We start from the raw sequence: 144,179 nt of genomic DNA on the forward strand, positions 1-144,179 counted from the left end.
TAACCATGGAGAAGACCTTCAAGACACTCATGTTTTATTGGTGGTTTGTTGTTGGGGGAAAGGGGGAGAACATGAATGTGGTGAGCCTTGTGATATAAGTGGCATGGCATATGATGAAGCACAGCCTGCTGTAGGATAGAAAGACTTCCCAGGGGGAGTGATTTCTTTATCGGACCTTGAAGCAGGAATAGGAATTGACCAGGCATCTACAAGTTAGCAGTTGAGGAGAAGAGACAGGCAGAGTTATAAGCCTATGAAGAGGCACAGGAGTAGAGATAGATTGATGTGGTCTGGCTTGCCTTGCATGGTGGATATGTGTATTTCACAAAATGGGGCTATACAAGTCAGAAAAAGCCAGGGAAATAGAAGCCTTGCATTGAAATGAGACATAGCTTTTTTTCCTAGCTCTTTCTCATTCTTCCAACTTGCAAATGATGCCCTGAGTTTTATCTTACTGATTACTACTGAATGTATGTACCTCTCTTTTGCTCTAAATGGACAAAATTGTACTCCAATTTTGGTTCTGCCACTTACTGTGTAGTCTCAGACAAATTAGCCACATAGAGCTTTTGTTTTGTCTTTTGAAAAATAGGACAAAACTAGGAACAAAATCATGAGACTATTGTGAGTGTTATCAGTATCAAACAAGCACAATGATGGGCATTAAAAATGTTTCATAAAATATTTGTGGAATCATACTGGTACATGAGTGAAAAGGAAATTTTGCCATCTGGAAAATAGCTTTAGCTGCCCAGAAACCAGTAGCTGCCAAAGTGTTCTAGGAGACCTGGGAAGAGACAGAAATGGGATCTGAACTCTGAAGGAGAGTGACAGGAAGCCAGGGGCCCCAGAGCCAGGGGACAGTGGGCCAGAGGAGCAGATCAAAGTGGAGGGATGCAGCTTGTGCCAGACAACAAGGGCATCACAGGTCAGGAGTGCAGACAGGAGGGAGGGGCGGCAGATATTGCTCATGGCACTTCAGGGAGTGGACGTACAGCAGCCCATGGCTTCCTCTTTACTTTCGTAGTCCTGGTGTCCTACCAGACTCTGGAAAGAAATCAAAAAAGGGAATATAGAGAGAGGTAGAGAAAAGGGAAAACAGAATAGCTGTGTTTTTGTATAGTAACAGTATCATTTTGTCATGATAAATACTCTCAGTGGTAAGGAATTAACCTGTGGAAGACCATCCATGAACAACCAGCAGCTAATCTTATTCTTAATGATGAAGGATTCTTTCCCCTTAAGATCAGAAGCAAGAAAAGATTGTCTGCTCTTCCCATTTCTATTAAAAATTGTGCTAGAGGATGTGACCAGGGCAATTCATCAAGAAAATGAAAGAAAAGACATTTAGATAGGAAAGAAAGACATAAAACTATCTGTATTTGCAGATGACTTGTAATTAGAAAAAAGCTTGAAAGAAGAAAAAGGTTGAAAGATTCACAGTTTCTGATTTAAAAACTTAATACAAATCAACAATAATCAGGACAGTGTTGTATTAGCATGAAGATAAACAAAGATCCACTCCAGTGTTCTTGCCTGGAGAATCGCAGGGACAGGGGAGCCTGGTGGGCTGCCGTCTGTGGGGTCGCACAGAGTTGGACACGACTGAAGTGACTTAGCAGCAAACAAAGATCAATGGGTGGCAATTGAGAGTCAAAAGTAAACCTTCTCAGTTAAAATCAGTTGATTTTCTAGGTGAAGTGAAAGTCACTCAGTCATGTCCAACTCTGGACTGTGTACTCGTGTCAACTAAACAGTCCATGGAATTCTCCAGGCCAGAATACTGGAGAGGGTAGCCTTTCCATTCTCCAGAGGATCTTCCAACCCAGTTCTCCTGCATTGCAGGCGGACTCTTTACCACAGTCTCAAGGGAGTGGCAAAAGATTCAGTGAAGAAAAAAGGTCAAACTTTTTCAACAAATAATACTAGGAAAGCTGGTTAAACACATATGAAAGAATGAACTTGGACTCCTACCTCACACATATACAAAAATTACCTCAAAATAGATCAAATTCCTGAATACTAGGACTAAAACTATAAAAAGCTTAGAAGAACACTTGGGGGAAAATCTTCATGACACTGGATTTCACAACGATTTCTTAGATATGGCAGTAAAAGCACAAGAAACAACAACAAAAAAAACTAGGTAAGTTGGATTTCATCAAAACTGATAAATTTTCTCCTTCAAAATATATCAAACAATGAAAACCACCTAAAGAATGAGAGAAAATGCTTTTACATTATATATATTTATATGACATCCTCATATAGGATGAGCCTTGATAATATTATATCAATTGAAATAAGTCAACCACAAAGGACCATATATTGCATCATTCCATTTATATGAAATGTTCAGAATAGGCAAATCCACAGAGACAAAGTGTAGGCTAGTGGTCACCCAGGATTGGGAGTTAACAGATATGAAGTTTCTTTTGGGGTGATAAGATGCCTTAAAATTGAATGTGCTAATGATTGCACAACTCTGTGAATATAACCAGTCACTGAAGTATAAACTTTAAGTGCATTAATTGTACAATATATGAATGATATTTAAATAATGCTGTTATTTAAAAAAAAAACCAATAATGACACACATTAACTGACTGCTATGCTAATGCCAGGCACTGTGGTAAGCTCTAAATTCTAACCCTAGGGTCAGGAGGGTTTTATTGTATTTATTTAGAGTAAAAAACCATCTAAGTTCAGAGACAACGATATTGCCCATGGTCACAAAATCAGTAAGTAAGTACCATAATAGTCAGGAATTAGGATTGACCCATTTTTGTCTCACTTTGAGTGTGGGGGTCTTATTAAAAGGTCTTAGTTTGGATCTTGTCAGTCTTCTTGTGCTCCAAGTCCTGTGATCACAATATAACTAACCACTAAACTGCAGGAGTTAGTGAAAAGCCTGCTTCCAACTTTCTTAGCAGGGTACTGTGGTGAGGTGTTGGGTCCCAAGTGCTGCTGGATAAGAGGTGGAGACGATTCTGTCCCCTCATTAGCTCTGTTCTCTGGCTTTCTAAGGACATTTGTTCTAGAGATGCCCTCAACTCCTTCCTCAGATGTGTCATAGCTATAATTCTAGAAGTGAGACTGTTGACCCTCCCCCTTTGGCATCTGATTTTACAGATTCATTCTTGTGTGTGAAATGGATTCCTGTTACTTTTACCTTTGTCCACTTCTTATTTCCAAGAAATAAGATGTGAGAAGGAAGGTGCTAGGCTCATGAAGAAAAATGTGTCGGATAATTTTACTAAGGAAAAATTGGATGAGTTTTGTAGATATAACTATGAAACACATGGATTCTATGTTCTTTTGGGGCTCAGCAATCAAGAAGAAAATGGGAACCCAAACCAATTATGCTTAGGATCATTTCAAATCCCCATTACTGGAAATCTTGGAAAACATTCCAGGATATTTGATCAATACCTTGACTGTGCCTCTTCCAGACAAAGGTGATTGTGAATAGCTTAAAATGATTCAAGTACATCAGAAGCCACAGGCATGATCACTTTTTCGTGGAAGGTGGTACAATGGCACCCACCATCAATGGAAATTTTGTTGCAGGTATTAACTAAAAGCATGGTTACAATAAGAGTTTATTAGAGAGTGAAAATCAACTTAAGTAACAGAATGCAAATTCTAAAGGAAAGAAATGTATTCTTCCATTACACTATCTGTGATAAAGAGCAGAGGCTGGAAAGGAAATCGTCTTCCAATGACTGTCCTCTCTGCTTTCTGTGCATTCTAAAATATTCCCAGGAATTTTTGTGGCCTCATTTCATCCTGTGGTCTTTCCATTGGGTTCTTAAGAATCAAAGCAGAAGATACTGCAGTGCTCAGGATCAGAGAGCCATCCTCTAGTTGTCAGTAAATCCAAACCCTTTTTGATAGATTGGGTAGGTAACAAGAGGGCAAGAATAATGCCAGGGGAGAAGCTGAGTCCTTGTTGAAACACAAATTGTTTGAGGCTGTTCATAAGCAGATATAATGATTTCAAAATGGTTTCTCTCATTATTTCACAGTATTTACTGAGTGCTAGCTACATTCTATGCATTAGGAAAAACAAAACAAAGTACTGAGTGGCTCAGTCCATTGTAACTCCATGAACTGCAACTCACCGGGCTTCCCTGTCCAGCACCAGCTCCCAGAGCTTGCTCAAACAAATGTCAATCGAGTTGGTAATGCCATCCAACCATCTTATCCTCCGTTGTCCCCTTCTCTTCCTGCCTTCAATCTTTCCCAGAATCAGGGTCTTTTCCAAGGAGTCAGTCCTTCACATCAGGTGGCCAAAGTATTGGAGTTTCAGGTTCAACATCAGTCTTTCCAATGAATATTCAGGACTGATTTCTTTTAGGATTTACTGGTTGGATCTCCTTGCAGTCCAAGGGGCTCTCAAGAGTCTTCTGCAATATCAAAGTTCAAAAGCATCAATTCTACAGCAGTCAAGTTTCTTTAGAGTCCAACTCTCACATCCATATATATCTTTGATCAGATGTACCTTTGTCAGCAAAGTAATGCCTCTACTTTTTAATATGCTGTCAAGGTCGGGCATAGCTTTTCTTCCAAGGAGCCAGCATATTTTAATTGCATGGCTGCAGTCACCATCTACAGAGATTTTGGAGCCCAAGAAAATAAAGTCTCTCACTATGTCCATTGTTTCCCCATCTATTTGCCATGAATTGATGGCACCGGATGCCATGATCTTTGTTTTCTGAATGTTGAGTTTTAAGCCAACTTTTACACTCTTCTCTTTCACGTTCATCAAGAGGCTCTTTAGTTCTTTTTCACATTCTGCCATAAGGGTGGTGTCATCTGCATATCTGAGGTTATTGATATTTCTCCCAGCAATCTTGATTACAGCTTGTGCTTCATCTGGCCCAGCACTTCTCATGATGTACTCTGCATATAAGTTAAATAAGCAGGGTGACAACATACAGTCTTGATGTACTCCTTTCCCAATTTGGAACCAGTTTGTTTTTCCATGTCTGGTTCTATCTTTGGCTTCTTGACCTGCATACTTATTTCTTAGGAGGCAGGTAAGGTGGTCTGGTATTCCCATCTAGAATAATTTTCCACAGTTTGTTGTGGTCCACACAGTCAAAGGCTTTGGTATAATCAGTAAAGCAGAAGTAGATTTTTTTCTGGAATTCTCTTGCTTTTACTATGATCCAACAGATATTGGCAAGTTGGTCTCTGGTTCCTCTGCTGTTTCTAAACCCAGGTTGAACATCTGGAAGTTCACAGTTCAAGTACTGTTGAGGCCTGGCTGGGAGAACTTTGAGCATTAATTCAATAGCGTGTAAGATAGGTGCTATTGTGGGGTAGTTTGAACATTCTTTGGCATGTCCTTCTTAGGCATTGAAATGAAAACTGACTTTTTCCAGTCCAGTGGCCACTGCTGAGTTTTCCAAATTTTCTGGTATATTGAGTGCAGCACTTTAACAGCACCATCTTTTAGGATTTGAAATAGCTCAACTAGAATTTCATCACCTCCATTAGCTTTATTCATAGTGATACTTCCTACGGCTGACTTGACTTCACATTCCAGGATGTCTGGCTTTAGGTGAGTGATCACACCATCATGATTATCTGGGTGATGTAGATCTTTTTTGTGTAGCTCTTCTGTGTATTCTTGCCACCTCATCTGTATATCTTCTGCTTCTGTTAGGTCCATACTATTTTTGTCCTTTATTGTGCCCATCTTTGCATGAAATGTTCCCTGGTATCTCTAATTTTCTTGAAGAGATCTCTAGTCTTCCCCATTCTATTGTTTTCCTCTTTTTATTTGCACTGGTCACTGAGGATGGCTTTCTTATCTCTCCTTGCTGTTCTTTGGAGATCTTCATCAAATGGGTGTATCTTTCATTTTCTCCTTTGACTTTTGCTTCTCTTCTCTTCTCAGCTATTTGTAAGTCTTCCTCAGACAGCCAGTTTTACTTTTTCTATTTGTTTCTCTAGGGCATGGTCTTGATCACTGGCAAGTGGTTAACTGGCAAGATGGTGGAGTAGAAGGATGTGTGTTCATCTTCTCCTGCGAGAACTCCAAAATTACAACTTGCTGCTTTAACAACCATCAACAGGAGAATGTTGGATCCCACCAAAAGAAGATACCCCATGTCCAAGGGCAAAGGGGAAGCTCCAGCAAGATGGTAGGAGGGGTGAAATTGCATTTAGAATCAAAGCCTATACCTGCCAGAAATGCTCGGAGGGCTAAAACAAAACCTTGTTTGCACCAGGACCCAGAGACCCCACAGAGACTGAGCCAGACCTGTGTTTGAGTCTCCTGTGGAGGCATGGGTCATCAGTGGCCTGCCACAGGGGCAAGGGCTCTGAGTGCAGCTACCTGGGCCACACAGCTTGTGGCATAAGCCATTTTGGGAGGAGTCCACCGTTAACCCCACCCCAGAACCACCAAGCAGATGACCCACAAGCCTCAGAACAATTATACCAAAGAAATTCTTGGACTGTTAAGAAAGTTCTAGGGCCCTCAGCAGATTTCCCAACCTGGAGATCTGGCAAAGAGTCTGAGAATCCCCAGAGAATTTGACTTTGGAGGCCAGTGGGATTTGATTACAGAACTTACACAGGACTGGGGAAACAGACTCTTGGAGGGCACAAACAAAACTTTGTGCACACCAGGACCCGGGAGAAAGGAGCAGTGACCCCACAGGAGACTGACCCAGACTTGCTTGTGAGTGTCCAGGAGTCTCTGGCAGAGGTGTGGGTCAGGATGGCCTGCTGCAGGGTCAGGGACACTGAGTGTTGGTCTCAGGTCAAACAACAGTGAGGGAACACAGCCCCACCCATCAACAGAAAATTGGATTAAAGATTTACTAGCACAGCTCCCTCTGTCAGAACAAGACCCAGTTTCACCCACAGTCAGTCTCTCCCACCAGGAAGCTTCCATAAGCCTTTGATCCTTATTCATCAGAGGGCAGACAGACTGAAAACCACAATCACAGAAAACTAATCAAACTGATCACATAGAATACAGCCTTGTCTAACTTAATGAAACTATGAGCCATGCTGTGTAGGGCCACTCAAGACAGACAGGTAATGGTAGAGAGTTCTGGCAAAAAATGGACCACTGGAGAAGGGAATGGCAAACCACTTCAGTATTCTTGCCTTGAGAACCCCATGAACAGTACGAAAAGGCAAAAATATATGATACTGAAAGATGAACTCCCCAGTTTGGTAGATGCCCAATATTCTACTAGAGGAGAGTGGAGAAATAACTCCAGAAAGAATGAAGAGACAGAGCCAAAGTGGAAATAATGCCCAGATGTGGATGTGACTGGTGATGGAAGTAGAGTCTGATGCTATAAAGAACAATATTGTATAGGAACCTGGGATGTTAGGTCCATGAATCATTGTAAATTGGAAATGGCCAAACAGGAGATGGCAAGAGTGAACACTGACATTTTAGGAATCAGTGAATTAAAATGGACTGGAATGGGGGAATTTAACTCAGATGACCACTATATCTACTCCTGTGGGCAAGAATCCCTTAGAAGAAATGGAGTAGCCCTCTTTCAAAATCAACAAAAGAGTCCGAAATGCAGTTTGGGTGCAGTATCAAAAATGACAAAATCATCTCTGTTCTTTTCCAAGGCAAACCATTCAATACTGCAGTAATCCAAGTCTATGCCCCAATCAGTAATGCTGAATAAGCTGAAATTGAATGGTTCTATGAAGACCTATGAGACCTTCTAGAACTAATACCCACAAAAGATGTTCTTTTCATCATAGGGGACTGGAATGCCAAAGTAGGAAATCAAGAGATACCTGGAGTAACAGGGAAATTTGGCCTTGGAGTACAGAATGAAACAGGGCAAAGCCTAACAGAGTTTTTCCAATAGAATGCCCTGGTCATGGCAAACTCCCTCTTCCAACAAGAGAAGACTCTACACATGTACATCACCAGACGGCCAATACTGAAATCAGATTGCGTATATGATGGAAAAGCTCTATAGAGTCAGCAACAACAAGACTGGGAGCTGACTGTGGCTCCAATCATGAGCTGCTTATTGGCAAATTCAGTTTTAAATTGAAGAAAGTAGGTAAAAGCACTAGACCATTCAGATATGACCTAAATCAAATCCCTTATGATTATACAGTGGAAGTGAGAAATAGATTCAAGGGGTTAGATCTGATAGACAGAGTGCCTGAAGAACTATGGATGGAAGTTCATGACATTGTACAGGAGGCAGTGATCAAGACCATCCCCAAGAAAAAGAAATGCATTAGAAAGACTACAGTAAATAAAACAGACAAAATCCCTTGCCCTACTGGGGCTCACATTCCGATGGTTAAAAAAAAATTATTATTATCATTTGGAAGATATTAAATTGTTGTTGTTTCAGTCACTAAGTAATGTCCAGCTCTTTTGTGAGCCAAAGACTGATGCCCACCAAGCTCCTCTGTCCATGGGATTTCCCAGGCCAGAGTACTGGAGTGGCTTTCCATTTCATTCTCTAGGGGGCCTTCCCAATCCAGGGATTGAACCTGCATTTCCTGCATTTGCAGGTGAATTCTTTACCACTAAACCACTTGGGAAAACCATAATATTAAATAGCTAGTTTTTAAAAGAAAGTTGATGAGTTGGTCAAAGAAGGTTAAAATTTATTTTTGTCTCCCACATATAACTGTAACCCCCTGTTAGACTTTTTGCCCTAGTACTACAAATATTTATTCTATTTTGCTGATAAACTTTAACACTGGCCTCCATTGAATAAAATACATTGTCTTTACCATTAACATAGCATCTTATGCACAAAGCTAAATTTTGAGTGAAAAAGCACGTAGATGCATCCTTTAAAAATTTTTCCCCAAAATGACTAAAAAATGGAGATTGGGAAATACATGAGAAAGTAAAATTTGAACATAAAGATATTAAAGAAAATCTTACCAAAAAAGTAACCATCAGCTTTGCATTTTGCTTTAAGGTGACAGGATGGTTTTCAGTTTCCCCTTCCATTTCTGCATATTAATGTCATACAATTCTTGCAGGAAATGTTTTTAGTGGATTCCAGTCTAGGCAATAATCAACAGAACTCCTGTATGGTACCTGTTGTGAACATGTTAACAGCTACAACTTTTTCAGTACTGCATGAGCCCCGCCTTGCTTTCACTGCTTCTGAGCCTCCAGCTGGTCACAGCTGCTTTTGCTGATGTTGCCTAGCTAGAGGCTGAGCTCCCTTCCCTGTTCTTGATAGAGATGAATAATGCAACAATACTCCTCCTCCAGGTTTGTATTATTATTTGAGATAGTAGATTCAAGGACCCTGGATAACTGAAGAGTTCCCATACTGCTTGCCCCTAATCAGACCTGAGATATACTGGCAGGATTGGTTACCAGGAGAGATTGGGTACATTTGGGTTGCAGTTCACTTCTTCTGCCTTCTTCCCCTGCATTTACCAAGTCCACAGTTTAGAGCTGCAGCCTTGATGTCCTCTCCTTTATCTAATCTGTTTACACCTCTAGTTTACTAGTTCAGATTCTAGCTCTGGTGATCTAATTACTGATCTGGATATTCTTGCTTTGAAAAAGACCTTAGAGACTGTCCATCTGGCTTGCTAGATTGGTCAGTTTCCACCAGTCTAATTCTTGTTCCCCTGACTGGGTGCAATTTATTGGAAAAGCCTCTTCAAAAAGTGAAGATGAAGACAGGTACAGTCCCAGAGACACTGTGCATAATCTGACTTCTAGCACCTCTGGAACTGTCCTTTGTCTCACCTCAGTATTCATGTTCAAGCTAATTCCTGCTCCCTTATCAGCTCACCTGATAATACTGTAGGCATCAGTGAAAAAAGCCTAAGGCCCAAATCTCAGGCAAGAATAACTTGTAACTGGAGCTACCTCATGGTAGTGAGGGATACTTTTGGTGTTAACATATGATAGCTGTTAGACATTCCCCCTGGTCACAGATCTGGGTTTTACATTTATCCCAGTTTCCTGAAGAAGGTCAAGGCTTTTGCAAGCAGAAGTGGCCTTCACTGTGCTAATTCAAGACCCCTTTAAGTCTTCCTTTGGGAACTTCCTGGGATCCACAGCTGTAGAATTTTGAGGGCACCCAGAATGTGGGATGGATTTCATATCATCATCAGTCCCTTTTAATGTTTCCAGCTTTTTCTTTTATCTCTATTAAATACACACACACACACAACAATAGCAACTTTTGGTGTACAAATGAATTTGAGCATGGGAGGAAGGAATCTTGGAGAAAAGTGAAAGTGAAATTAAAAAGAGAACCAGATGGCTCTTAACAAGAAAGTGGGCTATATTGCCACCAAGTACATTGATAAGTCCTGCCTTCTACCCTATCTCTTTTTGGATTCCTGCCAATCACCCTGGGCCACACTCTTGCCCTGATCTTTAACACATACTAAGCCTGTGTGTGGCCTCCCTTGCATGCAGAAGAGCTGTGGCTGTGGAAGAATGGCCTCTGCCAGCAGGTTCTCTGAAGAGGAGTTCCAGGAGGCCTGTGCAGAACTCCAGCGTCCCCGGGTATCAGGATGGGAGATACCTGTGGTCACCTCAGTCATTAAGGTCTACCAGTGGCCACTGAAAAAGGTAAGGTAGCAGCATGCAGGGGACCCCTGGGAGGCTGCAGCCTGTCTGGAACTCAGGAGTCTTCCAGAACCAGGAGGAACAAGTGCTCCTGGGGTGGTGCCTCCAGCTAACTTTGCCACTGTGGAAGCAGGAGGTGAAGAAGTACACTGAAATTATTCTCAGAGACGTCTGAAGTCTACCCAACGGGGAATGTGGTTTGTTAGAAGTTAGTGTTACAATGTGGGCCTGCCTGATTATTAGCCCCATGCACTTGCCTGCAAAGGACATGGAGTCCCCCTCCTTGGGTGATGCCAGTGGTATTTGTTTGGCAGAGCGTATCTTAGGTTTAAATATAGGTAAAGAAGAGACTGGAGTTTCCAGAGAATGGGTGTTCAGGGTAATGTGTGTGAAGAAATCCAATGAGCTCCTAACTAGCTTCTTGGCCTTGAGCCACTCTCTACCCCTTCCATCTTACACAGTACAGCTCAGTCAAGTACCTGCGAGGGTGTGATCTATCAGTTCCCTCCAGTGGCACTGTTGATTGCTGAATTAATAATAATAGCTACAGTAATAGTGAATGCATCACATGTTGTCTTATGGTCTGGGCACTGTTTAAATGCTTTGCAGGCATTGCTTTATTCAGTCCTCATATCAGCCCCAACATAAGGTTCTAGGATTGCGGACAATTGGTTAAGAAACCACAGTGAGCTGTGACTATGATTTAAATGATGCTATAACAAAGCTATTATTATATGTTTGGAAAAGATTTAAATGTAGAAACACTTGAGAGAGTTTACAATGTAACAAATACATCGTATTTATTAATTTTAAATATTTATTTTTACTTTATTTTGCTTTACAATACTGTATTGGTTGTGCCATACATTGACATGAATCCACCATGGGTGTACATGCGTTCCCAAACATGAACCCCCCTCCCACCTCCCTCCCCATAACACCTCCCTGGGTCATCACCGTGCACCAGCCCCAAGCATGCTGTATCCTGCATCAGACATAGACTGGCAATTCAATTCTTACATGATAGTATACATGTTTCAATGCCATTCTCCCAAATCATCCCACCCTCTCCCTCTCCCTCTAAGTCCAAAAGTCCACTATACACATCTGTGTCTCTTTTGCTGTCTTGCATACAGGGTCGTCATTGCCATCTTTCTAAATTCCATATATATGTGTTAGTATACTGTATTGGTGTTTTTCTTTCTGGCTTACTTCACTCTGTATAATCGGCTCCAGTTTCATCCATCTCATCAGAATTGATTCAAATGTATTCTTTTTAATGGCTGAGTAATACTCCATTGTGTATATGTACCACAGCTTTCTTGTCCATTCATCTGCTGATGGACATCTAGGTTGCTTCCATGTCTTGGCTATTATAAACAGTGTTGCGATGAACATTGGGGTACATGTGTCTCTTTCAATTCTAGTTTCCTCAGTGTGTATGCCCAGCAGTGGGATTGCTGCGTCAAAAGGCAGTTCTATCTGCAATTTTTAAAGGAATCTCCACACTGTTCTCCATAGTGGCTGTACTAGTTTGCATTCCCACCAACAGTGTAGGAGGGTTCCCTTTTCTCCACACCCTCTCCAGCATTTATTGCTTGCAGATTTTTGGATTGAAGACGTTCTGACTGGTGTGAAGTGGTACCTCATTGTGGTTTTGATTTACATTTCTCTGATAATGAGTGATGTTGAGCATATTTTCATGTGTTTGTTAGCCTTCTGTATGTCTTCTTTGGAGAAATGTCTATTTAGTTATTTGGCCCATTTTTTGATTGGGTCGGCCCACTTTCACCACTACTATTCAACATAGTTCTGGAAGTTTTGGCTACAGCAATCAGAGCAGAAAAAGCAATAAAAGGAATCCAAATTGGAAAAGAAGAAGTAAAACTTTCACTGTTTGCAGATGACATGATCCTCTACATAGAAAACCGTAAAGACTCCACCAGAAAATTACTAGAGCTCATCAATGAATATAGTAAAGTTGCAGGATATAAAATCAACACTCAGAAATCCCTTGCATTCCTATACACTAATAATGAGAAATTAGAAAAAGAAATTAAGGAAACAATTCCATTCACCATTGCAACGAAAAGAATAAAATACTTAGGAATATATCTACCTAAAGAAACTAAAGACCTACATATAGAAAACTATAAAACACTGATGAAAGAAATCAAAGAGGACACTAATAGATGGAGAAATATACCATGTTCATGGATCGGAAGAATCAATATAGTGAAAATGAGTATACTACACAAAGCAATTTACAAATTCAATGCAATCCCTATCAAGCTACCAGCGATATTTTTCACAGAACTTGAACAAATAATTTCAAGATTTGTATGGAAATACAAAAAAACCTCGAATAGCCAAAGCAATCTTGAGAAAGAAGAATGGAACTGGAGGAATCAACTTGCCTGACTTCAGGCTCTACTACAAAGCCACAGTCATCAAGACAGTATGGTACTGGCACAAAGACAGACATATAGATCAATGGAACAAAATAGAAAGCCCAGAGATAAATCCACACACCTATGGACACCTTATCTTTGACAAAGGAGGCAAGAATATACAATGGAGTAAAGACAATCTCTTTAACAAGTGGTGCTGGGAAAACTGGTCAACCACTTGTAAAAGAATGAAACTAGATCACTTTCTAACACCGCACACAAAAATAAACTCAAAATGGATTAAAGATCTAAATGTAAGACCAGAAACTATAAAACTCCTAGAGGAGAACATAGGCAAAAGAGGAGAACATAGGCAAAACACTCTCCGACATAAATCACAGCAGGATCCTCTATGATCCACCTCCCAGAATTCTGGAAGTAAAAGCAAAAATAAACAAATAGGATCTAATTAAAATTAAAAGCTTCTGCACAACAAAGGAAAATATAATTAAGGTGAAAAGACAGCCTTCTGAATGGGAGAAAACAATAGCAAATGAAGCAACTGACCCACAACTAATCTCAAAAATATAAATTGTATTTAAAATAAAACAGATTGTGATTTTAGTAGACACAAATAATTCTGAAACTTGGACAAATTGCTGCTTTTGATAGATTTTAAATTTCTCTTTTCTGATTTAATCTCAGAATTTTAAACTTAGAAATTCTCTTCCAAAATCTTTCTGTCCTACACAGTCACATTTTTCTTTCAATTTTTAAAAAATTTTCTTTTCCTTTTATCAGTTTCCCTGTTCTTACCTTCACTTTTTTTTGCCCAGGTAACAATGGTAGTAACTTATCTTTGCATGGTGCTTTAATATACAAAATGCTTCTACATAATAGTTTTTATTTATCCTTATCAAGAATTAGAAGATAGATACAGGCTTATTTTCTGATTTTACGGATGGCATAAGACCCAGAGTTGTTAGGTGAGCCATACAAGGCCACATAACTAGTAACCAGATATGAACCTGTCGACTTTGATGAGCTCAGTACCAAAATATGCAGCTTGCTTCAATTCAGAAGTAACTTCTCTTTCCCCAAGCTAAGCAAAACTAGTGCAAAGCCGCTGTGTGCTATTCTATGTGCTCCTTCAGGAATAGCATGGATTTTGGAGGCAGATAGTATTGGATTAAAATCTCTGCTCCTCCTCACTCTAATTCATTGACTGAGGAGATATCCATCAAATGCCTACCATGTGATACTGCTTTGTAGGCACTGCAGATATGCAGGGACTGGGAATTTGGAGCTGCTGGTTCAATAAATGAGCTTCTTGAACAATAAACCATATTCACTGATGATAATAAACTCATAGTATATAATGAAATGGCAGCTGACGATCTCTACAAAGAAAGTAAAGTAGGATGAAGGAATACAAAGATGTTATGGTGGAGGGCATCCAGGGGTGATGTGATGTACTTTAGATAAATAGAATATGGAAAGTCTCTCTTCCAGAAGTAACAATCAAGTGGAAATAGAAATAAAATGAGAGATTGTGTCCTGAAAATACCTGGAGGAGAAATGGACCAAAGAATGTTTCTTAAAGCTCAAGCACATTAAAATTGTTTGGGGAGCTCTAAGGATATTAGCTGCAATTCATGGGGTCATAAAGAGTCGGACACAACTGAGCGACTGAACTGAACTGAAGGACATTAGCAAGATTTAATTAGAGCCCAAATCTAATTGAGTTGTGGTGGAACTTGAAGGGATGGTCCTTTGGAAAAACTCCCCTCTCACATAGAGGTTGATTATTCTGTCCTCCCTACTTTTGTGTATGTTGAAATGCTAGTGCACCAGAATCACCTGCAGGGCCTGTTAAAATTCACAGTAAGAACCCAAATCCCAATTTTGATTCAGTGTGTCTGGATTCAAAGTTTGCTTTTAACTTCTTTTTTCCTTCCTCTTACCCCTTTCTTTCTTTCTCCTCCTTCTTCCCTTCCTCCTCCTCCTCCTTCCTCTTTTCCATTTTCTTTTTAACCAGTTCTCTGGTTACATAGAAATTCCTGGTCCAGGGACCAGACTTTGATAACCATTGATGTATGCAGAGCATCTTGCGTGGTGCTCAAGGAGGTTCTGACTTTGGAGTCAGGAGAGGGCCCTAGAGATGAGAAATGGTGGGAAGTGAAAGGCAAGAGTGGAAGTAAAAAAGTATCTTAAGATGAAAGAAACATCTACTTTAAGACTCACTTTCCCTGATTTTTAAATTAGTGGCCACTTGGGAGTGAATGTGGTTCCCTGAACAGTGCTGAGAAGTTCTCCTGGCAGGATAGGGTCATAGATCACTTGCAAAAGTTTTCCAGGGAACTACAGTCAGGTCTAGATGGAGCTTTAGGCTGGTTCCTATGTCAGTAGACACGGTGACATGACTGTCAGTTTGCAGAGGCTCACATCATTGACTCTGACCAAGAAAATGTTGGTATAAAAAAAGATCTTGGGGGAAGAAAGATCTGGGAATTCCCTGGAAGTCCAGGGGCTAGGAGTCTGTACTTTCACTGTTGAAGTCATGGATTTGATCCCTGGGCAGGGAACTAAAACCCCACAAGCCACACAACGTGGCAAAATACCAAGATCTGGTTGATGGTTGACTTCTTATGTTTTTTAAGCCCACTGTCTGGCACTGTGAGAGGGGCCTGTGTTTGTTCTTTCATAGGTCTTCTAATCAGTGAGTTTGGTGAGGGGCAAACCATTTTTTCCCAGGACTGTTTGTTCTTTCATATCCTATGCTGGCAATCTACTAACCTGTTGAAAGCCTGGTCTCTTGAGTAAAACTCTCTGGCTCACCAGGCTGGGCTGAGAGAAAGTTTGACCTTTCAGAGGGAAGCAGATATTTAATTGCCATGAGAACACACTTACCTCCATGAAAGAGAAGTTTCCACTCTCATTCTCGAGGTGGGGTCACAATCTGATAGCATCATGGGATTTTTTACTTCTGGATGACAGGACTATTCTACTTTCTCCCACCCTTCTCTGTACCAGCATGATTGTTGGAACAGTTGCTGTACCCAGGACACTTAATAGAGCCGATTTACTCGTGGGTAAAATCACCACAGCTTAAAGCTGAGCACCTGATGTGGCCTCCTTCTATTTCCTGCCACTGATCAAGGCCACCTCTCTCTCTCTCTCTCTTGCCCCTATTCCTTCATCCTAGAGATCCCTGAGCGTACAACTGGATAGACAGACATGTCAGAGCCTCAGTTCTCTTTCAGGAGGAGGGTGTGGTATCAGGCAGTATGAAGATGCTGGTTTCAAGATGTAGCTTTGAGGGAATGAAGGGAGAGGGTTGAAGAAGATTCCTTACTTCTGTCTGCAGATTAAAGTATAACTTTTGCCTCACTCAGCCTTGCCCATCAGAGGAAAAACAAATAAACAACAACAACAACAAAAACCTAGCATAAGTCTCACCCTATACCAAGCTCACACAAACTACTCGACCAACCTTAGGAGGACAGAAATCAAAAGGAAGAAAGAATTCAACCTTCTTCAAGGAAAGAATTCAACCTTCTTTGAAGCCTGGGAAAAGGAAACCTCAAACACAATAACTTAAAAAAATGAAAAGACAGCGAAATACTGCACAAATGAAGGAACAAACAAGACACACAGAAGTCCAAATAAATGAAGGAAAAATAGGAAAATTACCTGAAAATGAATTTAGATTAATGATAGTAAAGAAGATCAAAAGCCTTGAAAACAAAATGGAGAAAATGTAAGCATCAATTAACAAAGACTTAGAAGAATTAAAGAATAGACATACAGAGATGAACAACACAATTACTGAAATTAAGAATACTCTAGAAGGAATCAGTAGCAAAATATCTGAAGCAGAAGACAGAATCAGTGAGCTGGAAGATAATATGGTGGAAATAACTTCTGAAGAGGAGAATAAAGTAAAAAGAATGAAAAGAGCTGAGGACAGTCTCAGAGGTCTCTGAGACCATTTCAAACACACCAACATTTATAGGAGTCCCAGAAGAAGAAGAGAAAAAGAAAGGATATGAGAAAATTTTTGAAGAGATTATAGTTGAAAATGTCCTCAGTGTGGAAAAGGAAATAATTAAGTCCAAGAGGCACAAAGAGTCCCATACAGGATAAACCCAAAGAGAAACATACTAATCAAATTAACAAATATTAAACAGAAACAGAAAACATTAAAAGCAGCAAGGGAGAGGCCACATGTAACATACAATGGAAACCCCATACTCTTAACAACTGAACTTTCAGCAGAAACTCTGTAGGCCAGAAGGGAATGGCAGGATATATTTAAAGTACTGAAAAAGAAAAAATATACAACCAATATTATTGTATTCAGCAAGGATCTCATTCAAAACTGATGGAGAAATAAAAAGCTTTTCAGACAAGCAGAAGTTAAGAGAATAGAGTAACCAAACCAGCTTTACAAAAAATGTTAAACAGACTTATATGGTCAAGAAATACAATAGAAGAAAAAAGATCTACAAAATTAACCCCGAACAATTAGAAAATGGCAAAAGGAACATATATATCAATAATTACTTTAAATGTAAATGGATTAAATGGTTCAACCAAAAGACACAGACTGGCTGAATGGATACAAAAACAAGACCCATATATATGTTGTCTACAAGAAACCCACTTCAGACCTCAAGATACATATAGATTGAAAGTGAGAGGATGGAAAACTATATTCCATGCAAATGAGAAGCAAAACAAAGCTGAAGTAGCAATCCTTATATCAGACAAAATAGACCTTAAAATAAAGAAGATTACAAGAGATAAGGAAGGACACTACATAATAATCAAAGCATCAATCCAAGAGGAAGACATAAAAATTGTAAATATCTATGCATCCAAGACAGGCGGGTCATGGTGGAGAAGTCTGACAGAATGTGGTCCACTGGAGAAGGGAATGGCAAACTACTTCAGTATTCTTGCCTTGAGAACCCCATGAATAGTATGAAAAGGCAAAATGGTAGGATACTGAAAGAGGAACACCCCAGGTCAGTAGGTGCCCAATATGCTACTGGAGATCAGTGGAGAAATAACTCCAGAAAGAATGAAGGGATGGAGCCAAGCAAAAACAAGACCTAGCTGTGGATGTGACTGGTGATAGAAGCAAGATCCGATGCTGTAAACAGCAATATTGCATAGGAATCTGGATGCCAGGTCCATGAATCAAGGCAAATCGGAAGTGGTCAAACAAGAGATGGCAAGAGTGAACGTTGACACTCTAGGAATCAGCAAACTAAAATGGATTGGAATGGGTGAATTTAACTCAGATGACCATTATATCTACAACTGTGGGCAGGAATCCCTTAGAAGAAATGGAGTAGCCATTATGGTCAACAAAAGAGTCCAAGATGCAGTACTTGGATGCAATCTCAAAAACGACAGAATGATCTCTGTTCATTTCCAAGGCAAACCATTCAATATCACCGTAATCCAAGTCTATGACCCAACCAGTAACGCTGAAGAATCTGAAGTTGAATGGTTCTATGAAGACCTACAAGACCTTTTAGAACTAACACCCAAACAAGAGGTTCTTTTCATTATAGGGGACTGGAATGCAAATGTAGGAAGTCAAGAAACACCTGGAGTAATAGGCAAATTTAGCCTTGGAATACAGAATGAGCAGGGCAAAGACTAATAGAGTTTTGCCAAGAAAATGCACTGGTCGTAGCAAACATCCTCTTCCAAAAACACAAGAGAAGACTCTACACATGGACACACCAGATGGTCAACACTGAAATCAGATTGATTATATTCTTTGCAACCAAAGATGGAGAAGCTCTATACAGCCAACAAAAACAAGACCAGGAGCTGACTGTGGCTCAGATCATGAACTTCTTATAACTAAATTCAGACATAAATTGAAGAAAGTAGGGAAAACCGCTAGACCGTTCAGTTCAGTTCAGTTCAGTTCAGTCATTCAGTCGAGTCTGACTCTTTGCGACCCCATGAATCACAGCATGCCAGGCCTCCCTGTCCATCACCATCTCCCGGAGTTCACTCAGACTCACGTCCATCGAGTCCGTGATGCCATCCAGCCATCTCATCCTGGGTCGTCCCCTTCTCCTCCTGCCCCCAATCTCTCCCAGCATCAGAGTCTTTTCCAATGAGTCAACTCTTCACATGAGGTGGCCAAAGTACTGGAGCTTCAGCTTTAGCATCATTCCTTCCAAAGAAATCCCAGGGTTGATCTCCTTGAAAATGGACTGGTTGGATCTCCTTGCAGTCCAAGGGACTCTCCAGAGTCTTCTCCAACACCACAGTTCAAAAGCATCAATTCTTTGGTGCTCAGCCTTCTTCACAGTCCAACTCTCACATCCATACTCAGGTATGACCTAAATCAAATCCCTTATGATTATACATAGGAAGTGAGAAATAGATTAAGGGCCTAGATCTGATAGATAGAGTGCCTGATGAACCATGGACTGAGGATTGTGACACTGTACAGGAGACAGGAATCAAGACCATCCCCATGAAACAGAAATGCAAAAAAACAAAATGGCTGTCTGGGGAGGTCTTACAAATAACTGTGAAAAGAAGAGAAATGAAAAGCAAAGGAGAAAAGGAAAGATATAAGCATCTGAATGCAGAGTTCCAAAGAATAGCAAGAAGAGATAAGACAGCTTTCCTAGTGATCAATGCAAAGAAATAGAGGAAAAGAACAGAATGGGAAAGACTAGAGATCTCTTTAAGAAAATTAGAGATACTAAGGGAACATTTCATGCAAAGATGGGCTCGATAAAGGACAGGAATGGTATGGACTTAACAGAAGCAGAAGATGTTAAGAAGAGGTGGCAGGAATACACAGAAGAACTGTACAAAAAAGATCTTCAAGACCAAGATAATCACGATGGTGTAATCACTCACCTAGAGCCAGACATCCTGGAATGTGAAGTCAAGTGGGCCTTGGAAAGCATCGCTACGAACAAAGCTAGTGGAGGTGATGAAATTCCAGCTGAGCTATTTCAAATCCTGAAAGATGATAGTGTGAAAGTGCTGCACTCAATATGCCAGCAAATTTGGAAAACTCAGCAGTGGCCACTGGAAAGGGTCAGTTTTCATTCCAATCCCAAAGAAAGGCAATGCCAAAGAATGTTCAAACTACCAAACAAATGCACTCATCTCACACGCTAGTAAAGTAATGCTCAAAATTCTCTAAGCCAGGCATTAGCAATATGCGAACTGTGAACCTCCAGATGTTCAAGCTGGTTTTAGAAAAGGCAGAGGAACCAGAGATCAAATTGCCAACATCCTCTGGATCATGGAAAAAGCAAGAGAGTTCCAGAAAAACATCTATTTCCGTTTTATTGACTATGCCAAAGCCTTTGACTGTGTGGATCACAATAAACTGTGGAAAATTCTGAAAGAGATGGGAATACTAGACCACCTGACCTACCCCTTGAGAAACTTATATGCAGGTCAGGAAGCAATAGTTAGAACTGGACGTGGGACAACCAACTGGTCCAGATAGGAAAAGGAGTACATTAAGGCTGTATATTGTTACTCTGCTTATTTAACTTCCATGCAGAGTACATCATGAGAAAAGCTGGACTGGAAGAAGCACAAGCTGGAATCAAGATTTCCGGGAGAAATATCAATAACCTCAGATATGCAGATCACACCACCCTTATGGCAGAAAGTGAAGAGGAACTAAAAAGCCTCTTGATGAAAGTGAAAGAAGAGAGTGAAAAAGTTGGCTTATAGCTCAATATTCAGAAAACGAAGATCATGGCATCTGGTCCTATCACTTCATGGGAAATAGATGGGGAAACAGTGGAAACAGTGTCAGACTTTATTTTTGGGGCTCCAATATCACTGCAGATAGTGACTGCAGCCATGAAATTAAAAGACACTTACTCCTTGGAAGAAAAGTTATGACCAACATAAATAGCCTATTGAAAGCAGAGACATTACTTTGCCAACAAAGGTCCATCTAGTGAAGGCTATGGTTTTTCCAGTGGTCATGTATGAATGTGAGAGTTGGACTGTGAAGAAGGCTGAGCACTGAAAAATTGATGCTTTTGAACTGTGGTGTTGGAGAAGACTCTTGAGAGTCCCTTGGACTGCAAGGAGATCCAATCAGCCCATTCTGAAGGAGATCAGCCCTGGGATTTCTTTGGAAGGAACGATGCTAAAGATGAAACTCCAGTACTTTGGCCACCTCATGCCAAGAGTTGACTCATTGGAAAAGACTCTGATGCTGGGAAGGATTGGGGGCAGGAGGAGGTGGGGACGCCAGAGGATGAGATGGCTGGATGGCATCACTGACTCGATGGACTTGAATCTGAGTGAACTCCAGGAGATGGTGATGGACAGGGAAGCCTGGTGTACTGTGATTCATGGGATCACAACTGAAAGACTGAACTGAACTGAACTGATGCATCCAACATATGCCCGCCTGAATACATAAGACAAGGAGTAATAGACATATAAAGATAAACTGACAATAACCCCAAATTAGTAGGGGACTTTAGCACCCCACTCACACCAATGGACAGATCATCAAAACAGAAAATTAATAAGGAAATATAAGTCTTAAATGATACTTTACATGAGATGGATCTCATTGATATCTTCAGGACATTCCATACAAATGCAGAAGAGTACACCTTCTTCCCAAGTACACGTGGAACATTCTCCAGGATAGACCACATCTTGGGTCACATATCAAACCTCAGTAAATTTAAGAAAATTAAAATCATATCAAGCATCTTCTCCAACCACAATGTTATGAGACTGGATATCAACTAGAGGAAAAAAACTGTAATAAATACAAACACATGGAGATTAAACAACATGTTTCTGAATAACCAACAAGTTACTGAAGAAATGAAAATGGAAATTAAAACATTTCTAGTAACAAGTGACAATGAAAACACAACTCAAAATCTATGGGATGCAGTAAAAGCAGTCCTAAGAGGGAAGTTTATAGCAATACAATCCTACCTCAAGAAACAAGAAAAACATCAAATAGACAACCTAACATTACACCTAAAGCAACTGGAAAAAGAAGGAAAAAAAATTAGTAGAGGGAAAGAAATCATAAAAATCCAAGCAGAAATAAATGAAAAAGAAATTAAAGAAACAACAGTAAAGATTAATAAAATAAACACCGGTTCTTTGAAAAGATAAACAAAATTGACAAACCCTTAGCCAGACTCATCAAGAAAAAAAGAGAAGAATCAAATCAACAAAATTAGAAATGAAAAAGGAGAGGTTCAGCAGATAGTGTAAAATACAAAGGATTATAAGAGACTGTTATGAACAACTATATGGCAATAAAATAGATAACCTGGAAGAAATGGACAAATTCTTAGAAAAATTCAATCTTCCAAGACTGAACCAGAAAGAAATAGAAATTATGAGCAGCCCAATTACAAGCACTGACATTGAAGATGTGATCAAAAATCTCCCCCAAAACAAAAGCCCAGGACCAGATGGTTTCAAAAGAGAATTCTATCAAACATTTAGAGAAGAGCTAGTGCCTATCCTTCTAAAACTCTTTCACAAAATTGCAGAGGAAAGAATGCTTCCAAATTCATTCTACAAGGCCTCCATCACCCTGATACCAAAACCAGACAAAGACAACACAGAAAAAGAGAACTACAAGCCAATATCACTGATGAACATAGATGCAAAAATCCTCTACAAAATTTTAGCAGAATTCAGCAATACATCAAAAAGTTCATACAGCATGATCAAGTTGGGTTTATTCCAAAAATGCAAGGATTCTTCAATATATGCAAATCAATCAATGTGATACACCATGTTAACAAATTGAAAGATAAAAACCATATGATCATCTCAATAGATGCAGAAAAAGCCTTTGACAAAATTCAGCACCCATTTATGATTAAAACTCTTCAAAAAATGGGCATGGAAGGAAACTACCTCAACTTAGTAAAGACCCTAAGGCAAACATTATTCTCATTGATGAAAAACAGAAAGCATTCCCCCTAAGATTAGGAACAAAACAAGGGTGTCCACTTTCACCACTATTATTCAACATAGTTCTGGAAGTCCTAGCTACAGCAATCAGAGGAGAAAAAGAAGTAAAAGGAACCTAGACTGGAAAAGAAGAAGCAAAGGTCTCACTGTTTACAGAAGACATGACATTGTGCATAGAAAACCGAGTATCAGAAAATTACTAGAGCTAATCAATGAATTTCACAAAGTGGCAGGATCCAAAATCAGTACACAGAAATCACTTGCATTTCTATATACTAACAATGAAATATCAGAAACAGAAATTAAGGAATCAATCCCATTCACCATTGCAACAAAAAGAATTAAATATCTAGGAATACACTTACCTAAGGAGACAAAAGAACTATACACAGAAAACTATAAGACACTAATTAAAGAAATCAAAGATGAAATAAACAGATGGAGCGATATTCCATGTTACTTGGTAGGAAGAATCAATATTGTGAAAATGGCAATACTATCCAATGCAATCTACAGATTTAATGTGATGTCTATCAAATTACCAAGGGCATCTTTCACAGAACTAGAACAAAAAATTTCACAATTCTTATGGAAACACAAAAGATCCTGAATAGCCAAAGCAGTCTTGAGAAAGAAGAATGGAGCTGGAGGAATCAACTTTCCTGACTTCAGATTATCCTGCGAATGTACAGTCATCAAGATAGTATGGTACTGGCACAAAAACAGAAATATAGACCAATGGAACTAGATAGAAGACCGGAAATAAACCCATGCACCTATGGGTACCTTATTCTTGGCAAAGGAGGCAAGAATATACAATGGGGCAAAGACAGCCTCTTCAATAAATGATATTGGGAAAACTGGACAGCTACATGTAAAAGAATGAAATTAGAACACTTCCTAACACCATATACAAAGATAAACTCAAAATGGATTAAAGACCTAAATGTAAGATAGGACTATAAACTCTTAGAGGAAAACAGGCTGAACACTCAATGACATAAATGAAAGCAAGATCCTCTATGACCTACTTCCTACAGTAATGGAAATAAGAACAAAAGTAAACAAGTGGGACTTGATTAAGCTTAAAAGCTTTTGCACAGCAAAGGAAACTATAAGCAAGGTGAAAAGACAGCCCTCAGGATGGGAGAAAATAACGGTAAATGAAACAACTGACAAAAGATTAATTTCCAAAATATACAAGGAGCTCATACAACTCAATGCCTGAAAAACAAACAATCCAAAGTGGGAAAAAGACCTAAACAGACATTTATCCAAAGAAGACATACAGATGGATAACAAACACATGAAAAGATGCTCAGCATCACTCATTATTAGAGAAATACAAATCAAAACTACAATGAGATATCACCTCATACCGGTCAGAATGGCCCTCATCAAAATGTCTACAAATAATAAATGCTGGAAAGGGTGTGGAGAAAAGGGAATGCTCTTTCACTGTTGGTGGGAATGTAAATTGATACAGCCACTATGGAAGATGGTATGGAGATTCCTTAAAAAACTGGGATTAAAACCACCATATGACCCAGCAATCCCACTCTTAGGCATATACCCTGAGGAAACCAAAACTGAAAGAGGCACATGTATCCCATTGTTCATTGCAGCACTATTTACAATAGCTAGAACATGGAAGCGACCTAGATGCCCATCAACAGATGAATGGATAAAGAAGTTGTGGTACATATACACAATGGAATACTACTCAGCCATAAAAAGGAACACATCTGAATCAGTTCTAATGATGTGGATGAACCTAAAACCTGTTATACAGAGTGAAGTGAGTCAGAAAACAAAAGATAAATACCATATTCTAACACATATATACAGAATCTAGAAAAATGGTTCTGAAAAATTTATTTACAGGGCAACAATGGAGAAACAGACATAGAGAACAGACTTATGGACCTGGGGAGAGAGGGGATGAGATGTATGGAGAGAGTAACATGGAAACTTACATTACCATGTGTAATCTAGACAGCCAATGGGAATTTGCTGTATGGCTCAGGAAACTCAAACAGGGGCTCTGTATCAACCTAGAGGGGTGGGGTGGGGAGGGAGATGGAAAGAAGTTTCAAAAAGGAGGGGATATATGTATAGCTATGGCTGATTCATGTTGAGATTTGACAGAAAACAGCAAAATTCTGTAAAGCATTATTCTTCAATAAAAAATAAATTAATTAAAAAAATATATCTTTGTGCTGCCATCCTGTCTTTAACCCCATCCTTGCATGAAGATCACACCAGGTGGCTATTAATCAACCAAAGCTTTTATTATCATTGGGCCTTGGAAAACCGTGACAGGTTTTTGTTTTTTAATATAAATTACTCTTGCTATAACTTTCTGTATTTCAATGGATTATTATTAGGTTGGCACAAACATAATTGTGGTTTCAGATCATGTATTTTAAATCTTTATAACTAGGTTCAAACACAGCTTTATTAATCAAAATAAGAATCATTACAATCAACACATTTTTGCCAACAAAAAATAAGTTTGTTTATTCCTATAGCATAAAAATCCAAGCTTCAGGTTTTAGAGAACTCTAGAAAGCATTTTCTGCCCCTTGCTGGTTGTGAAAGCATTTTCCCTGCAAAAAGTTGTTGAGATGCTTGAAGAAGTGGTAGTTGGTTGGCAAGAGGTCAGATGAATATGGCAGATGAGGCAAAACTTCATAGACGACTTCATTCAACTTTTGAAGCATTGGTTGTGTAACATACAGTCAGGAGTTGTCATGGAGAAGAATTAGACCCTTTCTGTAGACCAATGCCAGCTGCAGGCATTGAAGTTTTTGGTGCATCTCATCTATCTCCTGAGCATACTTCTCAGCTGCAGTGTTTTTCCCAGAATTCAGAAAGCTACAGTGAATCAGATCAGCAGCAGACCTCCAAACAATGACCATGACCTTTTTTTTCATGCAAGTTTGGCTTTGGAAAATGCTTTGGAGCTTGTTCTCATTTCAGCCACTGAGCTAGTTGTCACTGGTTGCCCTATAAAGCCCACTTTTCATTGTATGTCACAATCTGATTGAGAAATGGTTCATTGTTGCTGCATAGAATTAGAGAAAATAACTCTAAAATGACAATTTTTCCATGATTAGCTCCTGAAGCACCAAGCTTTCTCACCTTCCAATTTGTGTCAAATGCTGACTGATCATAAGCAGTCAACACTGAGTTCTTGGGCAACCTCTTGTGCAGTTGTAGGAGGATCAGCTTCATTGATTCTCCCAATTGGTCACTGTCAACTTCTGATGGCCAGTCATTGCACTCCTCATCTTCAAGGCTCTTGTCTCCTTTTCAAAACTTCTTGAAACACCACTGCACTGTACATTCATTAGTAGTTCCTAGGCCAAATTCTTTGTTAATGTTGTGAGTTGTCTCCAATGCTTTATGACCCATTTTGAACTTGAATAAGAAAATCACTTTAATTTGTTTTTTGGTCTAACATCATTTTGCTTGTCTAAAATAAATATAAAATAAACAGCAAGTAATAAGTCATTATCAAACAACATAAAGCGAGAAATGTACATTAAAATGATGTATAATATAACCACATTTATATAAGAATGTATTCCAATATCAAAGGGAAATTTTCAACAATGCAAAACAGCAATTATTTTTGTCCCAACCTAATATTTATCTAATAATATTTTGGTAGAAGTCAGTGACTTTTGGAGGCAGGATAATAAACTTTGAACTCTACTGTCACATCACTGGCTTCAGGTCCAAGTTCTGTTGTAACTAATGACCTTCAAGTCAAGTGTGTTATGACTTGGGTAATTTTCATAACATATATATATATAGTTAAAAGCTTTGAAGATTTATTAACTACCATAAAATACATTAAAGTCTGTGATTCAATGTTTTTAGTAAATTTATGGAGTTATGCAACATTCACCACAGTCTAATTTTTGAACATTTGTGTGACCTCCAAATAAATGTCTTGCTCATTTGTAATCTCTTTTTGTTCCCATTCCCAGTCTCAGCAAGCTGCTTCCTGTATCTACAGAGTTAACTTTTCTAGGAATTTCTCAGAACTTCCTTAAACCTCAATTTTGTTGTCTTTAAATGGGTTTACTAATGGTCCACATCTCATGTTTTCATTGTGCAGATTAAGTAGGGTAACCCCTGTAAAGCACTCAGCCCAGTCCCTGGTATTTAGTAAGTACTCAATAAGCATTTGCTATTAGTGTTATATTAGCCAGCTCTCTACAGTCCTTCAGTGTTAAACTTGCTGTGTGTTTTTGAAGAGATATCAAATACTGAATCAGATTTAGTCACCTGTCTCTCTTCTTATGGTCATGGTATACACTTCCCAGTTGCAGCTACAGCTTTGACACCTGCAATTAGGAGTGATTCTCCCTGATGAAAAAATGTTTGCTTTTCATACATTTTGAATCTGTTACTCTTGCCTCAGAGGGCTAGTGTTGGAAATCTTCCAAAGTAGTGGATTGAGGAGACTTCCTGGGACCTCAGGAATGGAAATGACTCTTTTATTAAAGGCAAAGAAAATTCAGTGCACACTTGGTGTGTCTTGACAGGATTAGAAAGATGTGATTCATCAGGGCTGTCTTATAATTAGTGACATAAATGCAGATAAATACCAAAATTGAAGCAAATGAGAGATGACTTTCTCCAGGTCAAGTGGCAGGGTATAGGGGCAGTAGGGGTTACTCCTCTGTAGGAATTACTGCCATGTGGGAATTGCAAATGTAGTATGCAAACGCTAGGATATTTGGATATTTGTCATATGTAAATGCATTGGCTCTTATAGAATTTATTCTGCTTTAGGACAAGTAACTGTACAATTGTCAGTAGTGTTTCACTAAGTATGTTGATATTTAGAGTATTTATATATAATTTAGTATAATATCAAATAAATGACAAACCTGGACTTAATAAAGAAAGACTTTCATTCAAAGGATTATTACCAAGGGTTGAGGGGGTTATTATAGTAAGTAGAATTATTGTTGCCGTTCAGTTGCTCAGTCATGTCTGACTCTTTGTGACCCCATGGACTGTAGCATGCCAGGCTTCCCTGTCCTTCACCATCTCCTGGAACTTGCTCAAACTCATGTCCATTCAGGCAGAATACTTTAACCATAAAATCTGTAGGTGTCTCAGGAGTGAGGCAGAAAGGTATTTTTTACAGACAAGAGTCAACAAAACTGAAGTCATGTGTGGGGAAGTGATATGAAGGTGGCCTGAGTGGAGAATAGAAAAGAGATTTTTGTTGCCTGAAACCAGTTTATTTTTAGAAGCATCTAGACGCTGCTCAGGCTGAGGCTCAATCAAGTTTAGGGACCTGAAGGAAGGAAATATGTTTAACCAGTTTGGTTATCAAGCATTTTGTTGTGATTGATCATTGGAGTAAACTGTTTTGGTGATCATTTATGGGACAATGAAAGGAAATTTAGAGGTGCTGTGTCTGGCCTTGTGATAGGTGAATAAGATGTGTGTGTGTGTGTCTCATCTAAATCATGGGGAGAAAGGTGGCTTTTTTTGTGGTGAGCTGTTTTCTGGAACACAAAGAGAGTGACTATTTCATACCTCTACTCTTTTCCAGGATCACAGAACTGAAGTAAAATTCATTGTCAGTAAGGACTACTCAAAATAATTAGGATTGCTTTTTAATTACAAGTAAAATAAAACTGGATCAACAATGACTTTATAAAATGAGGTTTATTTTTCTCACCTAATAAGTAGCTAGAGGTCACCAGTTGCTGGCATTGGATCAACTGATCAATATGGCTAGGAAAATGCTGAATCTTTTTAGTCCACATCCTCTTTGCTGTCTCTTAGCCACAGAATAGCTGCTGTAGTTGTTAAGATCCTGCGTGTATTCAAAACAGGAAGGAGGTGTCATATGGGCTTCCCTGGTGGCTCAGCTGGTGAAGAATCCATCTGCAATGCAGGAGACCTGGGTTTGATCCCTGGATTGGAAAGATCCTCTGGAGAAGGGAACAGCTACCCACTCCAGGATTTTGGCCTAGAGAATTCCATGGACTATATAGTTTCTGGGGTCGCAAAGAGTCGAACACTACTGAATGACTCTCATTTTTGCCTTCACCGGCATAGGAGACCAGGATAGTTATTAACTATGCACATGGCCATAGGGATTCTCTAGCAAGAAAGATAGTATCAGTTCAGTATAGCCACTCACTTGTGTCCGACTCTTTGCAGCCCCATGAACTGCAGCACGCCAGGCTGCCCTGTCCATCACCAACTCCTGGAGTTCACTCAAACTCATGTCCATTGAGTCAGTGATGCCATCCAGTCATCTCATCCTCTGTCTTCCCCTTCTCCTCCTGCCCCCAATCCCTCCCAGCATCAGAGTCTTTTCCAAGAAAGATAGTATATACTCTAACAAATATTGTTTCTTCTGCTAATTGTGTTATACACTTCATACTGATTCTCTACTATTGAATAATTCATTAACTATTTGAAGTGTAGGGAATTAATTACCCAATAAATAGAGTATTAGAAAATCATGCAATGTGTTTTCTTTAGATAAAGAAGTTGAACCATTCTTAGAACTGGTCTTTTGGAGGAGCCTTAGGAAAAGCCAAGAACCCCTTGAGTAAGCTTGTTTGGAGTCACTGAAATGTTAATATGAGGTTTCAAATGTTAATATGAAGTATTTTCAACAGGTTTTGCAGAGCTTGCATATCAATACTTTGCAAAAGACTTACACATCAATACTAAAAACATTGACCAAATAAAACTAAGGTTTATGCTCTTTTCCTATTAAATGTTTTTGTAGAAACAGTGGTACCCAATACTGATAAGATGCTCTTGTGCTACTGGTGAGAATATAAAAATGGAAAAAAATTTCCTTAAACATTTGTAAATGTTTATAAAAACTATAAACAGGCAAAATGTTAGTATCATTTACCCTAAAAATATATCTTTACTAAAACTTCCTGCTTTCTGAAGGAAAAATTGTCATTATTGTCCATGTTTATATAGAATAGTTGTTTCAAAAATATTTCACATCTGTAGAAGTGTATGGAAACAGAAATAATTCATGCTAATAAATAAATTAGGTGTTATCTCTCCAAGCTTCAAAGTAATATTCTTTAAAACAGTGTAACCTGTTTATATTATATTACTTCCATTTTGCAACATGCAGAACTACCTATTTACTTAAAAGAAATATGTCTACTTTCCCCAAAAGCAAAAGACACATTATTTTTCAAGTGCACTTGAAAAATTCTCTATGATTGATGACATACTAGGTCACAAGACAAGCCTCAACAAATTTAAGAGTATAGAAATTATTTCAAGCATCTTAAATTTGCTATGATGAAATGAAAGAATAAACTAAAAATACCTTGAGACAAATGAATAATGAAAACCCAGTGATATAAAATCTATGGGATTCAGGAAAACCAGTTCTTAGAAGGAAGTTTATAGTGATACATGTCTTCTTTAAGAAATAAGAAATCTCAGTTAAACAATCTAGCATTAACCTAGAAGAATGAGAAAAGCAAAAGAACAAACAAAACTTAAAGGCAGCAGAAGGAAGGAGATAATAAATATCAGAAAGGAAACAATAAAATAGAGATTATGAAACAGGAAAAATCAATATAACCAGGACCTGGTGCTTTGAAAGGGTAAAAAAAATGACAAACCTCTGGCCATACCCACCAAGAAGATAAGATGGAAAACAAGATCAAAAACAAAATAAGAACTGAAAGAGGAGAGATAACAATTAATAACATAGATCGCTAGAAACAGCCATCAATACCATAGAAATTTGGATTTCTTGTGCTCCAAAATCACTGCGGACAGTGACTGTAGCCATGAAATTAAAAGACACTTTCTCCTTGGAAGAAAAAGCAATGACAAACCTAGACATCATATTGAAAATCAGAGACATTGCTTTGTCAACAAAGGTCCATCTAGTCAAAGCTATGGTTTTTCCAGTAGTCATGTACAGATGGGAAAGCTGGACAGTAAAAATGGCTGAGCACCAAAGAATTGATCCCTTCGAACTGTGGTGCTGGAGAAGACCCTTGAGAATCCCTTGGACAGCAGGAGATCAAACCAGTCAATCCTAAAGGTAATCAACCCTGAAAACTCACTGGAAGGACTGATGCTGAAACTGAAACTCTAATACTTTGGCTACCTGATACAAAAAGCTGACTCACTGGAAAAGACCCTAATAATGGGAAAGGTTGAAGACAGGGGGAGAAGGATATGATAGAGGATGAGATAGTTGAATGGTATCACCGAATCAATGGGCACGAGTTTAAGCAAGTTCTGGGAGATGGTGAAGGATAGGGAAGCCTGATGTGCTGCAGTCCATGGAGTTGCGTGCAGACATGACTGAGCAATTGAACAACAACAATAACAACCATTTTATATATATATATATATGTATATATATATACATATATATATATACACACTATGAGCCATTACATAGAAGCAAATTTGACAAGCTAGAAAAAAGAGACAACTTTCTAGAAACATACACCCCGCCAAAATTGAATCAAGAAGAAATAGATTGCATGAGCAGACCAATCACTAAAAATGAAATAGGATTTATAATTTAAAAAATCCCTACAAACAAAAGTCCAGAACAAGATGGCTTCACAGTTAAATTGTACCAAACACACAGAGAAGAACTTATACCAATCTCCTCAAACGGTTCCAAAAGTTTGAAGAGGAATGAACATGCCCCAAAACATTCTATTAAGCCATCACTCTGATACCAAAACCAGAGAAAGATATTACAGGAAAAGAAAATTACAGGCCAATATTTTTGGTAAATATAGACACAAAAATTCTCAACAAAATATTAATAAATCAATTACAACAGCAATAAAAAAGTCATACACCACAACCAAGTTGAAATCATCTCAGGCCACTGTGATGTTTCAACATGCAAATCAATCAGTATGGTACATCACATCAGCAAAAGTGACAAAACCCACAAGATCATCTCAATAGATGCAAGAAAATAATTTGGTAAAATTTCATATCCATTTATGTAAAACTCTTGTGAAAGTCAGTATAGAGGGAACATATCTCAGCATAATAAGTTATTTATGACAAACTCACAGCCAATATAATAACCAAGGGTGAGAAGTTGGAAGTCTTTCCATTAAAATCTGGAACAACACAAGGATAACCACTCTCACCATTTCTCTTCAACATAGTATCGGAAGTCTTAGACATACAAACCAGACAATAAAAAGAAATAAAACCTATTCAAAATGATAGGGAGGAGGTAAAATTGTCATTATATTTGATATATGTTCGTATATAATGATATGATATGATATGATACTGCATGTAGAAAACCATAAAGACTCACTTCACAAACTGTTAGAACTGATAAATGAATTCAGCAAGGTAGCAGAATACAAGATTAACATACATACATCTGTTACATTTCTTTATGCTAACTTGAACTATCAGAAAGAGAATGCAAAAATCGCAGCAAAAAAGCAAAGTCTCTAGGAGGTAAAACCTGACCAAGGAGATGAAAGGCATACACTGTGAACTGTAACACATTAATAAAGAAAATTAAAGACAATTCCAAGAAATAGAAAAGTATCCCATGCTCTTGGATTGTAAGAATTAATATTGTTAAAATGGCCATACTATCCAAAGCAATATAAAGATTTAATACAATACCCATCAACATATTCATGACATTTTTCACAGAACTATAGAAAATAATCCTTAAATTCATATGTTACCATAAAAGACCCAGAATTGCCAAAACAATCTTGAGGACAAAGAGCAAAGCAGGAAGCATTCAAAGCCACAGTAGTCAAATCCATATGGTATTGGCACAAAAACAGACATATGAATCAATGGCACAGAATAGAGAGTCCAGCAATGCACCAACATATTTATGGACAATTAATCTTTGATAAGTGAAGCAACTGGTAAAGAACAAGTGGTGCTGGGAAAGTTGGACAGCCATATGTGAATCAATGAAGTAGGTACATACCCTCGCACCATACAAAAAAAATAAAATAGCTTAAAAATTTAAATATGAGATAAGATACCATATGACTCCTAGAAGAGGCAAAAAATTTCTGACATGCCATACCATTGTGTTCTTAGGTCAGTTTCCCAAAGCAATGGAAATATCAGTAAAAATAAACAAATGGGACCTAATTAGACATGAGTTTTGCACAGCAAAGGAAACCATATACAAAACAAAAAGACAGCCTATGGACTGTGAGAAAATATTTGTAAATGATATGACTAACAAGGCTTAACATCTCCTACAATTCAATAACAAGAAAATACAACCCAATGGAAAAATGAGCAGAAGACCCTCTTCAAAGAAGATACACAGATGGCCAACAGGCATTTGAAAAGATGGTCATCATCACTAATTATTCAGTTCAGTTCAGTTCAGTTGCTCAGTCGTGTCCGACTCTTTGTAACCCCACGAATCGCAGCATGCCAGGCCTCCCTGTCCATCACCAACTCCCGGAGTTCACCCAAATTCATGTGCCTCGAGTCAGTGATGCCATCCAGCCATCTCATCCTCTGTCGTCCGCTTCTTCTCCTGCCCCTAACCCCTCCTAGCAACAGGGTCTTTTCCAATGAGTCAACTCTTCTCATGAAGTGGCCAAAGTATTGGAGTTTCGGCCTCAGCATCAGTCCCTCCAATGATACTAATTATTAGAGAAATGCGAATCCAAACAAGGTCCCACCTCACACTAGTCAGAAAGTCTATCATTAAAAATCTACAAATAATGACTGATCAAGAGGGTGTGGATAAGAAGGAACCTCTTACACTGTTGCTGGCAATGAAATAACGCCATTTTCAGCAATTTGAATGGACCTAGAAATTACCCTACTAAGTGAAAATGTCAGAAAGAGAAAGACAAATGCCATATGATATCACTTATATGTTAAATCCATAGTATAAAACAAATGAACATATTTATGAACAAAAAATGACTAAAATAAATGTAGAACAGACTTGTGGTTGCCAAGAGGGAGAGGAAGGATTAGGGAGTGAAGGATTGGGATTTTTGGATTAGCAGATGCAGTCTATTGTATACATGATGGATAAACAACAAAGTTCTACTGTAAAGCTCAGGGAACTATATTCAATATCTTGTGGTAAATCACAATGGAAAAGAATATATGTATATATTATAACTGAGTCACTTTGTTGTACAGCAGATATTAACACAACACTGTAAATCAACTGTTTCAATAAAATATTTTGAAAAAAAGGAGAAATATGTCAAATATTGCAATTAGGTGTTTGTGAACTATAGAGTTGCATGCCATTTCAACTTTGTTATTTTGGGCATTTTATAATTTTTCTTAATGATTATGAATTATTTTATAATTATAAAAATTCACTTTATTTTTTCAATGACAGAATGAAAATATTATTGTGTCTGCTGAATTTCTTTTTTAAAAGAAATGATGGTTTAAAAAAGTGCATTGATTCAAATTTGAGTGAGGCTGCTAAGTGCCTGATAAAAACATTTTGCTGATAGACTAGGAAAGGAGTCATTAAGCATTTGGTTTCTTCAGTGTTCTGGCATTTTTCAGTCCTACCATGAAGGGAATGTTTAAAGGAAGTTGTCATAATAGTTCATTCTTGGGTATTGACATAAATCACAACATTTTATTTTTCTCTTATTAGAGGGCTTTCTGTTTCCTTTTCTGTGATATTACAGGACTGAAGTCACTAAGAGCTAAAATTATCAACACATTTAGGAGGAAAGGGAAACACTCCTAGAGGAATCAGTTTGCCTTAATTCACTCAAATAATCAAAGCTAACTCATGTGCAGTTGGGAAGATCATAATCTCTATACATAATTATCCCCTTTGCTCACTGTGTGTAGAAAATGGGGCCACACTATTCCTGAAGAGCAGCTAATTGTCTCTCTCTCAAAGCTGATTAAAGTGTGTGTGAGTGTAGATGTGTGTTGTCTATAAACTCTCACTGTCTTCCCATCCTTGAGAGGGAGGGGAGAGGGAGGAGGAGAAGGAGATATTTTTACCTTGACCTGCCCTTACTGCCAACAAAGGTCTTCTAGTCAAGGCTATGGTTTCTCCAGTGGTCATGTGAGAGCTGGACTGTGAAGAAAGCTGAGTGCCGAAGAACTGATGCTTTTGAACTGTGATGTTGGAGAAGACTCTTGAGAGTCCCTTGGACTGCAAGGAGATCCAACCAGTCCATTCTAAAGGAGATCAGTCCTGGGTATTCTTTGTAAGGACTGATGTTAAAGCTGAAACTCCAGTACTTTGGCCACCTCATGTGAAGAGTTGACTCATTGGAAAAGACTCTGATGCTGGGAGGGATTGGGAGCAGGAGAAGTGGACCCCGGAGGGTGAGATGGCTGGATGGCATCATCGACTCAATGGACATGAGTTTGAGTGAACTCCAGAGTTGGTGATGGACAGGGAGGCCTGGCATTCTGTGATTCACGGGGTCGCAAAAAGTCGGACACTACTGAGCAACTGAACTGAACTGAACTGCCCTTCTTTGGGACATCCATGGCACAGCATGTAAGGGGGTCAGACCTACCAGATTGTCATTTGCTGGTTGGAAATACTTGGTATAAAGCCATTTACTTTTAAAGCTGACACTTCCTTATGAATTCAGTTTCAGGTTTACTTTCCATTTTCTGCCAGGTACTTTCACATACGTCTGAGATTCCTAAACTGGGAATTATTGTTATGCCACCTGCGTCAGGGGACCCTTGAAGCCTCAGAATCTCTAGAGAGATTTCCATGTTTACCCCTTGACTTCACATAAGTCCCTGGGACAGTGTTTGAGAACATGGGTTCATTCATGTTTGATTAGCCAGTAACATTGCATTAGCAACTGGAAGTATGAGTCCATCTAAAAGGTTCACTTTGTTTGTTTAGTTTATTAGCTTTTGCACTGAAATTAATTAAATCATTGCTGCTGCTGCTGCTAAGTCACTTCAGTCGTGTCTGACTCTGTGCGACCCCATAGACGGCAGCCCACCAGGCTCCCCGTCCCTGGGATTCTCCAGGCAAGAACACTGGAGTGGGTTGCCATTTCCTTCTCCAATGAATGAAAGTGAAAGTGAGATTGCTCAGTCGTGTCCGACTCTTTGCGACCCCATGAACTGCAGCCCACCATGGGCTCCTCCGCCCAGGGAATTTTCCAGACAGGAGTACTGGAGTGGGTTGCCATTGCCTTCTCCAAATTAAGTCATTAGTTTAACCTTAACAATATAGTCTTTAGTCAAAGAAGTTCAGGGATTCTTAGCTGCCATTGTACAGAGACTGGAGTGTATCCACTCCAGCCCACATCCTCACAGAACATGGCTTAACATGAAAACAAGGAATATCTTTTGTACTTAGGAATCTAGAAATGGCCCTTTTCTGATTAAAAGGGACTAGTATGGTTTGAAGTTGGTATTTCTTCCCCCCTTTCATTCTTTTCTACAAACGAGTTGCTTATAGAAAAAAGGAAGCAGTTGGTTAAAAATTCTGTGTTGGAATTGGTACAACAATATTTTGAATTTCATTATTCTCTGTGGTTATCTAAAGTAGTTTGAAGCCTGGATGCTAGCTGCCTATATGATACCCCCACATGGATATTTAGTAAGCATTTCAAGCTCAACATTCTCACAGTAAAGGTCTTGGTTACCCCACAGCCATCAGATCACCACCTCCGCAAGTTGTAGCTATCTCAGAAAAGGGATCTCCTGTCTACCTGGTCGTTTAAGCAAATGTTATAAGATTTTTTTAAAATTCTTGCTCTTTCTGTCCCCACAGCCAGTCTGTCAGCAATTCCTGTTGACATTACTTCAAAATGTATCCCTAAATCACTAACTTCTCCCCATCATTTCTGCTACCTTTTTCCAATCACCAATATCTCTTCTCTGGATCATTGCCCTGGTCTTCTAATCCATCTTTTTGCCCCCTTATGATCTATTTTAAGGCAGCAAGAACCATGTTTTAAAAAATTATTTCCTTGTTTTAATTAATTCTTTGTTTTCCATAGCAATTTGAATAATATCTCTTACCCCTTTACCTGGTTCACAAAGCCCTTTGGACCCAGCCCCCACTGCTTCTCTGACTGTCTCCTATCACAATTCTCGGGACCCCGTGACTTTTTGTTCTTTGAGCAAGACAATCAATCAACCTGAGGGCCCTTTCCTAACCAGGAATGCGCTTTCCTAATCTTCCCATAGCTGGTTCCTTCTACTATTTAGAAAAATTCTTCTGATTAGTCCAACATAGAGACATTTCCCGGACACCAGACAGTATAAGATGAACCACCAGCCCACCAAAACTAGACACCACTTATCACATAGCTCTCTTTTATCCTATTTACATTACCCGGGTAGCTGTTACCACCAGTGGCAAAGGTGATGAGAGCAGAATCCTCACATGCTTTTTCAGCATTGCATCACCAAGTCTACAGAGGAGGTGCTCAGGAATGACGTTGCAAGAACAACAATTTTTAATGTGCTGTGTAATGGCAATGTGAGAATCAATAGGCTATTTCTGTCTGCTCTCATTTTATAGCAGACTGGACTTCATGAGTATAAGGTCTCTGGTATTGTGAGATCTCCACCAGATCTACTTGCAGATGTCTATATGGACTTAGGCTATAGAAAACAGTGGGACCAGTATGTCCAAGGTGAGTCACACCTGATCTAAAAAAACTATTAGAAAGTAGAATCTATTCCTATTTACTCTAGCCAGTAGAATGCAATAGGTTTAGTTATATTATGTTATATATGCAATAAGTTTAGTTATATTATGTTTCATTTAAAATTTTGGCTTAAATATCTGAAGTGCTGGGCTTAAACGTGATATTTTGCCCTTACTGCAAGATTGTTGTCATCTCGTATATATACACCTGAATATCCAGGCATTTTCAGCCTCTTGCAGTAATGGACTGATAAGTTCTTTACTCCATAGTCTGCTTCTAATAGGTTGTATTTCTTTCAGAAGCTGAATTAAAACACATTTCTGCTGTCAGCACCTCCTCAAGGGGCTCTCTTGGCTCTTTCAGTAGTCTTAGCTTGACTCCTCTATATGTTTAGTTAGAAGCTTCCCACACAGCTTGAGGGCAGAGGCTGTGCACTTCATAGTATCCCTTTACTATCCTCCTCCTTGAGCTGATGTTATTTGCATACAATAGCATGGTGGACGTTATGCAGATTTGCTTCCTGTCTCTGTAGTATAAAGCAAAATGGGACCGAGTCAAGTAGCATAGTGTTAGCATAGTTAAGCTCCTTCCTGCTTAGGAAGAACACTAACCTCTCCAAAACTTTCATTACATAACTGTAAACACTAAACTGCACTGCTCAGTCCCAGGATACTTGTAATATGTCAATAAATTTAAGGTGAGGAGTCAAGTCACAAGAGCAGAACTATTGGTATTGCAGTGCGGTCCAATGGTTACCATGATTTAATAACTCGAAATTTTATTTTTTGGAAGCCTATTTTTATTATCACATTCTACCTTAGAATGTGTGTAGCTTCCAATGAATGAATTTTGTTGGATTCATTTATTTCAAATGTGTTTTTAAGTCCCATAAACACTATTCCTGGGCAATAAGCTTTCAGTGATAATGACTTTTCCTGGAAGTCAGTGCCTTCTGAGTTAGTGGTTTATCATCCTCTACAAGATTGTCATATCAAAACTTTTTGTTAATTTAAGCCAAAGAGACTTCCAGATTGAATAACGTCATTTGATTTTTTTGTTGTTGTTGTTAGAACTCCGTGAAATAAAAGTCGATGGAGAAGAAGCAGTCTATTGGCAAATGAAGTACCCTTTTCCCATGTCTAACAGAGATGTATCCTTTGCAAAAGTGAAATGTTAGTCCCTCAGTCATGTCCAACTCTTTGCAACCCCATGAACTGTAGCCTGCCATTCTCTTCTGTCTGTGGAATTCTCCAAGCAAGAATAGTGGAGTAAGTAACCATTCTCTTTTCCAGGGGATCTTCTGGTTCTAGGGATTGGACTACAATTGCAGGCAGATTCTTTATCATCTGCACTACCAGGGAAGCCCATCCTGGTGTAACATTGATCAGCTTTCTTAGTGTTTCTGTGCCTCGTGGCTATCACCCAATGGTGGCATGGCCAGGATTTGTGGACAACACTGTCTTTTACTCTTGTGCAAGCAGCTGCTAAAGCTGTTGCTTCTTGTGTAGCTTTCAGAGACCTCAGGGTGTGACTTCTGGGCCTGACTATATGTAGCATTCAGTAATTGTGGGCGGCAGCTCACACTTTCCTGAGAACGTTTCTAGGAAATGTTTTTGTGTCAGAACTGAGGACCTGAAAAAACTCTTCATAAAGAGTATTCAATACACTCCCTCAGGCTACAGAGGAGGAAGTGGGGACCCAGAGAGTTAAGGTGACAGAGGCGCACAGACAGGTGGTGAGCAGCTGACTTGGGGCTGCAATCAGTTCAGCTCAGTTCGGTCGCTCAGTCATGTCTGACTCTTTGTGACCCCACAGACTGCAGCACCAGGCCTCCCTGTCCATCACCAACTCCCGGAGTCCAGCCAAACCCATGTCCATTGAGTCGGTGATGCCATCCAACCATCTCATTCTCTGTTGTCCCCTTCTCCTCTTGCCCCCAATCCCTCTCAGCATCAGGGTCTTTCCAAATGAGTCAGCTCTTCGCATCAGGTGGCCAAAGTACTGAAGTTTCCAGCTTCAACATCAGTCCTTCCAGTGAACACCCAGGACTGATCTCCTCTAAGATGGACTGTCTCCTTGCAGTCCAAGGGACTCTCAAGAGTCTTCTCCAACACCACAGTTCAAAAGCATCACTTCTTCGGCACTCAGCTTTCATTATACTCCAATCTCACATCCATACATGACCACTGGAAAAACCATTGCCTTGAATAGATGGACGTTTGTTGGCAAAGTAATGTCTCTGCTTTTTAATACACTGTCTAGGTTGGCCATAACTTTCCTTCCAAGGAGTAAGCATCTTTTGATTTCATGGCTGCCATCACCATCTGCAGTGATTTTAGAGCCCCCCAAAATAAAGTCAGCCACAGTTTCCACTGTTTCCCCATCTGTTTATCATGAAGTGATGGGATCAGATGCCATGATCTTCGTTTTCTGAATGTTGAGCTTTAAATCAACTTTTCCACTCTCTTCTTTCACTTTCATCAAGAGGCTGTTTAGTTCCTCTTCACTTTCTGCCATAAGGGTGGTGTCATCTGCATATCTGAGGTTATTGATATTTCTCTTGACAATCTTGATTCCAGCTTGTGCTTCTTCCAGCCCAGCATTTCTCATGATGTACTCTGAAGTGAAGTGAAGATGCTCAGTCGTGTCCAACTCTTTGTGACCCTGTGGACTGTAGCCCGCCAGGCTCCTCTGTCATAGGATTCTCCAGGCAAGAATACTGGAGTGGGTTGCCATTTCCTTCTCCAGGGGATTTTCCCAACCCAGGGATCGAACCCAGGTCTCCTGCATTGCAGGCAGACACTTTATCCTCTCAGCCACCAGGGAAGTTAAATAAGCAGGGTGATAATATACAGCCTTGACGTACTCCTTTTCCTATTTGGAACCAGTCTGTTGTTCCATGTCCACTTCTAACTGTTGCTTCCTGACCTGCATACAGGTTTCTCAAGAGGTAGGTCAGATGGTCTGGTATTCCCACCTCTTTCAGAATTTTCCAGTTTATTGTGATCCACACAGTCAAAGGCTTTGGCATAGTCAATAAAGCAGAAATAGATGTTTTTCTGGAGCTTTCTTGCTTTTTCCATGATCCAGTGGATGTTGGCAATTTTATCTCTGGTTCCTCTGCCTTTTCAAAAACCAGCTTGAACATCTGGAAGTTCACGGTTCACATACTGCTGACACCTGGCTTGGAGAATTTTAAGCCTTACTTTATTAGCATGTGAGATGAGTGCAATTGTGTGGTAGTTTGAGTATTCTTTGCAATTGCCTTTCTTTGGGATTGGGATGAAAACTGACCTTTTCCAGTCCTGTGGCCACTGCTGTGTTTTCCAAATTTGCTGGCATATTGAGTGCAGCACTTTCACAGCATCATCTTTCAGGATTTGAAATAGCTCGACTGGAATTCCATCACCTCCACTAGCTTTGTTTGTAGTGATGCTTCCCTCAATGCATGCTCTCAAATGAGAACACCAGGTAGGAGGAGCCATGGTTTTGCAGTGTAGGTAGGACAGGAAGTGAAGTAACAGTATAAGGGAGCAAACACCAAGTGGAGGAATAGAATTATGTCCCTTTGCTTCTGACTCATATGAGATGCTGGACTTGATGTTGTGCCTTGACTGGTGGTGTAGTGTGTCTATGTGCGGCAGCGGCGAGACCTGAAGTTTGAAGGGCGGAAGGTCCACGTGATCCTGGCCCAGAGCATCTCTGTGCCATGGTTTTCAGAGAAGTCGGGCATGATCCGGGTGAAGCAGTACAAGCAGAGCCTGGCAATCCAGAGCTATGACACTTGGAGCAGTGAAGGTAAATACCGGGCATAAGTTGGTGCACCTGCCTGGGCCACCCATGTGAAGGCCACACTGATTGCAGGCCTATCAAATGCAGGATGCTTTTTCTGTGAGGTCAGCGACTGAGCGTGGGTGCAAAAGAATCAAATGAGACTCAGTTCACCCCAGAAGTGTACCTACAATGCAAGGTGGATGTTTAAATCTGATCAGTCCATTCTTTACTGACTGCATTTTCCAGATGAAATCAAAACATCCAAGTGAACCAGAAGGCTTAGAAACTCACTTCAGGAAGGTCCTGTATATGCACAACTTGGACAGGGGTGTGCAGGAGAGCTGGTGGGACCACCTCTGGGGAAGCAGCTCCTCCTCAGCAAAACCCCAGGGACTCAGAACCTGTCTGCCTTGAGTTCCAGCCTCAGGAAAGAGGCTGTGAGGGGTCAATGCAGCCATCGAATGGACTGGAATGGATGTGACCTTGAGGCAGCAGTAAATTCTGAACTTAGTTCTGACATGTGTTAAATCTGCCACCTTTACATGTCACTTTACACATTTTATCATTTATAAACTGGTGTACAATTTTATCAACTTTTTATAATTGAGATAGTTAATGAGAGAAATAATTAAATGGGAGATATATCCCATTTAGATATAGATAATAAGTATCAGTTAATAGCACTAGTCATGCCTTTAATGAAAAGCAGCAGAATGTGCCTGGGCTGTTTTCCTAAATGCATATATGTAAGTCTCCCATAAGAGAAAGCAGAGGCAAGAGTTCACTTGAATTCAGTGCTACTTCCCTCCTTAATTTCTGGACTGAATATAAGCCTGGATATTTCCAGGGGTTTGGCTCTATTTTTCCTTCTTGTAAATTGTGCTTTCTTTCCCTCTCTAGTTTTCATGTATTACTTCAATAACCCAGGTGGCCAAATTCCGTTCTGGATCCTTAACAATTTCACCAAGGTAAGATCCCAGGAGGCAGCAGGGGAGGTGTGTTTGGCAGATGTTAACTTGGCCTGTGGTGCCGTCGGTCTGGAGAGATGCGCTATCTTGGCCCTCACAAAGCTTGTTTGACTGACTCTGGTTAGGACTGGAGTTTCAACACCCAGGACAGCAGCTGGGACAAAAGACATAGAGTCTTTACCTGGAATGCCAGCCCTCCCTGCTTGCCCATCAAGAGTTCATCAGGATCACTCTCTGGAACCTCCCGACAATAGCCTGCTCCTTGTAGGAACAATGGTGCCTGCAGGCCCTGTATTTGCTTATGGAGGCGTTAGGCCAAGCTGACTTGGGAGGCAGTGAGGCATGTCCAAGCCTGGGAAAACTTCCAGCTTTGTTCTTGTTTTCTTTTTCTGTTGAGGAGCGGGAGCCTCAGTTGACCCGGATCACTAGAAACTGCCTAGGACCTGGAATTATGCCTGCCATTCATTCTGCTTTGTAAGGTCCTACTTACCGATTGGAGGGATCACCAGTTCCCTGGGGGAATGAAAAAGCACATAGGCTTTGAATCAAGCACAAGATATTTTGAATCCTGACCTTGTTTCTGACTCTGTAATCTAGGCAAGCCATCAGTTTCTCCCCTCCAAAAAATAGAAATTCCCACTCTATAGAGAAGGATTAAATAAAACAACATTTGGGAAGACTGAAATGATCAATGCTAACTGAAGGATCACATATCCTGCTTCATCCCCCTGCCCACCCCCATCCTTACCATTTTCTAATTCTGTAAAGCAAGTCCTTTCTCTCACTTTTTTGGGAGAGTCCCCCAGCCCAAGCAAATCCCACCTCCTATCTTCCTTTTTCTTTCAAAATATGATATCTCAGAAATATCTGAGCTTTTTATTAGCAAAAGTAAAATACACATGGTCTTACAACAGTGGCCACCTTGCCTTACCAGTGCCTTGTGCCTTAACTTGTGTCATCATCTGTGGCCACATTCTGTGGAAATCTACTTGGGGGCCCTATTGTCACATTTATTATTCCAAAAGCCATCTTCGTTATCTTTGTCATTTCCTGAAGAATAGAGAGTGAGCACTGTGAGGACATAGAAGTGACAGTTTTCTTTCCTTTGCAGAGTGAAATTCCTGGCTTTCTCAGAGACTTGGAGAAGGCCTGTCTGAAGTACCACAGAGCCGAAGGGAGAGATTTGTGAGCCCTGTGTCCATGGAGTGATGTCCATAGAATGATGTCTGCAAGTGCCACAAGCGCTGACACTCAGCCTCCCTCTCTCTTTTCCATCCTCAGAGGCCCACACACTCTCTATCACCTTGTCCTCAAGTGTGTTTGCCTGAGATCCACTTCTTTCCCACTCTCCCAGCCTGGGACCCACTGCCTTCTTTCACTGTTGAATGTGGGTGATGTTAGGGAAACCTTTGATTGTTTATTTTTAAAAAAGGGGAGTCTTCTAGGGAGCACAGTCATTTCATTATGCCATTCCAGGGTGTTGCAGGTGAAGGATTGATACCACCACCTCGTGGCGACTGATCCCAGTGAGCCGGCTCCTCCCCACACCTGGGTCATTGCCACTCAAGAGGGTGATTTCCTGTTGCAGTTATTTTGCCTTTAGAACTGACTCTAAGTGTGCCAAGACCAGAAGACGCCTGCCCGTTGGCCTTATGCTTTGCTGATTTGAGACAATAATCCACTAACCTCTCCCCATTCCTACTTGGGGAAAATCATGAGCTGTTTTGATTTCAAACCATTTTGAAACAGCCCTGACTATGCATATAGTGTGAGACAGTTTTTGTCTCATCATCTATGCCTAGATTTTTCTCTTTCCCACATGCCACTGGGTAAGGCTGCCTGTGCGTCTCTAGTTCCATGCTTTACTGGACAATGAGGCATTAAGATAACTCTGGTGGTTAGCATTAGCCAACTTGCTCTGCACACAGCATTGAGATTAATTTTTTTATGTGTAATTTCCTTCTATAACATTTGGACATGTTGAAAGAATATGTGTTCACAGCCAGGGAAATATGAATTAGTGGTGTGGTTGACTCTACACCTTTTTTTTCAGGAATTCTAAGTTATCTGCCTCTCCCACCAACAGAAGACTTCCCTTTTCCTACTTTTCTTTTGAATTTCGGAAGGAAAGCTATTCTGTGGACAAAGGCACAGCCTTATAATCTCAGGGAAAAATTTTAATCACTTTGTGTGATGGTATCAAATCTTGATTACTGGAAATACAAATTCAGGATATAATTCCAGAAGCATGGGATTTATTAAAATGGGATAACTTAGACTGTGTCTTTTCTCTCTGGAAAAGGAGGTGTGTTGACTATCAAATAAATACACAGTGACTTACACTTGTCTTGTCTACAGTCTCTTTTCTCCCTTATTCCCTGTGAATGAGACTGGTCTCTTTGGTTTGCAAGTGAAATCCAACCTAACTCATGGACTTGAACATAAAAAAGAATTTTAGGCTCACTTACATGCAAAGTCAGGTGTAGAGTGGCTTCAGGTAGTGGTTGATACAGGTACTTGACAGAAATCAGCTCTGTTCTTTGAGGTTTCTTTGATTTGGGGCCATGTTTGGTGGCAGGATCACTGCTAATAGAAAATGAAAGACCTGCATCTTCCCGGGTTCACAACGAGTCAAAAAAAAAAAAAAATTTCTTTCAGTAGATCCTGAACCATCCCATGATTCCCTTTAAAGCATGCACCAATCCCTGTCCCAGTGATTAGTCATGTGAATAGAATTCTGCAAATAAGTGAATACTTCAGAAATGTATCATTAAAATAGCACTATCAGTAATGTAGGGCTTATCTTGTGGCTCAGATGGTAAATAATTTGCCTACAATGCAGGAGACGCGGGTTCAATCCCTGGGTTGGGTAGATCTCCTGGAGAAGGGAATGGCTATTCACATGGAATTCCATGGACAGAGGAGCCACAATTTAACTTTAGGTAAAGCAAATCTGAATATCTCATGTAATAGAGGTCAAGTTGACTGTTTATATATAAAGTCATTGAAATAAAAGCACTAGGATTATAGTCTTTCAGCAGAGAATCTTCATGAAATGGTATCATGCAAACTAACAGTGTTTGATAATCTGCTAAGAACACAGAATACTAAGAATGCTGAGTTTCTACATGCGAAAGTGAAAGTGTATGTGAAAGCATTAGTCGACAACTCTTTGTGACCCCATGGACTGTAGCCTGCCAGTCTCCTCTGTCCATGGAATTCTCAGGCAAAAATACTAGAGTGGGTAGCCATTCCCTACTCCAGGGGATCTTCCCAATGCAGGAAGATTTCATGCACTGCAGGCAGATTCTTCACCAAGTATCCAGGTAAGGCAGCTTTAAAAATCACTGTTTGCTATAATTAGCAGAGTTAAAACCCTTTGGCATTCAAGTTTACTAAACTGGAGAAGATAGTACCAAATAGTGGGAAGCATAGAACCCCTGACCAAACAGTAAATGCCAGAGGACCAAAAAACATGGAACTGGCACTTTGGAGTTTGAGCTAGATTTTTACAATGTGACTTGCTGCAGGGGCTGAATGTATCATTTGGAATTTAATGTTATAATTATATTCTCATTCTTCTAACTCTTTGTTACACCTATTTCATCTGTCCCTCTGAGTAGATAATAAGATCTTTGTGGGTACAAACTCTTCTTTCTCTTAGATTACTGACCCCTAAGTGAGTATATCCTAGGCACACAAATGGTATCTAATGAGGGACTTTAATGATCTGAAGGAGACTGACCACAAACACCCAGAAGACAAAACATATCTAGATACAGAGGTTAGATTTGATTACATGAAACACCATTTTAATATCTAGTAATCTAATTCAAGGCAATTTTTCCCACATCATCATTTTAGGGGTTCTTGATTCCTCAGGATCTCTAGGGTCTTTCTTTGAAAGTGCTCCAGTCCTTTGCTTATAATGGGGTGACTTTTCTGATGTGGCTATAGGTTATACTTCAATGTTACAAAATTCTTACTGTCTAGACAGTCCAGCTGAGATTAGTCAGGATTTCAGGATTTTGATGACTAAAGTAGCAACTACTCTCAGTGCTAATTTTTTCCCACAGTCTAATTATTCATACTGCATAACAGTTTAAAGTTAATGACGACCTTGGAACTGAGGAATTCCAGTAGACTATCACTTCATGAAAATGTTGCTATGTCACATTCAGCATGCTGGCCTGGCTCCTGGCTGAGATTCCTCACCAAGGATCCCTACCTTGAGGGTCTGCTCTTCAAAACTCCTTCTTATCAGCTGTGTTTGAGAGAGAGAAAGCAGGAAGAGCCCATTCAATCCTCACGTTTCTGGTGGTACCACCCAGTTGGCTCAGAGAATTATCTTGAAATGCTTTGAGATCTGTATTCACTTCACAGGTATTTCTCAATGGTCTGGCATCCATCTGTCCAGGGGACAGCATGGTAGCTCCTTGGATAAAAAGGGGCTTGGGGTCCATTCTCAAGGAGCTTATGATCTAGTGAGGAAGACACAGTGGAGAAGCTGTTGAAAGATGACAAATTGTGAGAAAGGGCAAATAAAGTGGGTTAGAGTCTAAACCTGGGACCTGGGGCACTAACCAAATCTGAGGGGTTGCAGAGAACATGTTGGAGTTGGCTGGATAAAGTTTGGAAAAGAAGACTCTTTCACATGGAAGGAACCATTTCCATAAAATCCCTTAAGCAGAAGAGCCAGTCATGTTGCAGGAACTTCCAAAGGATCTGAACAATGAGAGTGGAGGAAGACATTGCTCACATGTGGCTGAAGAAGGAGGCAGTGAGGCTGTAGGAGATCATGAGAGCTACGGCAAGGATTTTGGACTTTCTAGCCAGAATGTGAGTGAAGTTTGAAGAATTTAAGGCTGAGCAGTGACCCAATAAAGTATAGTCATTCCTAACACCAGCTCACTTCCCCCCATGGTTCTCCCCCATCTCCAGCATCCCTGTGGCACTGTCACGGAGGTGCTGTGCAAGAGGCTGTAAGCCTTGCCACTCTGAATCACTCCTACTGTGAGACAGCACTCGCAGTAGTCCACATCCAAACCTAATTTCTAAGGTAGAGCATCAGGATCTGAAACTTAATTGGAGAAAAAGGGAACATCCATGCCCATCGCCCTGATGCATCTGGCCCATGCTGCTGTCAACATGCCTTCCAATGTGAGTGCACCATGTACCCCATGAGAGCAGAGTCAGTGCAGGAGCCAGAAGTGGTGGTGAAAAAAGGAAGTCAGGCAGCGTGTAAGCAGGGCTACCTTCACCAAAGTTCAATTTTGTACACAACCCTCCAACTACAGGGAAGAATACTTTTTTTTTTTCTTGAGAACATAAATACACTTTGTCTGTTTAGGTTCCAAGAGTTTAGAATCACAAAAATGGGAGGATTTTAGAAAAGCTGTTTGTACTGATAATCTATGTGTATGGGGTTTTGTGTGTCTGCTTGGATACATATAATGTATGTTCCTTTTGGATGACCCAGAGAGATGTTGTGGGGAGGGAGGTGGGAGGGGGGTTCATGTTTGGGAACGCATGTAAGAATTAAAGATTTTAAAATTTAAAAATAAAAATAAAAAATTAAAATTAAAAAAAAAAAAAAAATAATGGAGCAACAACTAGGCAGCATGTTATGTGAGTGAGTTTGCAAGTTCTCTACCTGATGCGCCAGGTTAAGTGCTGGGCAGTGGAGTTCATAAAGTTTAATTAATTCTTCTGGCAGAGAATTAGCAGACTACAGAGAACATGCACACAGTTTACAGTAATGAGAAACTGCGATCACCACCATACAGAAGGAAAACATGATATTTTGGGATTATGTGGTTCAGTTCAGTTCAGTTCAGTTGCTCAGTTGTGTCTGACTCTTTGCGACCCCATGAATTGCAGGACACCAGGCCTCCCTGTCCATCACCATCTCCTGGAGTTCACTCAGACTCACATCCATCGAGTCAGTGATACCATCCAGCCATCTCATCCTCTGTCATCCTCTTCTCCTCCTGCCCTCAATCCCTCCCAGCATCAGAGTCTTTTCCAATGAGTCAACTCTTCGCATGAGGTGGCCAAAGTACTGGAGTTTCAGCTTTAGCATCATTCCTTCCAAAGTAATCCCATGGCTGATCTCCTTCAGAATGGACAGATTGGATCTCCTTGCAGTCCAAGGGACCCTCAAGAGTCTTATCCAACACCACAGTTCAAAAGCATCAATTCTTCGGTGCTCAGCCTTCTTCACTCTCACATCCATATATGACCGCAGGGAAAACCATAGCCTTGACTAGATGGACCTTAGTTGGCAAAGTAATGTCTCTGCTTTTGAATATGCTATCTAGGTTGGTCATAACTTTTCTTCCAAGGAGTAAGTGTCTTTTAATTTCATGGCTGCAATCACCATTTGCAGTGATTTTGGAGCACAAAAAATAAAGTCTGACACTGTTTCCGCTGTTTCCCGATCTATTTCCCATGAAGTGATGGGACTGGATGCCATGATCTTCGTTTTTTGAATGTTGAGCTTTAGCCCAACTTTTTCACTCTCCTCTTTCACTTTCATCAAGAGGCTTTTTAGTTCCTCTTCACTTTCTGCCATAAGGGTGGTGTCATCTGCATATCTGAAGTTATTGATATATCTCACAGCAATCTTGATTCCAGCTTGTGTTTCTTCTAGTCCAACGTTTCTCATGATGTACTCTGCATTATGTGGTTAATTGATTAAAAAAAAATAAAAGATAACAGGCCCGAAATGGAGCCTTATGCAAAGCCCCCATCCCAAACGGGGACTAATTTCAGATTTGGCTCTCCCAGAAATAGAATCTCAACGTGGTCCATAAAGAATTCTTGATCAGCACAAGTTAATCTGCCTGGTAGACCTCTTGCTGTTGTTCAGTCATTAAGTTGTTTCTGGATCTTTGTGACCCCAAGAACTGCAGCATGCCAGGCTTCCTTATCCTTCACTATCTCCCAGAGTTTCATCAAACCCATGTCCATTGAGTCAGTGATGCCATCCAACCATCTCATGCTCTGTAGCCCCTCCTCTCCTCCAGCTCTCAGTCTTTCCCAGCATCAGTGTCTTTTCCATCCAGTTGGCTCTTTGCAGCAGATGGCCAAAGTATTAGAGCTTCAGCATCAATTCTTCCAATAAATATTCAGGATTGATCTCCTTTAACATGGTCCACTGGAGAAGGGAATGTCAAACCACTCCAGTATTATTGCCTTGAGGATCTCATGAACAATATGAAAAGGCAAAAAGAGATGACATTGGAAGAAGAGCCCCCCAGATTGGCAGGTGTCCAGTGTGCTACTGTGGAAGAGTGGAGAAATAGCTCCAGAAAGAGAGCTGAACCAAAGCAGAAGTGACACTCTGTTGCAGTTGTGTCTGTTGGTGAAAGTTAAGTCCGATGTTGCAAAGAACAATATTGCATAGGAGCCTGGAATGTTAAGTGCAGGAATCAAGATGAATTGTACAGAGTCAAGCTGGAGATGGCAAGAATGAACATTGACATTTTCGGAATCAGTGAACTAGAATGAACAGAAATGGGTGAATTTAATTCAGATGACCATTATATCAATGAATATGGTCAAGAACCCCTTAGCAGAAATGGAGTAGCCCTCATAGTCAACAAAAGGGTCTGAAATGCAGTACTTGGGTGCAGTCTCAAAAGTGACAAAACGATCTTTGTTCGTTTCCAAGGCAAACCATTTAACATCACAATAATTCAAGTCTATGCCCCAACCACTAATGCCAAAGTAGCTATACTTGAACAGTGCTATGAACACCTCCAATACCTTCTAGAACTAACACCAAAAAAAAAAAAAAAAAAAAAAAAGCTGTCCTTTTCATCGTAGGGGATTAGAATACAAAAGTAGGAAGTCAAGAGACACCTGGAGCAACAGGCAGGTTTGGCCTGGGAGTACAGAATGAAGCAGGGCAAAAGCTAAAGAGTTTTGTCAAAATAACACAAGAGGTGATTTTATACATGGATAGACCCCTGCCCTCCTCTAAAGGAAAGTAACCTTGTAATAACCAACCAGCTCTTTTCCTGACATAATCTCTTTATTTCTGCTCTCTTCTGCTTACAAAAATCTCTCATTTATTCATCCCTTGAAGCTCCTTACTATCTCCTAAGAGAGATGCTGTCCAATTGAATTGATTTTTTAAAAACAATAATGGCTATCATTTATTGTGCAATTATTATGTGCTAAGAACTAAATTTATTGCATGCTTTATCTCATTAGTTCTTCCCCCTCCCCTGAATGTATTATTTTTTTTATTTTAAATTTATTTATTTCAATTGGAGGCTAATTAGTTTACAATATTGTGATGGTTTTTGGTATACACTGACATGCATCAGCCATGGGCGTACATGTGTCCCCCCTTCCTGAACCCCCCTCCCACCTCCGTCCCCATTCCATCCCTCTGGGTTGTCCCAGAGCACCAGCTTTGAATGCCCTGCTTCTTGCATCTAACTTGAACAGGTCATCTATTTTACATATGGTAATATACATGTTTCAGTGCTATTCTCTCAGATCATCCTGCCCTCGATTTTTACTTAAAGAAGCTCTTAAAAATTTTAATATGTCTTAGTTTACCTTTGAAACATTCTGGGATAAAAAGAGGGTACCAAAGAAGACCCCCTAGAAGGCCCCCAGAACAAAAGTAGGGGGAATATGATTTTTTTTCCTCTTAAAGTTTAGATGACCATAATGGGATTTGCTGGACCCTACTCACTCCAGAGCCTGCAGAAAGGATCCTCAGAAAACTGCCAGAAGCCAGCAAAGGTAAGAACTCTTTCCAAAGTCAATTCTCTCATCGCTGTCTCTATCAATAGTGCATGGCTAACAGAGGAGGCAAAATTTCACTTCTCCCTTCCTTTCTAAATTCAGACTGGTAGGCCGTAATCATTCTTAAGAATTAGATCTTTGAACTGTAAATTGGCTTCTGAGTACCTGAGGGTTGTGGATTCCTTCTTTCTCAAGCACAGCCATTGCGTTCCTGTTTGTCTGACTTCCGTCCTGGTAACTTGGCTTGGCAGCAACCACTTAAAAGATCTAAAAATTTTAGCTGGGGGGAAATGTGGGCTGCACTCCATGTGCAGCCCGTGATCTACCACTGCTGTCAGCTTTCAAGGGAGCTATCTGAGCCTTTCTTTCTTTCTTTTTGTTATCTTTGGTATAGCTCTGGAACTTAGAGTGGGGAGGGATAATGTCTTTTGAACCCTTTGGGACACTTCTTGCCTTATGGGCTTGTTCAGTATTTATGACCCAGGAGTATGTATTGTTTGTCCAGCAGAACATGATAAGATAGTCAAAGGATTTTTTTTTTTTAATTCTATGTTAGGAAATTGGCCAAATTGGAAGTTGACATTCAGAGCTTGTTTGGAAACAATTTCTTAAGGCCTTCTCTTCTAAACTAAAGTGAAACTATTGAGACAGAGGCAAAGAAAAATCCTGAAGCCTTTGTGGAAAAGCTTATTAAAACACTTCACAGACACACAGCTCTAAATCTAGAATATAGGACTTTTTAAAAAAGCAATATTTTGATTATTCTTTATTCTTGAGTAGAAATTTATTACTATCCCTTCAAATTATATCCTTTAAGTAGGTGTCAATGCATAGCCTTTAAAAAAATTTTTTTGCATTTATCCTTGACTATCACATTTTAAAATTTATTTTTAGTTGGAGGATAATTGCTTTACAATAGTGTGTTGGTTTTAGTCATAAATTAATATGAATCAGCCACAGGCATACATATGCTCCCTCCCTCTTGAACACCCCTCCCACCTCCCACCCCTTACATCTCTCTAGGTTGTCACCCTTTCCACCTCTCTATCTTGTCAGAGTACCAGGTTTAAGCTCCCTGTGTCATACAGCAAATTCCCACTGGCTATCTATTTTAAATATGGTAATGTATATGTTTCAACGCTATGTTTTCAATTCATCCCTCCTTCTCTTTCCCCCATGTGCCCACAAGTCTGTTCTCTATGTCTGCATCTCCATTGCTGACCTTCAAATAGTTTCATTAGTACCATCTTTCTGGATTCTATATATATCCATTAATATTCTATATTTGCTTTTCTCTTTCAGATTTACAGGCTTCCCTTGTGGCACATTCAAAAGCAGAGACATTACTTTGCCAACAAATGTCCGTCTAGTCAAGGCTATGGTTTTTCCAGTGATCATGTATGGATGTGAGAGTTGGACTGTGAGGAAAGCTGAGCGCCAAAGAATTGATGCTTTTGAACTGTGGTGTTGGAGAAGACTCTTGAGAGAGTCCCTTGGACTGCAAGGAGATCCAACCAGTCCATCCTAAAGGAGATCTGTCCTGGGTGTTCATTGGAAGGACTGATGTTGAAGCTGAAATTCCAATACTTTAGCCACCTCATGCGAAGAGTTGACTCACTGGAAAAGACTCTGATGCTGGGAAGGATTGGGGGCAGGAGGACAAGCAGACGACAGAGGATGAAATGGCTGGATGGCATCACCGACTCGATGGACATGAGTTTGAGTAAGCTCCGGGAGTTGGTGATGGACAGGGAGACCTGGTGTTCTGTGATTCATGGGGTCGCAAAGAGTCGGACACGACTGAGTGACTGAACTGAACTAAACTGAGCTTGTGGCTCAGCTGGTAAAGAATCCACCTGCAATGAGGGATACTTAGGTTGGGAAGATCCCCTGGAAAAGGGAAAGGCTACCCACACCAGTATTCTGGATTGGAGAATTCCATGGACTGTATAGTCTGTGGGGCTGCAAAGAGTTGGACACGACTGAGTGCCTTTCACTTTCATGTTCACTTTCTGACTAACTTCACTCTGTATTATAGGCTCTAGGATCATCCACCTCATTCAAATTGACTCATATATATTCCTTTTTAATGGCTGGGTATTATTCCATTGTATATATGCACCACAACTTCTTTATCCATTCATTAGTTGATGGACATCTAGGTTGTTTTCATGTCCTAGCTTTTCTAAATAGCGTTGCAATGAACATTGGGGAACATGTGTCTCTGTCAGTTATGATTGATTTCCACTTTAGTTAAAGATCTTTTTGTTGATGTAAAGAAGGGAATTAGGGTAACACAGTTGGATGGGTAGGGCGACCTCCATATCACTCAGATTGCCTCCAAGGATTAAATGGCAACCCACTCCAGTACTCTTGCCTGGAAAATTTCATGGACAGAGGAGCCTGGTAGGCTACAGTCCATGGGATCGCAAAGAATCAGACATGACTGAGCAACTTCACTACTTCACTACTTGTCTTATAAATCATGCCTTTATAAGAATAGAAATGAGGATCTAGAAATAATTCTAAGCCCTCTTATCCTTTCCACCAATCTCCAAATGTACTTTTTTTAATCTCAGAAGTCTTGCAGATATTGTAAAAGTTCTGGACTTAATGAACAACTGGTTCAACTTCCCTTCTTTCTTTGTGCCTTTGAGATGTAAATATTCTACATAATCTTCTTAAGGAAGCAAGGGGATTGTTGTCAGAAGGAGAGAAAAAAAAAAAAAAGACTACTTTTGAAATAAGGAGTTTAAAAAAAACTTAAGTCTATCACTTGAACATCCCTCCCACCTCCCTTCCCCTTCCACCCCTCTAGGTTTTTACTGAGCCCTGATTTGAGTTCCCTGAGTCATACAGCAAAGTCCCATTGACTATTTTACATATGGTAATGTATGTTTACATGTTACTCTTTCCATACATCCCACCCTCTCCTTCCTCTCCCACAGATATGTCCATAAATCTTTTCTCTATGTGTTTCTATTGCTGCTCTGTAAATAGACCCATCAGTACCATTGTTCTAGATGCCATGTATATGCGTTCCGTTCAGTGCAGTTCAGTCTCTCAGTCGTGTCCGACTATTTGAAACCCCATGAATTGCAGCACGCCAGGCCTCCCTGTCCATCACCAACTCCTGGAGTTTACTCAAACTCATGTCCATTGAGTCGGTGATGCCATCCAGCCATCTTATCCTCTGTTGTCCCCTTCTCCTCCTGTCCCCAATCCCTCCCAGCATCAGGGTCTTTTCCAATGAGTCAGCTCTTCACATAAGGTGGCCAAAGTATTGGAGTTTCAGCTTTAGCATCAGTCCTTCCAAAGAAATCCCAGGACTGGTCTCCTTAAGAGTGGACTGGTTGGATCTCCTTGCAGTCCAAGGGACTCTCAAGAGTCTTCTCCAACACCACAGTTCAAAAGCATCAATTCTTTGGCGCTCAGCTTTCTTGACAGTCCAACTCTCACATCCATACATGACCACTGGAAAAACCATAGCCTTGACTAGATGGACCTTTGTTGACAAAGTAATGTCTCTGCTCTTTAATATGCTATCTAGGTTGGTCATAACTTTCTTTCCAAGGAGAAAGTGTCTTTTAATTTCATGGCAGCATGCGCCGTCTGCATTGACTTAGTGTCAGTCCAGTTCAGTCCAGTTCAGTTGCTCAGTCGTGCCCGACTCTTTGTGACCCCATGAATCACAGCACACCAGGCCTCCCTGTCCATCACCAGCTCCCGGAGTTCACTCAGACTCACGTTCATCGAGTCCATGATGCCATCCAGCCATCTCATCCTCGGTCGTCCCCTTCTCCTCCTGCCCCCAATCCCTCCCAGCATCAGAGTCTTTTCCAATGAGTCAACTCTTCGCATGAGGTGGCCAAAGTACTGGAGCTTCAGCTTCAGCATAATTCCTTCCAAAGAAATTCTAGGGTTGATGTCCTTCAGAATGGACTGGTTGGGTCTCCTTGCAGTCCAAGGGACTCTCAAGAGTCTTCTCCAACACCACAGTTCAAAAGCATCAATTCTTCAGTGCTCAGCCTTCTTCACAGTCCAACTCTCACATCCATACAAGACCACTGGAAAAACCATAGCCTTGACTAGACGGACCTTAGTTGGCAAAGTAATGTCTCTGCTTTTCATTATACCATCTAGGTTGGTCATAACTTTTCTTCCAAGGAGTAAGTGTCTTTTAATGTCATGGCTGCAATCACCATCTGCAGTGATTTTGGAGCCCAAAAAAATAAAGTCTGACACTGTTTCCACAGTTTCCCCATCTATTTCTCATGAAGTGATGGGACCAGATGCCATGATCTTCAGTTCCTGAATGTTGAGCTTTAAGCCAACTTTTTCGCTCTCCTCTTTCTCTTTCATCAAGAGACTTTTTAGCTCCTCTTCACTTTCTGCCATTAAGGGTGGTGTCATCTGCCTATCTGAGGTTATTGATATTTCTCCCGGCAATCTTGATTCCAGCTTGTGTTTCTTCCAGTCCAGTGTTTCTCATGATGTACTCTGCATAGAAGTTAAATAAGCAGGGTGACAATATACAGCCTTGACCTACTCCTTTTTCTATTTGGAACCAGTCTGTTGTTCCACGTCCAATTCGAACTGTTGCTTCCTGACCTGCATACAGATGTCTCAAGAGGCAGGTCAGGTGTTCTGGTATTCCCATCTGTTTCAGAATTTTCCACAGTTTATTGTGATCCACACAGTTAAAGGCTTTGGCATAGTCAATAAAGCAGAAATAGATGTTTTTCTGGAACTCTCTTGCTTTTTCCATGATCCAATTTGATCTCTGGTTCCTCTGCCTTTTCAAAAACCAGCTTGAACTTCAGGGTGTTCACGGTTCACATATTGCTGAAGTCTGGCTTGGAGAATTTTGAGCATTACTTTACTAGCATGTGAGATGAGTGCAATTGTGCTGTAGTTTGAGCATTCTTTGGCATTGCCTTTCTTTGGGATTTGAATGAAAACTGACTTTTCCAGTCCTGTGGCCACTGCTGAGCTTTCCAAATGTGCTGGCATATTGAGTGCAGCACTTTCACAGCATCATCTTTCAGGATTTGAAACACCTTAACTCGAATTCCATCACCCCCACTAGCTTTGTTCATAGTGATGCTTTCTAAAGCCCACTTGACTTCACATTCCAAGATATCTGGCTCTTGATTAGTGATCACATCATCATGATTATCTAGGTCATGAAGATCTTTTTTGTACACTTCTTCTGTATATTCTTGCCACCTCTTCTTAATATCTTCTGCTTCTGTTAGGTACATACCATTTCTGTCCTTTATCAAGCCCATCTTCTCTTTCTCTTTTTTTTTCTCTTTTTTCCCTTACTTCCCTCTGTATAATAGTCTCTAGGTTCAGCCACCTCATTAGGACTGACTCAAATGTGTTCCTTTTTATAACTGCATAGTATTCTGTTGTATGTATATACCATAGTTTCTTTATTCATTCATCTGTCAATGGATATCTAGGTTGCTTCTAGGGGCCCCCAAGTGGGAAGAAATAGACTGCAGTGTCAGAAGTTTTTTCCTCTTTCTCTGTACAAAATTTAAAGGAGGTTTCTTTTAAAATTTGTGTTGTCATGACAATACCTGTTTCCACCTGAACTTAACTTTTCTCAAACCTTGAGCTAATGTTTTTCTTAAGTTGTGTTAATGATCTATGTATTTACCTTAGGCTCATTCCTGGCTATTGTAAATAGAGCTGCAATAAACATTGGAGGGATGTTCAAGTGGGAGGGGTCATGCATAAAGCTATGGCTGATTCATGTTGATATTTGGGAGAAACCAACATAATATTGTAAAGCAATTATTTTTCAATTAAAAATAAATAAATTAAAAAAATTATTGCCTGTGGTTGCTTCATGTGAAATGTCAAACTCTTTCTCAATGTTTGAACTTAACTGTTATTGAGAAATTAAAAAAAAAGTCCTTAATAAAATTACATTTGCTTATAAAGAAAAGAAAAATTGCTTACCATATGACAACATTTTTGTAAGTAAATTAAATATAAATAAGAGCTTCTGAGTAAACTCCTTAGGAATAATCACATTTTAGGAATGCCTAGTTAGAAATAATCTCTCAAACCAACAAGGACTTCCTATATGGTAGAGGGAACTATAGCCCATATCTTTCCATATAAGCTACTACGGAAGCATATGAATCAATTAGCTGTATACCTGAACTAGCACAACACTGTAAATCAACTCCACTTATATAGAAAAATTAATAAACAATCTCTCCAGATTTTAGGCCCTTGAAATTAAGAATTGTGATCAATTAAGTTAAATGATGGAAGTTCATTAAATGGGTCATTTCCAAATAAGACAAATACCAAAACATTAATTACTGAACACTAGCTTCCTTTTGCAAAAAAAATTAAAGGTATTTAGGGTTATTTAAAAATGTTTGGTGCCACACTGAGATGTTTTCTATGATAAAGCACATATTTAAAAAAAATATTACTGGTTTTATGTTTGCCAATCTACAGAATGCTAATGCAAAAAGTCCATAATTGCTTATTTCTTAGTTTTCACTTATAATTAAGGTTTACAGAATTGAGGATTTGAATTTAAATATGAAATTAAAGTTGCTAGAAGTAATAACGGAAACATTTCAGCATACAATAGAAAAGTAGGATGTGTGTTTTCAGTAAAAAAAAAGAAAGATAGAAGTGGAACTGTATTATGTTAAAAAAAGAGAAAGAAAGTAATTTTGTCTTAGAGCTGGTTGTCCAGATTGGAAAAAATAAAAAAAAGACAAACTAATGTGGATACAGAAATTTATGGAAGATTTGAGAGAAACAACCCTGAGATCAGAGTTTTGTGCATGGAAATGATTGGCTTAGAATAAATTTAATTGAGTAAATTTTAAAAGTAAATTTGTATAGAAGCAGAATTTGTTTTTTTCTCTGCTGAGGACAGTTTTCTTAAACTACTGATCTCCTACCTTTAACCAGGAATCTGTTATAACTTCCTTATTTTGACTTTGAAATCTTCAGTTGTCATTTTAGTGAAATGAATAAACACTGATTCACGGTGAACTATGATCCTGTTTTGATATTTTTGATGAAAAATTTCCCAGATCAAATTCTATTGTAGTTCTTTGACCTCTAGCCAAATTTTGCTTACTTCAAAGGACCATTGAAACATCCCAAAGAGAGATATAAACTAACTAGGTTTATTTGGTATGTTAAATTACATGGGAAGTATTGTCAACTAAGTAAAAAATCTTCTTAGGCTACATTGTGTGAATAAATGTTATTAATCTAGAAACTACATGGAATTTCTAAGAATCTGGTTTGTCTTGGTAAAATGTTATCAGTCATAATTTAAGTCATTATTTTAAAATGTTATATGTCACAGCTGTAACCAAATTTGTCTGTCAGTTGTGTAGTGAGCAGGTCTTTAACCATGCCTTCTTAAAACTGGTAACAAAAAGGGTTCTTTATATAGCACTGTGTGAAATAGTGAATATGGTTATAAATTTATGGTTTCTATCTAAAGTATTACTAACTTTCAATCTTTCTTTTCCAGATAAGTCTGGAAAAGACTCTCTTCCTCAAACTAATTATGAGTTACAACATCTTGGTGAATTATAACTTTTAAGCAGAATTGAAACATTTATCTTTTCTCTTTCCTTGATCCCTCCAGAGACTGGAAACTCTGGTTTCCAGAAACTTTTAAAATCAACCAGGTTAGGAAAGCAACCTCCTAACATGTTCAGGAATCTCAAAGTATATGAGGCCCTTGAAAAGGGAGAGATTGACTCAAATCTGTAGTTAACACAGGTGAAATCTGTGACAAGACTTTGGCATGACTTTCCTGGCTTTAGGAGGCCTTTTAAAAATTCAGTCTGAATTTCCATATAAAAGGTTTTAGCAAAACCTATTTCAAAAGGCCTGTATGATCACATGTGTATAAGTCATCAGGCCAAGTTTATTGAAACCAGAGTTATTTTGCAAACAAACTAGTCTTGTTTTGGTAGAAATGAGGGTAATTTAAGGGAGAAAAAGATTATGTTTATGTGGAGAGTAAATTCAAGTTGTGTTAATAGAAGTCTTTATTTACCAAGAATCACTTCCCACATAGCTCTGCTGTTACACTGTTGTAACTTTTAGTTGAATTATTAAAGGACACTCTAGTTTGTTTCTGAAGTGCCGTTCATTAGTATGTCTTTGAATGAAGATCAGATGCCCCATGACCTGCAACCAGGGGATTATTCATGCTGGAAAAGGCATGATTTAAAGGACCATCTCCAACCTGTGTGTGTGTGTGAAGCTGCTCAGTCGTGTCCGACTCTTTGCTACCCCATGGACTGTAGCCTACCAGGCTCCTCTGTCCATGGGATTTTCCAAGCAATAGTACTGGAGTGGATTGCCATTTCCTTCTCCAGGGGATCTTCCCGACCCAGGGATCAAACTCAGGTCTCCCGCATTGTAGACAGACGCTTTATTGTCTAAGCCACCAGGGAAGATGGAAGGATTCTTATCAGGTACTCTGCACTAGCTCATGCATATTTCATCTGAAGGAAATTGATGCTTTGATTACTGCTTTCACTTAGAGAGGGACCTTACAATGTACTGGACTATACTCAGGCTACCGATCTTAAAATCAATTTTCACACAGATGGCAAACTACCAGACAGGGTGGTAGGAAGAAGTAGACAGGTGATCTAAGTTGCCAAAGCAGGCCTGCAGACTGATTACTTTGATAATTGCTTGTACTTGCTTATGAAATGAATGTATTTCATGATCTTATGTACAGATAAATTTAGTTGAATTATTGAGTTTATGGCCAATTGCTTATTTCCAGTACTTCTAGATTAACTTGAGTGGATTTCTCCACTCAAGGCTCTAAATGGATGACCCTTAGGAAATTATTCTAGAAGGAAGAATCTATAGTTCTTTTGACATTGATATTACTGGATGAGATGCTCTCATTTGGCCAATCAATCATAGATAGCTGCTCTGATCATTGTCATAAACATACAAGATCTTCCCCCTTCTGTTGGAAACAGTTAAACAATAGTAAGTGTGACCTGCTTAATAGTATGAAGAAATGTGACTGGGTGCTTTATGAACAATGCCAAGATATCATTTCCTTCAAAGATAAGGATTGGTACTGAATACATTAAGTCAGATGAGTTGTGGATATACTGGGTAGCACCTAATGGAAGTTCTTATCTTGAATTCTTACTTATAACCTTACAAATACTACTAACTCTATTACTTATATTCTGCCTATTTTGTACTCTGATAAAATAATGATTAGATGACTTGAAGCAGTTGGCAAGACATATAGTTCTATGTAAGATAAATAATAGTAATAGTGTAACTTTAAATATGGGAAGAAGCAACCAGGGGGAGTTGTTTTCTGGACCATGACACACTAGTAAGACAGGTGGTCCTGAGACTTGGCAGTGGTCGATAGGGCCTAGTCCAGCAATAGCACCCTGAGAGGCCTAAGAATGAAATCTTGGCCTGACCTAGGAACAAGCAATCCTAGCACTCTGACAAAATAATCGTGAAATGCCTCCTAGGCTATGGTCCAACTTGTGACCATGAGAAGGTACTGCCAACTAAAACTTGGCACTTGCAACCTGTCACTGCAAGTAAGCTATCAGTAGCCACTGCAGTTGGTGACCTTCGGCACAGCCTGAAAGGAGCTCAGGGTGGAGGTCAGGAATAAGGCACTCTTTTTTACTGAGAAATTCTGGCAGAACAGGCCTTCAGATATCCAGATATTTTCAGAGGAAGATTTCATCAGACCAATTTCTTTCATCTTCTCCTATCTAGACAATCACTGGAGTCTTTAATAGACACATCTGATCCTCATGACGAATAGCAACATTTTTGTGACTGACAGGAACCTTCTGCCAACGTGTGTGCTTGATTGCATGTATCCTCCTTCACTAAAATCACAGACATACTGACCTCCGCTTCCACAAGCTCTTCAGAGCAGTTCCTCAGAGTGATTTGAATAACTTTCTCCAGGGCAATAGTCCTCATTTTTCCCCACAGAAAACTTAACTCACAACTCTCATGCTCTGTATTTTTTTGTCAACACCTTCAGACTAAAAATGTTAAATAAAATGTTCTCATTTTTGATAAGCAACTGTACCACCATCTCTGATAGCCTACGTAATTTAAGGCAGTCATTGCTCTAAGGTCTCTTGAAGGTTGGGCCGAAAACAACTCCAAAGTTTTCTGCATCCCTAAGATTCCCCTTTCAATGGAGGATCATTTTGAAAAGGAGTATGACATAAAGGAGTATGATAATGTAAGTCATGGTGTGTAGCATTGTGCTCTATCACTAAAAGAAAAGCAAGATTCACCATAAAGCTTTGTGTCCACTTGTCAAATAAAGCTAGTTTTAGTTTAACTTAATTAAATAAGCATATTTTTAGATTTTTCAGCATTAAATACTTTTATTCTACCTGTGTCTGCTGAGAGTCATATAACTTCATATTATCTCTATCGCAGAATCTGTAGCAAGAAAGATAGCAAGCTGGACTTCCCTGGTGGTCCAGTGTTTCAGAATCCTCCTGACAACGCAGGGGCCATGGGTTTTATCCCTGTTCCAGGAAGATTCGCCATGCCTCTGTGCAACTGGGCATGTGCACCACAGCTGCTGAAGCCTGTGTGCTCTAGAGTTCATGCCCTGCAACAAAAGCATGTGCGCTTAGTAGCTCAGTCAGGTCCGACTCACGGAGACACTTTGTAGCCCACCAAGCTCCTCTATCCATGGCATTTTACTTGTAAGAAACCTGGAGTGGGTTGCCATTTCTTCCTCCAGGGGATCTTCCAGACTGAACTCAAATCTTCTGTGTCTGCTGTGTTGCAGGTCGGTTCTTTATCCACTGAGCCATAAGGGAAACCCATCGCAAGATAAGCCACAGCAATAAGAAGCCCGCATGAACTGCAAATGAAGTGTAAACCCACTCACCACAACTAGAGAAGGCCTGTGCAGCAAGGAGTGCCACAATCTTTTTGGGACTTCCCAGTCTACATAATTGTGTGAGTCAAATCCCTGTGATAAAGTTGAATTTGGATGAACATTAGTCAAAACACAGAGAATTTCCTTTAAAATTTGAGAAAGTAAAAGAACTAGATTCAGTCAAAGCACAGAAGTAAGTAATAATAGTGAAGGTTTACTTACCTCTTTCAAAATGCCAAGCACACTCTGAACATTTCACTCATTAGAATGTTTCATCCTAACACATCTGTAGGTATAAAGACTGTAATAGAGCAGGGAACTTTATCTTGTGCCCAGCTATACACTCCATATATAGAACACACACAATTTTCAGCTCTCTGATGAATGAATGAATGAATCAAAAGTGGAACAACACCCTAAAGCCCTAGGATCTCCATCTGACCTTATGGCAGAAAGATGGATATAAAAATTAAAACTTTATCTCATGTTCCACTTATTTCTTAATAAAAGAGTGAGCTCTTAGAACAATGAACTTTTAGAACTTTTAACAAATAGATTTTTTTTGCATTTTAGTTATTTTTTGCTTAGTTTTATTGATTAAAAATTTAAAAATGATTCTGCATTCTGTTTGAATACCTTTGGAGGATGTATAATGACTATTTAGAAGTTGACACGTTCGAAGTTATCATTGGTGTGAATAGGGGAGGAGAGAGGCAAAACACTTCAAGAAAAGAAGAGTTTTTCATTTTCAGGTCAGAATGCTGGCAGTTAAGAAAATCTGATTCTCTCAGGGACAGGTGTGGAGGTTGGTGGGGTGGGGAGCAGTTATTAAACCCATTTTCTCCTACGTATTTTACTTAATTCCTCTCTAGTGGTTCATAAACTGAGAAGAAGCCAGTGAAAACCAAGCAGGCCAAAAATGGTACTTAGAGCTCAGAGAAGGATACACAGCAACTTTTCTTCTATGAAAGCTTATGAGGGACCAGATCTGTTTCTAAGTGGTCATGGTTTCTGCTTACCAATGAACTTGGAGTTTCATTTTTCCAGGGACAGTGAATAAACTCTTTCTTAGGAGCCTAATTTCAGGCTGGTGTTGAATAATTGCTGGATTGCTGAAAGCATCCAAATAGGAGCTCCTGTTTGCTTCCAGCTACTTCAGGCTCTTGTAAACAGCATTTGCTTTCCATCACAAGCTAGGAAATGTGCCTGTGCAGCCAAGGTGCTGGGTCCCTGGAGAGGGTGGGCAAGGAGGCTGTTTTCTCATGTCTCATTTGGTTTATAACATGCTGGTAGGGTTGAATAATCACTAAAGCTCCATGTCTTCCCATCCAATTATATTCCACTAATTTATGAAACATCCAGAAATCTGCTGGAGGACTAGGAGATCAACAAGATGTTTCCTGATGCAAAGTCAGAGCACTCGCATCTCATGAGAGGGGAGGACTGATGGGCACACACACCTCCTGACATCACTGGGTGAGGCCTGCAGATTTTCTAAGTAGAGAAGCTTGGCCAGGGAAGAGTTCAGCTGGCAGATCTGAGCTGGGATTAACTCATCCAGATAACTAGGAAGAAGGACTCAGCAATTTAAGCCTGTTTATTCTCCAGGAGGAGTTAGACCCTGCATTCCCTGAATATCCCAGGGCTCTAGGAGAATCTCCACCACAGCTCCCTGGGTACAGTCAGGATCACGTTCACCATATTCCACCCCCAACACTTCTTGTCTGAGCTGGACCTAGCGACCTGCTTATAAAGAGCAGACCATGCTAGAATTGGTGTAAAGAAGAGCAACAGTGATGGAATGTCATCCAGAGATTAGACTATGAAAAACTGTGATGTCCTTCTTGCTCATTTTCTCTCTCTGGAGCTTCTTGCTTCCTCTGATGAAGCAAGTCGTCATTTGGGAGCTGCTGTCTGGAGAGGCTGAGTGTGGTCTTTTGACTGGCAGCCAGTCAGAAGCTGAGACCCTCTGCCCAACAGGCTGGGGGGAACTGAGTCTTTCCAGTAGTCTTCTGAATGAGACTGAAGAGAATCCATCTCTGTGCTGTCTGGCTTTGCAAGGACTGCAGTCCCAGAGGACCCCTGCCTGCAGCCTTGAGAGACGCTGAGCCAGACACCAGGACCAGCTCAACCACACCCAGGCTCCAGACACACTGAAACTCTGAGATAAGAAATGTTGTTTATAGTCAATAAACTCTGGCTACTCAGTGATAGGCAACTCACTACAGTCAGGTCTCTGCTCAAGTGTCTCCCTGTTTATAGAAGTCTCTTGCCTCCTGAACCAAGAAGGCCAGGAAAACGGATCCCCCATTATCCTCTATATCCTTGCTCATCTTCCTTTTTCCTTATGGAAAATTATTGCTGCTTACTTTTATATTACATATTTATTGATTAGCTGGCTTCCCTGCTAGAATGAAAATCCAATGAACACCATTTCTGTCATTTTCTTGGTAAATAAGATGAATATATATCTGCCCCAATGCTGCTTAGATATGTTCATCAAATACTTATTCCAGGGCTGGTATATACCAGGTCCAGTGATTACAGATTCCCTGGTATCTAGGTCAGTAAATTTCTAAATAGATATAGATAGACTGGTAGATATCTCCATCGGCCTTAGTTTTGCTCTCAGAAATAATAAAGAACGTATCAATTCTGTTCCACAAACCCAGTTCTAATTGTTCTGTTAACTCTACTTTTGTGGGTATAATATCTGGTTATTAAATGTATTTTGTATGCTGTAGAGTTTTTTGGAGTTTAAGCATGGGAATTTTACTTTAGTATATTTTAAATTTTAATTGAAGTTTGGTTGATTTTTAATGTGTTAGTTTCAAGTGTGCAACAAAGTGAATCAGTTATACACACACACACTCTTTTTTAGATTCTTTTCCCATAGAGGCCACTACAAGAATACTGAGTAGCATTCTCTGTGCTATATGGTAGGTCCTTGTTAGTTATGTAATTTTTATATAGGAGGGTGTATGTATCAGTCTCAGTCTTCTAATTTATCCATCCCCCATAGATGTAGAAAATAAATTTATGTCACATTGTAGACTTTTGATGGATGTTTGATGTTTCCTCCTTTGGTGTTCACCTTGCCATTGAGATTCCATTTCAACTCTCTGCTTCCTTAGAGGAGGTGTGGGAGCTACTGCTGAGGCTCGCTTTCTCCTGGCTTCCACTGGGAAGGAGGGGGGCAGGCTCATGTGCCATTAACCAGACCCCCAGGAACCATCTCCTGCATCACCAGACTGATGAACCTGTGTGTCTGCCTGAAGCTCCCACAGTCACTCCTCTTATCTCAAGACAGAGTCCTCTACCCCTGTTGTATGTGTGTGCACTGTCAGTGGTGGTTATTTTGACCTGGCTACTTTCCTACTCTCATAAGATACACCAAGATAGACAACCTCTGAACATGGATCATCTATGTTGCTCCATTTTTACAACTGAGTTCTTTAAAGAGTCCTGACCTTGAGCTTTCTCTGCAAGCTTCCATCCATTTGCTGTCTGTTTCTGGACCACAAAGGATAACAATTCTTATGTTGAAATATTTCTGTCTATAGTGATGTCTGTATAAAATATAAAATATGACTATATTTATATTTTACATATACATATGTATATGTACATGTAGTCAACTTAGCTCCCATCTTGAAACTATTATCTTTACCTCGCTTTCCATTGGCCCTTCAAGTATTTGAAGATCTTTAGCACATCATCCCATATTCTCATTTCCTTTGTCTAAAATTATCATTTCTCTAATGACTTTAATCTCCAATAATTTTGTTATGTTTTATTACCAAAACTCCCTCCTCTATTCTGGTAGATATGTTAGAGTTCATTCAATAGCACTATAAGGCTGCCGGTGTGAGAGGAACAGGGTACAGTGGGACTATTCTTCCTTGTACTCTATTTTTCTGTTAGTGCTAAGTCTGATTTATTTTTTTTAACCATATATTTATACAACCAGCTCATAATAATCAACTTAGTAATGGAGTGTGCTACTCCTTGTCCATATTTTAAATATTAAACTCTGCCAAGCAATGGCACACTCCTCTACTTCAGAATTAAAGACTTCACACTAGTCTCTACTGAGTTTTACCATGTTAGTTTTAACCTCTCACACCCTTTTGAAGAATGTCAGTCTATGCAGAAAGACTTCATTTCAGTTCAGTTCAGTTGCTCATTTGTGTCTGACTCTTTGTGACCCCATGGACTGCAACATGCCAGGCCTTCCTGTCCATCAGCAACTCCCAGAGTTTACTCAAACTCATGTCCATTGAGCCGGTGTTGCCATCCAACCACCTCATCCTCCTTCATCCCATTCTCTCACCTTCAATCTTTCCCAGCATCAGGGTCTTTTCAAATGAATCAACTCTTCGCATCAGGTGTTAATTCCTGTTTTAACTTAACTGTCAATCTTCTGATATATTGATCCCTGGTGAACTGCTATTTCTTCAATCTATATGACATTTTTTCCTCTCATTAACATCAGAAGGCATACTATATTAGCTTTTTTAGACGTAAAGCCCATTTTTTACTCACTGGGATTATGTCACCCATTTATTCAATAAAGATGTATCAAGGGTCAACTCTGTGCCAAGAGCCAAGCTGGACATTGAATACACAGAGATCAACAAACAAACATAATTCTTGACCTCATGAAACTTAAGCTTATTATTCACATTTTTAGAACTGTTTATTAGACAATACTATAATTTCTAAGTTTTTATATTCAGAATTTTATGTTTTTTAAAGTACCAATCTTGATAATGCAAAAACAGTGCAATGCTAACTGTAGAGTTTCTGTGGTGGATAGTTGGGTTGTTCACTGTATATTTCTTTCTTTTTGTTTAGTCCCTCAGTCATGTCTGACTCTGTAACTCCTTGAACTGCCGCCTGCCAGGCTCCTCTGTCCATGGGATTTCCCAGACAAGAATCCCAGCGTGGCTTCCCATCTCCTTATCCAGAGGCGCTTCCTGACCCCGTGGGTCAAATCTATGTCTCTTGCACTGGCAGAAGGATTCTTTATTGCTGAGCCACCAAGGAAGCCCCATATTTCTTTCTGCTTTTATATATATTTGAAATTTTTCATAATAAAGTTTTGGGTAAATTTTACTTGTCTTTCACCAGCCACGGAATTGTGCATATCTCTTTTTTAAACTCCTTAGATAGCTTTACTTGCTTTTTATGAACTTCAGGATGCTACAGCCTCTGTCTCCCAGAATTCCTGGTAAAATTATTACATAACATAAAGAACACTCAAAGTAAAGATGGACTATGACTCAAAGTAGGAGCCTAGCATGAACTGGCTCTGTGCCCCTTGACAAATCACTTAATGTCTCTGAGCCTCGATTTTCTGCATCCCTAAAATGGGATAATATTAACACTCTAAGCTGTTTAAAAAATAAATAAAATTATGTACATAATCACTTACCATATTTAAAATGCATCTACCACACTTCTGCTACTTTCTGAACTTATACACCAGGCACATAACCATCATTTCCTTCTTTACAAATCTGAATTAAGCAGTTAATATCCCTTCAAGCTTTCTTCTTCCTTTACCCTTTGAAAAATAAAATTCTTACTAACTCATATCTTTAATGTGTTGTTAGATGATTTGGTTCACAAATTTGGTGTCAGAAAAGGTAAATTTTTCTATCACCTTCAGTTCAGTTCAGTCACTCAGTCATGGCTGACTCTTTGCGACCCCTTGGACTGCAGCATGCCAGGCTTCCCTGTCCATCACCAACTCCCAGAATTTATGCAAACTCATGTACATTGAGTCAGTGATGCCATCCAACCATCTCATCCTCTGTCAATCCCTTCTCCTGCCTCCAATCTTATACTTACCTACTACACTTTAAGCTGCTGCATTTCATTTCTTTAGGTATGCTCTGTAATTTGTTTAATCACTTTCGTGTTGTGGGCTTTCAGGTGGTTTTCTCTGCTTTAAATATTTCTGCAATAATTCTCTTGTGTGTATACCCACAGACAAGAGGAGAAGTACACGTGAGACAGTGAAGGACAGGGAAGCATGGCATACTGTAAGTCATGGGCTTGCAGAGTTGGACATGACCTAGCGATTGAATAACAACAATATGTGTTTGTGTGTGTGTGTGTCTGTGTATGTGAATGTGTGTGTGTGTGTGTATATATATATACATATATATATATATATATGAGTCTTCATTAAAGATTTTTCTATCAATTCCTAAAAGTAGGATTTCTTCTGTCACAGGTAATATGCCTTTTAAACTGTGAACAAAACTGACAAAAATACAGAGAATGTGAAAAGTTTTAATGGAAGGGCAAAAAAAATTCTCAGTTGAGGAAAGCCACATAAATAAGGGTACCAAGAAGCATAATTTGTATTCTTTTATTTCTTCCAAGAAGTCAGCATCTTGACCCTTTGTGTGAGCTTGAATGACAAATTCCAGCTCCTGCCAAGTGACCTCAAACTTTTTGTCAGTCTCTCTTTATCTTCCTCCTGTTCGTTCTGTGATTAAGTCCCCAGAGGATAAACAACCTTCTAGGAATCTCATCCCTAGAGCCTTGAAAACCAGTGTTTGCTGCCCTTTGGTTTTTAATCTCAATAACTCCTCACCATACACATACTCTTCACTGTGCTGCACACACTTTCCAGATGAAACCCAAGGTGTGATTCAACTGTAGTCAAAGAAAAGGAATTCTGCACAATCTTACACATAGACATACACTAACAATCCACTTCCCATCAGGAACTGAAACTTAAATTGAGTGATCATGACATGAGGTCTTTAAAGAGCTATCCTTTGCCTTCAGTTTTATTAAAGACACAGATGTGTAGTCACACTTAATGGTGTTTACTTGGAAGCATGTGATGTTTACCCTTGCAAATGTGTTATGCATCCCTCAAGATAGAGTGAACAAAGTGAAGTTGCTCAGTCGTGTCCGACTCTTTGCCACCCTGTGGACTGTAGCCCACCAGGCTCCTCAATCCATGGGGTTCTCCAGGCAAGAATACTGGAGTGGGTTGCCATTTCCTTCTGCAGGAGATCTTCCTGACCCAGGGATCGAACCCAGGTCTCCCACATTGCAGGCAAATGCTTTAACCTCTGAGCCATCAGGGTGAACAAAAGGGCATTGTAATTTCATGTAGTCCGACTGCTTGCTTTAATTTAGGTTTGGGCTCAAATGAGAAAAATCTCTGATTATCAGTCATCTTGGACTTATTCACAGATGTTGAGCTCTATTCACAAATGATTTATGTCTTTGCATAAAAGAGAGTGGGGACTTTGTATGTGTTGCTCAAAGAACCATCAACTGCCTCTCCTGAGGAATTTGTATAAGATCAATATTTAGCAATGTGAGCCAAGAATTGTGCCATCCTGCTCGAGAGCCAAATACTTCATTTTCTGTCTCTCTGCCCCTGAGAGGAGCACAGCAGACTGAAATGTCAGCACAAAGGCTACTTAAAGTTCTCACTCAGTTTCTGCTGCTTTAGATACAATGCGAGGTTTTGGCTGAACTGCAGATTTCTGTCATGGATGCTGCTCATGACTAACACATAGTATATATATATATAGATATAGATATAGATAGATATTTATCATATATATATAATGTATTTGTAAAATAAATGAGCAAAGAGAAATAAGCAAACATTGTTGTCACAAACTCTTTACAAAGAAAAAAAGAGGATAGCCTTGAATGTATTATTTTAAGATATATTAACTGGACACCCACAAACATTTTTGCCTTGAATGAGGATACAGTTGTTACTTGGAATGATCTTCTAGTCATGTATGTAAATAATTAAGAACATAATAATGAAAAGCCCCATATTCTATATTAAAGGTTAAAAAGAATTTCTTGAAGATTCAGAGCAAGAATCAACATTCTGTTTAGAGAAATTTAGGAAAGATTAAGAATCTATAGGAGTTCAACAGGCTTGTGATGAATGAGGAAGGGAATTTTAGTAAAAGTAAGGACATAAACAAAAGAAACATAAAAGAAACGTAAAAGACTTTCAGATTGTAGAAATAGAATGTGTTGCCATGAACAATTAGAGGACTTGTGTCAGTAAGAACAAGTTAGTCTGAACTTTTCCATTAGAATTGGATTGTATAAAGCCTTATATACTCCACTAGTGAGCTGTCACCTTCTTTTGTAAGCAAGAGATCCTCATAGACTTTTAAACATGGAAGTGACATGATCAGATTTCCTGTAGTGATGCATCTTTCGTGCAAGGGGTCAAGCACATTCTTGTGAGTACCGTGTAGTTAAAGCATGGACTCTTAAGCAGGGCATGTACAAAGAGCAAGAGAACAGCCATCTTGAGTACCTGGGCATACGCACTACCACTACATACCCTGCAGGACTTTTATAATCAATGTCCACCTCTTTTTCTTGATATCTCTGGAGTCAGCTGTGTTGAGGTGCACTATAAGAAAACCCCAAAAATGCAATAGAGACTCCTGGAGCTAAGACAATCAAGAATAAGCCAGGTATTGACTTATGTCAATATTTCATGAAAGTCTGGTGGAGAACAACAACAGCATCTTGCTGTAGACTCAGCAATCAGAGTCATGTCACAGTGAGGCCACCACTGTCACCCAACCTGCAAAGAGGTTTCCCTCCACCCAGACAGGGAGTGAAATGTAAGATGCTTAACAGGTACAATACAGGGGGAGACCATGGGCTTTGAGCAAATACAAGGAGCAACAGCATTCTGAGGAAACACCACCCTTGCCTCTGGTTTCTCTCGGCCTGCAGAACCATACTGCCGTCTACACTGAGTCCCCACAGCCAGGGCCAGATGCTGGGACAGTCTATACTATCTACACACCATCTGGTGGAGGAGGACAGAGAGGAGAGGACAAATGGGATTCCACTTGTTTATCAAGTCTAGCACTCTCTCTATGGAATGCTGCTTTGAGAAGGGCTTCAGAACTTCATCTGGACTCAGCAGGAAAGTCCAGTAATAAGGAAACTAACTTGTCATTAGTGTAAGTAGGGAAAAGAAGGCATAAGCTGAGCATTTGCCATTCTTAAGCTATCAAGATTTTGGCAAAGTCTACATGAGAAATCATAAAACATAAATAACAACAATCTTAGTTTGTAAGTGAGAGGTGAAGGGAGCATATTTAAAGATTTTATATTATACACACTAAATACATAAAATTACTATTAAATATTTTATGTAATCTCTATATACTAAATGCATTTAGAGGACTTCATGAATCATATGAGTTTTAAGATATGAACCTGGGGAAAGCAATGGTCATTAATTGACACATTTTTAACTGGAATTTTTTTATTTTTCAGAAACTAACACCTGTGGCATTAATAAGTCTTTTGTCAATAGTGTGTTAAGAAAGATTATACAATCAGTTGAGACTGGTAAGGAGGTGAAACGGAAGATAATATCAGTATTGGGCATAAGTTCTAGAAGCAAAGAGGGTATCCAGAGAGGGTTGCCATTTCCTTCTCCGGAGGATCTTCCTGACCCAGAGATCAAACTCAAGTTTCCTGTGTCTCCTGCATTGCAGTTGGATTCTTTACCAGCTGAATCATCAGCAGTAAATAAAACAGACAAAATTCCTTGCCCTCCTGGAGTTCACTTTGCAATAGATAAAGAAAACAGAAAAACATCATCATTTGGGAGATATAATATTAAATTATTTGTTCCTAAAAGTCAGTTGCTGAGTTGGTCTCCGATATGCAGCTTAATTCCCTGTCAGACTTTTAAGCCTAGTACTACAAATATTTAGTCTATTTTGCTGAAAAATTTTAACATTGACCTCCACTGTTATCTTGGATAGAATACATTGTCTTTACCATTAAAATAATATCTTGTGCTCAAAGTTGCATCTTCTGAGAAGGAAAAACAAATAGATGCATCTTTTAAAATGTTTTCCCCCAAATAACTGAAAAATAGAGCTTGGGAAATGCTTACATTAATATGGAGGTAAAATTTCCTTCATGATCATTTCTTTCCATCTCTTTATCTTCTCATCATCAGATTTTTTTTTATGCATGAGAAAGTAAAATTTGAAAATTAAGATACAAAATAGAATCTCATGAAAGAAATAACCAGGAGCCTTGTATTTTTACTTCAAGGCAAAAAGCTATTTCCTGGTCTCCTCTTTCTTCTACTTCTGCATGTCAATGTCATATACAAATTCCTTATGGTAGGAAGAGTCATTTTTAGTGGATTCTAGTCCCTTCAGTTATCGACAGAGCACCTTATGGTACTCACTGTGGACAGGTTAACAGGTATTATAGCTTTTTCAGTGCTACCTTAGCCCCAGCCTTGCTTTCACTGCTTCTGAGTTCCCACCTGGTCACAGCTGCTTCTGCTGATGCTCCCCAGGTACAGGGTCAGCTTCTTACCTTTTCCTGATGAAGATGAATAATGTATCACCACTCCCATTCCAGGTTGGTATTATATTACCCTTGACCCGAAATTCATGACCCTAGATGACTGAGGAACTCCTACACTGCTTGCCGCTAATTTGTTTTGAGGTGTACTAGCAAGATTGGTTACTAGGAGGACTTGTGTACATTTGCGTTGCAGTTCACTTCTACCTTTTTCCCCTACATGCACCCAGTCTGCAATCTAGAGGTGCAGTTCTGATGCCCTCTCCTTTTCCAAACGAGATTACACCTCTAGTTTACTAGTTAAGATTCTTGCTGTAGTTATCTAATTACTACTCTGGATATTCTTGCTGTGAACAAGACCTTGGAGATTGTGTCCACCTGGCTTGTTAGATTGGTCAGTCTAATTCTTGTTCCACTCTCCAGATGCAATTCACTGTGAAAGCCATTTTGAAATTAAAGATGAAGACAGATACAGCCCTAGCAAAACTGGGCATGACCTGACTTCTAATGCCTCTGGAGTTGTCCCTTGTCTCACATCTGTGTTCATTTCAAGCTAACAACTGCTCCATCCCCAGCTGATAATACTGTAGATATCAGTAAAAAGTGTCCAAGTTCCAAATCTCAAGTGGGGATAATCTATAATAGGACTTACCTCATGGTAGTGACAGATGCTTTTGGTGTCAACATTTATTACTGTTAAATATTCTTTAGATCACTTTGTCCCTGATCATAGAAATAGACAGATCTGGATTTTATATTTATCCCAGCTTCCTGAAGAAGGTCAAGGCATTGAAAACAGGAGTGACTTCTCTGGGGCTAATTCAAGACCCCATTAGTCTTCCTCTGGGAACTTCCTGGGAACCACAACTCTAGATTCTTTGGTGCATCCATAATATGGGATAGATTTCATATAATCACTAGTCCTTTTAATGTTTCCAGTTTTTTTCTTTCATCCCTGTTCTAATGGTTCCTTGAAAAAAAAAAACAAAAAACTTTGGTGCACAAATTTGTGAATGGGAAGAAGGAATCTGGGAGAAAAGTGAAAGTGAAGTTCAGAAGCTTGTTTAGAGAACCAGATGTCTCTTAACTTAGCAAAGTGGGCTACATTGCCAGCAAGTGCACAGATAAGGTCCGTCTTCTACCCTATCTCTTCTTTGGTTCCTGCCAATCATGCTTGGCCACGCTCTTGCCCTGATCCTTAACACATACTAAGGCTGTGTGTGGCCTCCCTTGCAGGCAGAAAACTTGTGGCTATGGAAGAATGGCCTCTGCCAGGAGTTTTTCTGAGGAGCAATTCCAGGAGGCTTGTGCGGAACTTCAGAATCCCAGGCTATCAGGCTGGAATTGGCAGGTGGAATCCAGGGGCTTTGCCGTCTACCGGAAGCTAAGCAGGGTAGGCGTTGGCCTGCTGCAGGCTGCTAGGGTGGCAGCACACAGGGGATACTGGAAAGCCGCAGCCTGTCTGGGCCCTAGACACCTTCTGGAGCCAGGAGGGACAAGCACTTGGGTGGTGCCTCCAGCTGGCTTTGCCACTTTTGGGTCGTAGTGGGTGGAGAGGACAACTGAATTTATTCTCATATCTGAGGCCTGCCTGACAAGGGCAAGTGGTTTGTAAGAGAGGTTAATGGTAAACTTAACATGTGTGGGTGCCTGATTCTCAGCCCCATGCACTTGCCTGCAAAAGATATGGAACCACTCTCTTTGGCTGATGCCTGTGGTGTTTGTGTGGCATAGCATATCTTAGGTTTAAATACAGGTAGAGAAGAGACTTGGAGAAGGAAATGGCAGCCCACTCCAGTGTTCTTGCTTGGAGAATCCCAGGGATGGGGGAGCCTGGTGGTCTTCCGTCTATGGGGTTGCACAGAGTTGGACACGACTGAAGCAACTTAGCAGCAGCAGCAGAGAAGAGACTGAACTTTTCAGAGAATGGGTGTGCAGGGCAATGTGCATGAAGAAATCCAATGACTTTCTAACTAGCTTTTTGGCCTTCCCCCACTCTATCCCTTCCATCCTACATTGTAGAGCTCAGTCAAGCACCTGAGAGAGAGGCTGTGATCAATCGATCCCCTTCCTGTGGCACTGTTGATTATAGAATTATTGATACTAAGAGTGACTATAATAGCTAATGTATTGTATGCTTTCTTAGGTTCCAGGCATTGTTCAAATGCTTTGCAGACACTGACTTATTCAATCCTCAAATCAATCCCAATATAAAGTACTAGGATTGTCACCTTTCTACTTATATGGAAATGAATATGTGAAACAGTTAAATTGATTTCTCAAGACTGACTTGACTGTCTAACTCCAGACTTGTGCCATAAAGGTGCTCTTTCATTGACTCTGAAAGAGGGCAATTGCTGTCAGGTGGGCTATGCATGTGGAACTAGGTGCTATATCTCCCATGACTAACCCATCTCCCTCTGCCCTCTAGTCAACACTGACCATTCCCCCCACCTCCCCCAGAAGGCTTTTGCTCCTTTGTTTTTGTGGCTTTCATCCCCTGAACTGAGACAGAGTGTCTGGCTTTGTACTGTGTATTTTTTCCATTGTGTATTGATATGTAGCAAGGCCCACCTCTCTCTTGGGGGGAGGATGGGTATTCAGAATGGTTCCTATCCCTATCAGCTATAATATGTCTTATTTCCACCTGTCCTGGGCATGAGAGCAGTCATGGTACATTGATGCAAGCTACAAGTCTTTCCAGAGAACTTCCAGATGTTGGAGGCCATATGGTCCTATAAGTGTGCCCTTGAGCTTTAGCAGCTAGGTTGGAGGGTCACTGTACCATGCCACCTTGATTTCCATTTGTGTTAAATATCAACAGGCCCTGTTGTATCAGGTGCAAGCCCTTTCCTACAGCCTTTGTTCACATCTAGTATTATATGCTGCCTGACCCATTTTGCTAGAGCCTCATTTTCTTTCCAAGTAAAGTCTATCCTTTACTTTCCTCCTGGAAGAGAATTCCCTCTAATCTCCAGTTAGTAAGTCTTGCCTTCCAAATACCACTCCAAACCAAAAGTGAATTCAGCTTGTCCCATACTGTCTCTAGGCCTGCACTTATCTCCTCTAAAGGCCTTTGCCCTTTTCTGTCTTCTAGATCTGTGTGGTTTCACCTACCATGTATGTTGTTAACATTATGTCATTTTTCCACAGCCATGCACTTCCCTGCTTGCAGCCATTTTACCTAGGCATGTAGGTTTGTCTTTTGGTCTCCAGGTCCTTGATTGGAGATCAAACAGAAGAGCCTTGCCCCTCTGGCAAGCTTTACCTTGATTAACATACCAGACTATTATCTATAAGATTCCAAATCAGGTTTTTGCAATCTTTGCCTTCTTTATAAATTCCTCCAATAGCGTACTCAGAGTAGACTTGTTTAAAGTTTACTAATATTGGGGGACAAGCAGAGGGTCTCAATGATCCACCCAACTTTAAAAAAAATATATTTATTTTTTATTGACAGATAATTGCTTTGCAGAATTTTGTTGTTTTTTGTCAAACATGAATCAAACCTCAACATGAATCAGCCATAGGTATACATATATATTCCCTCCCTTATGAGACTCTCTCCCATCTCCCTCACTGTCCCATCCCTCTGGGTTGATACAGAGCCCCTGTTTGTTTCCTGAGCCTTACAGCAAATTCCCATTGGCTATCTACTTTGCATATGACAATGAAAGTTTCCATGTTACTCTTTGCATACATCTCGCCCCCTCCTCCCCTCTGCCCAGGTCTGTAAGTCTATTCTTTATACCTGTTTCTCCACTGTTACCCTGTAAATAAATTATTTGGTACTGTTATTCTAGATTCCGTATATATGCATTAGAATATGGTATTTATCTATCTCTTTCTGACTCACTTCACTCTGTATAAGAGGTTCTAGGCTCATCCATCTCATTAGAACTGATTCAAATGTGTTCCTTTTCATGGCTGAGTAGGATTCTGTTGTGTATATGTACCGCACCTCCTTTGTCTATTCATCTGTTGATGGACATCTAGATTGCTACCATGTTCTAGCTACTGTAAATAGTGCTGCAATGAACAATGGGATACATGTGTCTCTTTCAATTTTGGTTTCCTCGGGGTGTATGCCTAGGGGTGGGATTGCTGAGTCATATGGTACTTTTATTCCTAGTTTCTTAAGGAATCTCCATACTGTCTGCAATAGTGGCTGTATCAATGTACATTCCTACCAACAGTGCAAAAGCGTTCCCTTTTCTCCACAACCTCTGCAGCGTTTGTTGTTTGTACTTTTTAATGATGGCCATTCTGACCGGTGTGAGGTGATATCTCATTGTAGTTTTTATTTGCATTTCTTTAATAATGAGTGATGCTGAGCACCTTTTCATGTGTTTGTTATCCATCTGTATGTCTTTGGAGAAATGTCTATTTAGGTCTTTTTCCCACTTTTTGATTGGGTTGTTTGTTTTTCTGGTATTGAGTTGCATGAGCTGCTTGTATATTTTAAAAATTAATCCTTTCTCAGTTGTTTCATTTGCTATCATTTTCTCCCATCCTGAGGGTTGTCTTTTCATCTTGCTTATAGTTTCCTTTGCTGTGTAAAAGAGTTTAAGCTTAATCAGGTTCCACTTGTTTTCTTTTGTTCTTATTTATATTAGGAGGTGAGTCATAGAGGATCTTGCTTTGATTGAGTGTCCTGCCTATATTTCCCTCTAAGAGTTTTATAGTTTCTGGTCTTACATTTAGATCTTTAATCTGTTTTGAGTTTATCTTTATTATGGTGTTAGGAAGTGCTCTGATTTCATTCTTTTACATGTAGCTGTCCAGTTTTCCCAGCACCATTTATTGAAGAGGTTATCTTTGCCCCATTGTATATTCTTGCCTCCTTTGTCAAAAACAAGGTACCCATAGGCACATGGGTTTATTTCCAGGCTTTCTATCTTGTTCCATTGGTCTATATTTCTGTTTTTGTGCCAGTACCATACTGTCTTGATGACTGTAGATTTGCAGAATAATCTTAAGTCAGGACAGTTGATTCCTCCAGCTCCATTCTTCTTTCTCAAGACTTCCTTGACTATTCAGGGTCTTTTGTGTTTCCATATGAACTGTGAAATTCTTTTGTTCTAGTTCTGTGAAAAATGTCATTGGTAATTTGATAGAGATCATATTAAAAACACAACAACCTAAATCCTATGGGATGCAGAAAAAGCAGTCCTAAGAGGGAAGTTTATAGCAATATAATCCTACTTTAATAAATAAGAAAAAAAATGAATAGACAACCTAAATTTACACCTAAAACAACTGGAAGAAGAAGAAGAAGAAGAAGAAGAACAACAACAACAACAACAACAACAACAAAACCCAAAATAAGTAGAAGGAAAGAAATCATAGGGATCTGTGCAGCAATAAATGAAAAAGAAATGAGAGAAACAATAGTAAAGATTAATAAAAGTAAAAGCTGGTTCTTTGGGAAGATAAACAAAATTGACAAAACTTTAGCCAGACTCATCAAGAAAAAAGAGAGAAGAATCAAATCAACAAAATTAGAAATGAAAAGGAGAGATGACAACAGACAATGCAAAAATACAAAGGATTATAAGAGACTATTATGAATAACTATGTGGCAATAAAACAGATAACCTGGAAGCAATGGACAGATTCTTAGAAAAGTTCAATCTTCCAAGACCAAACCAGGACGAAATAGAAATTATGAACAACCCAATTACAAGCACTGAAATTGAAGCTGTGATCAAAAATCTCCCAAAAACAAAAGCCCAGGACCAGGTGGCTTCACAGGAGAATTCTATCAAACATTTAGAGAGGGACTAATGCCTGTCCTTCTAAAACTCTTTCAAAAAATTGCAGAGGAAGGAACACTTCCAAACTCATTCTATGAGATCACCATCACCCTGCTACCAAAACCAAAGACAACACAAAAAAGAAAACTACAGGCCAATATCACTAATGAACATAGATGCCAAAATCCTCTACAAAATTTTAGCAAAGAGAATTCAGCAACACATCAAAAATTTCATACACCATGATCAAATTGTGTTTACTCCAGGAATGCAAGGATTCTTCCATATACGCAAATCAATCAATGTGATACACCATGTTAACAAATTGAAAGATATAAACCATATGATCATCTCAATAGATGCAGAAAAAGCCTTTGACAAAATTCAGCACCCATTTATGATTAAAACTTCAAAATATGGGCATAGAAGGAACCTACTTCAACATAGTAAAGGCCATACATGTTAAGCCTACAGCAAACATTATTCTCAATGATGAAAAACTGAACGCATTCCCTCTAAGATCAGGAACAAGACAAGTGTCTCCACTGTTGCCACTATTATTCAGCATACATCTGAAAGTTCTAGCTAAAACAAGTAGAGAAGAAAAAGAAATAAAAGGAATCTAGGCTGGAAAAGAAGAAGTAAAGCTCTCAATGTTTGCAGATGACATGATACTGCATGTAGAAAACCCTAAAGATAGTATCAGAAAATTACTAGAGCTATTGAGTGAATTTAGCAAAATTGCAAGATACAAAATCAATACACAGAAATCACTTGCATTTCTATATACTAACAATGAAAAATCAGAAATAGAAATAATGGAATCAGTTCCATTCACCATTGCAACAAAAAGAATTAAATATCTAGAAATAAACTTACCTAAAGAGACAAAAAGTGGAGAGTGAAAAAGTTGGCCTAAAGCTCAACATTCAAAAAACGAAGATCATGGCATCCGGTCCCATCACTTCATGGGAAATAGATGGGGAAACAGTGGAAACAGTGTCAGACTTTATTTTGGGGGCCTCCAAAATCACTGCAGATGGTGATTGCAGCCATGACATTAAAAGACGCTTACTCCTTGGAAGAAAAGTTATGACCAACCTAGATAGCATATTCAAAAGCAGAGACATTACTTTGCCAACTAAGGTCTGTCTAGTCAAGGCTATGGTTTTTCCAGTGGTCATGTATGGATGTGAGAGTTGGACTGTGAAGAAGGCTGAGGGCTGAAGAATTGATGCTTTTGAACTGTGGTGTTTGAAAAGACTCTTGAGAGTCCCTTGGACTGCAAGGAGATCCAACCAGTCCATTCTGAAGGAGATTAACCCTGGGATTTCTTTGGAAGGAATAATGCTAAAGCTGAAACTCCAGTACTTTGGCCACCTCATGAGAAGAGTTGACTCATTGGAAAAGACTCTGATGCTGGGAGGGATTGGGGGCAGGAGGAGAAGGGGGCGACAGAGAATGAGATGGCTGGATGGCATCACTGACTTGATGGATGTGAGTCTGAGTGAATGCTGGAAGTTGGTGATGGACAGGGAGGCCTGGCATGCTGCAGTTCATGGGGTCACAAAGAGTCGGACACGACTGAGCTACTGAACTGAACTGAAATGAAGGAGACAAAAGAACTATACACAGAAAATGATAAGACACTGATGAAAGAAATCAAAGATGACATAAAGAGATGGAGAGATATTCCACGTTCCTGGGTAGGAAGAATCAATATTGTGAAAACGACTATACCACCTGACTTTTGAAAGTCTACATTAGGATCTTTACTTCCAACCATCAATAGCCACATCAATCATCTTATTTCTTAATAATCATCAAAAGATTTCCTGCTGTAATGAGTCCCTTGATTTTACTGTCTCTCCCCATTTTTGTTAATGTAAGACCTATAAGGGGAGGCTGAGACAGGTAATCCAAGAAGGCTTGTTGGATTGCTGGAGTTTGCTGCAGTAGGCTACCCTTGTCATCAAAGTTCTTGCCAAATGTTTGCTGAGTAAGGCGGATAGTCAATGGATGAATGTCCTGATCATGATAAAGGCAGTTCATCATGGCTTACATACAAATCATATCATCTGCTTCATCAGGGGGTTTATTATTTGGAATTTGTAGGTTGAGAAGAATCAGAGAGTCCCCCTTCTCAGACTTTTCAGTGGCCTTTATCCAGTAGAACCAAGCTGGGTATTCCCTAGGGAATAATCTGCTATGAGTTGGGATCATGTATAGCTATGTACAATTAGCTAAGAAGCCACAAGGAGATGTGACCATGAGCTAAATGATGCTGTAAGAAAGCTACTTTTACATGAATTAAAAAGACTAAAATAAGTGTAGAGGCATTTGAAAGGGTTTGCAATGTAACAAAAATATACATATTTTAAAGTAAAACCGATTGTGGTTTGAGTAGATACAAATAATACTGAACCTTACTCTTGGACAAATAGCTGCTTTGATAGACAATATTTTGATAATATTTTTAATTTCTCTTTCTATTGAAACAGAGAATTTTAGACTTAGAAAATCTTAGAAACCATTCTGTCCAATACCATCACATTTTCTTTTCACTTTTCTTTTACTTTCTTTTCTTTGTTCAGCTTCCCTGTTCTCACCTTTCCTTTTTTTTTCCTCTCCATGTTGTAATGGTAATAACTTACCATTATCAATGGTAATAACTTTACATGGTGTTTTAATATACAAAATGCTATTGCATATGTTTTCATTTATCCCTCTTAATAATTCTAGAAGATAGACAGATATAGGCTTCTTTTCCTACTTTACAGATGGTATTAGACCCAGGGTTGTTAAGTGAGCCATTTAAGACCTCATAACTAGTAACCAGATATGAACCAGTCTACTTTGATAAACTCAGTACCAAAATATAAAGCTTGCTTCAATTCGGAAGTATCTTCTCTTTCCCCAAACTAAGCAAAACTAACGCGAAGCTGCTACATGCTTTTCCAAGTGGTATTGTGGGAAGAACATGGGTTAGAGTCAGATAGTCATTTCTGCTCCACCACACTTTCACTCTCTCATTAACTTATTCAGGATGTGGCTAAGTCGTGTCCGACTCTTGAGTCCCCATGGACTGTAGCCTGCCATGATTCTCTGTCCATGGGATTTTCCAGGCAAGAATACTGGAGTGGGTTGCCATATACTCAGGAGATACTCATCAAATGCCTCCTATGTAGTCTGCCTTGGCAGGCACTGCCTCAGAGCAGGAAGTCAGAGCTGCTGCTTCAGTGAATGAACAATAAAGCATATTTGATGATGAGAATAAACTCATAGTAATGACAGACTCAATTTCTAGATAGGTTGGTAAGAAGTCTGGGGTCCTTGAGGAGGAGAGAGGGTCGGGGGCTCTCGAAGAGGAGATAGGGGTCTGGAATTCAAAGGAAGAGAAAAGGGCAAACTTTTTTTTTTTTTCTTCTTCTTCTACATTCCTTAGTCTTAGTCACATAAAACATATTTCTTTAAGCCCAGAGGTGATGATACACAGCAAAACAATTCAGCTTATCTCTGTACTAAAGATTATATAACAACACTGTATAGTGTTTAGGACAGTTTCTCCTTCTTGAAAACCTTATGACTAATTCTGTTATCTTAAAATTTATATTATGGGAGTGAGTCTGGTAGTTCAGTTCAGTTTAGTCACTCAGTCATGTCTGACTCTTTGTGACCCCATGGATTGCAGCACACCAGGCCTCCCTGTCTATCACCAACTCCTGGAGTTTACACAAACTCATGTCCATTGAGTCAGTGATGCCATCCAACTATCTGATCCTCTGTCGTCCCCTTCTCCTCCTGCCTTCAATCTTTCCCAGCATCAGGGTCTTTTCAAATGAGTCAGTTCATTGCATCAGGTGGCCAAAGTATTGCAGTTTCAACTTCAACATCAGTCCTTCCAAGGAATATTCAGGACTGATTTGCTTAAGGGTAAACTGGCTGGATTTCCTTGCAGTCCAAGAGATTCTCAAGAGTCTTCTCCAACACCACAGTTCAAAAGCATCAATTCTTCAGTGCTCCAACTCTCACATCCATACATGAAAAACTGTAGCCTTGACTAGATGGACCTTTGTTGCATAGTAATGTCTCTGCTTTTCCATATGCTGTCTCGGTTGGCCATAACTTTCCTTCCAAGGAATAAGCATCTTTCAATTTGATGGCTGCAATCACCATCTTCAGTGATTTTGGAGCAGGAAAAAAAAAAAATCTGCACTGTTTCTACTGTTTCCCCATATACATGACATGAAGTGATGGGACCAGATGCCATGATATTAGTTTTCTGAATGTTGAGATTTAAGACGACTTTTTTCACTCTATTCTTTAACTTTCATCAAGAAGCTTTTTAGTTCTTCTTCACTTTCTGTCATAACGGTGGTGGCATCTGCATATCTTAGGTTATTGATATTTCTCCCGGCAATCTTGATCCCAATTTGTGCTTCATCCAGCCCAGCGATTCTCATGATGTACCCTGAATAGAAGTTAAATAAGCAGGGTGACATATACAGCCTTGGCATACTCCTTTTCCTATTTGGAACCAGTCTGTTGTTCCATGTCCAGTTCTAACCGTTGCTTCCTGACCTGCATACAGATTTTTCAAGAAGCAGATCAGGTGGTCTGGTATTACCATCTTTCTCAGAATTTCCCACAGTTTATTGTGATCCACATGGTCAAAGGCTTTGGCATAGTCAATGAAGCAGAAATAGAAGTTTTCCTAGAAATATCTTGCTTTTCTGATGATCCAACAGATGCTGGCAATTTGATCTCTGGTTCCTCTTCCTTTTCTAAATCCAGCTTGAACATCTGGAAGTTCACAGTTCATGTATTTCTGAAGCCTGGCTTGGAGAATTTTGAGCATTACTTTGCTAGCATGTGAGATGAGGGCAATTGTGTGGTAGTTTGAGCATTCTTTGGCATTGCCTTTCTTTGGGATTGGAATGAAAACTGACCTTTTCCAGTCCTGTGGCCACTGCTGAGTTTTCCAAATTTTCTAGCATATTCAGTGCAGCACTTTCACAGCATATTTCAGGATTTGAAATAGCTCGACTGGAATTCCATCACCTCCACTAGCTTTGTTCATAGTGATGCTTCCTGAGGCCCACCTGACTTCACATTCCAGGATGTCTGGCTCTAGGTGAGTGATCACATCATCGTGATTGTCTGGGTCATGAATATCTTTTTTGAATAGTTCTTCTGTGTATTCTTGCCACCTCTTCTTAATATCTTCTGCTTTTGTTAGGTCCAGACCTTTTCTGTCCTTTATTGAGACCATCTTTGCATGACATTTTCCCTTGGTATCTCTAATTTCCTTGGAGAGATCTTTAGTATTTTCCATTCTATTGTTTTCCTCTATTCCTTTGTACTCATCACTGAGGAAGACTTTCTTATCTCTCCTTGTTATTCTTTGGAACTCTGCATTCCAATGGGTGTATCTTTCCTTTTCTCCTTTGCTTTTCACTTCTCTTCTTTTCACAGCTAATTGTAAGGCCTCCTCAGACAGCCATTTTGCTTTTTTGCATTTCTTTTTCTTGGGGATGGTCTCGATCCCTGTCTCCTGTACAGTGTCATGAAACTCTGTCCATAGTTCATCAGGCACTCTGTCTATCAGATCTAGTCCCTTGAATCTATTTCTCACTTCCACTGTATAATTGTAAGGGGTTTGATTTAGGTCATACCTGAATGGTCTAGTGGTTTTCCCTACTTTCTTCAATTTAAGTCTGAATTTGGCAATAAGGAGTTCATGATCCGTGTCACAGTCAGGTCCTCATCTTGTTTTTGTTGACTGTATAGAGCTTCTCCATCTTTGGCTGCAAAGAATATAATCAATCTGTTTTCAGTGTTAACTACCTGGTGATGTCCATGTGTAGAGTTGTCTCTTGTGTTGTTGGAAGAGGGTGTTTGCTATGACCAGTGCATTCTCGTGGGAAACTCTATTAGCCTTTGCCCTGCTTCATTCTGTACTCCAAGGCCAAATTTGCCTGCTACTCCAGGTGTTTCTTGACTTCCTACTTTTGCATTCCAGTCCCCTATAATGAAAAGCACATCTTTTTGAGGGTGTTAGTTCTAGAAACCCTTGTAGTCTTCATGGATGGAACCCTCAACTTCAGCTTCTTCAGCATTGCTGATCAGGGCATAGACTTGGATTACTGTGATATTGAATGGTTTGCCTTGGAAACAGAGATCATTCTGTCGTTTTTGAGATCACATCCAAGTACTGCATTTCAGACTCTTATGTTGACTATGATGGCTACTCCATTTCTTCTAAGGGATTCTTGCCCATAGTAGTAGATATAATGGTCATCTGAGGTACATTCACCCATTCCAGTCCATTTTAATTCGCTGATTCCTAAAATGTCAATGCTCACTCTTGCCATCTCCTGTTTGACCACTTCCAGTTTGCCTTGATTCTTGGACCTAACATTCCAAGTTCCTATACAATATTGCTCTTTACAGCACTGGGCCTTGCTTCCATCACCAGTCACTTCCACAACTGGGCTTTGTTTCTGCTTTGGCTCCATTTCTTCGTTCTTTCTGGAGTTACTTTACTGATCTCTATTAGCATATTGGGCACCTACAGACCTGGGGAGTTCATATTTCAGTTTTCTATCTTTTTTGCCTTTTCATACTGTTCATGGAGTGAGTCTCATAAGATCTTTCTATTGTTAGTTCTAATCCTGTCATCTTAAAATTTAAATTGTGGGAGTGGGTCTAGAAAGATATTTACAAACTTGAGAAATTCTTCTCATTTATTGTAATAGCCAATTGAAAAAGCTTATAGCTCCCTTGCTAAGACTAGTGAGGGGGGCACTCTCCTCCCCCTTCTGATGTCTATGTCAGAAGCATTTTCTGTCCCTTTTCATTGTAATAAATCTTCTGCCACACAAGAGCCCAGAGTGGCCAAGACTGGTTTCTCATTCCAAAACTAAATCTTCTTTGGAAATCATAAATCCAACATCGTTCACTGTAAGCTATCAGTATATAATGAAATGGCAGTTGAAAAAATGCTACAAAGAAAGAAAAGTGGGATGAAGGGATACAGAGATTTTATGGTGGGGATGGGGGTATCTAGGAGTGATGTGATATGCTCTAGATAAAGAGAATCTGGAAAGCCCCCTTTCCAGAGGTAACAACTGAGTGGAAATAGAAGTAAAATGAAAGATTGTGTCATGCAAATATGTGGAGGAGAAATGGACTAGAGACTATTTCTCAAAGCTCAAGCACATTAGAATTGTCTAGGGAGCTCTAAGGACATCACCAAACTTTACTTAGAATCCAGATTTAATTGAGATGCAGTAGAGCTTAGGGGGGATGGTCCATTTGAAAAGTTCCCCTTTCATATAGAGGTTGATTATTCTGTCCTCCCTACTTTTGTGTATGTTGAAATGCTAGTGCACCAGAATCACCTGCAGGGCCTGTTAAAATTCACAGTAGAACTAAATTCCCAATTTTAATTCAGTGGGTGTGGTTAAGGAGTTCACGTTTTGCTTTTTTTCTCCTCCTTCTTCCTGTTTTCCATTTTGCATTCTATTGTTAGCCAGTTGTCAACTTATATTAAAAATAGAATGGAAAATCCCAGATCATCAGTTTCTCATAGCAAAATTCAGGTTTAAGCTAAAGGATGTGGGGGGAAACCATTAGGCCAGTGGGCACAAATTAAATCAAATCCCCTATGAATATGCAGTGGGGGTAACAAATAGATTCAAGGGATTAGAACTTGTAAACAGTGTGCCTGAAGAACTATGGGCAGAGGTCCATAATATTACACAGGAGGCAGTGAACAAAACCAACCCAAAGAAAAAGAAAAGCAAGAAGGCAAATGGTTATCTGAGGAAGCCTTACAAATAGCTAAAAATAAGAAGAGATATGCCAAGCAAGGGAGGAAGGGAAAGGCATATTAAACTTAACACAGAGGTATATTAAACTAAACATGTGTTAACAGCACAGAGAGAAAAGAAGGCCTTCTTCAATGAACAGTGTATAAAACTGGAAGAAAACAGCAGAAGGGGAAAGATTAGAAATCTCTTCAGGAAAATTGGAGATATCAGGGGAATATTTTGTCCAAAGATGGGCACGATAAAGGACAAAAACAGTAGAGACTTAGTAGATGCTGAAGAGATCAAGAAGAGATGGGAAGAATACATGGAAGAACTGTATAATAAAGATCCAGATGAAGCGGATGACTACAATGGTGTGGTCAGCTACCCAGAGCCAGACATTCTGGAGAGTGTAGTAAAGTAGGCCTTAGGAAGCACTTCTGTTAATAAAGTTAGTGGATGTGACAGAATTCCAGTAGAACTATTCAAAACCCTCAAGGATGATGCTATCAAGGTGTTGCATTCAATATGTCAGCAAATCTGGAAGACCTAGCAGTGGCCACAGGACTGGAAAAGGTTAATCCTCATCCCAGTTCCCAAGAAGGGTGGTACTCAAGAATTCACTAACAATCAGATAATTTCACTCATTTCCCATGCTGTGTCGATCACAACAAACTGGAAAATTCTTAAAGAGATGGTAATGCCAGACCACCTTACTTGCCTCCTATGAAACCTGTATGCAGCTCAAGAAGCAAAAGTTAGAACCGGCCATGAAACAGTGGACTGGTTCCAAATTGAGAAAGGAGGGCTATATATTGTCATCCTGTTTATTCAACTTCAATGCAGAGTACACCATGCAAAATGTTGGGTTGTATGAAGCACAAACTGGAATCAAGATTGCCAGGAGATATATCAATAGCCTCAGATATGCAGATGACTCCACCCTTATGCCAGAAATGGAAGAGGAACTAAAGAGCCTCTTGATGAAAGTGAAAGAGGAGAGTGAAAAAGCTGGCTTAAAACTCAACATTCTAAAAATGAAGATCGTGGTATCCAGTCCCATCACTTCATGGTAAATAGATGGGAAAGCAATGGAAACAGTGATAGATTTTATTTTCTTGGGCTCCTAAATCACTACACATGGTGACTGCAGCCATGAAATTAAAAAGCGCTTGCTCCTTGGAAAGCAAACCTAGACAGCATATTAAAAAGCAGAGACATTACTTTGCCAACAAAGGTTCGTACAGTTAAAGCTATGGTTTTTCCAGTAGTCACGTACAGATGTGAGAGTTGGACCATAAAGAAGTCTGAGCACCAAAGAATTGATATTTTTGAGCTGTGATGTTGGAGAAGACTCTGGAGAGTCCCTTGGACTTCAAAGAGATCAAACCAGTCAATCAGAAGAAATCAGTCCTAAATATTTATTGGAAAGACTGATACTGACTCTGACTCTGAAGCCCCCTGATGCAAAGAGCCGACTCATTAGAAAATACCCTGATACTGGGAAAGATTGAAGGCAGGAGGAGACGGGGAAGACAGAGGATGAGATGAATGGTTGGAATCACCAACTCAATGGATATGAGTTTGAGCATGCTCCAGGAGATGGTGAAGGACAGGGAAACCTGGCATGCTATAGTTCATAGGGTCATGAAGAGTTGGACATGACGGAGCAACTGAACAACAACTTATGTTGAAACTTCTGGTCCAGGGACCAGATTTGAGGACAACTGATGTATGAGGAGCATCTTGCATGGTTCTCAAAAGGGTTCTGAGTTTGGAGGCGGGAGCTGATAAACAGTGGGAACCGAAAGATAAGCACAAAAGTAAGAGTATCTTAAGACAAAGGCAACATCCACTTTAGACTCACTGTCTCTGATTTTTAATAGTCCCCAGTTGGTAGCACATGACGTTCCCTGAACAATGTTGAGAAGTTCTCCTGGCAGAGTAGGACCACGGGTCACTTACAAAAGTTTTCCCGGGGATCTGCAGCCAGTTCTCCCGGGAGCTTTCGGCTGGTTCCCGTGCCAGTAGAAGTGGTGACACGACAGCAGATCATGTGACACCAGCATGCAGATCGTGTGCAGCATGCACATCATTGATTTAGGCCAGGGAAATGTTGGTGTAAAAAGATCTGGGGAATTTCCTGGGGATCTAGGGGATAGGACTCTGTGCTTTCACTGCTGAGGCCGCAGGTTTGATCTCTGATAGTGGAACTAAGATCCCACAAGACCTTCAGTGCAGCAAAACACAAAGATCTGGCTGATGGTTTGACTTCTTATGTTTTTTAGGTGTCTTTCACTGTGAGATAAAGCTGTTTTTATCCTTTCATAGATCTCTTAATCAGTAAGTTTGGTGAGGAGCAGATTGCACTTTCCCAGGGACTGTTCTTTCCTATGCTGTTAACTATTAGGAGCCTGGCTTCTCTGGGAAATCTCTGTGGTTCTCCAGGCTGGGATGAGAGGAAGTTTGGCCTTTCAGAGGGAAGCAGATATTTAATTGCCATTTACCTCCATGAAAGAGAAGCTTCCACTCTCATTCTCCAGGTAGAATCATAATCTGATAGTATCATTGTCTTCTTTACTTCTGGATAATGGGACTGTTCTTCTCCCTTCTCTCACCCTTCTGTGTACCAGCATGATTCACGGAACAATTTTTTTTTTTTTCCATGCAGGACACTTATGGACCCTATTTACTCATGAGTAGGGTCACCAGGGCTTAAAACTGAAAGTCATATGCAGCCTCCTACTTCCTGCTACGGATTGAGGCCACCTCCCTCTGTGTGTCTCTTTCTGTCCTATTCCAACATCCCTGAGCATACAACTGGATAGAAATGTCAGAGCCTCGGTTCTCTCTCAGGAGGAGGGTGTGGTACGAGGCAGTATGAAGATGCTGGTCCCAAGGTGCAGCTTTGAGGGAATGAAGTGAGTGAGTTGAGAGGATTCCCCACATTTGTCTGCAGGTATAGCTTTGTGCTGCCACTCTGTCTTTTACTACATCCTTGCATGAAAGATCACACCAGGTGGCTATTAATCAACAAGAACTTTTATTATCCCTGGGCCTTTGGAAACCTTGACAGGTAAGATGACCTGTAGGAAGGGATTGGATATTCTGGATCTTTAGAAGCGACTTAGCAGCAGCAGCAGACATATTATTACACCAATTCCTGGGCTAATCAGGGCTTGAACTGGGTCAATGTCACATAGAAAATGGTTCTTGTTTGGTCTTCTAACCTGCCTTTAACATCAAAATCATCAACTGTGAGCAGAAGGAGAATTCTATCAGGCTCTCCAGTGGGGGTACTTTGTGACTTCACAAGCTCACCACTCCAGACACTATTTTGGCAAACTATTTTGCTCTCCATGGAAACCATGCAGATGAATATATTTTTGCAAGAAAGGGAGAATTGTGTGAATATAAAACTTTGAGTTTTAGCCTGGGAGTTTTAATGTGTTGTTAAGATATAAAAAGGCTAAAAAACATGATACAGCTTCCTTATCCTGGCATTTAGTGTAGGAAATACATCTTTCTGTGTCTGCCTTTGGGTTGTCTGAATATACTCTAGTGAGACAAAAACTCCAGAATATTGGTTCATGATCTATCCAACCAGTCTTTCAGGGCCTATTGTATGCCAGTATTTTGCTGAGCTCCAGTAATGCCTGATGAACACGACAAAGTCCATGCCTTCTAGAAGCTGTAAGACTAAATAGGCACTTTTTATGCTATGTGGATCTGAGTTCCTGACCCAAACCATTTTTTTTCTCCCTGACAAACTACTTTTAGCATTTCTTTCAGAGCAGGTGATCTGCTGCTTGCTCAGTTTTTATTTGCCTGAAAAGTTATTTTGTTTGTTTTCTCTTCAGTTTTGAAGAAAAGTGTTATTGGATATAAAACACTAGGTCTGTGGCTTGTTTCTTTTTTTAAATATAAATTTATATATTTTAATTGGAGGTTAATTACTTTATAATATTGTATTGGTTTTACCATACATCATCATGAATCCACCACAGGTATACACGTGTTCCTCATCCTGAACCCCCTTCCCTCCTCCCTCCTCGTACCATCCCTCTGGGTTGTCCCAGTGCACCAGCCCCAAGCATCCAGTATCATGCATCAAACCTGAACTGGAAATTCATTTCATATATGATATTATACATGTTTCAATGCCATTCTCCCAAATCATCCCACCCTCTCCCTCTCCCACACAGTCCAAAAGTCTGTTCTATACATCTGTGTCTCTTTTGCTGTCTCACATACAGGGTTATCATTATCATTACCATCTTTCTAAATTCCATATATAAGTGTTAGTATACTGTATTGGTGTTTTTCTTTCTGGCTTACTTCACTCTGTATAATAGGCTCCAGTTTCATCCACCTCGTTAGAACTGATTCAAATGTATTCTTTTTAATGGTTGAGTAATATTCCATTGTGTATATGTACCACAGCTTTCTTATCCATTGATCTGCTGACGGACATTTAGGTGCTTCCATGTCCTGGCTATTATAAACAGAGCTGCGATGAACACTGGGGTACACGTGTCTCTTTCAATTCTGGTTTCCTCGGTGTGTATGCCCAGAAGTGGGATTACTGGGTCATAAGGCAGTTCTATTTCCAGTTTTTTAAGGAATCTCCACACTGTTCTCCATAGTGGCTGTACTAGTTTGCATTCCCACCAACAGTGTAAGAGGGTTCCCTTTTCTCCACACCCGCTCTAGCATTTATTGCTTGTAACCTTTTGGATCACAGCCATTCTGACTGGTGTGAAATGGTCCCTCATTGTGGTTTTGATTTGCATTTCTCTGATAATGAGTGAAGCTGACCACCATTTCATGTGTTTGTTAGCCATCTGTACGTCTTCTTTGGAGAAATGTCTATTTAGTTCTTTGGCCTATTTTTTGATTGGGTCGTTTATTTTTCTGGAATTGAGCTGCATATGTTGCTTGTATATTTTTGAGATTAGTTGTTTGTCAGTTGCTTCATTTGCTATTATTTTCTTCCATTCTGAAGGTTGTCTTTTCACCTTGCTTATATTTTCCTTTGTTGTGCAGAAGCTTTTAATTTTAATTAGGTCCCATTTGTTTATTTATGCTTTTATTTCCAGTATTCTGGGAGGTGGGTCATAGAGGATCCTGCTGTGATGTATGTCAGAGAGTGTTTTGTCTATGTTCTCCTCTAGGAGTTGTATAGTTTATGGTCTTACATTTAGATCTTTAATCCATTTTGAATTTTTTTTTGTGTATGGTGTTAGAAAGGGTTCTAGTTTCATTCTTTTCCAAGTGGTTGACCAGTTTTCCTAGCACCACTTGTTAAAGAGATTGTCTTTACTCCCTTGTATATTCTTGCCTCCTTTGTAAAAGATAAGGTGTCCATAGGTGTGTCGATTTATCTCTGGGCTTTCTGTTTTGTTCCATTGATCTATATTTCTTTGTGCCAGTACCGTACTTTCCTGATGACTGTGGCTTTGCAGTAGATCCTGAAGTCAGGTGGGTTGATTCCTCCAGTTCCATTCTTCTTTCTCAAGATTGCTTTGGCTATTCGAGGTTTTTTTGTATTTCCATACAAATTGTGAAATTATTTGCTCTAGCTCTGTGAAAAATACCATTGGTAGCTGATAGGGATTGCACTGAATCTATAGATTGCTTTGTGTAGTATACTCATTTTCACTATATTGATTCTTCTGATCCATGAACGTGGTATATTTCTCCATCTATTAGTGTCCTCTTTGATTTCTTTCATCAGTGTTTTATAGTTTTCTATATATAGGTCTTTAGTTTCTTTAGGTAGATATATTCCTAAGTATTTTATTCTTTTCGTTGCAATGGTGAATGGAATTGTTTCCTTAATTTCTCTTTCTATTTTCTCATTATTAGTGTATAGGAAAGCAAGGGATTTCTGTGTATTGATTTTATATCTTGCAACTTTACTATATTCATTGATGAGCTCTAGTAATTTTCTGGTGGAGTCTTTAGGGTTTTCTATGTAAAGAATCATGTCATCTGCAAACAGTGAGAGTTTTATTTCTTCTTTTCCAATTTGGATTCCTTTTATTGCTTTTTCTTCTCTGATTGCTGTGGCCAAAACTTCCAGAACTATGTTGAATAGTAATGGTGAAAGTGAGCACCCTTGTCTTGTTCCTGACTTTAGGGGAAATGCTTTCAGTTTTTCACCATTGAGGATAATGTTTGCTGTAGCTTTGTCATATATATCTTTTATTATGTTGAGGTATGTTCCTTCTATTCCTGCTTTCTGGAGAGTTTTTGTCAAAGGCCTTCTCTGCGTCTATTGAGATAATCATACGGCTTTTATTTTTTAATTTGTTAATGTGGTGTATTACATTGATTGATTTGCGGATATTGAAGAATCCTTGCATCCCTGGGATAAAGCCCACTTGGTCATGGTGTATGATCTTTTTAATGTGTTGCTGGGTTCTGATTGCTAGAATTTTGTTAATGATTTTTGCATCTATACTCATCAGTGATATTGGCCTGTAGTTTTCTTTTTTTGTAGCATCTTTGTCTGGTTTTGGTATTAGCGTGATGGTGGCCTCATAGAATGTGTTTGGAAGTTTACCTTCCTCTGCAATTTTCTAGAAGAGTTTGAGTAGGATAGGTGTTAGCTCTTCTCGAAATTTTTGGTAGAATTCAGCTGTGAAGCCGTCTGGACCTGGGCTTTTGTTTGCTGGAAGATTTCTGATTACAGTTTCAATTTCCATGCTTGTGATGGGTCTGTTAAGATTTTCTATTTCTTCCTGGTTCAGTTTTGGAAAGTTGTACTTTTCTAAGAATTTGTCCATTTCTTCCACATTGTCCATTTTATTGGCATATAATTGGCTTATTTCTTTCAAATGCTATATATTTCACTCCACTCTTTTTTTGTCAGGTTTCTGATGGGATATCTGCTATAATTTCCATCTGTATTCCTCAACTGATAAAGTAATCCCCCATCCTCCCTTCCATGGCTTCTTTCAAGATTTTATTTTTCTCTTTGTATATGATATATTTAAGATTTTTGGTATTTATCTTGTATAGTTTGCTAAAGATTGACAGATTTACTTGAAGGGCAGCCTGAACTTAAATAATAACCTTCTATGTGATTCAAAATAAAATATAATATATTTGGACTTATGACACAAATATTCCTCTTCTATATGTAGAATTGCAACATGACTCTAGTAACTCAGAGCTTTCCTGGGTTGTTGTTTTAGAATGGATGGTGGCAATCGTCTAAAGCCAAGATTGTCTTTTTTTTCCCCTATAAGAGCCAAATATAAAATATTTTAGGCTTTACAGGCTAAAAGGCAAAATGATGGTTATTTTGTACAGACTTTTATAACTATGTAAAATGTAAAAGCTTTTCTTAGATTATGGACTATTCAGTATTAGCTAACATGGCAGATTCAGCAACCCCCAGTTTAAAGTGTAGTTTTGATACCAAGTTGCTCTGTAAGTTAAGGATTTATGAACCTAAAACTCTAGCTGAGTCTATAAAGTGGAGAGAAATCCTTCTCTGCCAAGTTTGTACAGGGATCCAATTGGAAGATACGTTTTGAAGCACCTAATAAATTAAATGGTGTTTGGCTGGCTGTGAACTATAGCTAGTGTGATCTGTGTCCCAACATATCTACCATAGGCTTAGCTTACCCTTTTCCTGTTGAAAAATATAATTACACCCCTATTATTTGAAAAAGTTATGGTTGAAATGATAAATTATAAGGTGCCCTGGCTATGGCTGTGTGCAGTCCAGCTGCTTATTAATTAACTAATAATATGTTGGGAGAGGTCAGTGACTCTTTGAAGGCAGGATAACACACTTTGATCTCTGCCATCACATCACTGGCTTCAAGTCCAGGTTCTGTTGCAACTAATGAACTTCAAGTCAGGTTCCTTAGTTGTGTGACATTGGGTGAGTTTCATAATATAATTAAAAGCCTTACAGATTTATTAAGTCCTATAAATTCTTTTTCATTTAAAGTGTACAATTCAATGATTTTTAGTAAATTTATGGGGTTATGCAACATTCACAAGAGTTTAAGTTTGGAACATTTGTGTAACCTCCAAAGAAATGTCTTGCTCATTTGCAGTCCCTTGCTGTTCCCATTTCCAATTCCAGACAAACACCAAGCTACTTCTTATCTCTACAGAATTAAACTTTTCTGGGAATTTCTCAGAACTTCTTTAAACCTCTTTTTTGTTGTCTGTAATTGAGTTTACTAATGGTCTATACCTCATGTTTTCATTGTGTACATTAAGTGGAGTGAACCCTGTCAGGCACTTAACCCAGGGTAAGGTATTCAGTAAGGATGCAGTAAACATTAACTATCAGTGTTATTTTATCTATTTCTCTGCAGTCCTTCAGGATTAAATTTGCCATGTGTTTTTGGAGAGATATCAAATGTTGAATCAGATTTAGTCAGCTGTCTTTCTTCTTAATTGTCATGGTACACACTTCCCAATAGCAGCTGCAGCTTTGACACCTGCCATTAGGAGTGATTTTCCTTAATGAAAAATGTTTACTTTTCATACCTTCTGAGCCTGTTACATGCCATAGAAAGTCGGTGCTGGATAGCTGCCACAGTGATAGATTTGAGAGGCTTCCTGGCCCATGGAGAATGGAAATGAGCTCTTCTAGGAGAGGCAAAGGAAATTCCGTGTACACTCAAGTACATACTGACAGGATTAGAGAGATGTGATTTATCAAAGCTATCTTGTAGTTAGTTATGTAAATGCAGATAAACACCATAATTGAAGAAAATGAGTGATGCCTTTCTCGAGGTCAGGGTGTAGGAACAGTGGGGATTACTCCTCTGTAGAAATTACTCCTATGCAGGAATTGCAAATGTCAAATGCATGCTTTATGACATTTGGACATTTCTCATATATAAACATATTGCTTCTTACATAATTTATTCTTCTTAGGATAAATAAATGTACTATAGGCAGCAGTGTTTCTCTAAGTATTTTAATAGAGTATTTATATTTAAAGTATTTGACAGCATATTTTAAAGTCAAATAAAAAAAAAGTTTCACTTAGTAAGAGGACTTTCATTCAAAACGATTATTTGCCAAGGGTTTGGGGATTATCATAGTAGGGAGAGTGCTTTGACCATCAACTTCAGAGTGTCTCAGGAGTGAGGCAGAAAGGTCTTTTTTAAGTCAGCAAGGTTGAAGCCACATGTGGGGAGTGAAATGAGGTGATATAACTGGAAAATGTAACAGAGAATTTCTTACCCTAGAGCCAACCTATTCTCAGTGGTGGCTGGATGTGATGCTGCTCAGACTGAGGCTGGGCCAAGTTTAGGGTTCTGGAGGGAGGACAGACACTTTAGTTCAGTTAACAAGCATTTTGACCCTACTGGTCAGTAGAGCAGGCAGTTTAGCTGATCACTAATGGGACATGGAAAGGGAATGTAGAAGCATTGTGTCTGGCCTTGTGAAAAGTGAACACGGGGTGTGTATATGACTCTCATCCAAATCATGGGGGAAAGGTGATTTTTTTAGTGGCAAACTGTTTTTTTTTTTTTGGAATACAAAGGGTGAGTGAGTTTCTTAACTACTGTTTTCCAGGATCACAGAACTGAAGTAAAATTCATCACCAGTAAGGTCCACTTGCAATAATTAGAATTGCTTATTGGTGCAAGTAAAATAAAACTGAATTAAAAATGACAATCAAAGAGAGGTTTGTTTTTCTAGCTAACAAGTAGTTTAGAGGTCAGCAGTGTCTGATTTGGATCAGCTTATCAACGTGGCTGGCAAAACTCTTTAAATCTTTTTAGTCCCCATCCTTTTTCCTCTTGTCACAAAATAGCTTCTGCAGTTGTAGATATCATGTGTATATTCAAAACAGAAAGGAAGTGTCATATAGCCACTTCTACCTGCATAGGAAACCAGAAAATTTATTAACTATGCATAGGACCATAGGGTTTCTCTCTGTAAGAAAGATAGTATGTGCTCTAACAAATATTTTATTTCTTCTATTAATTGTATTATACATTTTATAGTCACTGACTCTCTACTATTGAAAAATTATCTACATATATGAAGTATAGCAAATGAAATACCCTATAAATGGAATATAGAAAGTCATGCAATATGTTTTACTTTAAATTAAGAAAAAATGAACCATTCTTAGAACTGGTTTTCTGGAGGAGCTTTAGGAAAAGCCAAGAACATCTTGAGTAAACTTGTTTGAAGTCATTGAAGTGTTAATAAGTTGACAAGTATAGCAACAAGTTTGAAAGAGTTTATATAATTTGAAAGAGACTTACACATCAATACTAAAAACATTGCCCAAATAAACTGATTTATTGTCTTTTCTTTTGTACAAATAATGGTACTCAATCTTGATGAGATGCTCCTTTGATACTGGTGATTATATAGAGAAAACAACTATCTTAAAGATTTATGAAATGTATAAAGACACTTCAAATATTAATGTCCTCTACTCTAAAATTTATCTCTAATAAAACTTACTGCTTTCAAAATGAAAAAAATATAATTATGGACCAGTCTTATATGGAATAATTATTTCACAATATTCACATTTGTAAAATTGTTTGGAAACAGAAATAACTAATGAAAATAAATTAGGCATGATCTTTCTATAGCTTTAAAATTATATTCTTTAAAATAAGAACAGTCAGCTCAGTCACTCAGTCATATCTGACTCTTTGTGACCCCATGGACAGCAGCATGCCAGGCCTCCCTGTCCATCACCAACTCCTGGAGCTTGCTCAAATTCATGTCCACTGAGTCAGTGATGCCATCCAACTATCTCATCCTCTGTTGTTCCCTTCTCCTCCTGCCTTCAATTTTTCCCAGCATCAAGGTCTATTCTAATGAGTCAGTTCTTCATATCAGGTGGCCAAAGTATCGGAGTTTAAGCTTTATTTATTTATTTATTTATTTATTTATTTATTTTTGGAGTTTAAGCTTTAGCATCAGTCCCTCCAATGAATATTCAGGGCTGATTTCCTTTAGGATTAACTGTTTTGATCTTGTTACAGTCCAAGGGACTCTCAAGAGTCTTCTCCAACACCAGAGTTGAAAAGCATCAATTCTTTGGCACTCAGCCTTCTCTATAGTCCAGTTCTCACACCCGTACATGACTATTGGAAAAAGCATAACTTTGTCTATACGGACCTTTGTTGGAAAAGTAATGTTTCTGCTTTTTAATATGCTATCCAGGTTGGTCATAGCTTTTCTTCAATGGAGTAAGCATCTATTAATTTCCTGGCTGTAGTGATTTTGGAGGCTAAGAAAATAAAGTCTGTCACTGTTTCCATTGTTTCCCCATCTATTTGCAATGAAGCGATAGGACCAGATGCCATGATCTTTGTTGATGACCGAGTGACTTTCACTTTCAAAATAAGAACACCACCCATTATAATATGTTACTTTCGTTATGTAACATGTGTTACAAAGAATTATTTATTTACTTAAAAGAAATATGTATTATTCCAAAAAAGCAGAATACACATTCTTTTCAAGTGCACAGGGAACATTCTCTACAACTGACCACATGCTAGAGCACAAAACAAGCCTCAACAAATTTAAGAGTTATAGAAATTATTTCAAGCATCATTTCTGACCACAATGACATGAAACTAGAAATCAATCCCTGAAAAATGAAAAAGGGAAGAAACAATTACATGGAGACTAAACAGCATGCTACTAAAAAGTGTTTAAATTATAAAATCAAAGAAGAAACTAAAAAATACTTCAAGGAAAATGACAATGAAAACAGAACTATACAAACACTATGGAATGTGGCAAAATAGTTCTCAGAGAAAAGCTCGTATTGATACAGGCCTTCTTTAACAAATAAGAAATCTCAAGTGAATAATCAAACTCACCATCTAAAATAATCAGAAAAAGAAGAACAAACAAAACTTCAAGGAAGCTTAAGGAGGGAGTTAATAAAGTTGAGAGAGGAAATCAATAGAGATAAAAATAATGAAAAAATCAATAAAACCAAGACCTGGTTCTTTGAAAGGATAAACAAATTTTATAAACCTCTGGCCAGGCTCATGAAGAAGAAAAGAAAGAAGACCAAATAAACAAAATAAAAGTGAAAGAGGAAAAACAACTGACACTGAAGAAATATATATATGTATATATATATGACTATGAACAATTATATGCCAACAAATTTGACAAATTAGAAGAAACTGACAACTTTCTAGAAGCATACAGCTCACCAAAACTGAATCCAGTAGAAATAGATTGCTTGAACAGACCAATCACTAGAAGTGAAACAGAATCTTTAATTAAAAAAAAAAAATCTGTACAAATAAAAGTCCAAGACCAGATGGCTTCACAGGCAAATTCTACCAAACACACAAAGAAGAATTTAGACTGGTCATTCTGATACTCATCTTAAAGTTTGAAGGGAAAGGAACATGCCCAAAGGCATTCTATAGGGCCACCGTCACCCTGCTACTAAAACAAAACAAAGACACTACCAAAAAAGAAAATTACAGACCAATATCTTTTGATGAATATACATGCAGTAATGCTCAATAAAATATTTATAAATTGAATTGAACAACATATAAAAAAATCATGCACCATGACCAAGTGGGAGTCATCCTAGGGCCACAAGGCTGGCACGACATATTGAAATAAATCTGATATACCACATCAACAAAAGAAAAGACAAAACCACATAATAATTTTAATAGATGCAAAACAAGAGTTTGATAAAATTTCACATCAATTCATGATAAAAACCTTATGAAAGTGAATATAGAGGGAACAAGTCTCAATATAATAAAAGATATTTATGACAAATCCACAGCCAACATAAAAATCAATGGTGAAAAGTTGAAAGCCTTCCCAATAAAATAGGGAACAAAACAAGGATGCCTACTCTCACCACTTCTCTTCAACATATTATTGAAGACATGTGTGTTAGCCATAGCAATCAGACAAGAAAAATGAATAAAATATAATTCAGAATGGTAAGGAAAAGATAAAATTGTCATTATATGCATGTGACATAATACCCCATATACAAAGCACTAAAGACTTCACACCAAAATATTAGAACTTGTAAATGAATTCAACAAAGTAGCAGGATACAAGATGAACATACAGAAATCAGTTACATTTCTTTACGCTAGCAGTCATATATCAGAAAGGGGATTAAAAAAAAAAGCTTTAAATTATGAACCAGAAAAGTAAAATATCTAGGAATAAACATGACCAAGGAGTTGAAAGACTTACATACTGATAAATATAAAACATTAATAAAGGAAATTAAATCAGATTAAAAAAATAGAAAGATATCCTATGCTCTTGGATTGGAAGAATTTTGTTAAAATGGCCATACTACCCAAAGCAATATACAGATTTAATGCAATGCTTATCAACATATTTATGATAGTTTTCCCAGAACTATAGCAAATAATTCTAAAATTCATATGGAAACATAAAAGACAAAGAATTGCCAAAACAATTCTGAGGACAAAGAACAAAGCAGGAGGCATAACCTTCAGACAATACTACATAGCTACAGTAATTAAATCAGCATGGTACTGGCACAAGACAGATATTCAGGTCAATGGAACAGAATAGACAGCTCATCAATAAAACCACATACCTATGGACAATTAATCTTTGGTAAAGGAAACAAAAATATGCAATGGGAAAAATGCAATCTTTTCAGCAAGCCAGTGTTAGGAATGTTGGACAGCCACATGTAAATCAAGGAAGTTAGAATATATCCTCACACTATACACAAAAATAAACTCAAAATACCTTAAAATTTAAATATAAGACAAGACACCATAAAATTCCTAGAAGAAGAAAAACATTCTCTGATTTAAAGTATACAATGTTTTCTTAGTTCAGTTTTCCAAGGCAATGGAAATAAAAGCAAAAATAAACAAATGGAAACTAATGAAACTTACAGGATTTTTCACAGCTAAGGAAACCATAAACAAAACATAAAGACGAAATATGGACTTGGAGAAAATATTTGCAAATGATACCACTGACATGACTTAACTTCTGAAATAATGAAAACCAAACCAAAACCAAAAACCAAACAACCCAACCAAAAAATGAGCAGAAGACCTAAATAGACATTTCTCCAAAGAACATATATACAGATGGCCAATAGGAACATGAAAAGATGCTCATCGTCACTAATTATTAGAGAAATGAAAATCCAAACAACACTGGTACCACCTTACATCAGTCATAATGGACATCATTAAAAATCTACAAATAATAAATCCTAGAGAGAGTGTGGAGAAGAAGGAACCTCTTAACAGGGTTGGTGGCAATGTAATTCGATGCAGTCATGGAAAAAATTACGGAGGATGTCAAAAAACTAAAAATAGATTTGCCATATGATCCAGCAATCCCACTCCTGGGCATATAATCAGAAAAACTATAATTCAAAAAGATAAATGCATCTGTATGTTCATAGCAGCACTGTTTACAATAGTCAAGACATGGAAACAACCCAAATGTGCACCGACAGATGAATGGATAAAGAAGATGTGGTTTGTATATGTAAATGTATATATATAATCATCACTGGGCCATTATAAATAGTGAAATAATGCCCTTTGCAGCAACAAGAATGGACCTAGAGATGATCATACTGAGTGAAGTTCAGGTCAGAAAGAGAAAGACAAATACCATATGTTACCAGTTATATATAGACTCTAAAGTAGGACACAAATGAGCATGTTTATGAAACAAAAACTGACTAAGAGATATAGAGAACAGATTTGTGGTTGCCTGGGGGAGATGGAGAGAGAGTGTGAAGCATTGGGAGTTTGGGGCTCGCAGATGCAAACTTTTACATATAAGATGGGTAAACAACAAAATCCTACCGTATAGCCCAGGAACTACATTCAATATCCTGTGATACATTAAAACATAATGGAAAAGACTATAGAAAAGAAGGTATGTATATCTATAACTGAGTCACTTTACTAAACAGAATTTAATACAACATTGTAAATCAACTGTACTTCAATAAAAAGTTTTCAAAAGAGAAGCAATATATCATATATCGCAATTAGGTATTTGTGGACTTTAGCATTACATGACATTTAAATTTTCTTCAGATTTTATAATTTTTCTTAATGAATATGAATTATTTTTATAGTTGTAAAAATTCACTTTATTGTTTCAAAGACAAAATGAAGTTGTGAATATGTTTGCTGAGGTCCTCTTTCAAAGGAAATGAGTCTTTGATGCAAGAATTTGAATGAGGCTTCTAAATACCTGTAAAGAACATTTTACTGATGGACAAGGAAAGACGTCATCCCACAATTTGTCCTCTGGTGTTCCAGCATTTCTCAGTCCTGCCATGAAGGGAGTTTTTAAAGAAAGTTGTCATGATAGTTCATTCTTGGGTATTCACATAAATCACACTGTTTTGTTTTTCTCTTCCTTAAGGGCTTTTTCTTTTCTGTAATATGACAGGACTGAAGTCACTAAGGGTTAAAATTATCAATACATTCAGGAGGGATGGGAACTATTTCCAGGAAGCAGTTTGTCTTCACTTATCCAGATAACCAAAGCTAATTCATGTGAAGTTGGGGAGATCATAATCTCTATACCTAGCTATCTTTCTTGCTCACTGTGTATAGAAAATGGGGCCACACTATTCTTGAACAGAAGCTAATTCTTTGTCTTCCCAAGCTAACTAAAATGTGTGTGGGTGTAGATGTGTGCTGGGTATAAAGCCTCATCCTCTTCCCATCTGTGAAGCTGATGGGAGGAGACAGAAGGAGAAGGAGGAATTTTCTCTTGAATCCTGTCCTTCCTGTGGGGCATCCATAGCACAGCACACATGGAGGTCAGACCTACCAGTTTCTCATTTGCTGATTGAAAAGTCTTGGTATAATGCCATATACTCTTAGAGCTGAAACATCCTTATGAATTCAATTTCAACTTTACTTTCCATTTTTTGCCTGGTACTTTCATAGACATTTGAGATTCCTAAACTGAGAATTATTGTTCTGCCACCTAAGTCAGGATACCTTTGAAGCCTCAGGATCTCTAGAGAGATTTTCATGTTTACACCTTGACTTCACATACGTTCTTGGAACAGTGTTTAAGAATGTAGGTTCATTCATCTTTGGTTAGCCAATAAGACTGCGTTAGCATCTGGAAGTATAGGTACATTTAAAAGGTCCATCTTTGTTTATTTTGTTTGTTTGTTTTTGTATTGGAATTAAGTCATTAGTTTAATCTTAACACAGAACCCTTGGCTAAGAGGTTCAGGAATTGTACAATAAACCTTTTGGCAGGGGTGTCAAGAATTAGTTGCCATTGTACAGAGAGTGAAGTGTACCCCTCCAGCCTACATCCTCACAGAAAATGGCTTGAAAACAAGGAAAATCTCTTGTACTTAGAAATTTAGAAATAATCATTTTTTTTTTTCTGAATAAAAAGGACCAGTATGATTTGAAGCTGGCATTTCTTCCCCCATTTCATTCTTTTTTTAATATTAAAAAATTTTTTTAATTGGAGGATAATTGCTTTACAATATTGTGTTGGTTTCTGCTATACAACAGCGTGAATCAGCCATAAGTATACATATATCCCCTCCCTCTTATACATCTCCTCCATTCCTCCCCCACTTCATCCCACCCCTCTAGGTTGTCACAGAGCACTAGGCTGTGACATACAACAGCTACCACTACCTTTCTATTCCACATATGTTAATATATATGTTTCAATGTTACTCTCTCAATTTGTGCCACCCTCTCCTTCTTCTGTTGTATCCACAAATCTGTTCTCTATTTACATGTATCCCTTTTTCATTCTTAAAAAAATATTTTTTAATACACGTTTTTTATAGGAAAAAAAAAGCAGTTGCTGAAAAATTCCATCTTGGAATTGGTAAAACAATAATGTTTTGGGTTTCATTGTGGCCCATGGTTATCTAAAATAGTGTGAACTCTGCCTATGTGACATTTCCACATGAGTGTTTAATATGCATTTCAAACTCAACTTGCTCAAAATAGAACTCTTGGTCAGCCCACAGACCACCACCTCTGCAAGCTTTCTCTCTCTCAGAAAATGGATCTCCCATCTACCTGGTTGTTTAAGCAAATGTTACAAGATTTGTTCTAGCTATCTCTGTCTCTACAGCCAACCTGTCAGCAATTTCTGTTGACATTACTTCCAAAATGTTTCCCCAAATAACTGACTTTTCCCCGTCACTATTGTTACCGCTTTGGCCAATCATCAACCTCTCTTCTCTGGATCATTGTACTGGTCTTCTAACCCATCTCCTTGCTCATTTATGCTCTATGTTCTACCAAGAAGCAAGAACTAATAAAAAAAAATTCCCTATTTTAAGTTATTGACTGGCTTTCCATAGCTACTAGAATAAAATCTTTTTGCCTATTGCCTTGGTTCACAAAGCCCTCTGGATCCAGCCCCCACTACTTCTCTGACAGCACCTCCTATAACTTTTCCCCATCACAGTTCTCTGGTCTCCCTGACTTTCTGTTCTTTGAGTAAGACAATCAATCCATCAGCCTGTGAACCTTCTCCCTGCCAGGAATGGGCTTTTCTCATCTTTCCATGGCCAGCTCCTTCTAATACACAGAACAAACTCTTCTGGTAAATCCCTGATAAAGACATTCCCTGAACACCTGGTGATATGCAACAAACCACCAGCCCCCCAAAACTAGACACCATTTATCATATAGCCTTCTTTTATCCTACTTAAATTACCTGGATAGCTATCACCAGCACCTGTGGCAAAGAACAAATAGAACTATGACAGCAAGATCAGCAAGCTCTTCACCTGTTTTTCACCATTGCATTTCCAAGACTGCAGAGGAGATGCCCAGTAGTGAGATGGCACAAGCAACTATTTTTCATATGCTGTGTAATAGCAACTTGGGAATCAATAGGCTGTTTCTATCTGTTCTCATTTTACAGCCAACTGGACTTTATGAGTATAAGATCATTGGTACTCTGAGAGCTCCACCAGATCTACTTGCAGATATCTGTATGGATTTAGGCTATATAAGATGGCGGATCCCACAAGTTATAGGTGAGTGACATGTATTTCTTTAAAAAAATCAATTAGAAGGTAGGATCTATTGCTATTTTCTCTAACCAGCAGAGATCAATAGGTTTACTTTCTATTATACTATATTTCATTTTAAATTTTGGCTCAGATATCTGAGGTGCTGTGCTGAAATATGCCTTCAATATTTCTAGGACTTCCTTTTTATACTTTAATAGATTCACTCTCCTGTTTGCTCCTGTTTGAACTTACTACAAGTTTGTTGTCATCTCATACACACACACACACACACACACACACACACACACACACACACACCTGGAAGAGCATGGAAGGCTTCTTGGAGGAAGTGGTGTCTGAGTTTTGTTTAACAAATTGAATCAAAGTTTTATAAACAGCAAGAATATATATACACATAGTGAGGTGAAAAGTGAAGTGTGAGTGGGTTAAGGACATTTGGCCCAGGGAACAATATGAGTAAAATGAGGAAGGCATGAAACAACATGATTTTTTTTTTTTTAATCTGTGAGCAGTTGGATGCTTTTGAATTGTTGGGGTAACAGAATCTGGAATTAGCCTGGGAGGAGAGTCCAGAGACCCAAGGGCCTAGGCTGGTCACCTAGCTACACTTCTTAGATTTTTCCCAGAAATAATGGAGAATTATGAGTGGCATTAGATAGGGGATCTTTCTGACACTTAGAGCAGGGAGTGACCTCTGCTGTCCCAGGCACAGTGGAACAGATACAGCTAGCCCAGGGGGCAGAAACCCTGACAGGCACTTGCTATGGTTAGAAATCCTGGTTGCAAGGAAGAAAAGCTAACAAATTGCAGTGTAATGAAAGGAAAATTGTGTATTGGTTCAGGACATAGAAAATCCATGGTTGTCTGGCTTCCAGGATAGCTACACGTAATAGTTCATTTCTTCAGCTTGACTCTGTTTTCTTCTGTATTGACCACATTCTCAGGCAGATTCTATGTCATGCAGAGAGGCCACCAGAAGATGCAGGCTTACATTTTAACCAAGTACACAAACCCGGAGGACCAGGAATTTTCCTACAGATGGCATCCAGAGTCTCAGGATTGGTTCTTCTCACCTCAGCCTGGATCATATATTATTTCCTTTGGCATGTTTGTCATGGTTTAGGGCCACATACTGTTTTCAAATACTCTTACTTTATGGGGAATGGTGGTGCCATATAGTCGAGGGAGAAGCCAGATGTTCTCTGTCCATCTGCCTACCAGTTGTGATTCAGTCATGTGCTGTAGCCATTTACAGAGCCTCTGATGTGTGGTACTTGCTATCAACAGTCCACAGTGTGGAGTATGGTCCAGAGGATGCGGTAGTTTGACTTTTCTGGAATAATCCTGAGGTTCTTAACCTAACTCTGGTCCTCCCAGATCTTCTATAAGCTACCCAAGAACCTTTACAAAGCCACTTTTGGGCCTAAACTCGCTAGAGTGGCAAGCCAGGATTCTGTCCACATATGCCTTCCCTGCACTAATCACTGTGACCATGTTCTGCAGATTTTCCCAGCCTTGAAATTAACACTGAGTCAGTCTGGGAATACCAGACAACCTGACCTGCCTCGAGAAATCTGTATGCAGTTCAGGAAGCAACAGTTAGAACTGGACATGGAACAACAGACTGCTTCCAAATTGGGAAAGGAGTATGCCAAGGCTGTATACTGCCACCTTGCTTATTTAACTTATATGCAAAGTACATCATGAGAAACCCTGGGCTGGATGAAGCACAAGCTGGAATCAAGATTCCTGGGAAAAATATCAATAACCTCACATAAGCAGATGACACCACCCTTATGGCAGAAAGTGAAGAACTAAAGACCCTCTTGATAAAAGTGAAAGAAGAGAGTGAAAAAGTTGGCTTAAAGCTCAACATTCAGAAAACTAAGATCATGGCATCTGGCCCCATCACTTCATGGAAAATAGATTGGGAAATGGTGGAAATAGTGGCTGACTTTATTTTGGAGGGCTCCAAAATCACTGCAGATGGTGACTGCAGACATTAAATTAAAAGATGCTTACTCGTTGGAAAGAAAGTTATGACCAACCTAGACAGCATATTAAGAAGCAGAGTCATTACTTTGCCAACAAAAGTCTGCATAGTCAAAACTATGGTTTTTCCAGTAGTCATGTATGGATGTCAGAGTTGGACTATAAAGAAAGCTGAGCACTGAAGAATTGATGCTTTTGAACTGTGGTGTTGGAGAAGACTCTTGAGAGTCCTTTGGACTGCAAGGAGATCCAACTAGTCTATCCTAAAGGAGATCAGTCCCAAGTGCTCCTTGGAAGAATTGATGTTGAAGCTGAAACTCCAATAGTTTGGCCACCTGATGGGAAGAGCTGACTTATTTGAAAAGATCCTGATGCTGGAAAAGATTGAAGGTGGGAGGAGAAGGGGATGACAGAGGATGAGATGGTTGGATGGCATCACTAATTCAATGGACATGAGTTTGAGTAAACCCCGGGAGTTGATGATGGACAGGGAGGCCTGTCATGCTGCGGTCCATAGGGTCTCAGAGTCGGACACGACTGAGTGACTGAACTGAACTGAGCAGTCCTGCTTAAACCACATAGTGGAGAAGGAGGTAAACAGTGATGCCCTGAAGGAGAATGAGAGTCTGGTGCAAGAAGGGGAGAGTCATAGCTGAGCAGGCAAAAGCAGCAGATGTCCACTCATTCCCTTCCTTTCAAGGTCATCTTCAACCTCTTGTAGTAATGGACTGATAAATTCTTTACTCCATGGTCTGCTTCTAATAGGTTTTCTTTCTTTCAAAAGCTGAATTAAATAACACATTTCTGTGCTGTCAGCACCTTCTCAAGGGATTCTCTTGTTTCCTTGAGAAACTTAGGCTTGGCTCCTTCTCTAAATGGTTAGTTGGACTCTTCCCACACAGCTTGAGCACAGAGGCTGTGCACTTCATAGCGTCACTTTGCTCTCTCTCTCCAAGAGCTGATGCTATTTGCACATAGTAGCATGGTGGATATTAAGGAGATTTGGTCCCTGTAACTGTGACATAATGCAACATGGGAGAGAGGCAAAAATCTTACAGTTAGCATAATTAAGCCACCTTCTAGATTTTTAGGAAGAACAGTAACCTCTCTGGAAACATCATTTCTAAACTGGGTTGCTCAGTTCCAGGACACCTGTGGAAACAGTGTCAGACTTTATTTTTTGGGGCTCCAAAATGACTGCAGATGGTGACTGCAGCCATGAAATTAAAAGACGCTTACTCCTTGGAAGAAAAGTTATGACCAACCTAGATAGCATATTCAAAAGCAGAGACATTACTTTGCCGACTAAGGTCCGTCTAGTCAAGGCTACGGTTTTTCCTGTGGTCATGTATGGATGTGAGAGTTGGACTGTGAAGAAGGCTGAGCACTGAAAAATTGATGCTTTTGAACTGTGGTGTTGGAGAAGACTCTTGAGAGTCCCTTGGACTGCAAGAGATCCAACCAGTCCATTCTGAAGGAGGTCAACCCTGGGATTTCTTTGGAAGGAATGATGCTGAAGCTGAAACTCCAGTACTTTTGCCACCTTATGTGAAGAGTTGACTCATTGGAAAAGACTCTGATGCTGGGAGGGATTGGGGGCAGGAGGAGAAGGGGACGACCGAGGATGAGATGGCTGGATGGCATCACGGACTCGATGGACATGAGTCTGAGTGAACTCCGGGAGATGGTAATGGACAGGGAGGCCTGGCGTGCTGTGATTCATGGGGTCACAAAGAGTTGGACATGACTGAGTGACTGAACTGAACTGAACTGAACTGTAATATGTCACAAAATTGAAGATGAGGAGAAAGGTCACAACAGAAAAATTATTGGCACTGTAGTGCCATCTGATGATTACCAAGATTTTAGAACTTGGAAATTTATTTTTGGATGCCCAATGTTGTTTCACTGCCTTCTGTCTTAGAATGCTGTTTGTGCTATACAATGAACAAGTTTTGTTGGGTTCTTTTATTTTTGCTGTGTGTTTATATCTACCAGACACTGTCCCTGGACAACAAGATTTCAGTGGTTCTAAATACGTGACTTTCTCTAAAATTCAATGCCTCATGAGTTAGTGGCTTATCACCCTAGAAGGTTGTCATATGAAAGCTTCTTGTTAATTGGAGCCAAAGGGACTGCCAGATGCAATAACATCTTTTGTGTTGTTTTTTTGTTTTGCTTTGTCTAATAGAAGCCTATGAAACAGAATGCAATGGAGAAACCGTGATCTACATGAAAATGGAGTTCCCTTTTTTATTGTCCCACAGAGATGTATCCTTTTTGAATGCATACTATTCAGCTTTCTAAGTGTTTTTGTTCCCCATGGCCATGACCCAATGGTGGTATATCCAGAAGGTGTGGACAACATTGTCTTTGTCTCCTGCATAAGCATCTACTAAAGCTGTTACTTCTTGTGTAGCTTTCAGACATCTCAGTGTGATTTCTGGGTCTGACGACATGGAGCATCTCTAATTGTGGGAAGGCAGCTCATACTTTCCTGAGAATTTTCTTAGAAAATCCTTGTACCACAGATTTGGGGGCCTGAAAACAACTTTTCTTTAAGAGTATTCAATACACTCCCTCAGTCTGTAGAGGAGGTAGCTGGGACCCAGAGAGTTAAGCTGACTGAGGCGCACAGTCAGGCCGTTAGCAGCCAACTTGGGGATGGAACTCAGGCCCCGCATTTCCAGCTCTCTCCACCACCCCTCCTCCCCCGGCATTGGCTCTGGACCCTGTGTGTGTGTGTTTCCTGCTCAGTTTCTTCAAATTGAATTACCTTCCCTGTAATAGTGCCATAGACATAGTGGCTGGTCTGTGAATCTTTATTGAGATGAAATGATTATATTACTCTTGGTGAACCTGAACCAGAACCATTGAGGACATTTGCCTACCAATATATGGATATCTTCATATCTTTCTGTGGTCACCAGGTGTAAGTAAGCTTGCCTGACCATCCTCTGTGCCCAGAGGTCAATGATTAGGGCTTAAGGGGAGGACAGAGAGCAATGACCCCATTGTTTCCTGAGTGAGATTCTGCTCCAGTCTTTCTCCAATGCCCCCACCAAGCCTGTCTACAGACAGTGTTACTCTCTTTTCTTACACAGTGAAAGTGAAAAAGTCACTCAGTCATGTCCGACTCTTTGCGACTCCGTGAACTGTAGCCCGCCAGCCTCCTTTGTCCATGGGATTCTCCAGGCAAGAATATTGGAGTGGGTTGCTATTTCCTTCTCCAGGGGATCTTCCCAACCCAGGGATCGAACCCAGGTCTCCTGCATTGCAGGCAGATGCTTTATCCTGTGAGCCACCAGGGAAGTGAAGTGAAGCCGAATCTCAGAAAAATTGAGTTACCCAGGATAACAGCTGATGAATGACCAATCCTCTGAGATCTCAGTGCTTTATTGGAGAAAGGAGGAGTGGGTTTCCCTCATAATTAGAGCAGAAAGGAATCATTGACAGGTAGGTAATGCATGCTCTTGAGCTTCCCAGGTGGCTCAGTGGTGAAGAATCTGCCTGCCAGTATAAGATATGCAGTAGCTGTGGGTTTGAGCCCTGGGTCAGGAAGATTCCCTGGAGGAGGACCTGGCAACCCACTCCAGTATTCCTGCCTGGGAAATCCTATGGACAGAAGAACCTGTCAGGCTACAGTCCGTGGGGTCACAAAGACTCAGACACCAGCTGGGAACTGAGTATATACACCATACCTGCTATGAAAAGAGAACACCAGGTGGGAGGCGACAGGGCTCTGCAGGAAAGTTAGGCAGACCAAGCAGGAAGTGAACTGACAGTTTAAGGGAGCAAACACCAAGTGGAGGCAATAAAATAATAGCCTTTGCTTCTGACTTGTGAGCTTTACTTTTATCCATCTGAGAGGTTTGACTCTGGTCTTGCCTTGACTGGCAGTGTAGTGCGTCTATGTGCAGCAGCGGCGAGAACTGGACTTCAGAGGGCGGAAGATACAGGTGGTCCTGGCCAAGAGCACCTCAGTGCCACAGTTTCCAGAGAGGTCAGGATTCATCCGGGTGAGGCAGTGCCAGGTGAAGCTGGCCATGGAGAGCGATGGCAGTAACCAGAGCAAAGGTAAAAAGAAGGCAGCTGTCGGTGTGCTGGTGCACCCTATGAAGGCTGCAGTGACTGTGAGGCTCAGAAAATGCATGATGCATTTTCCCTGAGGTCAGAGAACTGGGCATGGGCTCCAAGGGTCAGAGAAGATTCAGTTCACCCCTGAAGTTTGGCTACAATGCAAGGTGGATGATTAAATCTGATCAATCTATTTTTTACTTACTCTTGAATTCTCCAAATGAAATAAAAACATCGAAGTGAACCAAAAGGTTTAGGAATTCACTTCAGGCTGCTTTTGTACTGCACATTCTAGCTGGAGGTGAGCAGGAAGGCTAATGGGACCATCTCTGAGGAGGTACCTCTCACTCAGCAAAAACTAAAGGACTCAGGACCTGAGTTGAGTTCCATACTGCCTTGAGTTCCATACTCAGAAGAGAATCTGGGAGGGGTTCATGTGGCCACCTGCTGGACTGGAATGGGTGTGGCCTTGAGACTGCAGTAAAATCTGAACAGTTGTTCTGATGTGTGTTAAATCTGCCACCTTGGATGCATCACCCCATTTTTCTTTTTTTGTTTGTTTTTATTATTATTTTTTTAATTTTTATTTTTACTTTATTTTACTTTACAATACTGTATTGGTTTTGCTATACATTGACATGAATCCACCACCTGTGTACATGTGTTCCCAAACATGAACCCCCTCCCCCCTCCCTCCCCATAACATCTCTCTGGGTCATCCCCGTGCACCAGCCCCAAGCATGCTGTATCCTGCATCGGACATAGACTGGCGATTTGATTCTTACATGATAGTATACATGTTTCAATGCCATTCTCCCAAATCATCCCACCCTCTCCCTCTCCCTCTGAGTCCAAAAGTCCACTCTACACATCTGTGTCTTTTTTGCTGTCTTTCATACAGGGTCGTCATTGCCATCTTTCTAAATTCCATATTATATTCCATACTGTATTGGCGTTTTTCTTTCTGGCTTACTTCACTCTGTATAATCGGCTCCAGTTTCATCCATCTCATCAAAACTGATTCAAATGTATTCTTTTTAATGGCTGAGTAATACTCCATTGTGTATATGTACCACAGCTTTCTTATCCATTCATCTGCTGATGGACATCTAGGTTGTTTCCATGTCCTGGCTATTATAAACAGTGCTGTGATGAACATTGGGGTACATGTGTCTCTTTCAATTCTGGTTTCCTCAGTTTGTATGCCCAGCAGTGAGATTGCTGGGTCATAAGGCAGTTCTACTTGCAATTTTTAAAGGAATCTCCACATTCTATGAGGCCACCATCAACCTAATACCAAAACCTGACAAAGATGCTACAAAAAAAGAAAACTACAGGCCAATATCACTGATGAACATAGATGCAAAAATCCTCAACAAAATTCTAGCAATCAGAATCCAACAACACATTAAAAAGATCATACACCATGACCAAGTGGGCTTTATCCCAGGGATGCAAGGATTCTTCAATATCCGCAAATCAATCAATGTAATTCACCACATTAACAAATTGAAAAATAAAAGCCATATGATTATCTCAATAGATGCAGAGAAAGCCTTTGACAAAATTCAACATCCATTTATGATAAAAACTCTCCAGAAAGCAGGAATAGAAGGAACATACCTCAACATAATAAAAGCTATATATGACAAACCCACAGCAAACATTATCCTCAATGGTGAAAAATTAAAAGCATTTCCCCTAAAGTCAGGAGCAAGACAAGGGTGCTCACTTTCACCGCTACTATTCAACATAGTTCTGGAAGTTTTGGCCACAGCAATCAGAGCAGAAAAAGAAATAAAAGGAATCCAAATTGGAAAAGAAGAAGTAAAACGCTCACTGTTTGCAGATGACATGATCCTCTACACAGAAAACCCTAAAGACTCCACCAGAAAATTACTAGAGCTCATCAATGAATATAGTAAAGTTGCAGGATATAAAATCAACACACAGAAATCCCTTGCATTCCTATACACTAATAATGAGAAAGTAGAAAAAGAAATTAAGGAAACAATTCCATTCACCATTGCAACGAAAAGAATAAAATACTTAGGAAGATATCTACCTAAAGAAACTAAAGACCTATATATAGAAAACTATAAAACACTGATGAAAGAAATTGAAGAGGACACTAATGGAGAAATATACCATGTTCATGGATCGGAATAATCAATATAGTGAAAATGAGTATACTACCCAAAGCAATTTACAAATTCAATGCAATCCCTATCAAGCTACCAGTGATATTTTTCACAGAACTAGAACAAATAATTTCAAGATTTGTGTGGAAATACAAAAAACCTCGAATAGCCAAAGCAATCTTGAGAAAAAAGAATGGAACTGGAGGAATCAACTTGCCTGACTTCAGGCTCTACTACAAAGCCAGAGTCATCAAGACAGTATGGTACTGGCACAAAGACAGAAATATAGATCAATGGAACAAAATAGAAAGCCCAGAGATAAATCCACATACATATGGACACCCCACTTTTCTATGTCTCAATTTTTCATTTATACCCTGGAGTTTAATTTTATCAACTTTTATAATTAAGATAATTGAGAGGAATAACTAAGTGAGATATATATCCAAATATCTAGCGCTTATGCCATGCTATGCACTGCTATGCTAAGTCACTTCAGTCGTGTCCAATTCTATGGACTGTAGCCTGCCAGGCTCCTCTGTCCATGGGGATTCTCCAGGCAAGAATACTGGAGTGGATTGCCATGCCCTCCCCATCTAGCACTTGCCATGGGTTTAATAAATAGCAGCAGAATGTGCCTTGATTATTTGCCAGTGTTTATATTAAGTCTCCCATGAAGGAGATGGGAGAGTCCACTTAAATTGTGTGTTACCTCCCTCCTTAATGTCTTGGCCTGAATATAAACCTGGATGTTTGCTGCTGTATTTTTCCTCCTTTTGAATTGTCCTTTCTTTTCCTCTCTAGTATTAATTCATTGCTTCATAAACCCTGGTGGCCGTATTCCATCCTGGATCATCAACTTGGTTGCCAAGGTGAGACCCCCAGAGGCAGGAGGGGAAGTGTGTTTGACAGATATTGACTTAGCCTGTGGGGCTGTTTGACTGAAGAGATGTGCAATCTCAGGCCTCATGATGCTCTTTTATGAAGCAGCATGTTTGACTGACTCTGGTTAGGACTGGGGTTGCCAACACCCAGGACTGAGGTTGGGACAAAAGACCCAGGTAAAGACAAAATCCTTACCTGGAATATCAGCTCCCCACTATTTTCCCACCAAGATCCTGCCAGCATCACTCCCTGGAACCTTTGGACAATAACCTGCTCCTTGAAGGAACAAGGGTGCTTGTGGACCCTGTATCTGCTTATGGAGGAGTTAGGCCAACATGGCTTGGGAGACAGTGAGATATGTTCAAGCCTGGGGAAGCCTCCAGTTTCTTTTTTGTGTTTTCTTTCTGTAAGGAGAAGGGACTTCAGTGGTATGCAGATCACCCATGGAGACCATTCAGTCTGCTTTGTGAGGTCCTACTCATGGGCTGGTGGGCTCACCAATTCCCAGGGAGAGTGAAGAAGTACACAAACTTGAATAAAACACATCATAGTTTGAATTCTGGTCCCTACTTCTGACTATGTAATCTAGGGAAGCTATCAGTTTCTTCCCTCCAAAAAAAAAAAAAAAAACCAACAAAACGGGGAGGGATATTTCCACAATGTAGAGAAGGAGTAACCAAAACAACATTTGGGGAAAGTCTGGGCATGTTCAACACTAACTAAGGGATGACATATCCTGCCTCTTGCTCCGAATTCTTACCATTTTCTAATTTTGTAAAGCAAGTCCTTTCTTTCATCTTTTTGGAAGAATCACACAGCCCAGTCCAGTCCCATTTCCTGAGTTTTTCTTTTTCTTTTCAAAAATAGTGACTTAGAATTATCTTAGCTTTCTACTAGTAAAAGCTAAAATATGCAAGGTCTGACAACTGTGGACCCTACCTTACCTGTGCCCCGAGTCTTACCTTTTACATCATCAGTGACAACATTCTGTTGAAATCTTATCAGGAGCCCTATTGTCATATTTATTATTCCCCAAGGCATCTTCCTTCACCTCTGCCACATCCTGAGAATCAAGAGTAGTTGCTGTGAGGACAGAGTAATGACAATCTCCTTTTCTTTGCAGAATGGAATTCCTGGCTTCCTGGCTGACCTGGAGGATGCCTACCTGAGGTACCAGAGGAGAACCTAAGAGAGATTTGGGAGCTTTTTGTTCATGAATGATTTCCCTGGAAGTGCCACAACTACTGATGCTCAGCATGTCTGTCATTTTTCCATCTCAGAAGCCTGCACACTCTCCAGCACCTTGTGCCCAAGTGTGCCAGCCTGATGCCTACCTTCCTTTCCCATTCTCCCCACTGTGGGACACACTGCCTTGTTTCACTGTAGAATGTGGGTCAGATTTGGAAAACGCTTGATTGTTTATTTTTTAAAAGGGGAATCCTCAGGAGGTAACCCCATCATTCCATTGTTTCATTCTCAGGGGATGGTTGGTGGAGGAGTGGTAACACTGCGTAAGAGTGACTGACCCGAGCAAGTTGTCTCCTTCCCACATGTGAGTTTTTGCAACACAAGAGGGTGACTTCTTGTAGCAGCTGCATTACCTCCAGAGTTGACTCGCAGTACAGAAAGAATGGAAGACTCATGTCCATTTCCCATTTGCTTTGCTGACTTGATTTGCCTGATTTGAGATAATAATCTACTAAGCCTCTCCCCATTTCTATTTGTAGAGGATCATGAGCAGTTTCAATTTCAAATAATTTTGAAAAATGTTTCAGACCTGACTACATGTATAGTGTGGTGACAGTTATCTCAATACTGGTATCTAGGTTTTTCTCTGCCACTGGAGAAGGCTGTCTGTACTTCATTAGCTCTGAATTTCTGGACACTGAGGCATCAAGACAGCTCTGGCAGTTAACAAAAACCAACCTGTTTTACACACAGCATTGAATAAATTTTCTTTTAGGCAAGAAATGAATTTCTCTTCTAGAATGTTTGGAGATGTTGAAGGGATAATTGTTTTTGTTGTTCATTTGGCTCAGTTGTATTTGACTCTTTGCAACCGCATGGAGTGCAGCATGCCAGGCTTCCTGTCTTACACATCTCCCAGAGTTTGCACAAACTCATGTTCATTGAGTCAGTGTAGCCATCCAGCCATCTCATCTTCCATGTCCCTGTCCTCCTTCTCCCCTCAATCTTTCACAGCAGCAGGGTCTTTTCCAATGAGTTAGCTCTTTGCATCAGGTGACCAAAGTATTAGAGTTTTAGCTTCAGCATCAGTCCTTCCTATGAGTATTCAGGATTGATTTCCTTTAGGATTGACTGGTTTGATATCCTTGCAGTCCAAGGGACTCTTAAGAGTCTTCTCCAACACCACAGTTCAAAAGCATCAATTCTTTGGTGCTCAGACTTCTTTATGGCCCAACTCTTGTATCTGTACATGACTACTGGATAGAAAACATAGCTTTGACTAGACAGACCTTTGTCAGGAAAGTAATGTCTCTGATTTTTAATGTACTGTCCGGATATCTCACTGGGTTGACAGTGGCCTGCTGCAGGTTCAGAAGCACTGGCAGCAGCAGTCCTGGGAGGCACGGCAGGCATACTGGCATAAGTCCTTTAGGAGGAGGCTGCCATTACCCCTATCATAGAGCCTATAGCCTGCCATAAAGACTGCAAACTCTAGGACTGGGCTGCCTCAGGCCAGACTACCGGGAGGGAGCACAGCTTCACCTACCAGCCGAAAACTGGATTAAAGATTTACTGATCATGGCCCTGTACACCAGAACAAGTCCCAGTTTTCCCCACAGCCAGTCCCTCCCACCAGGAAGCTTGCACAAGCCTCTTATCCTCATCTATCAGAGGGCATACAGAATGAAAACCACAATCACAGAAAACTAGCCAAAGTGATCACATGGATCAGTCTTATGTAACTCAGTGAAACTGAACCATGCCATCCAGGGCCACCCGAGAAGGACAGGTCTTGGTGGAGAGTTCTGACAATATGTGGTTCACTGGACAAAGGAATGGCAAACCGCTTTAGCATTCTTGCCTTGGAAAGGGATAATAGTTCCCTTATTATTGAATTAGTATTGTGGTTGACTCTACAGTTTTTTGACAGGAATTCTACCTAAGTTATCCACTTCTCCCACCACCAGAAGGCTTTCCCATTTTCTAATTTTCTCTTGAAATTTGGAAGGAAAGATAGTCTGTGTACAAAGGGACAGTCTTAAAATCTTTGGTAACACTTTAATTACTGTGTGTGATGGTACTACACCTTGATTAATGGGCATAAAATTTCAGCAATTAATTCCCAGAAGCAGCAAAAATGTTAATGAGATACCTCAGATTTTGTCTTTTCTCTTTAGAAGGGGTAGTGCATTGAATACCAAATAAATAGTGGCTTATATGTGTCCTGTCTTTAGTCTCCTTCCTGTTTTGTTCCTTTTGTGTGAATGCATCTGTTAGTCTCTTCGGTTTGCAAGTCACATTCTATCTAACTCATATACTTGAATATAAAAGATATTTTAGACTCACTTACATGTAAGATCAAATATAGAGTGGCCTCAGGTAGGGGGTTATGGGTGCTCAAACTGGCATTTGGAATCAACTCTGTTCTTCTTTAAGCTTTCTTTAATGTTAGGCTGTTTTTGCTGGCAGGATCAATTCTGTTAGCAAAGAGTAGGCCTGCATCTTCCCAGGTTCATGCCAAGTCAATAAAGACAGCATTTCTTTCCAGTAGATCCAGAACCATCCTATGCTTCCCTCTAAAGCATATGTCAATCCCTGCTATAGTCACTGTGGTCACATGGATAGAACTGTGCAAATTAACAATTACTTCATAAATGTGTCATTGAAATATCACTCTCAGTAAGGTGGCTGGAATTTAATTTTAGGTAAAGTAAATGTGAATGTCTCATGTAATTGAGGTCAAGTTACCAGTCATTTGTCATTGAAAGACAAGTACTGAAATTATAGCCTTTGAGTAGAGAGTTGACATGAAATGCTGTCAGGCAAACTGTGTATTTAAACAGTATTTGATGATCTGCTAAAAACACTGAGATTACACAGAACGCTAACATTCTGGGTAGGAGATTTTTTTTTTAAGTCACTAAGCTTGCTCTCATTAAAAAAATTAAGGTTCTTTTGGCATTCAAGATTTCTGAATCAGGGAAGAGAGTCCTACACAGCATTGAAACTTGAGGTTACATGGGAAACTGAGAACCCCTGAGCAAACAGTAAACTTCTTCTTGTTCAGTCATTAACACGTGTTTAACTCTTTTGGCCCCATGGACTGCAGCAGACCAAGCTCTCCTGTGTTTCACTATCTCCTGGAGTTTGCCCAAACTCATATCCATTCAGTTATTTGATACTATCCAAATATTACCTCCTCTGTTGCCTGCTTCTCCTCCTGCTCTCAGTTGTTCCCAGCATCAGGGTCTTTTTCAATGAGTCAGCTCTTTGCATGAGGTGGCCAAAGTATTGGAGTTATAGCATCAGTCCTTTAAAGAATATTCAGTGTTGATTTCCTTTAGGATTGATTGGTTTCATCTCATTGCAGTCCATGAGACTCTCAAGAGTCTTCTCTAGCACCACACTCTGAAAACATCAATTCTTCAGTGCTCAGCCTTCTTTATGGTCCAACTCTCATATCTGTATACTACTACCAGAGGAGCCATAACTTTGACTATATGGATTTTTGCCGGCAAATAATGTCTCTGCTTTTTTTATTTTTTTAACTTTATTTTACTTTACAATACTGTATTGGTTTTGCCATACATCAACATGAATCTGCCATGGGTGTACATGTGTTCCCAATCCTGAACTTCCCTCCCACCTCCCTCCCCATAACATCTCTCTGGGTCATCCCCGTTCACCAGCCCCAAGAATCCTGTATCCTGTATCAAACATAGACTGGCAATTCGTTTCTTACATGATAGTATACATGTTTCAATGCCATTCTCCCAAATTATCCTACCCTCTCCCTCTCCCTCAGAGTCCAAAAGTCCACGCTACATATCTCTGTCTCTTTTGCTGTCTCACATACAGGGTCATCATTGCCATCTTTCTAAATTCCATATATATGTGTTAGTATACTGTATTGGTGTTTTTCTTTCTGGCTTACTTCACTCTGTTTAATTGGCTCCAGTTTCATCCATCTCATTAGAACTGATTCAAATGTATTCTTTTTAATGGCTGAGTAATACTCCATTGTGTATATGTACCACAGCTTTCTTATCCATTCATCTGCTGATGGACATCTAGGTTGCTTCCATGTCCTGGCTATTACAAACAGTGCTGCGATGAACATTGGGGTATATGTATCTCTTTCAATTCTAGTTTCCTTGGTGTGTATGCCCAGCAGTGGGATTGCTGGTCATAAGGCAGTTCTATTTGCAATTTTTTAAGGAATCTCCACACGGTTCTCCATAGCGGCTGTACTAGTTTGCATTCCCACCAACAGTGTAAGAGGGTTCCCTTTTCTCCACATCCTCTCCAGCATTTATTGCTTGCAGACTTTTGGATCGCAGCCATTCTGACTGGTGTGAAGTGGTACCTCATTGTGGTTTTGATTTGCATTTCTCTAATAATGAGTGATGTTGAGCATCTTTTCATCTGTTTGTTAGCCATCCATATGTCTTCTTTGGAGAAATGTCTATTTAGTTCTTTGGTCCATTTTTTGATTGGGTCGTTTATTTTTCTGGAATTGAGCTGCATATGTTGCTTGTATATTTTTGAGATTAGTTGTTTGTCAGTTGCTTCATTTGCTATTATTTTCTCCCTCTCTGAAGGTTGTCTTTTCACCTTGCTTATAGTTTCCTTTGTTGTGCAGAAGCTTTTAATTTTAATTAGATCCCATTTGTTTATTTTTGCTTTTATTTCCAGAATTCTGGGAGGTGGATCATAGAGGATCCTGCTGTGATTTATGTTGGAGAGTTTTTTGCCTATGTTCTCCTCTAGGAGTTTTATAGTTTCTGGTCTTACATTTAGATCTTTAATCCATTTTGAGTTTATTTTTGTGTGTGGTGTTAGAAAGTGTTCTAGTTTCATTCTTTGCCAAGTGGTTGACCAGTTTTCCCAGCACCACTTGTTAAAGAGATTGTCTTTGCTCCATTGTATATTCTTGCCTCCTTTGTCAAAGATAAGGTGTCCATATGTGTGTGGATTTATCTCTGGGCTTTCTATTTTGTTCCATTGATCTATATGTCTGTCTTTGTGCCAGTACCATACTGTCTTGATGACTGTGGCTTTGTAGTAGAGCCTGAAGTCCGGCAGGTTGATTCCTCCAGTCCCATTCTTCTTTCTCAAGATTGCTTTGGCTATTCGAGGTTTTTTGTATTTCCATACAAATCTTGAAATGATTTGTTCTAGTTCTGTGAAAAATATCGCTGGTAGCTTGATAGGAATTGCATTGAATTTGTAGATTGCTTTGGATAGTATACTCATTTTCACTATATTGATTCTTCCAATCCATGAACATGGTATTTTTCTCCATCTTCCAAGGAGCAAGCATCTTTTAATTTCATGTCTGCAGTCACCATCCACAGTGATTTTTTGAGTCCAAGGAGATAAAATTTTCACTGTTTCCACTTTTCCCCCTTTTATTTACCATGAGGTGAAGGCACTGGATGGCATGATCTTTGTTTTTTGAATCTTGAATTTTAAGCCAACTTTTTCACTCTCTGCTTTCACCTTCATCCAGAGGTTCCACCTTCTCCATTAAAGTAGTATCATCTGCATATCTGAGGTTGTTGATATTTCTCCTGGCAATCTTGACTCCATCTTCTGCTTCAACCAGCCTAGCATTTCACATGATGTACTCTGCATAGAAGTTAAATAAGCGGAGTGACAATATACAGCCTTGACATACTCCTTTCCCAGTTTTGAACTAGTCCATCTGTTCCATGTCTAGTGTTAGCTATTGCTTTTTTACCTGCATACAGGTTTCTCAGTAGGCAGGTAAAGTGCTCATTCTGGTATTCCCATCTCTTTCAGAATTTTCCACAGTTTGTTGTGATCCACACAGTCAAAGGCTATAGTATATGAAGCATATCCTTTTTTTGTTTATTTTTTTCTGGATTTCCCTTGTTTTCTCTATCATCCAGTGAATGTATCCAGGTTGTATATCTGGATGTTCTTGGTTCGTGTACACTGAAGCCTAGCTTAAAGGATTTTGAGCATTACCTTGCTAGCATGTGAAATGAGTGCAATTGTGTTGTAGTTTAAACATTGTTTGGCATTGCCTTTCTTTAGGATTGAAATGAAAACTGACCTTTTCCCATCCTGTGGCCACTGTTGAGTTTTGCAAATTTACTGCCATTGGGAGTAGCACTTTAACAGGATCATCATTTAGGACTTGAAATAACTCAGGTGGAATTCCATCACCTCCACTAGCTTTGTTTGTAGCAATCCTTTCTAAGGCCTACTTGACTTCGCACTCCAGGATGTCTGGCACTAGGTGAGTAACCACACCATTGTGGGAGTCCAGGTTGTTAAGACCTTCTTTGTAAAGTTCTTCTGTGTATTCTTGCCACCTCTTCTTAATCTCTTCTGCTTCTGTTAGGTCCTTACTGATACCTTTCTGATACCTTACTGATGCCTATAGAACTCATCTTCCATTGTCATATCTTTTTGCTTTTTCATGGCACTCATAGGGTTCTTTGGTCAAAAATACTGGAGTTATTTGCCTTTCCTCCCTCTAATGGACCACATTTTGTCAGAATTCTCCACTATGTAAGAACTCTCCACCTGTCTTGGGTGGCTCTGCATGGCATGGCATAACTCAGAGTTTCATTGAGTTATGCAAGTCTCTTAGGCAAGACAAGACTTTGATCCATGAAGGGGCATATAGCAAATGTCAGGGGCCTAAAAAACATAGAACTGGTGTTTTGGAGGTTGATCTGTATTCCTCAGGGTCTGCCTCTCCTCAGGGGCTGAAAGTATCATTTGGGGCTCCTTTCTATTGCTAGGGTGGATGCTGCCAATTCTAATTGATTTTTGCTCAAACAAACTCTTAAAAATCTTAATATTCTTCAGTTTATCTTTTAACAGCTCTGGTGTCAGAAGAATGAACTGAGCCAAAAGGACCTCAGCAGCACAAGCAAGAATACTTGGATGTCTGCTGAGGTTTTGAGCTCACTGCTCTCCCACTGCTTCTGGAAGTGGTGAGCAAGTCCTTCTCAAATTCTAGCTCTGCAGTTTTACATGAGTGTTCATACTTTATTTTAGCACTTGTTTGTCTGGACTGGGGCCCCAAAGTTGTCCAGAAAGAGACCAAATCTGACTTAGAAATTGGTCTAGGTCTCGGATTGGACTTGGTCCAGCTTAGAAACTGGAGCCAGTCCAGAGTCAGACAGGGTCTTATTCAAGTTGGACTGAGTCCAATGTGAGTCCTCAGGAGAATAAACTTTTGCTTTAAAGCTGGACATATAAGCTCCCTTTACCAAAAATCATCTTGATCTTGGTGGCCACAGGGGAGAAATTTTACCCCAGGTTTTCTTATTTATGATGTTCTCTAGAACAAAAGTGATCTAATGATAAAGCGTAGAGGAAAAATGATTTTTCCTTCTCTAAAAATGTTCAGTGATCAGGATGGGACCCACTGGGACATCCTTCTTACTCCAGAGCCTTCAGACAGCACAGGTGAGGGTTCCTACCAAAGTCAGCTCTCTCATCTCTATCTCCACCTCTGGTGCTTATTTAACAGAGCAAGGTTAAATTGCACTTTCTCCCTTCCTTTCCAAATTTAGATTGACAGGGAGAAAACATTTAAATGTATTAGATCTTTGCACTGTGACTCTCAAATTTGCTTTTGAGTGCATTCATTGTAGATCCCTTCTACCTCAAAGACAGTCATTTCCTTCTTGCTTGCCTAACTTTTGTCATGAGAACTTGGCTTAGCAAAAGCCAGGTTGGGATCCCCAAAATGTTTGACTTGGAAGGAATGTGGGTTGTACTCCATGTGCAGCTGTGGTTTTGTCCCTGTTGCCAGCTCTCAGCCCTTTCTTCACTTTGCTTACCCTTGGGACTTGCTCTAGATCTTGGGAGGATAATGTCTTTTGCACTCTCTTTGGGGACTTCTCTTGTTCTCAGGGAATTGTTCAATACCACCAGAAATATGCACTGCTTGTCCAGCTCAAACGTGACAATATATTTGGCATGGTTTTTCTTTCTTTCTTTCTTTCTTTTTAAGTAGGCTCTCTTGTAGGAAACTGGCCAAATATGAAGCTGATAATAAGAGCATGATGGGAATTTGTTTTTAAGCCTTCCCTACTAAGCTAAAATGAAACTTTACACCAAGAGGGCAAGAAAAACTCTGAAATCTTTGTGGATGGACTTACCAAAATGCTCCAAAGACATACAATTCTAAATCAAGAACATAGGAATTATATATATATATATACCTTATTTTCTTATTGAAAGATAATTGCTTTACAGAATTTTGTTGTTTTCTGTCAAACCTTAACATGAATGGTGTGTGTGTGTGTGTGTGTGTGTGTGTATATATGTACCATTATACCATATATATATTATATACCATATATATATATATATACATACACTCCCTTTAATGGAGAAGACAATGGCACCCCACTCCAGTACTCTTGCCTGGAAAATCCCATGGATGGAGGAGCCTGGAAGCCTGCAGTCCATGGGGTCGCTGAGGGTTGGACATGACTGAGTAACTTCACTTTCACTTTTCACTTTCATGCATTGGAGAAGGAAATGGCAACCCACTCCAGTGTTCTTGCTTGGAGAATCCCAGGGACGGGGGAGCCTGGTGGGCTGTCATCTATGGGGTCGCACAGAGTCGGACACAACTGAAGTGACTTAGCAGCAGCAGCAGCATCCTCCCTTTTGAACTTCCTTCCCATCTCCTTCCCCATCCCACCCTTGTAGGTTGAGAACATAGGAATCTTTTGATTTCCATCTTAGTTGAAGATCTTCTCCCTGATGTAAAGAAGCAAATTGAGGATAATAAAGATGGATGGGCAGGTTGGCCTCCATATTGTTCAAGTTGTCACTCAATTCTGTGGGGAATTAAAGAAACCTATACTATCTTACAAACCAGGCCTTTATTATAACTGAAAAGGAGGCTCTAGGAAGAATTCAAAGCCCACTTGTCCTTTTTACCAATGCCCAAATGTACTATTTTCATCTCAAAATGTTTGCAGATATTCTAAAAGTTATGGACTTGAGGAACAAAAGTCCTTGGTGCAACTTCCATTCTTTCTTTGTGTCTTTGAGAAATAAATATTCTACATAGTCTTCTCTAGGATAATTTATTCCCTCTTCCAGAATCACAATGGACCCAAGTCTCCTTTTATAAACCACTGAGTTTCATATTATTATGCCTGTTTATTTCTTTTTCTATCCAAATGCTATAGTGAGTTTTTTGTACTTCTGAATGATATTTCCAAAGTTATTTTTAAAGGCTCCAGTTAATAGACTTGAAGTTCTACAAGAAATATACAAATCAAGTGTACCATCAGAAATATAGAAACTAACCCAAATGTTTTCCAGATTCATGTAATCTAGGATAATATTTGGTAAATAAACCTATTTGACAAGGACAATTGAGTGATGCTACAAAAACAGTGGAAAATTCCCTCATTTTAATCTGGTTATATGCCCAAACTTCTAACCAAGAAGTGGTTCAGCAATAGGAGCCATTTAAATTACTATAAAACATCCCTTCATCCATAAAACAAATCTTTTCTTTTCCTTTGCCAACTAAAAATTGTCACTCGCTAGCTGGCACTACAAGAAGGAAGTCCCCAGCTACTGCAGTAACTGACATTCAACAGATCTTGAAAGGAGTTCGAGGCAGAAATTAAGAATGAAGCATTCAGTGCTCTGGAAAGTTCTGGCAGAACAGATTTTTGCATAGATGGATATTTTCAGGAGAAGATTTTATTAGCTCAATTTCTTGCTTTTTCTTATATCTACTTTTCTGGTGGCTCAGATGGTAAAGCATCTGTCTACAATGCAGGAGACCTGGGTTCTATCCCTGGGTAGGGAACTAGAAAATCACTAAAACTATTATTGGACATCTGCTCCGCATGAATAGCAGCAGTCTTTCTGAAACTAGTGGAAACCCTCTGCCAAAATGTTTGCTTGACTGCATGTATTTCTCTTCACTAAAATCACATATATACTGACCTCCCTTGCCTACTTATCAGAGCAGTTCCTCAGAGATATCCGAGAGGCTGAACCCTGGGCTATAGTTCTCATTTTGTCTCAAGTAAAACTTAACTCACAGCTCTCACACTGTGCTTTTTTGTTGTTGTTGTTGACAACTTTGGCATTCAACAAAGAGACCCAGAGTAGACTTCTTGCCTTCTTCTGAACATTATGAAGAAACAGAGGTTGGTACCAATAGAGACCTCCTGTGCCCATCCACCTTCTCAGAGAGTTCAGATGAATTTAGAGTGAGTCTCTCCTGGTTCTTGTATCTCTCATATCTGTTGATGACACTGAGTTCTATTTGGTCATCTATAACAGGTATCTGGCCCCCAGTTGAAAGATACTGGGGGGAGGGGGGCAGTTGATAGACACTGGGGAAATTGCCTACCCAGTTGAAAGAAATTAGTTTGCTCAGGTCAAAGACCCTGAATGACCTGGGACAGAGTGGTAAGAGAGGGTGATCTGACGCATTTCCTCAATTTGGGTGCCTTTATAGAATTCACTGGGATAAAGTGAAGTATTAGATGTTAATTTTTTTCAAAATAAGAGTGACAAGATTCCTCCCAGTTAATTATGGCTTTCAAGCCAACTGAGAAATTTACAAGAGTGCTGGAGGCAGAGTCCTCATACATTGCAGTGGTACCATAGGGAAATGCATTCATTAATAAAAAAGACTTGATCATCTAGGGATCATAAATAAGAATTGGCCATTCAGTGATCTGAGCACCCATGATGAAACCAATATCTAAGCACCAAAGGAAGAAACTAAGACACTTTAAGAGGAAGCAAAATAACTCTGGGGTGATGTTTAATGGAGTTAAGCTCATAAGCAGCACACCAGCCCATCACACAATTTCAGTAGTAAGTTTTATTCCCAAACAAATTCAACTTTAAAATGGGGATGAAGCTTATCAAACAGAGAGATTCAGGGTGCTAGAAAACCAGCCTCTGACTAATACTCAGTTAGATTTATGTATGTACAAAACTCTTCCTTACTCAGTTGGGAAGCAAAGGATACATTTGCCCTGAAAGTGGACGATATCAGCTCCTTTATTTTGTACAAGTTGCTGGAGAAAGCTGGCCTGATTAAACATCTTTTTCAGAATCCTGATTCTGAGGGAACAAGTCCTTCTAGGAGAACTTGCTTTTCCCTCCCTGCACCTTGAGATGTTTTGTTCTACCACACTTCTCAGGAATGCTTATCTTATCTAGAAACTAAGGGACTAGAAAAGGGGGAAAGAGGACTTTTAAAATTTAACATATTCTAATTGCTATTTATAAAGTAGAGAATTTCATATTGTAATATTGATTCATACTAGGTTTACAGAATGAAGCTATGAAATCTCTCGTTGGGTCTGTCTTTATATCTATGTGTGCAATATTATAAAAATTAATTTGTAAATTAGTTTTACTTAATTGACTTAAGGGCTTCCCAGGTGTTGCTAGTGGTAAAGAATCCGCCTGCCAGTGCAGGAGACATAAGAGGTGAGGGTTCAGTCCCTGGGTTGGGAAGATCCCCTGGAGGAGGACATGGCAACCCACTCCAGTATTCTTGCCTGGAGAATCCCATAGACAGAGGGGTCTGATGGGCTACAGTCCACAGGGTTGCAAAGAGTTGTGCAGAACTGAAGCAACTTAGCATGCACAACTGACTTAAAGGGAATTAAGTGCTTGCGTAAACTCTAAGAAATATGAAAGAAAACTGGACAGAATGAATTTTAGGTTCATATGAACTGTGAAATAGTTGGTATTAAGTTAATACCTGTATTAAAGTTACAGTTTATTGATTTATTAATATTCGAATGTTTTTAGAGTTATCAACTTTCTGTATAATACTTTTATTTTTCCTAGGTTTAATAGAGGTCAAATAAGTTCCTATTACATCTGTTCCAAATTCTCTAGAAGAAAAAACTTGGTATGATGAAATTTTTATAAGTAAATTATCTCTAAATGATGTAACAGTTGTGTGAATTCTTTAGGAATAATTGTGCTTTAGGAGTATTTAGTTAAAAATAACCTCTACAGATTTTGGTAACTTGAAATCTTAGAGTCATGCTAAATTAAGCTAAATGATAGAAGTTTATGGTATAGGAAGGTCATTTCCAAATAAGATAAGACACTGAAACACTAATTACTGAACAATTGGTTTCCTTTTACAAACAAACTAAAGGTATTTAGTACCATTAATAAATATGTTTAATGCGATACTGAGATTTTTTATAAGAAAGCACATGTTTTTAGAAATTATTATTGGTATTTATGTTTACTTGTCTATGGAATGCTAATGTAAAAAACAGTTCATAATTGCTTATGTCTTCGTTTTTACTGGAAATTAATGTTTTTAAGAGTTGAGGATTCAAATTTAAAATACGCCATTAAAGCTACTAGAAAAAATTAGAGAAATATTTCAGTATACAGTAGCAAAGTAAGATGTGTGTTTTCATAAAGAAGGTATGAGGAATGGAGTTATGTTTTATTAAGAGAAAAGTAAGTTATATAGTCTTCGAGCTAGTAATTTCTGGATATAAAAAAATAAGTGACAAAGTAATATGGATGCAGAAAGTTATGGAAGGGTTTGTGGAAAAGGAACTGTGAGAAAAGAGCTTTGCACATGGTCAGAATTAGTTAAGTTTCAAATAATTTTTTAATTCATTTATGTTTAGTTTTAGCTGTGCTGTGTCTTCGCTGCTACATACAGGCTTTCTCTAGCTGTGGTGAGCGGGGGCTACTCTCAAGTTGTGGTGCACAGGCTTCTCACTGCAGTGGCGTTTCTTGTTGCCGAGCGTGGGCTCTCGGGTGCACGGGGTTCAGTAGTTGTGACACTTGGGCTTGATAGTTGAGGCTCATGAGCTCTAGAGTGCAGGCTGTGTAGTTGTGGCACACAGGCTTAGTCATCCCCATGGGCAGGTGGTATCTTCCTGGAACAGGGATTGAACCTATGTCCCCTGTATGGGCAGGCAGATTTTTAACCACTGGACCACTAGAGAAAGCCTAGAATAAATTCAATTGAGTAAATTTTAGAAGTAGGCTGGTGCAAAACCAGAATTTGGATTTTTTTTTCCCCCTCTGTTAAGAGAACAGTTTTCTTAAAATATTGATCTGCTTTTGATAACAGATTATAAAGCTTATTTTACCTTTAACCAGGAATCTGTTGGGGCTTTCCCAGTGGCTCAGTGGTAAAGAATCTGCCTGCAATGCAGGAAATGCAGAGAAGTAAGTTCAATCCCTGTGTCAGAAAGGTCCCTTGGAGGAGGAAATGGCAAACCACTCCAGTAATCATTTCTGGAAAATTCCACAGACAGAGGAGCCTGGTGGGCTACAGTCTATGAGGTAGCAAAAGAGCTGGATACAACTGAGGGGCTAAACAGCAACACTAATCTGTTAGAGCTTTCTAATTTTGCCTTTGAAATCTTTGTCACTTTGGTTGGTTAAGTGAATAAATCTTGATTCACAGTGATCTGTGATCCTATTTGAGCAAGTGTTTTGCAACTTTTTGGTATCTTTGGCAAATTTCACAAATAAAAATCTAATGAAGTTCCTTTGACCTATAGCTAATTTTGTTTTTTAATACATTCATTTATTTTTAATTAGAGGATAATTTCTTTACATTGTTGTGTTGGTTTCTGCCATACATCAACATGGATTAGCCATAGATATACATATGATCCCTTTCTCTTGAAACTCCCTCCCACCACAGCCTACCCCTCTAGGTTATCACAGAGCACCAGATTGAGCTTCTTGGAGTTACTCCTACACAGTAACTTCCTATTAACTTTCGATTTTACATATGGTTATATATATTATATACACACACACAAATATATATATATATTTCAGTGCTACTCTGTCAAATTATTCCACCCTCTCCTTTCTCTGCTGTGTCCATAAGTCGGTTCTCTATGTCTGTGTCTCTATTGTTGCCCTGCAGATGATAGGTTCATCACTACCATTTTTCTAGATTCCATGTATATATGCGGATAAACAATATTTATTTTTCTCTTTTTGACTTACTTCACTCTGTATAACAGGCTTTAGATACATCCACCTCACTACAACTGACTCAAATACGGTCTTTTTTATGACTAATATTTCATTGTATATATGTACCACAACTTCTTTATCCATTCATCCAATAATGGATATCTAGGTTGCACCCATGTCCTGGCTATTGTAAACAGTGCTGCAATGAACATTTGGGTACATGTGTCTTTTAGAATTGTGAATTTCTCAGGGTATATGCTGAGTAGTGGCATTGCTGAGTCATATGGTAGATCAATTCCCTGTTTTTTAAGGAATCTCCATACTGTTCTCCATAGTGATTGTACCAATTTGCCCTCTCAACAGTGGAAGGTTTCTCTTTTCCACACCCTCTCCAGCATTTATTGTTTGTAGATTTTTTGATGATGGCCATTCTGACCAGTGTGAAGTGATACCTCATTGTAGTTTTGATTTGCATTTCTCTAATAATAAGCAATGTTGAGCATTTTTTCATGTATTTATTAGCCATCTGTATGTCTTCTTTGGTGAAGTGTCTAAGTCTTTTGCCCACTTTTTGATTTGGTTATTTGTTTTTCTGATATTGAACTGTATAACTTCATAAGCTTCTTGTATGTTTGGGAAATTCATTTATAATTATTTTCTCCTATTCTGAGGTTCATCTTTTCATCTTATTTATGGTTTTATTTGCTGTGCAAAAGTGTTTAAGTTTAATTAAGTACCATTTAAAAAAAATTCTGTTACTCTAAGAGATGTGTCGTAGAGGATCATGCTATGATTTGTGTCATAGAGTGTTTTGCCTATGTTTTCCTCTAAGAGTTTTATACTTTTGGAGTTACATTTAGGTCTTTAATCCATTTTGAGTTTATCCTTCTGTATGGTGTTAGGAAGTGTCCCAATTGCATTCTTTTACATGTAACTGTCCAGTCTGGCTAATTTTAGAATGCTTCAAAGGACCTTGAAACATCCCAAAGAGAGATATTAAACTAATTTGCTATGTTAAATTACATGGGAAGCATTGTCAAATGAGTAATAAATCTCCTTAAGTTACATTATATGAGTAAATGTTATCAATCTAGATATTCCAGAAATTAAATGGAACTCCTAAAACTCTCATATTTCCTAGTAAAATATTATCTGTCATAATTCTCGTCATTATCTGAAAATGTATGTCACAGCAGTAAGCAGGTTTCTTTTTTGAATGCGTTGTGAACAGGTCTTCAACTGCACCTTCTTAAATAGTCATTCATACAGTTATTGTTTTATTTTGATGCTTTTGCAAAAGTCAATTGCAAATAGAACTGCTTTATGACCCAGCAATCCCACTGCTGGGCATACACACCAAGGAAACCAGAATTGAAAGAGACACGTGTACCCCAATGTTCATTGCAGCACTGTTTATAATAGCCAGGACATGGAAACAACCTAGATGTCCATCAGCAGATGAATAGATAAGAAAGCTGTGGTACATATACACAATGGAGTATTACTCAGCCATTAAAAAGAATACATTTGAATCAGTTCTAATGAGGTGGATGAAACTGGAGCCTATAATAAAGAGTGAAGTAAGCCAGAAAGAAAAACACCAATACAGTATACTAACACAGATATATGGAATTTAGAAAGATGGTAATGATAACCCTGTATGTGAGACAGCAAAAGAGACACAGATGTTTAGAACAGACTTTTTGACTCTGTGGGAGAGGGAGAGGGTGGGATGATTTGGGAGAATGGCATTGAAACATATATACTATCAGGTAAGAAACGAATTGCCAGTCTATGTTCGATACAGGATACAGGATGCTTGGGGCTGGTGCATTGGGATGACCCAGAGAGATGATATGGGGTGGGAGGTGAGAGAGGGGTTCAGGATTGGGAACTCATGTACACCCGTGGCTGATTCATGTCAATGTATGGCAAAACCAATACAGTATTGTAAAGCAAAATAAAGTAAAAATAAAAATAAATAAAAATTTAAAAAGGCGAAAAAAAAAAAAAAGAAGACTCTTAGCAAGGACTTTTTGACAGGTACAAGATTCTGACAACTTTCTGATCATACCACTGAACTGAGTAAGAAATTAAAGAATTCTAATGGAAAATCCGATGGCTCTATAAAGTTGTTAACTAAAAGGATCACTTAAATAGGACTGTGGGAACTGAAATGTCATTATAAAATTTATGGTTTCTTTATGAAATATTACTGACTTTTAATCTGCGTTTTCTATAAAGAGAGATTTCCTCTCAAGCTAATTATGACTTACAACAATTTGGTAAATTATACTTTTGTAAGCAGAATCAAAAGTTTTGTCTTTTTTATGTAGCTGATCTTTCCTTTGATTGGAAACTCTTAGGTTCCCAACAACTTTAAAAATCAGGTTAATTAGGAGGCTCATCTCCCAACACGTACAAGAATCCTAAAGCATTTGAGGTACCTTGAAAATGAAGGAATTTGCCCAAATTTGTAGTTTTCTCAGGTGAAATCTGTGACAAGTCTTTATTGTGGCTTTCCTGGCCTTGATGACATTTTAAAAATTCACTCTGAGTTTCCCTGCAAAAGATTCCCACAAAACTAGTAGCCTGTATGATCAATTACACTTCTGTAGCTCATCAGGCCAAGTACGGAAACCAGAATTATTTTGCAAAAAAATTCATTGAAATTTGGCTATATTTGGTAGAAATCAGGATTATTTTAGAGAGAAAAAGATTGTGTTTTGGTGGATATTAGATTCAAGGTTTTTGATTTTGGGATTTTTGGTGGTTGGGGGGAAGGGGTATGGATACTTTACTTTGTGTTCTAGAATCCTCTGTACTTTTCAAAATTTCCACAAAGAATTGCTTTCATAGGAATGTTTCAAACAAAATCATGAGAAATGTCAAAGCTTTGGAGAGACCCCATGGATGCATGCACCCCATTGTCCCTTCTCTCTCTGTGATACCTTTGAGAGATAAAAGGTGAAGGAAACTTTTTAGGGTCTCCAGGCCTCTACTTTACCCACCCACATTTGCCAGCCTGAGGGGAAGCCTACCAGTCACCTCCCCTGCCCTTGGCTGCAGCAAGCAAATCTTAGATGCTAGAAAGGCTGGGCTCCTCCCTGCCTCCTACATCTGATCTATCCATTGAGCTTACTGACTTGAAAGAAAAAGTAGTCTGAGCATTTGTCAAGCAGGCATCTGGCTGTTTCTTTCCTTTCACATCTTGGTTCAAAGAGCCAACAGCTAAACTTTGATCACCTCCCAGCACCTGGTACCGTGCTGAACATTCAGCACCAACTGATGCTTTTAAACTTACACTGATCTGGTGACATCAGACTGCCAGGACCACTAATTTGCAAATGCCGCACAGAGAAGGCACAGAGCCTGAGTACTTGGAAACCAGAATTTGAACCCAGACCACAACTCCATCCAAACACCAGCCATTCCATGCCTTTGTTTTATTTGCTTCAAACATGTGTTCTTTGAATGATATTTCTTCACTTGCTTCCAGTGGTCTCTTGTTTATTGTTAAGGTCTTTATCTGTCTTGTTCACTGCTGTGTCCCAGTGCCTGGAAGAGTCTGGCAAATAGCAAGTACTCAATACATGTTTGGAGGACGAGAAGGTATTGAAATGAATTAGCACATGCCTGTTCTGCGCAAGGCTGTATATTGTCACCCTGTTTATTTAACTTATATGCAGAGTACATCATGAGAAATGCTGCACTGGAAGAAATACAAGCTGGAATTAAGATTGTCAGGAGAGACATCAATAACCTCAGATATGCAGATAACACCATTCTTTTTTTTGGGGGGGGGTAAAGTGGAGGTTTGTTTACAACTTTTACTATTTTCTTCAAAGCTACTAGTCTATTTATATCTACTCATTTTTATTAATTTTATTCATTTGTATTTTTCTTGAAAAGAATCCATTTCATCTACATTTTCAAATTCATTTCCACTGTATTATAATATCAGTTCAGTTAAGCCGCTGAGTCATGTCTGACTCTTGGCAACCCCATGGACTGCAGCATGCCAGGCGTCCCTGTCCGTCACCAATTTTCAGAGCTTGCTCAAACTCACATCCATCGAGTCAGTGATGCCATCCATTCTTAGGCAGAAAGTGAAGAGGAACTAAAGAGCCTCTTGATGAAAGTGAAAGACGAGAGTGAAAAAGTTGGCTAAACCACTACAATATTCTAAAGTAATTAGTCTCCAATTAAAATAAATAAATTAATAAAAAAAAACATTCAGAAAACTAAGACCATGGCATCTGGTTCCATCCCTTCATGGCAAATAGATGGGGGAAACGGTGAAAACAGTGACAGACTTTATTTTGGGGGGCTCCAAAATCACTGCAGATGGTGATTGCAGCCATGACATTAAAAGACGCTTACTCCTTGGAAGGAAAGTTATGACCAATCTAGATAGCATATTAAGAAGCAGAGGCATTACTTTGCCAACAAAGGTCCATCTAGTCAAGGCTATGGTTTTTCCAGTAGTCAAGTATGGATGTGAGAGTTGGACTATAAAGAAAGCTGAGCACCAAAGGATTGACGCTTTTGAACTGTGGTGTTGGAGAAGACTCTTGAGAGTCCTTTCAACTGCAAGGTGATCCAACCAGTGCATCCTAAAGGAAATCAGTCCTGAATATTCATTGGAAGGACTGAGGTTGAAGCTGAAACTCCAATACTTTGGCCACTTGATGTGAAGAATTGACTCATTTGAAAAGACCCTGATGCTGGGAAGGACTGAAGGCAGGAGAAGGGGATGACAGAGGATGAGATGGTTGGATGGCATCACCTACACAACGGACATGAGTTTGAGTAAACTCCGGGAGTTGGTGATGGACAGGGAGGCCTGGTTTGCTGCAGTTCATAGGGTTACAAAGAGTCAGACATGACTGAGTGACTGAAATGAACTGAACTGAACTGTTCTTCCCAAGCAAGGCATAGACTGCATCTGGTTACAGCGAGAGGGAGTTAAGTGGGACCAAAGATTGAATTTTTGGAGACAGCAGCTTGCACAGGGTGGGGGTATAGCCATGTCTGTGTACCCTGCAGGCAGGAGGCCCCATGGCTGCCCTGGGAGGCAAGTCTGGAATGGAGGCTGACTCTCAAAGATTCTGAAGCTGGGCCGGGTGGGGTCTGTGGCTGGGGGCCAGAGTCTTAGGGCTGGGTATTTTTTGTTTAGTATAAACATAGAACAGAAGGGTGGAGTCTGGAGCTGGCCAGGAATAGCAGGGGAATCAAGAAAACAGAGCTGGTTCCCTGCCCTCCAGCTTGTGCCCTCTGGTCCCTCCATGGGGCTCTGGCCTGACATTCAAGTCTGGGCTGAGGATCCAGGCCTCACCTTTGAATCCTTCTGGGGGGTCTGGCTGGCCTGGGCTTGAATCCTGACTGTGTGATACAGGGCAAGTAAAACTTCTCCTCTAGTCTGTTTTCTCAGCTATAAATATGTGACCTTAAAATGATCAGTAAACTGGATGGGGGGGGTGGGGGGTGGGGTGGGAGAGGAAACAAAATGTATAAAAAGAGAAAGCCAAGATAGATTGAGGCCTCTTTCCTTTGGGGTCCGCCCGCCCCATGCCTGGAGGGTGTACTTTCCTTTGCTTGCTGAATAAATCTCTGAGGTGTAACCTGAGATAAAAAGAAAAATGATCAGTGGAAATAGCAACAAGCACTAAGTGCTTACTGTATGCACTAATATATCACTTCACAAATAGGGAAGCTGAGGCCTGGGAGATGAAGTGCTTATTCAGAGTTACACAGAAAGAAGTGGAATTTGAACCCAGGTTGCCTGACTGCACAGCTCCTCCATGGGTGGAACACTTATCAGAGCCCTTAGCACCAGGCTGGTGTTCCTAAAGAGCAGCTGTCATTATTATGAACCATTCTGGCAGCTTCTCCCAGGGGCCTCAGGGTGGCAGCGGTGGGGCGGCTGCACATTCCACATGCCCTTTCCTGGCATGAGGACTCAGCACTTCCTCCAGGGAGCACTCCCTTCCTCCCTCAGGACTAGGGTGGGGCTCTTCTACCCGAGGACCTTAGCCTGGTCAGTGAGGGACACAGTGATTAGCTTGGTAATGGGCATATGACCCAAGCCAGTTAAGAAGGACCACCTCTGGGAATTTTATTGGTGCTATCTGGATTGAGTGGCTCCCTTTCTACTGAGCTGCAGGGACAGATGTCCAGAGTGGTGGAGACATTTTTGCCTGTCTGAGAACCTCCAGGGTGCACAGAGGAAGAAAGAGAGGGAGTCAGAGAATCCTGATTGTACTTGTACGCCTGGATCCAACTCTGCCTGAAGCTGTAACTAAGTTACATGAACAACACACTTCCTTTTCATGATCTAAGACTGGTTCCTGCCACTTACTGAACAAACAGAGATAATTCTTTGGCCAGAAACCAACAGCCTTGGGGACCTCCCCAAATATCTCCTGTTTTCTAAACAGTTACAATGTGCTAGACATAAGCACATTCACTTAACAGACACCCAGTTTCTTCACATGGTTGCTAGAGACACTGAGTCAACTGCACAACTGTCCTTTTTTTTCTCAGATGAAGAGACCAAGGCTCTGAGAGCTGGTTGAAGGACTTAGGGCTGGGGCTAGAACCCAGCATTCAGAGGAATAAGAAAGGACCCTCCACTATCTGACCCGGCCAATTGTGACTCGCCTGCCACCACACGGCAGCTGTGCTCTGTGATGCTGATCTTCACCAGGTGGACGTTGCTGGTGTGTGCAGTGGGCGATGCAGACCTACTGTCTCCACCCCCTTATGACTACCTAGTGGGACTCTCAGCCCTGCTAACATTGCCAGGCCCTGCCCCAGAGGGCTGCAGACTCTGGGGCCGCTCTGCAGGGGACCCAGCAGTTGTGCTGGTCACCATCTCCACCTCCCTCGGCCCGTCCACCACCCCAACGGTGTCTGCAGGAACTGGGCTGTTTGGGGGTGGCCAGGTCTGAGGCTGGAGGTCAGCCTGCCATGCATGAGCTGCTAGCGGTTCCTAGAGCATTTTCTTGAGCTGAATCTCTAGCACAGCAACCTTAGCAGCAAGTAGCCTCAGTTTCCGGCATGCCCAAGCTCTGCTCTTGGACCCAGGTGCCCACACTCCAGGTCTAGAGGGCCACTGGGTTCCTGAGGAGCTCAGGGAGGTCCAGGCAGAGCTCACTTCCCCCCATGGCAATGCGGGGTACCTATGAATCTCCGGCTCTTGCGCTGCACCATGGGCTGCCACTTCTGCAGCATCAACTGCTTCACTCAGAACACAGAGATCAGCTTCACCTGCTCCTCGAGCTGCTACATCTTCTCTGGCCTTCTGTTCCCACACATGGCTCAGCTGAGGAGCGCTGGGTGGCAGAGGTGTGGACAATCCCTGTCCCCATGGCGTCATCAGTGGCAGCCCCTCACTTACCAGCGAGCATGTGAAACCTGCTACGCTGGCAGTCAGGCAGTCCAGGCCAGTGGGTGTGGCCTTCTGGTCCTTAAGGTGGTGACAGGTGTCTAATAGCTTGTGCTGCACAAGCAGGTTGAAGCCGGCACAAGCAGCCAGGATGCCTCACACGGGCAAAAGCAGCAGCTGCAGTAGGAATCCACCAGGAGCCAGGGCTATATCCTGGCAGGAAGCTGAGGCCAGGCCCCATGCTGCACAACCACCTGCCTCGGCATGTGGCCTTTTTTCCCATGTACTTCAAGTACTTGTTCTTGAGAAAGTCCAGATCAAGGTGGTAGCCTTAAGGCATCTCCACAGAGTAGGGCAGGTCTGGGCACTTTGAAGAGAAAGGCCCGAAGAGAGGGTTGAGCTGGGAGTCCCTGGGAATGGGGTTGAAGCATGCAGGACTTGGGCCATCCTCCTGCCAGCAGACCCTCCTCAAGGGTCACTTGGGGACAGTGAGTCAGACCACCTGCAACAGGGGCTGAGGCTTACCTTGCCCTCTTTGGGTGTCTCAGATTTCCACCACCTGACTCACCCTGTTTCGTGCAACCTGCTGAATCATTGAATTTTGTTAATTAAGGTCTGCAGTTTACTAAGAGTTACTTCCCAGTTGTTATATTATTGTAAAGTTCAACTGAATTATTTAAAGGACAATCAAGTTTGTTTCTGAAGTTTACCTCATTAATCTAAATTTGGATGAAGATCAGAAACCCTATGATTTGCAAGCAGCAGATTATTCATACTGAAAAAGGCAACATTTAAAGGACTATCTCCAACCTAGAAAAGGAAATCACAACCCACTCCAGCATTCTTGCTTGGAGAATCCCACGGACAGAGGAGACTGGTGGGCTGCAGTCCATGGGGTCACAAGAGTTGGACATCACCACCCACCTCGATTGAAGGACTGTTATCAGGTACGCTTAACTTGCTCCTGCACAGCAACACTGAAGGGAATTGACTCTTGGATTAATATTTCCACTCAAAAAAGGTCCCTGCACTAAACTGGTCTATAGAGAGGACTGCTGACTTCAAAAATCTCCTGAAAGGAATGCTCAAACAGAGGAGATTCTAGCAGACCAAGATAAGAAAAAAAAAAAAAATATATATATATGTGAAGTAGACAGCTGACCCAAGTTGCCAGACCAAGTGTGTATACTAACTATTTTGATATTAGCACACTGAGTGGCCTATCAATGAAATCTTTGCCCGACTTAGGAATCAGCATTCCTAGCACCATGGGACAAAATGATCATGACGTGTCTCCCAAACCACAGTCCAATTTATAATCATGAGGGAGTATTGCAAACTATTAACTGGCACCACCTGTTATTACAAGAATGAAGTACTAGCTTCAGTTGCTGATCTTCAACAAATGCTATAAGGAATTTAGAGTGGAGGTCAGGAATGAGGCACTCTATGCTCAGAAAGATGTGACAGAATAGGCTATCAGATATATATATTTTTAAAATTAATTTATTTTTTATTGAAGGATAATTGCTTTACAGAATTTTGCTGTTTTTATTTTTTTCAAAAGACTTTATGAGCCCAGTGTCTTCCATATTCTCATATATTAAAAAAAATTTAATTACTTAAAAACAGTTTCCAAAATATTTTTGGACTTCTCAGTTGATATAATCATGTGAGCCAATGCCTTGTGATAAATGTTGAATTTGGACAGAAATTTGAAAAAACATGCAGAGACTTTCCTTTGAAACCTGAGGAGGTAAAAGGGATATCTAGAGTTAAAGCACAGAAATAGATAATACCTAATAACAGTGAATGTATATTAACCAATTTCTAAATCCTGTGAATACTTGGATCATTTCATGGTCACCCTTGTATATGCATAAAGACTCCAAGACAGAAGGGAACTTTGTCTTGTTCCCAGCTATGCACTCAATATAGAGAACACAGAGTATTTAACCTCTCTGCTGAATGAATGAATGAATGAATGAATGATGGTGCAACAATCCTAAGCCCTAGGATCTCAATTAGAACCTACAGCAGAAAGATGATATAAAAATATACACTTTATTTTTAAATTTACACTAAATTTTTGTTTACACTAAATTTACTTGTGTTCCACCCATTTCTTAACAAAAGAGTGAGCTTTTAGAACAAATTAATTTTTAGAATTTTTCTGTAAAATATTTAATTGGAGCATAATTGCTCTATACTATTGTGTTAACTTTTACTATACATCAACATGAATCAGCCAAAGGTATACATATTTCCCCTCTTGAACCACCCTCCCACCTCCAGTCCCATTCCACCCCTCTACATTATCACAGAACACTAGGTTTGAGCTCCTTGCATCATACAGCCAATTCCCACTGCTATCTATTTTATATATGGTAATGTATATATTTCAATTCGTCCCTCCCTCTCCTTCCTCCACTGTGTCCACAAGTCTGTTCTCTCACAAGTCTGTACCTCCATTGCTGCCCTGCAAGTATGTTCATCAGTAAGGTCTTTCTAGATTCCATGTATATGCATTAATGTATTGTTTTTCTCTTTCTGACTTACTTCAGTCTGTGTAATAGACTGCAGGTTCATCCACCTCGTTGGAACTGATTCAAATGCATTTCTTTTTATGGGTGAATAATATTTCACTGTATACATGGATATGTAGCACAACTTCTTTATCCATTAATCTGTCGATGCACATCTAGCTTGTGTCCATGTCCTAGCTATTATAAACAGTGCTGCAGTGAACACTGGGATACATGTATCTTTTTCAATTATGTTTTCTTCAGGGTATATTCCCAATGGTGGGATTGTTCGGTCATATGGTATTTTTATTCCTAGTTTTTTAAGGACTCTTCACTCTCTTCTCCATCTATTTACATTCCCACCAACATGCAAGAGGGTTTCTTTTCCTCCACACCCTCTCCAGCATTTACTGTTTGTACATCTGATGATGGCCATTCTGACCAGCATGAGGTCATTGTAGTAGTTTTGATTTGCATTTGTAAATGCATTATAGTTTTGATTTGCATTTCTCTAATAATGAGTGACTTTGAGCATCTTTTCATGCATTTATTAGCCATCTGTTTGTCTTTGGGGGGAAACATCTGGTTAGGTCTTCTGCTGCCTTTTTAATTGGGTTCTTTGTTTTACTGGTATTGAACTGAATGAACTATTTGTATATTTTGGAGATTAATCCTTTCTCAGTTGATTAATTTGCTATTAATTTCTCCCATTATGAGAGTTGTCTTTTCACCTTATTTATAGTTTCCTTTGCTGTGCAAAAGTTTTTAAATTTAATTAGGTCCTACTTATTTATTTTTGTTTTCATTTCCATGATTTTAGGAGGTGGGTCACAGAGGATCTTGCTGTGATTTTTGTCAAGGAGTGTGCTGCCTATGTTGTCCTCTAGGAGCTTTATAGTTTCTTGCCTTACATTTAAGTCTTTAATCTATTATGAGCTTTGTGTATGGTGTTAGGAAATATTCTAGTTTCATTCTTTTACATGTAGCTGTCCAGCTTTCCCAGCACCATTTATTGAAGAGACTGTCTTTTCTCCATTGTGTGTTCTTACCTCCTTTTTCCAAGACAAGATGAGTATAGGGGCATGGGTTTATCTCTGGGCTTTCTATCTTGTTCCGTTGGTCTATATTTCTGATCTGTTACCAGTATTATTCTGTCTTGATGACTAGCTTTGTAGTATAGCCTGAAGTCAGGCAGGTTAATTCATCCAGCTCTGTTTTTCTTTCTCAAGATTGCTTTGGGTATTGCTTCAAGTCTTTTGTGTTTCCATACAAATTGTGAAGTTTTTCGCTCCAGTTCTGTGAAAAATACCATTGATAGTTTGACAGGGATTACATTGAATCTTAGATTGGTTTGGGTAATACAGTCATTTTCACAAAATTGAGTCTTCCATTCCAAGAACATAGTGAATGTGAAAGTCGGTCAGTGGTGTATGACTCTTTAAAACTCCATGGACTATACATCCCTGGAATTCTCCAGGCCAAAATACTGGAGTGGGTAGCCGTTCCCTTCTCTAGGGGATCTTCCTCACCCAGGAATTGAACCAGGGTCTCCTGCATTGCAGGCAGATTCTTTACCAGCTGAGCTATCAGAGAACCCCAAGAATATGGTGTATATCTCTCCATCTATTTGTATCATCTTTGATTTCTTTGGTCAGAGCCTTATAGTTCTCTGCACGAAGGTCTTTTGTCTCTTTAGGTAGATTTACTCTTAGATATTTTATTCTTTTTGTTGCAATGGTGAGTGGAATTGTTCCTTAATTTCTTTCTGATATATTGTTGTTAGTATATAAGAAACCAAGGGATTTCTGTGTATTAATTTTATATCCTGTGACTTTACTATATTCATTGATTAGCTCTAGTAATTTTCTGGTGGAATATTTAGGGTTTTCTGTGTATAGTATAAATTCATGTCATCTGCAAACAGTGGCAGTTTTACTTCTTTTCTGATCTGGATTCCTTTTATTTCTTTTTCTTCTCTGATTGCTGTGGCTAAGACTTCCAAAACTATGTTACATAATAGTGGCAAGAGTGGTCACCCTCATCTTGTTCCTGATTTTAGAGGAAAGGCTTTCAGCTTTTCTTCACTAAGAATAATGTTTGCAGGGAGTTTGTTGTATACGGCCTTTATTAAGTTGAGGAATGATCCTTCTATACCCACTTTTTGGAAAGTTTTTTTTTTTTTTAATCATAAATTGGTTTTTAGTCAAAAGCTTTCTCTGCAATAATCATATAGTTTTTAATCTTTTGATTGTTAATATAGTGTATCATATTGATAGATTTGTGTGTGCTGAAGAATGCTTGCATCCCTGGGAAAAGCCCGCTTTATCACGATGCATGATCCTTTTAGTGTGTTGTTGGACTCTGTTTGCTAGAATTTTGTTGAGAATTTTTGCATCTATGTTCATCAGTGGTATTGGCCTATAATTTTATCTTTTTTTTGTGTGGCAACTTTCTCTGGTTTTTGTGTCAAGGTGATGGTGGCCTCATAAAATGACTTTGGGAGTTTTTGTTCATCTTCATATTTCTGGAAGAGTTTGAGTAGTATAGGTGTTAGCTCTTCTCCAAACTTTTTTGGTAGAATTTGTCCATGAAGCCATTTGACTCTGAGTTTTTTTTTTTTTTTTTAATTGGAAGACTTTTTAAAAAAATTATTATACTTTTGATTTCTCTGTTTGTGATTGGGCTGTTCATATTTTCTATTTCTTACTGGTTCACTATTCTAAGAACTCGTCGATTCCTTCAACGTTGTCCATTTTATCAGCATATAGCTGCTCATAATAATGTCTTACGATCCTTTGTAGTTCTGAGCTATATTTTCTAACTTTTTTGTTTCTAATTTTATTGATTTGAGTCTTCGTTCTCATCAACTCATGTTTTGGTGAATCTGGTTAATGGTTTCTCAATTTTGTTTATCATTTCAAAAAACAGCTTTTAGATTTATTGATCTTTGCTATTGTCTCCTTTATTTCTTTTTCATTTATTTCTGCTCTCATCTTTACGATTTCTTTCCTTCTACTAACTTTGAGGGTTTCTTTGTTCTTCTTTTTCTAGTTGTTTTAGGTGTAAGTTTAGGTTGTTTATCTGATGTTTTTCTTGTTTATTGAGGTAGGTTTGTATTGCTATAAACTTCCCTCTTAGCACGGCTTTTACTGCATCCTGTAGGCTATGAATTGTCTTGTTTTCATTGCCATTTATTTCTAGGTATATTTCTTTAGTGATTTCTTTAGTGATCTATTGGTTTTTCAGAAGCATATTGCTTAGCCTCCATGTGTTTGTGTTTTTTATAGTTTTTTCCCCTGTAGTTGGTGTTTAATCTTATAGTGTTGTGACCATAAAAATGCTTGAAATGATTTCAGTATTTTTAAATATGACAAGGCTTGATTTGTGACCCAAGGTGCAGTCTATTCTGGAGAATGTTTCATGTGCACTTGAGAAAAAAAACTGAAATCTACTGTAATTGGATGAAATGCCCTGTAGATATCAATTAGGTTCAACTGATCCAATGTATCTTTTAAAATTTATGTTTCTTTATTAATTTTCTATCTGGATAATCTGTCCATTGGTGTGAGTGGGATATTAAAGTCTCCAACTATTACTGTGTTATTGTTATTGTTGATTACCCCTTTAATTAGAATTTGCCTTATGTATTATGGTGCTCCTATCTTGGGTGCATATGTCTTTATAATTGCTATATCTTTTTCTGGATTTATCTTTTTATCATTATGTAGCATTCTTCTTTTTTTTTTTTTTGTAGTGGTATTTATTGTAAAGTCTATTTTATCTGATGTGAGTATTACTACTCCCTCTATCTTTTGATTTCTGTTTGCACTTAATATCTTTTTCTATTCCTTCACTTTCAGTCTGTATGTGTCCCTAGGTCTGGGGTGAGTCTCTTGTAGACACAATATATAGGGGTCTTGTTTTTGTATCCATTCAGCCAATCTGTTTCTTTTGACTGAGCACATAGTTTATTTACACTTAAGGTAATTATTGATATGTATGATCATATTACCATTTATTGTTTTGGATTTGTTTTTGTAAACCTTTAATTCATATTTTGTTTTCTGTCTAGAGAAGTTCCTTTAGCATTTGTTTTAAAGCTGTTTTGATGGTGCTGAATTCTTTCAACTTTTACTTGTCCGTAAAGCTTCTGATTTCCCCTTCAAATATGAATGAGATCCTTGCTGGATAGAGTAACCTTGGTTGTAGGTTTTTTTCCTTTCATCACTTTAAGTATATCCTACCACCTTCTTCTGACCTGCAGAGTTTCTGTTGAAAGATCAGTTTTTAGCCTAATGTGGATCCCCTTGTACATTATTTGTTGCTTTTCCCTTGCTGGTTTTAATATTTCTTCTATGTGTTTAATATTTGTTAGCTTGATTAATATGTGTCCTGGCATGTTTCTTCTTGGGTTTATCATGTATGGCACTCTCTAGGTTTTCTAGATTTGGGTAGCTGTTTCCATTCCCATTTTAGGCAAGTTTTTTACTATCAGTTCAGTTCAGTTCAGTCACTCAGTCATGTTCGACTCTTTGTGACCCCATGAACTGCAGCATGCCAGGCCTCCCTGTCCATCACCAATTCCCGGAGTTCACTCAGACTCACGTCCACTGAGTCCGTGATGCCATCCAGCCATCTCATCCTCTGTCGTCCCCTTCTCCTCCTGCCCCCAATCCCTCCCAACATCAGAGACTTTTCCAATGAGTCAACTCTTCGCATGAGGTGGCCAAAGTACTAGAGTTTCAGCTTCAGCATCATTCCCTCCAAAGAAATCCCAGGGCTGATCTCCTTCAGAATGGACTAGTTCAATCTCCTCACAGTCCAAGGGACTCTCAAGAGTCTTCTCCAACACCACAGTTCAAAAGCATCAATTCTTTGGTGCTCAGCTTTCTTTACAGTCCAACTCTCACATCCATACATGACCAAAGGAAAAACCATAGCCTTGACTAGACGAACCTTTGTTGGCAAAGCAAAGTCTCTGCTTTTGAATATACTATCTAGGTTGGTCATAACTTTTCTTCTAAGGAGTAAGCGTCTTTTAATTTCATGGCTGCAGTCACCATCTGCAGTGATTTTGGAGCCCCAAAAGATAAAGTCTGACACTGTTTCCACTGTTTCCCCATCTATTTCCTATAATCTCCTCAAATATTTTCTCATGCCCTTTCCTTTTGTATTCTTCTTCTGGTACCCCTAATTCTAATGTTGTTACGCTTAATGTTGTCCTAAAGGTCTCTGAGACCTGTCATCATTTCTTTTTATTCTTTTCTTTAATCTGCTCTGCTTCAGTTATGTCCACTATGCTAACTTCCAGCTCACTTATCCATTCTTCTGCCTCAATTATTCTGATACTGGTTTCCTCTAGTATATTTTTAATCCCAGTTATTATGCTGTTCATTGCTGATTGTTTATTCTTTAATTTGCTTAGGTTTCTGTTAAACATTTCTTGCATCTTCTCAATCCATGCCTCCCGTCTATTCATCGGTGCCTCCATTTTATTTTCAAGATTTTGGATCATCTTTACTATCATTACTCTGAAATGTTTTCAGATGAATCGTTATTTCCTCTTCATTTGTTTGATCTTGTGAGTTTTTACCATGTTCCTTCATCTGCTGCATGTTATTCTGTCTTTTCATTCTGTTTAATTCACTGTGTTTGGGGTCTCCTTTCTGCAGGTTGGAAGGTTGTAGTTTCTCTTGTGGAGTCTGTTCCCTATGGGTGGAGTTGCTCGAGTGCCTTGTGAAGGTTTCCCAGACAGTGAGATCTGTGCCTATATTTTGTGGATGGAGCTAGATCTTGTTTCTTTGAAAGGCAGCACCATATCCAGTAGTGTGTTTTGAGGTGTTTAAGGGTTCTGCTTTATTGACTATGCCAAAGCCTTTGATTGTGTGGATCACAATAAACTGTGGAAGATTCTGAAAGAGATGGGAATACCAGACAATGTGACTTGCCTCTTGAGAAACCTGTATGCAGGTCAGGAAGCA

At 39.5% G+C, this 144,179-nt stretch overlaps 2 protein-coding genes across 2 annotated transcripts; both read left to right on the forward strand.

The window, feature by feature from the left end:
- Positions 10,445-43,544, forward strand: LOC102182253 (phosphatidylcholine transfer protein-like). The gene is made up of 6 exons (XM_018063984.1): positions 10,445-10,579; positions 37,487-37,598; positions 38,684-38,763; positions 41,240-41,411; positions 42,288-42,355; positions 43,467-43,544. The coding sequence occupies exons 1-6, from the start codon at positions 10,445-10,447 to the stop codon at positions 43,542-43,544; spliced, it is 645 nt and encodes a 214-aa protein (XP_017919473.1).
- LOC102182534 (phosphatidylcholine transfer protein) lies at positions 47,057-114,307 on the forward strand. The gene is made up of 9 exons (XM_018063985.1): positions 47,057-47,194; positions 51,035-51,118; positions 67,226-67,287; positions 73,659-73,815; positions 103,912-104,026; positions 108,207-108,286; positions 109,921-110,092; positions 113,038-113,105; positions 114,242-114,307. Exons 1-9 carry the CDS (start codon positions 47,057-47,059, stop codon positions 114,305-114,307), a joined length of 942 nt encoding a protein of 313 aa, XP_017919474.1.

Source organism: Capra hircus, chromosome 19, assembly GCF_001704415.2.
Source record: "Capra hircus breed San Clemente chromosome 19, ASM170441v1, whole genome shotgun sequence".
In the NCBI taxonomy this organism is placed as follows: domain Eukaryota; kingdom Metazoa; phylum Chordata; class Mammalia; order Artiodactyla; family Bovidae; genus Capra; species Capra hircus.

What these genes read in the sequence shown, in the direction of transcription:
- LOC102182253 (XM_018063984.1), top strand. Translation starts at nt 10,445, where the DNA reads ATGGCCTCTGCCAGCAGGTTCTCTGAAGAGGAGTTCCAGGAGGCCTGT. An exon ending in GTGGGACCAGTATGTCCAAG is followed by an intron (nt 37,599 to 38,683) that starts GTGAGTCACACC and finishes TGTTGTTGTTAG; the next exon opens with AACTCCGTGAAATAAAAGTC. An exon ending in TTCCCATGTCTAACAGAGAT is followed by an intron (nt 38,764 to 41,239) that starts GTATCCTTTGCA and finishes CTGGTGGTGTAG; the next exon opens with TGTGTCTATGTGCGGCAGCG.
- LOC102182534 (XM_018063985.1), top strand. Translation starts at nt 47,057, where the DNA reads ATGTTGCAGGAACTTCCAAAGGATCTGAACAATGAGAGTGGAGGAAGA. An exon ending in TTTTATTGTCCCACAGAGAT is followed by an intron (nt 108,287 to 109,920) that starts GTATCCTTTTTG and finishes CTGGCAGTGTAG; the next exon opens with TGCGTCTATGTGCAGCAGCG. An exon ending in TGGCAGTAACCAGAGCAAAG is followed by an intron (nt 110,093 to 113,037) that starts GTAAAAAGAAGG and finishes TTTCCTCTCTAG; the next exon opens with TATTAATTCATTGCTTCATA.